The sequence below is a fragment of the Syngnathus floridae genome, chromosome 16 (assembly GCF_059516105.1).
Source record: "Syngnathus floridae isolate MCC-2025c chromosome 16, RoL_Sflo_1.0, whole genome shotgun sequence".
In the NCBI taxonomy this organism is placed as follows: domain Eukaryota; kingdom Metazoa; phylum Chordata; class Actinopteri; order Syngnathiformes; family Syngnathidae; genus Syngnathus; species Syngnathus floridae.
The window spans coordinates 9,741,865-9,883,004 of record NC_142428.1 but is presented as its reverse complement, the minus strand read 5'-3'; the positions used below and the strand labels follow the sequence as shown (position 1 = coordinate 9,883,004).

Below are 141,140 nucleotides of genomic sequence, written 5' to 3'. Positions count from 1 at the left end.
ATACTCACTGTGGTGTAACAATACACATAAAAAAAAAAAATAGTTCAACCTAATTCCAACAGAACTAAAGCATAGTATTTTGGGGGAAAAAACAATACCGATGAAAACAACCCATTCTGACAACTAATTAAAACCAGCTAAATTTAAAACCAAAACAAAATTAGAAATAACAAGAATAAAAATTATAAAAGCATTTGAAAGGTTCATGAAATGCATCCTGACCTTCAATATGGCCCAACTGTTTGATTTTGTGTCACTTAGTGGTGATAAAGAGCAAGAGCGGCCCCAAAAGTGCCAAAAACGTCACCGATGCGGCCCCGCATGCGTAGATTTTACAGCTCCTGTTTCCTCGTGCGGGTGTATTGTTGCCAGGCAGATGGAGCAGTCCACATGGCGAGCCCCTGACATCAGCTTTCCCTGCTGCCACCGCCGAGCCGCCTGTTTCTCCCCCGGCGACTTAAGGCAAGGCCCACCCTCGCTACCCCCACACCCCCACTTGAAATATCAACCAAGTGTTTCTGTGAATATCCCCCCCCCCCCCCCCCCCCCCCTCCCATTGTGTTGGTTTATTTGCGGAGCACCTTGACAGCCCGGTGTAAACACTCATCACTCTCGCTGGGTTGAGTGAACAGTCGAGTGGATGCAGGCCTTGCGGGACGTTGGCCACACCTGATATGGACTAAGGCAAAAGGAATTCTTTAGATCGGGATTTCACCTTAAGATGGCTCTCAAGGATATCAAATGCTCAAATGGCTTTCAAAGCTTGAATTGTCTTACTAGTGAGGACAAAGAGCAGGACCTTAAGCTGAATCTCAAGGTAAACACCCAAACGTCGGTTTTTTGACGTCGAAGGTCATCAAAATGGCCATTTCTCCAGAATCTCCTAAGTTGGCCGCTAGTTTGAGCTCCGCCACAGCCTCCGCGCTAAACACCTCGCCTTCCCAGACCCGGCTCTTGTTGGCTTTCAGATCCGTCCGCCCGTCACCAACCACGCACACCCGCCGTGCCCCCGGGACCCTCACCCGGAAGCGGACCCAGGAGGCGGCGTCCAGCAGTCCGGCGCGGGGCTCAAAAAGCACGCAACCTTTGCTCCAGGCGGCGTAGACGCGAGGGAAAGGAAGGCGCACTTGGGCGCAGCTGTTCCTCAGCACAAAGTCACACATGGGGTTAAAGTCTCCGTCGGGGGCGGTCCTGGCGTACAAGCCCAGCCGGTACGTGCCGGCGCCCGGCAGGCCCACGCTCACCGTCACCTTGCTGTCGGTGTGCGTGCAGAAAAGGTGGCGCGCCAGCGGGAAGGCCGAGGTTTTGTCCTCGTCGGCCTGGTTGAGCGTGGTGTGCAGGTCGAGGTCTCGCTGGTTGTGGAAGGTGATGTTGCATTTGCCCTGTGGTGTGCTCACCAGCGCCGCCGTGTGGCTGAATTTGGACAAGCCCGCCTGCGAAGTGCGGGTGCCAGGCCCGCACGTTGAGCCCAGGTTGGGCGGGAAGAGCTCGTCCTGGCCGGCCGCGTTCACCTGGCAGTGCAACAGGAAGTTGGCGGCGTTCTGGAACTTGACGTCCATCTTCTCGTAGTCGCGCACAAAGACGGAGAGGCGGTAGAAGCCGCGTGACGGGCAGAGGACTTGGCAAGTCAGAAGCTCGGCTTGGATCTGCGGCGCTAAGCAACGCTTTGTCACCGAAGCCTCCAGGTCCGGGTGGACCAGTTCACAGAGCATCATGAGCGAGCGTGACGTCCTCAATGCTAACTTCAAGCGCCCATCCTCCACCTCGGCCACCTCGCTGCCCAGATTGCTACCCGTCACTCCCAAGGACCCGGCCGTTGGCTGCAGCCCCCACGACAGGTACGGGTTCTCCGGGATCTCCTCGGTGGCCCTGGGTCGTGGGCACTCCACGGTGAAGGAGCACACCCAACTCAGGGGGGTGGTGGCGCTCTCGGGCCTGGCATACAGCCTCAGCTGGTAGGTGCCACTAGCAGGCGGCAGCAGCTGAAGGTTCATGCTGCGTTGGGACACCCTGAGGATGCCGAAGGACGAGTGGCCGCTCTCCTTGTGTTCCGGTGTGCCCGAGTGGAGGAAGTCTTGCTGCGGCGTGATCTCGTAGGTGAAGGTCACAGGCCGCGAGAAGCTCATGGAAATATTGGCCTCACCTTCATCTGAGAAGAAGAGAATCAGAGGAGTCAAGTCCGGCTCTTTAAATCATTCGGTTCTCTCACGACAGACCGACCGGTGACGAGGTGGCAGTGATGAGGCTGAAGGAGCCGGAGCCCAATGTCAAAGAAGGCTGAGGTCTTGAAGACTCGCTTCTCAAAGTCCTCCAAGATGATGGGCACCTCCAGAAGCTGCCATCGCTCTTCGTCCGGAAAGTGCGACTCGATAAACTCCTCCGGGTCCGTCAGAAAATAGAAGTCGTCGAACCTTGGGAGGGCAATGTACAAAGACAGCTGCTGCGTTTTCGGACTCTGGGATGATTTTTTAGCCACTAATCGCCGCTAAAGCGAGCAAGCGAGGCGTGGGAATAACACTCGAGTTCCCTTCTCGGACCTTTTGACGAAGCTCTCGTGTTCCATGTCCACCCGTCCAGCTCCCCAGCAGGCGTCCATTAGGAACCACTGTCCACCTAAGAGCACGGCGTTCCATAGGTGATCCGATTTCACGTTCCGGAGGCTCTGCCCCTGGCGGTAGCCGATGCCCTTACTGTGGCCCGCCACCTCTTGGCACTCGATGCCCACCAACCTGTCAAAATAGGCCGGGCATGCGGCCCCACCCCCCCTTGTCTTAAATTACGACCTTTTTCCGAGCACGTCCATCAGGGCGAATGAAGACCCCAAGGGATTAAGGGTAAAATGCCACTTTATTGTCAGCCAATTGAAAAAGTCAATGAAGTGAATATGACTCTGTGTCCAGCATGCCGCTTGTGATCCAAATCTTAAAATTTGGCATTCCCAGTTAAGAAAAGCAAAATGTTCTTCTTTTGTACGACTATCAGTCGAACCATTTGTACCTATTGTCACTGTGTGGAAGAACATTCAATTGTTCTGCTTGTCACTGTCATGTGACAGTCGTCTAACCCGAGCGAGCAAAACTGTGCCATACTGGCAGTTCAGCTGTGTGAAGATTAAAGTATAGCGAGAACTACAAAAAAAGTATTTTTTGGTACTACAAAAAACCCTGAAGTCTTTTTGAGTACTACAAAAAACCCTCACGTCTTCTTGGGTACTACATAAAGCCCTGAAGTCCTTTGGGTACTACAAAAAGCCCTGAAGTCCTTTGGGGGTACTACAAAAAACCCTGAAGTCTTTTTGGGTACTACAAAAAACCCTGAAGTCTTTTTGGCTGTGGGAGTATTTTGGCTCGGTTTGAAGGTTGTTCCAAGGCCACAGGAAGTCTGTACCTGCACATTTCCAGACAGAGGCTGGAGTAGCCGCAGCAAACCCCGCGACCAGTCGCGATCACTTCCTCCGGTGAGCACAGCTTCTCTGACCGTCCCAGGTAGCCGCCGATGTCATACTCTGTAGACGGGGACCCTTTAGTGTTCCGGATGCCAAAAAAGCTGACACGAGCTGGGCCAATCCTCACCGATATTATAACAAAGCCAAACCCAGATGGCGCGGATCTTCTCCAACTCGCTCTTGGCAATGCTGGCAATGTTCTGGACAATGGTCGCCACGTCACGAACGTCTTTTTCCTTAAGCTGCAACGCAAACACCAACAAAAGCGTTTCCAGGGTTCTTCACACGTCACTGGCAGGTTTTTGTCCTAATTCTCTTTGAACAAGCAATTGTCACTGTCATTTACTTGTCTTGATCCAGTGCTCCTAAGTAGCTGGCTTCTGTCTATTTGATTTTCTTACCTCTGCACCCGCCCTGATGACATGTGAATCCAGCCGGTGGAAGATGTTGGAGTTGGCAAAGAGATCTTTCCGCGTCTTCCTCCTTCCCACTGAAGCCGTGGCTGTGCGCCTCAGTGTGACTTGTGCTTTGGGTTTGAGGTCGGTCTGCGGCTCCTCCGCCCTCACGGCGCTCTTCTTCACCACCGCGATGTTCCTGGAGGCGCTCTCGGACGACAGCTGCCTCTTGGCCGTCGGACGCTGGTCCTCGGCCTCGGCCGCCAGCTTCTCAAAGACGCTGCGGCGGGAAAGCACGTCGCTCTGTGGGGCTTGGACCTCCATGGTGGGGGTTTTGGGAGTGGGGGATGTTGGGTTGGCGCAGGCTGCCAAAATCCCCACAAAGGCAACAGCGCTCGGCCTGCTTAAAAGAGGATTTTCCGTAAGCCCGCCGAGCTCCGGGGCCTTCACCTGGATGCATCCCGTCTGGCTCTCGTCATTCTGCCGGCCAGAGCAGGAGAAGGGGAAGGACAATTTCTGGATTCCGACATCTGCTGACATTATGCGCAAATCATAACGGCCTAGAGGGAGAAAGTGAAGAAAAACAACACAACACAAGGTCGTCGTTCTCACAGTCAAGACGGACCGTCGCTCCGTATATTCCAGACGACGCGTTGTCTGCACGACAGTGATGAATTGGCAATTAAAGCGTTTCTATTTGTGACTGTTAATGATGGCCAAGGTCGGAGTCATTAGTCTTTGTCAAAATTTACAGCAGATTATTTCCACCTTACAACTTCCTGCTGTACTTGTAGCGTTTTGAAACGCAAAACAAAAAAATCATGATCTTGCAAAGCAGAAAGAGATTTTCAATCTTTCAAGACCTTTTTCAATCACAAAGTAGGCAAACACTCCGATAATATATCGGGCAGCTTAAAGATTAAAGAACCAAGGAGATGCTATGTTGTTAGCATTAAATTTAGCATTAGCAAACAAAGCAGAAAGGTTATCTTCATTTGTTTTTGACAGTCTGTAACAGTTTGTAAACACACCAAGGGTAACAAATCAGTCTGAGAAGTCGGTTTTCATCGTTAGCCTTGGACTTACTGTCGCTTGTAGCCAACTCGTGCAGTTGGAATTTTAATCAAGCAAGTCGCCAGGCAAGCCTGGCTCTGACGCGTATCATTTTGAAATACCAAACTTCTCAGATCCACACAGAAGGAAAGCCAGTCAAAGAACGTCTAATTGGACCTAACACTCCTTAAGCAGATTTGAATTTGAAATTGATGACTTAGGTGTGAAAGTCGTCCTGTTGCAGTCTGTCCCGTAAACGTACGGCGGCGCGGTGTGTACTCACCCCGAGCCAATTTGAAGTGCCTGCTGTGAGTTTGCCCGAGAGTGCGGCATGGAGTTGTTTCCCCGTCTAGTCAGTGGGCGGCAGTTGGCGGGGGGCACAGCTTATATAGCCTGCCAGGACCGGGCCCCAGAATAACAGGCCTAAAAATACGTCAAAGAAGCAGCCAATAGTGGTTGAGACGTATGTATGTGTGTGTGCGTGGCTGCGTGTGTGTGGCATCCGATAATGGGTCCGTCGATGTTAAACACATCAACAACTCGCAATAAGGATAACGACCTGAAAAGAAACTTGAAGCTTTAAAAATTCTTGACGGACAGTCAAAATGCTAACAGACGTGACCCGCTAAGTGGCCGCCGAAAAAAGCACAAGGTTATTTGCACTCCTGTGTTTTTCACCAAGGAGACCACTCACCAACTGCACTGTTCTTTTTTTGTTTTGTTTTTTTATGCACTACTTTGAAAAATAATTAGGGATGATTTTTAATTTCAGGATGAAGCTAAAATGCACCTTTACTGAAGCTAGCGGCCACACAAACGCTTGATGGAATTCATTTATTCAGAATAATTGGGTTTTCCCCGGGCACCTGGTTTCCTCCCAAATCCCAAAAACATGCTTGCTAGGTCGATTGAACACTCCAAATTGTCCCTAGGTGTGAGTGCGAGTGCAAATGGTTGTTTGTCTCTGTGTGCCCTGCGATTGGCTGGCAACCGGTTCAGGGTGTCCCCCGCCTACTGCCCGTTGATGGCTGGGATAGGCTCCAGCACACCCGCGACCCCCGTGGGGACTAAGCGGTTCAGAAAATGAACGGATAGAAAATTGAGGACACACCCCTCAGTCGCTAATACACAAATGCACAATGAGAACACTCGCAAGAAGTCAGATTGTTTGAATGAATGAAACTCGCCCGTGTACCGCTGTAGTTGCTGTCAAACAACTACATTGATGTGATACATTGCAACTAAACAGTGTCCTGGAGAAGCTAAGTGTAGTCTTGGTTGTACACTATTAATAAAGACAATAATAATAAAATGTAGGACATAATTGCATTTTTTGGGCTAACATCAGGATTTACTGTATATTTCGAAATGAAATGGTCCAAACGCTATGAATAGCAAAGGCTGTAAATCATTTGCAATCCCTTGTAAAATTAAACGTCACTGGCTGCCTCCATAAAATGTTATCAGACGGACACAGATTGACAGAATTACGCCAGTTCCACTTGTTGCTAGGTTTTTGGAGTGCAAACATCTGTTCCGCTAGCCCCCATAAAAAGATGATCGTCGCACCTGTAAAATCGCTATGTTGCTGAACAGACAAGAATAATGTCCAGGTCATTTGTTTATATTTGGCATTTCAAAATATTCACTCAAGTGAAAAAGATTCATTCTCCTTGTTGACACCATTAAAGTTGTTAAAGCCAGCAACCCAATTGGAATTTTTTTCCTTCCTTCACCCAAAGAAAATCAATGAGAATCAATACAGGAATCGGACAGGTGGGCTGAATTCTTATCAATTCCTATTTGCACGTGAACCGCAAAGGCTTTTGAAGATGCGCAAGAAGTCACTGGCGGTTTGAGAGGAGAAAATGAAGGCATTCTGCCTCGAGCGAGAGATTTAGTCCGAATGGCCGTTGAGACGCTTCCAGCTGCGAACTCCTGTGATCTCGGGCACACTTGCTGGGCCCATCTTCTTCAAACACCCTGATGAGGATGCTGTGTTGTCTTCAGGCACCAGAATCCAACACTCATTCACTGGAATGGAAAGAAAAAGACATTGGAGCTATTGTGTGTGGGTTGTCACGGCGACGGCAAAATGAGGACATTGAAGATGAAGCGTGGCGTCACATGCCATCATGTGAATCATGTGACTCACGAGACCAGTTCCAGCCGACAGACACGCTCAGGTGACTCCAGCTCTTCAAAACCTTTCTAGCAAACGTCTAACACCCTCCAGTTATTTAATGTTTTATTTTTAGAAAATAGTTTGTTACATTGTAGACTCACCCCAAACGACACGCTTATTAAATTATCATTATAAAAAATTATCGTTATTAAAAAATAAACAAATAAACGTAGTCTTGCTCTAAATGCAATTTAGTTGTAGTTTTTTCTTCATAAACAAACTATACCTAACTTAACAAACAATAAGGTTTTTGCTGTCCATCTAAAAAGTAAACAAACGGAATCGTCTGGTGTCACATTGAGCCCCAATCGCCCAAGTGAGACGTTACGCCGATCGTGTCGCCTGCGCGTGCACGGTGGGCCCGGCCGCGCGCTTTACAGCCTCCCTTCGCGTCAAGCACACTTGGCAGGCGGCCGCATTGGGTTTTTTTGTTCGTTTTTTTTTTTTTGGGGTGGTTTTCAACTATTGGCAATGATTGTCAGCTCACTTTCACTTCCGGGGAGAGGGACGCCACCGTGACGCCACAATAAAGCCCGCGACGATGGATGATGGCGGCCCGACACCTGGTAAGAACTTTTTTCTTTTAATCTTGGTGTAGGACTTTCCGTCGTCAAACAATTAGTGGCGCGTGCGCCCTTTTACTTTATGTGCTGTTTGTCTTTGCACGTCTTGCGTGCTGCTGCTGTTTTTTTTTTTTTACGCGTGTTCAACTCAAGTCGTAACGCAATTAAAAACGAAAGATGTCTTGGTAGCAGTTGGATAAGTGACTGACCACAAATATTTACTTTCACAAATATTCACTGTGGTCGATTTAAGTCTTTACTATACTTATTTCACTTTCCTACATTTTTACTGATTTTTAAAAAAGTAGTCAATGCAAAAAAATAAAATAAAATTAGACGTGCGCGTGGATTGACATTTTGAACAAACGTGTGGTGGACACTTTATCTCAACAAACGGGCTTCAAAATTCTGAAATCTTCACTCGTACAATTTACACACAGCGAATTTTAAAAGTGCACGTTCTCCTTACTAGCATACGTATCTTACTAAAAATTAATTAAAGAACATACATTGACAACATTTTTAAACACATTAACAAAAGACTTTAGACACCCTTAAAACATTTTGAGAAAATTTGTTTTCTAAACTTACTAAAGAAAAAACAAAATACCTTAATGAATGGTGGTGGTGGTGTGTGTGTGTGTGTGTGTGTGTGTGTGGGGGCTTTTTAACCTGAATTTCAAAGTGTTTACTCTGGGCTGACTTCAGTTCTGTTGGCAGTTTATTCTGTTTGACCCGAGAGGGAGCCCACGTCACCACCAATCAGGTGTGACATGACATCTGAACAGTGTTGCGAATATTACTTTAAAAAAATAATTAGTTATAGTTACTCACTACTTGATCCAAAAAGTAACTGTTAGTAACTGAATTACTTTATAATAAAAGTTATTAGTTACCAACTAGTTGCTTTACTGTAAAAAAAAGTTGCTATATGTCAAAGAATTTGGATTTTTCTGAGCAGTTTTCACAAGTCAGTTGAAATGAGTGGAACAGATAGGTACTTGTACATAACCTTCAATATTTCTTTGCACAATGGTTATCCGATTGGTTACCATGAAACACGTCTCTCTGCCTTAGCCAATCATAATCGCTTATCTCGTTAACCCACCCAGTCTCCACTTTGTGCGTGGAGCAGCCAGGGTTGCGTCAGGATTATGCAGTTTATTCAATCAATTCATAGTAACTCATCGCATTTAACGTTCAGTAACGAGAACGGCGTTATAACGACGGAAACAGTAATTAGTTAGATTACCACGTTACTAAAAAAGTAACGGCGTTAGCTAAATTTTAAACGCCGTTATTCCAAACACTGCATCTCAATGTATGTAAATGATTTCTTGCATGTGAGAGCTGTTCTTAATATTTTGATTCACTAAATGAGAGGATTTTTTTTCTTGGTTTGACCTTCAAACTTGACCTTTTGGCACCTTCGTGTGCACTTAGTGTCGTGTTGTTGTCTTTGCAAAATCCTGGATGCTGCCACCTTTTCTTTGCCATTTGGATGACAGATGCGTCCCAAGACCCTCTGTAGCAGCAAACGTGTTGTTTGGTTCCGGCGGGAGTTGAAAGAGCTTCCATCTCTGCTTTCGCTAACGCCGCCGCGGGAATGTCAGCGTGTTAGCACACGCCTGGATGAACGCTACGCTAGTTATGGAAGTGAATTACTTTGAAAGCTTCACTTGATCGGCAAATGTGGATTTTGCCGTTCTTTTCGGTTGTGCCGTGTTCCGTCCTATTTTTGCTCGGTAAACAAACACAGCTAGCGATTATATGCTTTTAGCCATATCTGGAATTCATTATAAATGGCACCAAGACAACACGGAATATCAGAGTAGCACAAATAAAATAAACTGCAAATTTGGAGGCCATTGAACAGATTGAGCACACACTTCATGAGGGAGGGCTGCATGACTATGGCCAAAATAATATTCTTTTCTCATCACTATTTTTCATTTCATGTTGGCAAAATCTGTATTGTTATTGCTCTACCCCACAATCAGGTTAATTGAGGGAAAACTGGGATAAATATTCAATAAGTGTTTTCCACAAAATAATGAAAAGAAAATATTTTCAAAAATATAAAAAAATTAAAAAAACAGTAATTGGGTGAATAGGAGATGCGTCACTCTTTAATCATGGTCAGGAAGGATGCAAACATTAGTTAAGCGTGTGTGCATGTGCGTGTTGGTCTTGCCGTTTTCAGTAGCTGCAGGCTCCAGCAGGGGTCAGTGTGCGCGTGTGCATGCTGCGTGTCCTCTAGAGAGTTGATGATGACGATTTTTGAAGATCATGTTAACCACTAGCATGTGTTGTCAAGTTTGTCTTTGTTGACGTGGAAGTAGATTGTAAAAGCAAGACGACACACTTCCTCGATGTGTGCGTATGCGTACTTCTGTACAATAGGAGGTCAAAGGTTACACGTGTGGCCAGGAAGTCACAAAAAACACAGCAGGCGTCCACAAACTCTGAAACAGTACCAAACTTCATAACCTGAAGAATGAAAATCAACTAGGCAATGAAATTTGAGGAATTCCTTTTTTTAGGGTGGCAAATGTGTTGTGTTATGTACTTGTGTTGTTTTGTGTTGTGTTATTGTGTGTGCTTTTGGAACGATTTAATGCATTCTTTTAATGACATTTGTATTGATGTGATGCTTTGTCTTGAAATGATTGAATGAATTGTTTTGAAATTTGCAATCCAATCTAATCCGCAAGAACACGATGATATTTCCATTGTTATTTTACGATTAATATTCATCGTGATCCGTGCACACACACACACACACACGCACGCACACGCACGCACGCACACACACACACACACACACACACACACACACACACACACACACTGTGATGTAGTGTGTGCGGGCAGCTGCGTAACAAGTGCCAGCTGCTCCCCTCATCCCCATCTTCCTCCTTTTCTTCCTCCTCATCATCATCTTCATCCTGGTGATGGTTCCAAGGTGTCACTCAAACACATTTGCAGTCCACGCGCACACACACACACAACACACAACACACACGCACGTGCACACACTCTGCTAATTAAGGTTGTTCCCCGGATTCCCCTTTTCTCTTCTTTTTCCACTCTGATTGATGACTGTGGCCCGCTGTTTTCCCGGCACGCTACAGCGGCGGCACGTCGGTCGGGTCGCTTGGAATTTGCGACGGCGTTGGCATCCTAATGAGCGTTCGCCGCGCGCATGTGGCGCAAGGGCAGAAAGGACGAAGGGACTGCGGACTGATTTCAAGCGGTGAACAGCGCCACCTTGACTTAGCTTGGAACACAATTTCATCGGATGCCAAGTCCGATCTTTAAAATCAGTTGAAATATCGTCACTCCCTTCCAGCAACCCCCAACAAGAAATTTTTGGGGTGGCTTTACTTTATCTGCCAGCTCTTTTCAAATTTTGAGCTTGACAGATTTTCCACCAAATATTGCAATAGGCCACCAAATAACCAGCGAAAGTAGCGCAACTCTTCTTTTAGCAGAAAAAAAAAGCTGTTTTTTATGTTGCTCAGTAATGAGCAATATGACATCGCAGAAAAAATGTCAATGTTTACACTGTGCAATCTTTCTGCAACGTGTGCATTTTCTAGCCCTTCCCCCTTTTTTCCCATTGGTATTTTTTTCTTTATTTAAAATATCATTTTTTTATTTCTATGATATTCTTTGTAGAAGTGGAGCGAGGCTAGCATAGTAAGAATTATAATTCTCAGCAGGCAGGGAAAAAGGGGTGTGCCAAGTGAAGGTGTGTTTTTGGGGGTGCGCTAACTTTGACAGGATGTTGAATAAGTTTTATTCCATTTATGGGGGTGGAGAGCTTTTTTTAACAGTTTTTTTCTTTCTGTTTTTTCTCGTGTACTCCAGTAGGGTATTTTCTTGGTGCGCCGGTGGTGCGTTTTGTTTGTTTTGGTCCTAATGTGGGTCACAGGGCTTCTCCGGAGACCTGCATTTCCCGCGCACCTTATTGCTTTCTAGCGACATGGGTGATTCATCACGCCGGCTAACGCACTCGCTGCGAGCCTCTGGCGTCCTCCGTGCTTCCCACCGCCGACCGCTTGCCGCCGGCGACTCTCCCGAGCGAAGCGTTATCAGCGCGGCCCGGCACAGGATATGAAGGCGGTGTGTGCGCTGCCGTCGTGATCAAAGTGGATTGGCAGGCTCAACTTGTGTGTGGCGCATTAACGCTCATGTGATGTTGATGTCGGCAGATGAAAAAAAAGCCACTCGTTTGTTGATTCGATAAAATCTTCTTTTTTTTGCCCCTCCTACTTTGTCCAACTAACCTATCAACCCACCTCATCCAAGCGACTCATCTCTCTCAGGCAACCAACCCAAATAAACAGACCAAACAACTCTTTGCAATTTTGACCTTTTTGCCTCTTTAATGAAGCCCTCAGTTCAACTGAAAACAGATATTTTTGAAGACGTGATTGACCCGACAGCAGATTGAGGCTGAGCGCTCGCTTCCGTTGTCGAAAGTGCAACACGAGACCCACTTGAAAGCTTAGAAATCATCTCCAGCAGCGTCCCGCTTGTTGAGCAACAGCGAGGGTCGACACTTAAACGCAGCAGGTCCTGGCAGGCCACGTAATGACCTCAACCTGACTGCGCGGACCCAAAAGGCTTTCATTTTGCTGCGGGCGACAGCACTTATCGTGAGAGCACTCACCCGCCCCCGCCTCATTATCCGTCATTTAGTTACAAATGGTGACATATTCTCAAGAAGTTTGGCGGAATCATGTTAGCTGAAACGCTAACTACCTTGCCCTCCTCAAAATAAGTCAGACTTTGATTTCATTTTTGTAAAAATCAGTCTTTTAAAAAATTATAACTTGTTTTCCTCACAAAACAACATGACGTGAGTTTAATAGCCCCCACCTCCCTTTTTGTATTTAGCGGGAGTGCACTGACACAGAAGCGCCCAGTGTGTGATTTGATCTCTTTTCAAATGTTTGCTTAACACATTTCAGTAGCAATGAGCGCGGTGTGACGAGCAGGCCAAACGTGCACTCGCAGGTGGCACATGGACCTGACACGTTCCGACACGCGGCTAGCTAACGCTACTGCACTCACGCACAGGCCCTGCCGGCACCAAACGGTCCAAAATGCAAAGCAGGGCCGGCGGACATTTTCTATATGCAGACGGATGCAAATGAGCGAGCAACCTTTGGCAAGCAAGCAGCCGCATCTAGCATTAGGTCAAATAAATATTCTCCCTTTTCTGATGTTCTGTTTACTTTAGTAAAGGATGAACAACCCTTTTGCCAATTCTGTGATGGAACAAATCGGTAACCGGAAAACCACTTTATGTTTTTGAAATTTCTCCACTGTCATTTGAAATGAGATGCTGTTTTTCAAAGGAGAGGTGGAAATATTTATTTTCTGTTGAATCCAGTTCTTGGAATAATCGAAACAGTAATCGACATTTTGTCCGATTATTACAAGAGTTGCCTGGGCGTTATCTTGTGACCATGCGTTGATTCACTGAAGATTTCAACTTGCAAAAACCAAGGGGAGGCACTAGGACCCGAGGAGCGCCTTGGTGGCGGCGGCGTGTGTCAGTCTAGGCTGAGTCACTGCGTGTGCGCGCGAGTCAGTCGGCGCTGAGCAAGCGAGAAGGTGATGTCGCGCGCGGAGGGCAACGGCACCATGATGGGTTGACTGTGGGCCGGGGGAACAGACGGACGGAGGGAGGGAGGCAGGCGGTTGGACACTCCGTCGGAAAGAGGAAGTGTGTGCGCGGGGTTGCACACGCACGTGCGTGTGTTCCACTTCCACGGCTGCCACTGCCACGCGCTCAGCTATGGAAACCAACAAAGTTCTTCATTTCGTGCCGTTGGGTAAGTGAATGCAGCGCCTTCGCCGCCTCCTTCTTGGGGAAGAACCTTGGGGTTCCCTTCCTGGTCAAATCAGAGAGCCCCCCCCCCACTCTCCTCTTCTGCCCCCGCATTCGACCCCCCCCCCCTTTTTTTTAACGTACTTCCACACCAGATGTTTGTTGTTTTTGCCCCGTGTGCAATTGACTCATTTGACTTATTCTGCTTGGAGGGGGTCTTCCAGGAAAACAGCCCCCCCACACACACATAAAAAAAATGAACGCACCCCCCTCCCTACTCCTCCTCCGTCTTGTTTATGTCAGGAGTCTGACAAACGTCCTACCTGGCCAGCAGGAGCAGCTGGAATGCGGAGAAAAGGCAATAATGCACTTTCTCGTGCGTGTGTCCGCGTGCATGAGTGTGTATCATTGCATATGAGTTTATGTGCGTGTTGTGACTTCCTGTTAGTGTTTGCGTGTGTGTGTGTTCGCGCGCACATGTGTGTGCACGTGTGTGTGCACGCATGTGTGTGTGTATGTGTGTCCTTTGAGACTCAATTTAGAGGTGTGATGCAGCTACCTCACGTCTGTTTTGGCTGGTAAGGTATCGTGTGTGTGTGTGCGTGTGTGTGTGTGCGTGTGCGTAGGTACGTGTGCATGTGTGTGTAGGTACGTGTGCATATGTGTGTAGGTACGTGTGCATGTGTGTGTGTGTGTGTGTGTGTGTGCATGTGTGTGTGTCCGTGCTTGTGTGACAGGATTATGAATGTGCACACCAGCGTGTCCCTAGCAGAATATTGCTGGCTCCTTTGCATATCAGTTGCTGATGACGAAAGCTCACGTTAGCCACGTGTCGGATGATCTCATTAGCGTTAGCACCAATGCTCCCGAGGGGGCTGCGGGTGGCCTTTTGACCTCTAGTTGGCTGGCGCACACCTGGAAAGTCGTATTGCAATCCAGAGCCCTAGGAAATCGTCTCTTTCTAATCTAATCACGCAGGACGTGTTGAACATCACATTTTAGCATGCTTAATGGCCAGATAAGTGTAAAAAAAAGAAAACTGTTCCTCTGAATTTAACAAAAAAAAAAAAAAATGTATAAAGAAACAAGACCAACATTTCACAAACAGCCACTCTAAATGAGATTAATAACTTGCACGTGGTGGTTGAAAAAATTCTTTATTGTATTTTAGTCAGGAAATGTGATTATGTTGTTAAGAAAAGCCTACTACAACATCTGAACTTTATTTGGGGGGCACTTTTGTGCCCTCTCCCATTTAATCTGAATTGGAACGCCATTGGTTCATTTTGAACACAGCCACATCCCTGGTTAAAATGGGGTGTGTGCACTTGTGCAACTCCATTTTCTCAGTTTCTCTTTTTTAAATTGGACAGGTTAAAGCTTATTTTATCTATGGAAAAAGCTTAGAAATTATTTATCTTGGTGTCATTCAAACAGGGGTGTGTAGACTTTTTACATTCATGTTACTATTTCCCAAATATTTATCCATGAATTGACAGGAGAATCGGCAGAATACTCGATTCTAGAAAATATTTCGCCGCTGCAGCTTTTCTCAGGTCAACTTTTGTGAGACCTGTTGTTGCCAAAAAAGCCAAAGAAAAAGTGTACCGCATTTATCGAGTTCATTCTTCGCATAGATGGCCTCCACGCTCAATGTCATTGACACTCGTTCAAGGTCACCGTTCGAAACAAACGCACGCGCAAACACACACACACACACACACACACATTTGACATGCATCCTCTTCATTTTTATTCATTGGAGTCAAATATATGCAACACATACGTATATGAATATAAATGTGAGGGCACCCCCTGCTGGCAAGTCATAACACAGCGTCACATTGTCGCGTCTCACCAACACGTTTGTGCGCGTGCACATGTTGGTGTGCATAAAACCTGAGTGTCGTTCATGATATTCAACTACTTGAAAGAGCCGCTTGTGCGTGCGTGTGCACCGCTTTTATGTCCTGTCTCATTATTTTTGTGGGTCTATTTGCATGCGTGTGTACTGTATCATAATTTGGATGTTTGTTTGCGCCCATGTACGTGTGTGTGCACTCGCGTGTGCCAACGTGACTCTGATCAGTATTCACCGCTGGCAACGCGTCTCACGCACCGCGGCCGCCGACCGGCCGGCGAGCCGCCATCTGCGTGCATCCAAATGATGATACACGACATATGCGATGATGCCCACAAAAATTTTGAGAGTTTGGGAGATGAGACAAGATAGCGGCACGCGCACTCGCACGGGTTTGTAAGTGACAAGCACGCCCGCATATTCAAATCATTACACGCACACGCTCGTCTGAGAGATTGCATCATTAGAAAATAAGTTCTTATGCGCATGTTGTTTTTGTTCAAGTTGAATTTTCACAATGTTTTGTGGTAGCCTCTTATTATGAAAATTAGACGGCACTTGAGAATTTTAAAATTTGTGGGGGGGGGTTTACGGAACATCTGATTTTTGGCGCCAAATTTGACTTTAGTCAGAATTTAGTGGCCATGTCACGAATCGGAGTGGATATGGAGCCGGGCGACCAAGTGGAGCTTGGACCAGGGTTTATTGACAAACAGAAACTAACAGATTCGGCAGACTGACGTAACTGACTAACAAAACCAACAATAGAAACTGAACAGAGACGTGAAACAAAAAGACAGTGACATTGACAATGACAGCAACAAGACAACAATGATCCGACAAGGGAGTGACATGCAGACAGGACTTAAATACGAGACAGGTAATGAGAGGCAGGTGAGAATGATCACACTGATCATGGGCACACAGGAGGGGAGGGGCGAGCTCACAGACAAAACTATGACAATATGGACATGATCGAGTCGTGACAGTCCAACGCAAATGTCAAGTTTTGTGGGTAACTAAGATGTAACTACAACAAATTTGAGCAATTTTGCAACATTGCAAAAAATACAAAATCCTGTGGTTCTCGCCCCTTGACCCAACTTGAAACACAGCTCCCTTCTTTTTACAGCGGTATGCCAAATTTCCACAATTTGTTGTTCTCTTTTTGCACTCAGTGAAACTTTTCCGGAGGCAGATTGCAGACGTGACTAGTAAAGAATCTGCAGAAAATGTTCAAAATGAGATGACTTGCTGTCTTGTTGCTATCACATTTTCTATAAACAGTGCGAAACTCATTGTTACACGTGGAGGACAGTTAAAGAATATTAAAATGTGACTTAGAATGTGGTCTGGACTGCTAATAAAGCTTTTACGTGACACGACACAAGCGTGCTACAGGCGTGTGTGTGTGTGTGTATATATATGTGTGTGTGTGTGTGTGCGTGTGTGCGCGTGTGCGCGCGTGCGCGTGTGTGCGCGCGCGGCGAGGGAATTCCTGCTAATTGCTCGCACATTCTCTTCTTGCCTCGCCTCAATTAAATCCAGGCGCCAGCAGCGTCTTCTTGCCTCCATTGCTCCCCCCACCCTCCTCCTCCTCCTCCTCTCTCGCTCTAGCCGCCGCCACCACGAAGCACAAAACGCTACCAGCGTAAAAGCCTGGCCGCTTGCTGCTTTTCATTTGTGCCGCGCCGCCTTCCTTCCTTCCCGCGAGGAGAGCCCGCCACATGTTGTCCCGTCGAATACGCACCGCATGAAACGTGCGCGTACGTAAGATATAACTTTGGCGGTGACAGAAAAGCACAGCCATTTTGCTTTCAGCTCGTCGCAGTGCAGCCGCCATGCAAATGTGAACGTGGCCTTCACAAGCAAAGTCCAAAATGAATTCGCTCGAGTCAAGGCAACAATGTGCGTTCTTGACCTTGGGATGTCAACGTATTCGTTGCTGCCCGGCGCTTTTTATTTGAAAGCCTTTCGAGAAAATTTGCCTTTCAAAATCCTATGAGGGTACTATGGTTATAAATTAGCTTTGAATGACAAACGGCATTAGAACGAGGGCGCATGTTTTTGTGGCGAGCAGTAAACAAAACAAAGTTTCGACAAATGTCGCCTCGTCGTGCTCTCTTGGCGAGTCACTGAATCATAAATGGAGTTTAGCTGCGAGGTTGCGTTGTTCCTTCACAATCATACTTTAGGGGGAAACAAAAATTCTTTTTTTTCTTCTTCTTCCTTTCTTTCTCACCGCTACTGCCGAATCACAGCACTTCAAGGTTGTTGGGATGGAAACATCGATCAGACGAGGCTCCGTTCAGCCAGTGCTAAAAATGTGTGCCGCTTCTTCTTGTTGTCAATTAAAGCGGTCAGTTGCCACGCTAAACTCGTCAAAAGAACACGAGGGAGTCGTGCAACCGCAAAATGTAGACCTAAAAAAATCATCTGCTTTCGTAACCAGGGAGAAAACGCTCACGATCGTTGCCATGGCGACCACACAGCAGTGTTTTTCCTTCTGTCGTCGTTTGTTAGGGCGCACGCTAATGCTACAACCTCACAACTGTCGGGGCAGTGAAAAATGAGTACGATTGTAGCATGAAATGTGAAAAATATTTAATATAGTAATAGTTCTTATTTGCCAACTGTGGGGGTGTTTTGTGGTGTTGGCATTAACAAGTGGTTGCTCCACATTGTCGCTTGCCTCCACTTAAGTCATTCCCATAAGACTGTCATGAGGTTGCTTCACATGTTGGCAGATGTCCAGACAGGGTCGTTGAGCTCGAGTGAATTTCATCATCGTACAGTGTGACAGCTGCGACACTTCGGCGAGGTTAAAGTGAAAATTACCAGCTTAGTTTTTCCCCCCACCGGCATTTCTAAAATGTCACCTTCCAGGTCGGCGACATTTAAAGCAATGTTAGCGTTCGTGCTGAGGTACTGGAAGCTTGGCGAACGGGTCAGTTTCTTCCGGATGAGTGATGAACCATCACGCGGCAGCCGGGGGGAAAAAAAAACTAAAAAACATCACCACCTTTAGCGTTGATTCATGAATATTAAATATTAGGGTTCGTGGCTAGTAAAAATGTTTTCATAGATTTTTGTCAGACAAGGTACACCATATGCTGTGCAAAGTAAATTCAAGTCAAAGTTTGACTGTTCAATTGTAGCATGTAGCGTTAGCCACACTGCTAATTAATTATTTCTAAAACATGGCAATTTTCTTTGCGTTCTTAGTACTAGCAGTTCACCTCGTGGATGTCTATCACATTTTGTTTCCGTTGCTAGCGCTAACAGGTCACTTCAAGGACCTCGCCCCTATGCAATGATTTTGTGGGATCATAGCCATATTAAGCCATGTTGGTGTTTTGTTTCCATTATGATCATACCAACGTGGAACACCCCCCTTGACATCTTTTTCCTTCCAGCAGAGGCGCCTCCTTGTGGCATGTCCAAGAATGGATACTTCTTTCAGGAAATGGGTGAGTTTCAACTAGAACTGTCTCGCATACAGAGCGAAAACGTGATGACAAAGACATATGACACGTAGATGGGAAGAGACTAAATGGCAGCCTGGCTAATATTTAAACAGAACAAAAAGACAAAAAAAGACATATGTTCAACCCAAAACGTCTGACATCGTGTCTTGGTGTCCTCAGAGCAGAGGGAGGTGGAGCCGGATGAGGAACACGAGGGCCCAGGGGAGGTCCAGGACTCACCCATCACCTCCGCAGATGACGTCCATCTTTACGACAACCAAGTCACACCTGGACCAGGTCAGTGTAATCGCTTAAAGAGGCTAGCACCCTAACTAAGTGCTAACTCAGAGAAGCTAGCACTGTTGTAGATTCACTTTGAGCTGTAAACAAAACAAAAAAAATAACTTGAAGTTAGTTCCAAATTGGGAGCATTTGGACTTGGCGGTGGGCTTTTAAGTTGTTTCGACTCCTTGGTGTCGTCTTCTGATTGACGGCAGTAAAATTAGCAGTATTATTTTTACTGCTGTGGGATGTTGCACAATGGTGTGTGTGTCTTCTGAGTGGCTATGTGGGTCAGCATCTGAATAGTGGGTTCAAAAATAAACTGCAATCAAATAAAAGACAGACACACAGTGTTCATAATTAACCCTAGGATGATATGACAATATGTTATTTTAAATTGTTTCTGACATTTCAAAAATGCTGGAACACATTAATAGCATTTCCATTGACATCAATGGGAAAAGATGTTTTGAGACGAGTCATGTGACCGCTGGTGTTTTGGAATGGCTGCCAGTTCAACAAACACACACACACACACACGTTGTATCGCTTTCTGCTGCCGTTGTCGCCTCATTTTTTTTCCCCTCGACCTTTCAGGCAAAGACGTGTACGGTGTCTACTGGATGTTTAACTGCAGACGAGCTAACGCTATGTTACGTGTCCAAGATTAATGGTGGCGAGTCAACGATGGGATGTGAGGATGTGTGCCGTTAAACCCCGTCACCGTCAAATATTATTGACTCATCATTTTGTCAAATATGATTGAGTCATCCATTTGTGGCACTCGGTTGAGCGCAGATTTATTGTTTACCCAAAGGTCGACATGCAGATAAATCTCACGCTTTTCTTTTTGCACGGGATGAAGTCAACTTCATGTTCCTTTTTGTCTTCTAGCGGTGTCACAGTATCGCCTGCAGAAGCAAATTAGGACAATTCTGCATCAATATCATAATTCTTGGTAAAATAGCACCATTACATCCTTTTTTTAAAAAAAAAAAAGTGTGCCCTTCAATTTCTACGGTGTCACTAGTCACTTCTTAAGATTTTACAGTTGGAGTGAGTTTGAATGTGGAATGTCATGAGTTGGTTGCTCCCTTGATGACCATCCTTCATTGTCGCCATTGTTAAAAAGGATTACTCAGTCAGCTGAGGCGTGTTGCTAATCATCTTCTTCTATGGATGTAAAAATGATCTTCTTAGCATGCCCGCCTGACAGCAATTAGAGCGTGGTGTCGACCAGCCAGGCCACGTGCGCCCCCTCCACACACACACCAGCCCACCCCCCAAACATGCCGGTCACGCAGCAGAGACGACGTCTTCCCTAAGCTCCCATTGATTCCCCGACAGGCCACGGAGGAAAGCCCGCGCTAAAGCTAATAACGTTGTCCCCCCGCTAGACACTAAGCGCCCTTACGTAACAGCGGCTGGCATGAAAGGTTTTCCCCCACTAGTCAAGACTTTTTTTTTGTCTTCTGTTGCCGCAGAGCTTGGAATCACGTGCAGATTAAAAGCCTTATCGGAGAAACGGCCTCGCCTCTCAACGATCCCTCGTCGCCTCCTCCTCGTTCTTGTTCTTTTTGGCTTTTCAGAGGAAAAGATCTTCTCGTCGTCTTGATTTCTCAACCTGATTTGCTTGAAATATAGGCATGATAAGAATTCTTGAACTATCTGCCCAAGCCACTTATGATAGTTTTGCCAAGCACATAAAACCACAGCTAACTGAGGCATATAGCGCCTCATAAAAACATTTGTAGTTTAATCGTTTTATAGTGATGTCAACCAATTATTGTTGCTTAAATTTGTCTGCTTAGTTTATAAATTTGCGCATCACTTTTTAATCTCGGTGCCTCACCGGCCGTGAATTTCGGTGCACATCTCTGACCCGTTGGTAACTATCGTCGTGAATAAACGTAACTTTCCCTCTCGAGTTGTCTTGACAACTTTGTGTTGTCAAAGTGTATGATGTCGAACATCCTCTCTAATTGTCTTTTGTTTTGCTCCCCGTGCAGAGAGCGACGACTCCGGCTGCGTGCTGCTCAACACATCCAGGAGGGTAAGCCTCCAATGACTTTGTTGCTTTCACGAGCTAGCGGGCATAGTGCTTGTTAGCGGCAAGGCGCTTAAGATGCGACAATACAAAGTGCACCTCTTAACGAAGGACATTTTTGCAAACATACAACAAACATATAACGATGAATGATAATGATAACAATAACAATGTCATCACGTTTGAATTTTCTGTTAGCTTCGAAACTGAGCTTCGTTTGTTGCCATTTAAGTATGCGTCGTCGTCAAATGAGCACTTTTGACATTTGTGTGCATTTGCTCACTGCAGCAGCTCCATGTCTTCTGCACACTGCTTTTGATCTAAAGATGTTATTTTCTTCCTGGAAAAACGAATACGCGCGGTTGACGAGAACCCAAAATAGCCGCCCACCCGCGTCTCCAGACACGCAAACAAACACAGTGTGACAATGCGCTGTGTCACTATGTCTTCCATAAAGACGTCCTTTCATGTTTTGCAAAGAGCAGCGGGGGCTTTCACCCGTCTTCGGGATTTTTGTCAATCCCTCGATCAATACACGGGTGGGGGGGTGCCTTTTTTGTGGGCGGCGGGAGGGTGGTTTGGATGGCTACGCTCATTATCGACCCGTAATCATCTCACCGTCCATTCAAGCGTCTGTTGAAAGATTCTGAGGCTTTCTTGACTTTTTAGCTAGCAAAGTACTGAACGTCTAGAATGCTTTGTATCTCCATAATATTAATCCCGGAACATCTTGGGCTATGTAGCATTCCCACAGTTGCTATGCTAACGTGTAACAGTGGAGTTGTTAAGTAGCTCAGCTAGCAATGCTAATGTGATGTGCGTCGCGCAGTATGTGAATGAAGCCAATGAACTTGGATGAGGAGATCGCTAACGTATTAATGGTCACTCCCAATGCTAACGTGTGTGCGTGGCGCAGTACGTGAAGTTGATGAACTTCGAGGAAGAGATCCGCGCCCACCGCGACCTTGACGGCTTCCTGGCCCGTGCCAGCATCCTCTTGGATGAGACAGCGGCGTCGCTGGACGACGTCCTGAAGCGAATGCTGAGACACGTTGGACAGGATGACAACGCCCCAGAGCCAGGGTGCAACTTTGAGGACATCATGAGTTTACTCTTCACTGACGCCGGCGCACAGGAAGTCAACGGTGAGTACTGTCCACCATTACCTGAATTAATTTTAATTTATTGGAATTATGCAAATTATGCGACAGTTATCTTCAAGTATCTTTTCAAGCGACCACAATTATTGGCACTGATCTGAAAGTACCTCCTACTGTTTAGAAATACTTGAAAGTGTCTGCGAATCTGTGCAGCTCTGATGTTGACATAAAGACTTGACCGCTATCGCTCAGAAATGATGTGATCGTGTGTCCCGGGGGGATGTTCGCATCTCAACTGTCTCCAAGTGGATTTTAACTCCAACTCTGTGTTGTTGACAAGAAACAGATTTGTTAATCGACGCCGTTAGCCAAGGTTCGCCGAGGTGACGGCCGCCCGGCATGTCGCGGCACGCTCGGTGTTCAGCGGGACCGTCGGGTGGGTGGCGGGCAACGCGTGGGCCGGGTGCTAATTGAGTGGTGTCGCTAGCGGAGCTACTCAAACGGCTCTCCAACATGGCGGCCGCCTCCTTCTTGTGAGGAGATACTCTTCATGCAAGAGTCTTTCTTTTTTTTTTTTTTTTTTTTCCACCTCAGCGCCATCTGCTGGATGGTGTTTTGCAAAATCACTGCACTCAGTGGAGGGTACAAGAAAAAAAATGTTTTACGGAATATTAATGGGAAATATGAGCGCTGTCACACATTGAAGGTCAGTGTAACATTTATATTTATGATTACTTTCCTCTGCGCAACTTTTTAACAGGGGTGGAGATGCACTGGAATAACCCTCCCGTTAGCTTGGAGCCAGTGGGCGATACTTTTTAATTTGGCCCAAAAACCCGAGCAGCTTTTTCCTCCTGAGGAAACTTCTTAGCCGTAGCAACAACAACAATCATGGCCGATGCGAGCCAGCCAGGAGCTAATTAGCTGCGCCAACGCTGCAGCTGTGATGTAACATTTTGTCAGTTATGCAAGCAAAGATGCCACCGATTTGCATGCAGCCAAATTAGACACATTTCAGGTATGGAAATAACAGCCAATTAACAACAAATTTGCTTGTGGTCAACTGTTGCCGGGCAGAATTCACAGAAGCTCGCGAACAACCCAGAGATGGTTGTTAGCCTGTGATGTTTTTTTGCTTGGTGCTCGGATGATTATTTTGTCGTGGTCATGTGAAAACCTGTTGGCGGGCAGAATTTGTGGGGCTCTGTACTAACCAAAAAAGAGCAAATGTTGAAACTTTCTTTTGACCTGTGACTTTGTATGCCTCCTCTTTCTTCTTCTTTTGTTTTGCACGCAGACAGTTTTGTTTTCTTTGATGACGGTAAGCAACCACAAAGTGTCCAAATATTCTTACATAATTTCTTTGCTGGCGTCCCCATCACCGTCGCCATCCAGCGCGTCGCCATTCCACCCGTGACTGTTCATCAATGCGCCCATCTGCCTGAATCCGTCTTCTGCCTGGAGTTATGACACATTTGGGCCTTTTATATTTTTGTCATGATAGTTTGCAAGCTACTTTCCGGTTTTCTTGGTAAATGTTTTGTAATTGCGAGTATGCACGACACGTTAACGTCCTCTTTTATCATTTGTCGTTTTTCTGGGGCGGCAAGGTTACATAACTGCAATTTAGCGTAGCATGTCAGTGTCACTCGACCTCGCCGCCGTGCTACATCCTCACGGATGCACACCCCTCTCGACGAACACCCCCCCCCCCCCCCCCCCCACATACACACTTATCAGCGTGGCATGACATCATCGGAGTGCCGTGTGGTGATTGGCCCATGATGTATGCCTCCGTCGCGAATAAGTGTTTCATCTGCCACCTCGTCTCAGTTAATCACCTCCTTCACCGGGCCCTTCGCCGGCCACGAGGGAAACCAATCATTCTTCTGCGTGTGCGCGCGTCTGACAGACAGTTAATCTCGGTGGCTGCATAAGATTGTGGGCTTTTATTGAGGTCACCTCCAAAGATGCACCTCAACCTCCAGCCAGGCAATCCGACGCATATCAGAAGCCATGTTTGGGTTATTATGAGGCGCATTTGAAATATGAGGCCCAGCCGAGACATTCTCGTGGGATTTTCAGTGGGATTTCAAAAAGACTGCTTTAAAAATAGTTCTGGAAAGCAAAGTAAGCAAATTAGGATGGTAACATTTCAGAACCAAATTAGCGGTTCATTCAGGGGTGGGCAAGGATTGGTGTCAGGTATCGATATCGATGCCCGATATCAACTTGTGAAGGACCGATACCCGCCAGCGATAGTTCAGGCAACACAGGCTGACGTGGAGTCAAAAAACGACATTGAATGTTCTTCGGCTCCTCTCTTGTCTTTTGTCACGGTGTGCTCAGAGCGAGCCGACCTCAGCAAAGGCAGCAAATATCAAACTGAAGGCAAATCTCCTCTGCGTGACTAATCGGCCGTCATCCTCACTCCACCACATGGCCTTGGTTAGACTTTCAAGTTGGCGATTCAAGACAGAGTTTGGTTTCAAATTTGGGTCAGAATTTGGGCTTCGGGCGTTCCACGGTGAGCTTTGAAGCATTGCTTTGGCTTTTAAATTGGGCCCGTCAGTCCAAATTCTTGCCTGATTCCTGACGGAGGTTTTGCCGTGCGACACTAATTGAATTGAACTAAAATCTTCCCCTTCAGCTTTTCTTCTTTTCTATGTTGTCGCTCGCGCTGGTCTTTTATCAACGTGTGGCGACTGCCCCGTCCCGCCGGGAGTCGCCATGGTGATGGCTGTCATTCACCGCCGTAAACGCGAGCCGCTCAATTGGCCGAGGCGCGGCACGTGGTAGGAAACAAAATTACGATTTCAGACGACGATTTGGGCTCCAAACAGAACATGCGAGGAAGAGCTTGGCTGTCAAATTAAAATTTTAACCCAGTGATAAGGTTTCAAGTCTGGAATCGGGTTCCAAACTAGGCTTTGAATTTAAAGGATGTGTGTGCGCCCGCGTGCTCATCTGTATCATATGTTCTTCTCACCTGATGGTTGGTGTTCCCATCAGTGCACCTTCTGTCCGAGACCATCCAGGGCGTGACGGCCACGGACACCGGAGTTCACTACCAGCAATCCTGGCTCTGCATACTGTGAGTAACCGATGCGTTGGCCTTGATGCGCCTCAAGGATTCGTTGAAAACCACCCTTATTTGAAGGGCATCGACTCAATCTCAATTTGAGACGACAAAAATAAAAACCACGAGATTGTTCCAACATTCCAAAATGGTTTCCATGAAGTCAAAAATCAAACAGAGCAGCGTTTGACATTTATTCTACACTGTCCGCATCCCCTAATGCCAACGCAACCTCGACATTCCTTTTCAATTGTATGTGTGTGCGTGTTGTGTGTGTATGTGTAGGTGCAATTTGAAGAACCTCCAGCGGCGCCACGTATGCATCTCGCGGCTGGAGAGGCCTCAGAACTGGGGGGAGAACTGCTGTGAGGTCCGTTACGTCATTCTGGTCCTGGCGCCGCGCAAAATGGTAACAAAAAAAACCATTCAATTCAGCTGCTTGTCTCATTGGCATACATGTGGGGGGGAAAAGAAATTAGTGGGTTTTTTGTTGTTGTATTTTAGTCGTGGTCATCTGCAAAAGTTAATTTTGAAATGTTCGCTTTCCTGTTTATGAGGCTGATTTTGAGGCTGATTTTGAACTTCCTCGCTGGCAGTTTTTGAGCATTTTGATTGCACACTCAAAATAATATGTCGAGTGATTTGCTTGTTTTCCCTTTGAAAGTGTCCCACAGCGAGGGATCAAAAAAATCAAATGAACTCTGATACTAATGTTAGCATTGAGTGAAGATAGCGACGGTGCCTTCATGTGCGCCTGTGAGCGAGGAGCTGTTGATCAAAAGGTGACTTTTGGTGCAAAGATGTGAAATGTGGATGAAGTATTGATGAAAAATTCCTTTCATGTCAGTTCTTGTCAGTGGACTCGTCCATATTTCAACATGGCGGGAAAAACGTCAGGAGGGTTTTGATATTCTTTTAGGAATGTTGCCTTTTTTCAGGGTCCATGCGGGGGGAGGGGAGTGGTCACTGTGGTAGGATTTGAAAAGGGAGTTTGTAGCTTAAAAAGTTGGGAGCATTTGACTGGGTGAGGGGCTGCAAGGGAGTGTGTTGCAAAAAATGTCACTTAAAATATTTGCGTCAGGATGTGGAAGTTGTGTCTTGAAAAGTTTGTTCAGGGGTGCGGGAGGGGCAAGTGGGGGTGCGCCACCTCTTTTGAGATAGGGTGTTTACATGTTATTGAACATTTACAAGGGAAAGGAGGTGCACCAACTCCATGGAGTAGTTTGTGATTTCACGGGGGGTTGCACCCAGTAGTTGCTTGTAGATTAACCCCGATGGTTCGTGGCCGTTTTACCCTGCAGAAAAGCACCAAGACAGCCATGGAGCTGGGCAGGACATTTGCCACGCTCTTCTCGGACATTTCCTTCCGCCAGAAGCTTCTGGAGACCAAAACCCAGGAGGAGTTCAAGGAGGCCCTGGTGTTCCAGCGCCACCAGCTGACGGCGGCCAACCAGCAGCCCACTGCCCTGGGCAAAGAGGAGCCCGCCCCCCGCCGCCACAAACCCCTCAAGGTGAGCGTGCCTCTTCCCAGATCGGCGCCCCACACACCTTTGAAGAAATGTCCAAATTTGGCCAACTTGCAACAATTTCATAGCTTCGTTGTGCTAAAGGGCCCGCAAAAACACTCTGGGCTCCTTTCCGTCTCTTCGTCTGCACACATCCATTCCAAGGATCTAACCGTGCATACTTCACAGCCCTGGCACACACGCACTCACATCACGTTGACAGTTGAGGGCTCGCAGACATTTTCCGCTCGTGTTTCCTCCATTCTAGCATGTCGGGTGTCCTTCCTCAGGCCCGAAAACAAAAGAACAGAAAAGAAAGGAAAGGGAAGAAAAGAACGAGTCGTTTAACAAAGGAAAGTTGCACCGGCGATGACAAAGCAGAGGAAGGATGATGGAAAGAAGGGCACAGATAAAAAATAAACAAATATTCTTTTTAAATTAATTGTATTTCAATGAAAACTTGCCAAGTTAGTATATAATTTAACAAGAAAATCCTTGTTTAAATTAATGAATGATTACTTCATACATAATCATACCAACAAATGATAAATAGTTCAACAGGATTATTGAAGTGAATGCATCCAACTAAAATGAATTTGCCGATGTTCTCTGTTGCTCGTTACCATGTCGACGGCGTCGAGCCGCTTAGGTCGTCCCGCTCCGTCGGGTTGCAGCGACCTCGTTAACAACTAAACCCCTCTTTGTGTTTGTAGTGTACAGACTTCTTCCTAGCGGGCCGCGGGATTTATGAGGACCTGTGTCGTCGCCTTCCTCTCTACGCCTCCGACTTCACAGATGGTAGGATTCGCCCGCCGCCTGTGTCGTTAAAACTGAACTAAGCTAAGCTAAGTGTCATTAAGCTAAAGTAAGCTTTGCGTCTGTGACATGTTAGCCTCTTAGTAGCCTGACGCTAATATTGGCACGTCAACATGATGGTGGTATTATTTGTGCCACCTGTGTTGCTCGGAGCATGAACAATCAATGGTTTGCTAATATCAACTGAACAAGAAGCCCAAACCACGAGCTATGCGTTAGCAAGGACTCGCAAGCCACATTGTTGCCAAATAATATGCCCAAAATGAATGCTAACCTGCCTCCTGTGCCTCAGCAACTTAGCCACATTATTTAATGCAAATTTTTTATTTATTTTTATTTTTTTCCACCCCCATGTTTTGTGTCACACACCGTCAATGGGAATATAACTCACGGTGCTGACACAAGACAGGCGAGTGTACCCCTACAGCAGACATGTCCAAAGTCCGGCCCGTGGGCCAAATCCGGCCCTGTCTTAAATTAGACCGTCCCGAAGCATCGTAGCATACAATCAATAATATGTGGCCCGCTGGCACTGTCACGGGGGACCTGCGCACCCGGAGCAAGCCACAGAATTGAAACGCATACGAACAGGAACGCGCACATGAGCGAGCGCTCATGATTGGTGTGAGCGCGTTCTTCCATATCCGTTCCCAGTTTACGCACACACAGGTGTCCGTTTGCAATATCATCAGTGACACAGACACTTTGTCATTCAATTATCTGCGCACCAAAGACTAAAGCAACGCTAAGATCAGAGACGCTGCCAGTGACGCTACACAGGGAAACGCAAAATAACCCACAGACTACTGGTGAGAGGTCGGTCAACTTACTACTAACTCTACAAACACAACTGCGCGTCCACGCCACCCACTCCCGGTGATTACAAACAACAAAATGACTATGGATTATTTTTTTATTATAAAGTATTTTTATGAGTTTGAAGTTAAAATTAAAAAAGATAAAACGGAGAATGATTTAATTTGGCATGATAAAATCTGGCCTGTTTACTGCAGTCGAAACACCAATATCAACCTTCTTATTAATGCAATAATAAAACAAACTCAATACATGTAATAAAAAAAGTAATTCAACTTTCATAAAATCATTCATTTGTATTTAATTTATTATTATTGTAATCCTAACTATCCTGGTAATGCAATTGACAATAGATTCTCATTTGCAATATCAACCTATCTTTAATTTATTATTATTTTAATCTTCCTATCTATCCTGATAATGCAATTGACAATAGATTCTCACGCTAACCTGCTTTGTGTGCCTGAATGCCTGTTAGCCACATTAATTTGTGTTCCCCAGATCAACTGAGTCGTCATCGCTACAGGCTAACCACCTGCTAGCTAACTAGCTACAGTCTTCAGACATGATTGTAAATGCCTCTAACTGCGGGAAATAATAGGAACCAAAGTTGGATACAAACTCATTTAGCAAGTGCCTGTCAGCCACATTGGCATGATTTTGTGTGTGTCTCCCCCTGCAGGCATCGTGGGTAATAACAAGACCCTGTTGAAGTACATGACGACGGCTATCTTCCTGTACATCGCCATCCTGCTGCCCGCCATTGCGCTCGGTTCGCTCAACGACGAGAGCACGCGCGGCGAGATTGGTACGGTACCAACAATAGCTCACCTAGCACCACTGACTGACTGCACAGTCGGCCTGATGACTGTGTTTGTGTTTTCTGAGCTGCCGCGAATTTAGCAAGCGCTCTTGTTTGTGACTGCTGTCATCACTACGAGTTTGGGAGAAGACACGGAAACATGGAGCCTGCAGCACACACACATGGGCACACACACTCACTCACTCACTCACTCACTCACTCACTCACTCACTCACTCACTCACTCACACGCACGATCGCCATAAAAAAATGGGTTTAATTTTACGTCTACAACTGTTATTACATTGAAGGTATCTCTAGGGAATATTTTGCCACATTCTCACTCTCAATATTCCATATCTAACCTGTCTTATCTCTGCTTGTGCGCGTGTAGACGTGAGAAAGACCATCATCGGGCAGTCCATCGGTGGCGTCATCTACTCGCTGTTTGCCGGTTCCCCTCTGGTCATCCCGTTGACCACCGCCCCCCTCGCTATCTTCATAAGTGGTACGTTGGGTCGTGTCTGTGTGTGTGAGTTTGAGCAGCAAAATATGTGTTTAGCGGGGAAATTTATGAATGCAAAAAAAATTTCGGATGACCACCAAAGTATTTCCATAAATCAGATGACTCTTTTTCATTTTAAAAATTTTGGACAAAACAATGGAACTGAAACCTAAAGTGAATTTTTTGTTGGTTAACTACCAGACACATTTATAAATGTAAACAAAAAAAAACTAGCCAGTGCCCCCCCCCCCAAACATCAACAGTGTTGCAGTTGTGTTGATGTTGATTGTTGGTGCTCCCGCTGAGCGCCTCAAGTTAGCCGCAGTGGCGGCCGTAAATAAGAATCCAATTTGTTACATAACAGCTTGCTCAGGCACCCTGCAGGTCGCCCAGACGGCCACTGGCTTGCATGCGCACAGCAGCACACAAACGCTCTGTGCGGCGGTGGTTTTCCCTGGAATTTAAAGCACCCTGGCAACTGTAGCACATCCAACCTGACTCTATAATGTTACAAAAAAAAAAAAAAAGTGGAATTGGAGCTAGCTGCTTGCTTACATAGTTGGTCGGACCTTGATGAGCACCGCAATCTCGTGAATTTCAGGCACCAAGCTCCACGGAGTGTCCGCATAACTCAAAGAATGCTAATGTGCTTGTTGGCAGTCATTCGTGGTATCTGCGATGATTACCAGCTGGACTTCCCAGCTTTCTATGCCTGCATCGGGTTGTGGAACTGTCTTTTCCTCATTCTGGGAGGCGTCTTCAACCTCAGCCTGGTCATGAAGCTCTTCAAAAGGTGTGCACACGCAAAAAAAAAAAATCAACATTTGATTTTTCAGACTTTTTATCGCCGATTTGTGTTGTATTTGCAGGTCGACAGAGGAGGTGATTGCGCTGTTCATATCAATCGCATTTGTGGTGGACGCTGTCAAAGGAACGGTGAAAAGTGAGTAACATGTACTAACATTAGCACGAATGCTAATGACATCTGGGTATGCTAAATGTCCCGCAGCCTGTCGCGTCCCCTCATCAATATTTGACGCAGTTTTAATTTCCTCAAATGGAGACCTCGCTAGCCAGTCTGCCATTAGCATAACATTAACCTCCGACGCCGCTAATGCTAATTCATTCTGCATTTTGATACTTTTGTAACATTGATGAACGAGCACCATCTTTTTAATAATCAGTCCCGACGGAGCGGCGTCCATTTTGTTGCAGACATTAAGACACCAATTTGAGGAGGCATTAGTCATCATCAGAAAAAATCAAGTCCAGTTCTGCCGTCCTTTCAGTCTTCCAAAGGTACTACCACCCGCCCACGCTGGGCAACGGCAGCACGGCCAGCGAGTCGCCGCACGTTGCCGCCATGGGGGGCAACGGGAGCGAGTTGGGCATGGTCTCTGTGCTGCACGTCCTCCCCAACTCGCTAATCAACTGCACACGCGAGCGGCCTGTCTTGTGCCTGCTGCTCATGATGGGCACGCTGTGGATGGGTTACACACTCTACCAGTTCAAGAGGAGGTATGCGCCCGCCAACCCTTGACTGGCATAGTTGGGCCTGATGATGACATTGCGTCTTTGTGTGCGTGTGTGTTTGTTGTCAGTCCGTTCCTACACGCCAAAGTGAGGGAGGTGTTGTCCGACTGCGCTCTGCCCATCTCTGTTCTTCTCTTCTCCTTCATTGGGTCATACCTGTTCAGCGACATCGAGCGTCAGTACCACTTTTTGCTTTTGTCTTAACACACAAACACCTTGGCCAGTAAAGTGCTTATTTTTATTTTTATTATCAAAACATTTTATAATTTTTTTCTTGAGAAAATATAGTTTGATGATTGTCAAAAAACAGTCAAACTAACATCACGTAAATGAATGTGCCACTGCGTTAGCTTAGCATTGTGTAGCTTGAACACACACACGCATGTTATTCTGACATGTACAGAAGCACACAAACACGTTCAATGAAGAACAAGGTGAGGAGTGCGCATCAAGTGGGGCACGCCAGGCCGAGGGAATTGAGCGGCAATATCCGCCGTCTGCCTTATTATTTATGTTTGTTCTGAAAATGTTTGTTATGAGAATGTTTATTTCATGGACGAGAAATGCGAGCGTCTGTTGCGTGTCCCTTGAGGAGCGCCTCAAGGCTTGGCTGCCCTACAAACACCCACATCATGGAGGAAGAAAAACACAGACACATGAAACACGTTTTTATTTTTTATTAGCCCACCTCAAGGTCCTTCGCCTAACCCTAATCCTTATTAAAACATTTCTTTGAAAAGAAATTGCTGAAAAAAATTATGACAATGACTCTTAAAAATGAGACATTGAAAATGTCTATTGTTAGAAAATGAAAATCAAACCCCCCAGCCTTTTACCCTCTTTGAATGTTTTTTTTAAACCCAAAACATGAAATGCGACATCATTATGACATATCAGTGCTTATTTTTTGTGTATGAGCAGTTCCAGTGTTTAAAGTCCACAACAAGCCAGCATTCAGCGTGGCTCCGTTGGAGCGCCTGACGGCCTTGAACGTGCTGAGCGCCATGGGCCTCGGCTTCCTGCTGGCCTTGCTCATCTTCATCGACCAGAATATCGTTGTGTCGCTCACCAACGCACCCGAGAACAGGTGAATACAAAGGAAACGCTGCTCCATATGCTGGCTGAGATTCCCAGCTACCAAAACTGGAAGTACACATTGCCAAAATAAGCCATGCAGCAACTTTGAAAATTGACGCTTGGGCCACTCATCGGAAATCCAAACTACATTTGTCATTTGATGATGCTAGTCTTTAATCCAAGTCATTTGTCCTCACAAAAGCTTGCTTCTTTTTCTTAATGGTGGTAGTAATTGTTAGGTGGTTGGTTGCCTTTGCCTGCTTCCAAAGGCACCGAGGACCTTTGGTGCCGCGTCGCTTCGTTAGCGACAACTGAGCCACAAAAGTTGACATCTGAGTCAAGAAGCCTCGCAGCCAAAATAGGAAGTCTAACCTTTTTCCGCCATGCCGTCCATCCGTGATGGACGGACATCCATCGGCCCGCCCGCAGGCTGACGGTCGCACCAGAGAAACCACAAGTCAGCAATCGCAACAAGAAATCCCATCCAAAAACTTTCAAAATCGTATGAAAATGATGAAATTGGTTCAGAAATAACTGGTAGTAAAAAGGATTTAATTTAATTGAATAGGATATTTGGTAGGCATGTCTATCATGAGTCTCAAGAGCCCCCCAAAACCTCAAGAAGCCCGCCATCTTGGTCTCAAGTGGCCATTTCACCACCCGAAGGTGTTGGTCCGTTGCTACCAAATGTGAACGGTCAAAGACAAATGCACAACACCAAACTGGGAAGTTTGGCCATGGCGACCTGTTTGTTTCATGACGGGTGAGAAAGAAAAAAAAAATCTAACTCAACTGACAGTCAGGAGGCATGTTGCTGCGTTTGCTGGCACTGACATTGATGGATGCCGCGCCATATGTGAGCCACGCATGGCAGACCTTTTGTTTTTTGGTGGGAGTCAAGCAAGGGTGGAGAAGTTCAAATGCGTCCATGACTTCCCAAGTTCACCGTCGTCCTTTTATGTGTTGTCGTAGGCTGCTGAAGGGCACGGCATACCACTGGGACCTGATGCTGTCGGGCCTGATCAATATCTTGATGTCGGTTCTGGGGCTGCCCTGGATGCACGCTGCCTTCCCGCACTCCACGCTGCACGTGCGCCAGCTGGCCTTCGTAGAGCAGCGCGTGGAAGGAGGACACCTCTACGAGACGTGAGTGCATAGACGCACGCAATTACAACCAGCTTCTGTGTGACTATTTAGTGTCCTTCCAAGTAAATGAAAGAAAAAGATTTGTCTGTCTTGAGGTTAAAGTCCAAATACATTTATTGCCGTTTCTATTATTTTGGCGAGCCCTTAATCGGAAGAAGGCTTCAAATGAGGTCGGCATCAGCCGGAGACAGCAATATGTGGAATTTAGAGTCCTCTAGGTCTGTGATGGGCTTTTTTGTTTTTATGTTAGGCTGAGCACAATAATGGACTACCCTCTAGTGGTCAAAGTTGGAAGTAAAGCTTGAATGAATTATCTCGGCAGCCTGTATGTGAAAATGAGCGAGATGTCATCGGGCCGCTGTGTGACAGTATCCACGTTCAGTATCGTGCAGGTGAAGGAGACGCGTGTAACGTCACTGGCCGCCAACGTTTTCATCGGCGCATCGGTCTTCTTGCTGCCTCTGCCGCTGCAGTGGATCCCCAAGCCGGTTCTGTACGGGCTCTTCCTCTACATCGCGCTCACCTCCATCGACGGCAACCAGATGTGCGACCGCATGGCCCTGCTGCTCAAGGAGCAGGTGAGGAGCGTCGAAGGGTGTCCTGTGGCGTGGCCAGCGCTTTTCATTTTACTCAAGTAGTTCCTTTCCGGATGGCCGGAGGAGGACAAGCGGAGGGAACTTTGTCCTGACGTGTTTTTCCCCCTTTGCCGCAGACGTCATACCCACCCACCCACTACATCCGCAAAGTGCCCCAAAGGAAGATCCACTACTTCACCTTCCTGCAGATGATGCAGCTGCTGGTGCTGTGCACGTTCGGCATGTACCCCATCCCCTACATGAAGATGATCTTCCCCTTGGTCATGATCCTGCTCATCCCCCTCAGGTGACGCCCTCGAACCGACCGACCTCAAATAAAATGGAAGAAATGGGTGGGGTGGATCAGAAAATTAAAAAAGGTATCAAAGAAAACATTATCAAACAAAATCATAATTATAAAGTGGGAAATAATTTTAACGAGTCATTTTAAACCTTATAAAAATAAGTACAAGTAAAATTTCACAGGGTCTATCAGCATTTGCATTCTAGTCTTTGTGTGGAGTTCCTCAGGGATATGCGCGTGGTCCCATTCTCTTCTATACAGGTTGACGCCACCTCTTACCTGTAGAAGTGCATCACATACTTATGTTTCTTCTTGCGTGTGTAGGAACAGGGTGCTCCCTCACATCATTGAGGCCAAATATTTGGACATTATGGATGCCCAACATATGTAGCCGCGGAGGATGAAGGCGACGCCAGTTGCAACCCAAAAGACCTGCCGTAAAAGGGCAAAGAAAAAGTTTGGACCTTTTTTTTTTTTTTTTTTTTTTCTCCTCCCTTCTCTTTTGTTCTAAAACACCAAACCGTGCGGGAAAAGTCCAACAGCGTCTTACATTCCGACAGGCCGCCCGATGAACAATTGGGCAACTCCCCGATTCACCGCAGTTGTCGTCCTTGTGTTTGCTTCAAGTTGTTGAACTACTGACATTTTGAAGACGTTGCAACGGCACAACCCTTTTGTTCACACCTGCGTGTTTTGACACCGTGCTGATGCTGGCTCCCCGTGATGTGTACGTGCACTGTGCCGATGAGTAGATTTCTGTTTTTTGCTCTTCTTTCAAGCATTCCCTTTAGCGTTCCATGGAGGAGGCAAGGCTTGGCATCCTTGCGGGTTCCTCTCCATGTTTGCACCCGTTTGTCCCTAAACGTACGGGCGGCTTCCTCAAGGCAGGATTCATCGTTTTCAGTTGACGTGAAAAACTACAGTACAGGACACAATTTGACACTTCATAACTCGTGAATGGATATCCTCGATCAAATTCAGCCAACATTTGTTTGACCAAAAAAATGAAGGGCACAAAATGTTGTGGTCAAGATCTCGTAAGGGCTAGCTTAAGCATGATGCTAGCCCTTCCCTAGCCCGTCTGTCGCATTCTGCCCTGACCTGCTAGCCTGTCATGTCTCTTACACTTAACCCCCAAGCCTTCTGTCCCATCCCTGATTTGTGTTGCCCCAATCCTAACCTGACCCCCATTGCTTAAAGGCCAAACCCAGGCAAGCCTCTGCCAACTAACGATAACCCACACTCTACTTCAAATCCTTCCTGTCCTGCCCCTGAGCCCAAGCCTAACCTAATGTTTGGAATGGAAAGCAAAACATATAAACAGTATATAAATATTGTGTGTGATTATTTAGAATGGCAGCACAAACCAAATCATGTAGTTTGATGACAATTTTCAATATATGAAAAAAAAAAGCTTTGAGTATTTCTTTATCTTTTTGTTTCTTGGAAGGAAATGCTTGTGCTGTGCTGATTGCGTTGCTCATCTTTTCCTGTGTTGGAAATGTTTTGTCTGCCATTTTGGCTTCATGTGTTTACAGACTTATCGGAAAACATTCCACCCCCCTGGAAAGTGACATGAAAAGCTTTTTAGAATGCGTTATTTTTGTCAAGTGACGTCACGTAATGGCCCCCAAGTTTGAATTAACGAGAGATTTGCACGCATCTCGCTTTTTCTTGCAACCCGTTGCCAATTCACAGACGGTCCTCGAATGCAACACGTGACATTTCAGCAATACTGTGTATAAAATAATTATTTAAAAAAAGGCTCAGCGAGCTCTATTTTTGAAGATGTAGAAAGGGGGGGGGGGGGAAGCTCCCCACGTGCATTCGCTTCTGTTGAACTACGCAGGAGAAGTCATAAGCCGACGTTTGCATAATCCTTGGGATGGTCCTCGCCGTAAGAGGGAGGAAAACGAGGAGTCACATGTACTCGTAGAAACTTTTCATCATCCCAAATGTCTCTTGTATTTTTGACCTCCACTCCAAATCGTTTTATTGTGTGTTAAATCTTTTCTCTGTGCCCAATCCGGACATTCTGGAAAGTGTTTCCTTTCTTATTCAGTAGCCTACTTTTCTAACCATGAATGTACGGTTGTAAGATTTGTGTGTCTGTCTATACGAGATATATATATATATATATATATATATATATATATATATATATATATATATATATATATATATATATATATATATATATATATATATATATATATATATATATATATATATATATATATATAGTTACTATCTTTCGATTTGGGTTTCATTGAGTCATTTTTCTGTTGTGGGAAAAAGAGCAGCTATATTTGTAAGATGGCTGGAATATGATGTAAAAAATATCTAAAAAAGAATGTGTTGGTTTATTACATAGTATATATATATATATATATATATATATATATATATATATATATATATATATATATATATATATATATATATATATATATATATATATATATATATATGAAAAAAGACACTATCTCAAGCTGTTGCCAAATAAAAAGTAGTACCGTATGGGCTGTTTTGTCTTTTCTTTGTGGATCAGCAAACGACTAACGTAATGCTAACTTGCCAATACCTAACGCTGATTACAAGTGGCCTCTGCTTTCTTCGACTCCATACCCCAAATAAATTGCACATTGTGAGGCGCATGCGCAGAAGGTCGGCCATCTTGGATCGCAAACTGCCGCGACTCCACGAGGCGCAAGGGTCGCAGATCGCGTATGGACTGGTCTTGCGTCATGTAAATCTCTCTCTACTGCTAGCCTCGCGTTAGCCTAGCGACCGGAAGTTTGCACGCTACAAGACCCCAAAACGCGGAAATGCTGCGTGCCGAGCCTATTATGAAAGCGAGCTGAGTGTTTGCGGGCTGGTCTTATGAATTTTCGGGGTTGGAGCGTTGTTACTAAAATCCCGCCTGCCTGCCACATCTTTTCTGCGTCCTGTCGTTGTGGTTTTGTCCTCGCCAGCGGTCCCAAGACAAGCACGTGTTGTTAATATGGCCGAGGAGGCGAAGAAACAAGCCGCCTATACCGCGGTGGACAACCACGTGCAGGTATGGGCTTGGACTTGTTTACTATGATCATTGTCCACACATGAACGATTTGAATTAGCAGCCGCCCTATAGCTGCACGTTCTGGCTAGGCTAGCAAAATTAGCCATCAAGTCAAAACAAACCCATAAAGACTATTTTGTCAAATCAGATTTCAGATGTTTGTTGCCATGTCTATCTAAATCTGCAACACGACCCAACATGGAGACAGGTATATGCATACAAAACGTTTACATACTCCTATTTTTTCTGCCTCGTTTGGACTTAAATGCCCAAAGGTATGTTTGGACTAAACACAACTCTTTCTTAATGCTGAAGACCTCGCCCCCCCCCCCCCCCCCCCAAAAAAAAAACCTGTTCGAAAGTCAACATTCGTGCAATTAATTCCAATTATTTAGAAAGAATTTATTTGCTGTCCAACAGAACAATCAGGTGGTTGGAGTCGGCAGTGGCTCGACCATCGTTTACGCAGTGCACAGACTTGGTGAGTGAATTATCATACTGAAAATAAAGAATATCAATTCTGAAAGTAGGGATTTCACCCAAAATGGCAGCTTCAAACCGAAATGAATGTTCTGTTCAATTTCAAGCATGAGTCCTGTGCACCGAATTACAGGTTGATTGGTGTCTGGGGCATTTTTTTAGTATTATTTATTTCCAGGAGCCTTGGGATTCTCCAATCGACGCCACTTTCCACCCACGTTAAATGGCGTAGATAAAAAAGTTTCACATTTTCACTGTGATTTTTTGACCCAATTCCCTTGAAGAAAGTTGTCAAACAAAATGGTAGCTGCAAACCAAAATGGCGGACTTCATGTTCAGTTCCAGGCTAGGGTCCTTGAGACTTTTTGTGCACGACTGTCACAATAGATGCAGCCAGTTTCTGGGTGACTGGTTGAATTTGAACCAAATACCCGAGGCTGATGTCTTTATGTATTCTTTTCAAGCGAGTGCGTTTGGGTGGGGGTCTTGTCTTGGGGACCAAACATTGGCAAGTTGTCCGACATGTTGAGTCCCTCCAAAAAGCGCTTAATTTCTCTGAAAGACAAGAATAAACATCACTCCCCTGGTTCATGGCCCTTAATGTTAATGGTAATGTGTCTGAATTTGGGTTTTTAAGCAACGTGTGTTTGAGTGTTTAAATGTTTTGTTTTTAGCGGAGAGAGTGCGGGAAGAGAAGCTGAACATCACCTGTGTGCCCACCTCCTACCAGGTTAATTAGGCTTTTCTTTGGCTTTCCACTTAATGTAGCATTTCTGTTGAATGGCCATGTTTGCTGTCCTTCAGGCCCGCCAACTCATTGTGCTGCACGGACTGATGCTATCGGATCTTGACAGGCACCCTGAGGTATGACCAACGCCATCGTGTTGACAAGCCAGACACGTCTTTGACTTCCAACTAGTGGAAAAGTGTAACCAGAATGCTTACGCATGTGTTTTTCCCCCACAAGTATTCTCAATAAAACAAATTTAAACGTAACCAGCAGCAGAACAAAGACATTTGTTCACGTTGTCCGACATTTAAAGAGACTCCTACTACCTGGAGGCATTGACATTGTTGCTGCGCTCCTGCACTTGTTTGTCCCTCTTGCGCTCAGCTGGATGTCGCCATCGACGGGGCGGACGAGGTGGACGCTGATCTGACCCTGATCAAAGGCGGCGGGTGAGTTCCACATAACACAGCTGCTTCCTGTGCGTCCTTTGGCTCTTTTTTCCTCACAAAAGTCGACCACATTTTCTTTGTCAGTGGCTGCTTGACTCAGGAGAAGATCGTGGCCAGCTGTGCCCGCCATTTTGTTGTCATCGCCGACTACAGGTTTGGATCCAAGATTGCGTCTTTCAAGATGACACCATAAAGAAGAGCCGTTATTGATCCTGGGATTTCTCAAAATGCCAACCGATTGTCTCTCAGGAAGGACTCTAAAGCGTTGGGCCAGCAGTGGAAGAAGGGCATTCCCGTCGAGGTGGTCCCCATGGCCCACGTGCCCGTCTCCCGGAGGATTGTCCAACTTTTTGGAGGAGAGGTCAACTTGAGGATGGGCGTCGCTAAAGCTGTAATTAAAATATATATATATTTATCAAAAAATGGGCCTGTTTGATGCAATTTGTAAGACTTTCTTAAGAAATCATCAATACGAGTCATACTTTTGCCACGTAACATACAACAATCAATGACACCATTTTGAAACAAGACCTTTCTTTTTTGCTGTCTCATCAATGGTTAGCTTAGCCACACAAACTGTGCTAATACTCAACGCTTGGTGGAAATTGAGCTATGTTCTCTACTTTGTGGCTGTGTCAGGGTCCTGTGGTGACAGACAACAGCAACTTTATCCTGGACTGGAAGTTTGAGCGCATTCATTGCTGGAAGGATGTCAACGTAGCCATCAAGATGATTCCAGGTCAGGTCCGGTGAATGTCAGGAACAGGCTTCTAGAACAGCACACTTGTGCAACCGCGTTATTTGTTAATCGGACCCTCTGGTGTCATCTGCAGGGGTGGTGGAGACGGGACTGTTTGTGGGCATGGCAGAGCGCGCCTACTTTGGCACGGAAGATGGCCGTGTGCTGCTAAGGGACGCGCCCGTCAACTGACGCCGCAGTCTGGGGCTCATCTCGCTACTTCCTTTTGGAACACCATTTGACTCATCAGGAGTCTGATGTGGGCAGTCGACACAGCTTTTAACTCTGGAAAAGACGTTTTAAAATGCAACGTGTTTTTACTTACAGATTAATTGAATATGATCTTACTTGATTGGACGCAATGTATCGGACGGGCCATAATCTCCCATTTGCGCTTGCATCATTTCGTTTCACTGATTCTCCCGTCCACACTGACCGATGAGATTTTTTTTTTTTTTTAAAGCTTACAATAGACAGATAAATGATGTCCAACTGTTATGTTTTGCCGGCAGCCACCCAAATGGCCAGCTGTGCATCTTTTTCGATTGGAGCACACAAGAGAATATGTACCCATGTGCCTTGACATCGAAGCTGCTGTTGTGTTTGGAAGGAAGTGAAATGAAGACAGCGAAATGTCATCATACCTAAACCATGTATGCTCACGTATCTCTTCCTGTGTCCCCACGTCTCACGCAACCCTTATGCCATCATTACATCGACATGTACACCAAAGCCCATATTTTGTATCAGCATTTGAATCATTCCAATGTGACTGTGACAAATGATTTTCACTGTATTGCCTGCTCTTTCTTTTTCAAGAATACGTGACCAAAGTCATGCATGTGCCTGCTTCTAACTTTTCAAATAAACGTAATCATGTCATATTTGACTTTCTTGTTATAGATGTTCAATCTGTAACACGGATTGATGAGGTATTTGGTGACGCATGAGTGCAACGTCATTCTCCTGTGTGCCGCATGGTGGCGCTGTGAAGCCGACAGCGCTTCAAAGCCCAAATTTCCGGGCTGCTCGCTGCAGAACCACTGGGTGAAGCTGCTCCAGAAACAGTCCACCCCGCTGGAATACATCCCGCCCTCCCCGCCAACTTCTTTGTATTGATTTTACTTTACTGCAAACGAATAATCGTGTCGAGCAAATAATTTTTCAATGTTTGTTTATTTTTATTGAAAATACTTATAGTAGTTAAAAAAGACAAGGGTGCTGGTAGAGGTGCTGTCTGTGCTGCTGCTAATGGGGAAGGTGGTGGTAACTTCTTCCAACATTAGCCTACATGTTTGATGAAAGCCATTCACTGGAGAATATGTCTCCAAACTACAGCCCGCGGGCCGAATACGGCCCACCTCCACATTTGGTCCGGCCCCCTGAACAATACCAGAGCATTTTGATTTTTTCCCCATACATGTGTATTTGTATTTAATGATAACGTTGGACTTTTGCAAATAAAATATTCCTTAGTTATGAACTTTTTTCATTATTAACCATTAGTTAGTAACTACAGGGTCGGCAAAATGATCTGACACATTTGTAGGTTTAATAAAATGCAAATAAATTAAAGAAATAAAAAGTTTTTTTCTTTCAAAAAGTACATATAATGCCGTTTTGTTTTGTTTCATTTAATTTTCGTTTGGTTTTCGAATGATGTTAGTCAAACCTCGGTTTTCGAACAAATTAGAATTCGAACAAAAAAATCGAGATTTTTTTGCTTCGGTTGTCGAACAAAATTCGGAGGTCGAACCTCGCGAGATGAGCCGAAAGGACCCGAGAAAACCCGACAGCGCGGCCTGGATACCGACTGACTCCGTTCGTTATCGTATTTTCGTTACTTTGAGGATTGTATTAACCCCGAATCATGCCCCCAAAGAAAGCAAGTGGGAGCAGTAAAGCCATCCTAAAACACAAAGACGCTCTTTAAAGCAATGCGACAGGGTGCACCCGGCGCGCTGCCTTTGCGCGATCGGAGTAAATTAAGCTCCCTGCGCACTGAGGTCCACTTAAATTTTGGAAAGTACATCAGGACTTTAAAAATATTTTCTAAATTTCAGCGACGGCTCTGTCACAATAATGCGACCAGCGCGGTGCTGTTGCGCGGTCGGCGGCGAGCTACGAATGCGCGTTCGGCGGTGCGCTGCAGTTGCACGATCGGACAAAAATGCGCAAATGAAAAAATGCTTGAAAAAGGCTCTCCCCCCCCCCCCCCATTATTTGCCTTCTGGAACGGAATGTGGTCAAAAACCGAGGTTTGACTGTATTTTGTTTCGTTTCAGTTGCTAACATGAATTGGACCGGTGAGCATCGCGCTTTCCTTGTGGAAGCGTTTATCAAGAACGAATCTGTAACTGCAACAGAACGAGCGTCCCGTTTGCGCTTCAGACTTGGTAAACATGATCCCGTACCTACTCGAAACGCGATCTTATTATGGGTAACTAACTTCAGAGCCAGTGGATCAGCATTGAAACGAAAATCAACCGGCCGACCTCGCACCGCCAAAACTCCAGAAAATGTGGCAGCGGTAAGACCAAAATAACATTACTCGAAAACGAAATGAAAATTAAATGAAACGAAACAAAACGAAACAAAATGGCATTATATGTACTTTTCGAAAATTAAAAAAAACGTTTTTGTTTCTTTAATTTATTTGCATTTTATTAAACCTACAAATGTGTCAGATCATTTTGCCGGACCCTGTATTTCATGCACGCATATAACATGACATTCTGTTCCACCCTTCTGCAGTCTGTGCCCCTATCTGGTAACCCCCAGAAAAAAATCTTAAACCCGCCCCTCTCAAAGAGAGGACGGAATAATAGCGAAAAGATTAGGTAAGAGAAAAATTGATTCACAATGCAGGGCATTTAACCTGCAGTGGACAAACGATTATTTTTTTGTTCTATGCAAAGAAAAGGCTGTCTGTATCATGTCAAGAGGCGGTGGCGGTATTCAAAGAATACAATCTGCGGCGACACTATGCATCCCGTCGCAGACAAGTATGATAGCTTACAAGGTCAAATGTGAGCAGACAAACTCAAAGCTCAAAAGTGGACTGTTAGCTCAGCAGAATACTACATTTATAAGCCAAGCTCAGCTGAACCAGTCATTTGGCAGCTGCAGGCCCACACTGTGAACTGATGAACGTACAAAGGTAAACTCACTTTTTTTATTTGAATGAGTCATTCCGAGTATAAAAAATATAATCATAATAAAATCTACTAGGATAAAATCCATCTCCACAACCATACAGGTTGTGGTACTGGTTGTGATGTGTCGGTGCTGTATCACTTCGTTCAGTTTCTCAGCCTGCTTGCATTGTGGTTTTCACAGGGAAGTTGATGAGAGAGAGCTGCAGACAGCGATGTCTACAAGCCTACTGGAAAAGGATTATAAGGAAACAAGAACTTTGAGAGCCTGCTCATTTAAGTGAGAGGTTCTGCTCTGTCAACCAAGCTGAATTTGGACCTGTTAAGATTGTGCACGGCACAACAGAAAGTTTATGTTCCATGGACTTTTTTTCTGTGAAGAACCCAGAGTGGGTTATTTGGTAATGATTTATTTCATAAATAGTGCTGTTAGTTTCCTGCATTTTTTCTGTGAAGAACCCAGAGAAGGTTATTTGGTTATTATTTAGTATTTCCTGAATAGTGTTATTATTTATTTCCTGACTTTTGTTCTGAGGAATCCAGTAAGGGTTATTTGCTTGTGCAACAGTGCAAAAAATGTAAAAACAAGCGTGAGTCACAATGCAGACGGTTTACTCTTCCATGCAGAAGCCCCATTTCAGTCCAACTGAACGCACTCTCATAGGAGAAGGAGGGTTCTGTGACTCCTCCAGGACGCAAACAAATGCATAATAAATAAAGCATTATGTTTGTGCTATGTTACTTACAAAGTCAGCGAGCAGTCTGTCAATTCACGCCTCTTCAGTCAATCAAATCAGTCGCTCACTTTTCACCCCAGCGATTACCACTTGCCTCCACTTAGGGGCAGGCTGTAGAAGACTCCAAGTTGGGCGTTGTGAGTGCAGGGGCGGAGTGGTATTTCGCAGGCTGTGGGAGGAATGATATCTTTCTGCGTTCTGCAATCAGACCCCACTCCAAATCTGGAGTGTACGACGAGGTAGACTTGATTCTGATGGGAGGGATTGATTCTGGTGGGCTGAACTTTTTTTGCAGAGCTGTACTTACAAACATCTGCGTCACTCACTGTATAAACGCTATTTTGGTGCAATACTAGCTGTGAGCTAGTAGATCCTGGAAGAGGGACCCTCCCATCTGTGGTCTCTTCTCAAGGTTTCTCATTTCCCCTAGCTAGAGTTTTGAGTTTTTCCCTGCCCTTTAGAGTTTAAGATTAGGGGATGTTTGAGAATTTTTGCCATTTTTCACATGTCCTGAATGTTGTTAGTCACCTAAATGTTGATCAGAGGCTGTGATTTACCGAAGTCAAATTCCTTGTTTGGCACGCTCAAACAAGGCAAATAAAAACTCTTGAATCTTGAATCATTATTATTATTAATTTATTTGTTCAGCAAGATAATTCCGTCTCTGTCGTCTCTTCAATGAAAACTGGCAATGCAAAAAGCAAAATATAGGTCAATTATTCATCTATTTTTATACTGCTATTATTGGTGCTATTATTTCCATTGTATCTTACGCGACTTAAAGTAGATTTTTATTTTGTTGGTGATCTCGACGTCAATTTTTCCCTTTTTAAATTTGATTAATTATTTAGTTTCGACTTGGTAATCGTCGGAAGATAACCCCTGACCACAGGAAGAGAATATACCGCGACAACTATGTACCGGGAGCCACGTTGATGGTTTTGCTTCGGGCGACTCGACAACCACTGCTGATTGACGACTAGAGTATCCAATGCAGTTATCTCCTCTTGTAAACAGGGCAACGCATTGAGCCAATCGCGGTGTTGTTTACCACAATCGCCTCTCCGATTGGACGCCTTGGACGTCCGAGACTCGGCCAGTCAGATGCACTGATATTGAAGTTCGACGTTTCCGCGGGCTTCTTCTTGAGTGACGGGTAGTCAGCCCAATAAGCTTGTGCTGAGTATGCCGCCCCTTTTGATTGACACTTCTCCAGTCAACAAAAAGTGGTCTTAACGAACGCATGCTTTTCAACGTCCAATCGCTGTATGGAAACAAGGCGGAGCCTCGAATCGTAACCACGGCAGGTCTTGCATCAAGTATAAAGAGGATAACGCTCGGTTCTCTTCCCGTGGCTGTGTTTACATAAATGAGAACAAGAGAGGGCACTTTAGGGCAAATTACGACGTAACTTTTATTGACACTCATAACACAAACGATTATTTTTCTTGTATGTAAAGATTTACACGGCCGAGCAGTGGCATGTAAATCTGCTGCTTCACTAATGAGCCAGCCTTCCAAATGGAAAGGGGGCTTCGCTTTGGAAACGCGAGCATTTCTCTGGCGCTCCTGCTCCTCAACGTGCTCGTCGGAATCGGGACCCTGCACACTTTGGGTTCGGTCGTTGCCGACGGGAAGCCCCGGCTTGCCACAAGGGGCTTGGGCGATGGACACCGAGCGGTGAAGCTACGCCCGGCGGTGGCGGATGTGACCGTGGAGGACGTCGCGGACAACGGGACGCCGAGCGCCGAAGACGAGGCGTCCTGCGGTGGAGAACGTCACGGAAGTTTCCCAATGAGGAGGTAAGCGAGGCGGATGTGACACGGAACACGACGATGCCGAGCTGGCCAACATCATGAACACGTCCCCCCTTCCCACCGAGCGCTTATATAAAACAACTTTCAAAGCTTTCGCCTTCCTAACTTGACTAATGACCGAAATAACCTTAAAGAAGCCCTGCATCCCCAAATAACAATCAACCGGACAATGTCTTTTTCTTTTTGTTTTTATTTTCTAACTGTACTTCAAACTTTTGTTTATCGTGCCATTTAAATTCTTAAAACGAGAGTTAGCCAGCTGACAAATTGTACAGCAACGGAAACCAAGCGGTGAAACAATGAAAGTTATGTAAAAGTTGTAAAAATTGAAAATTGCAATATTTGTCTTTAGATTATTGGTGCATGTTGTGGTCAACGCACGTGGGCGGGGGTGATGTGGCAGCTCGGATGGGGCGACATCACAACACGCCCAGCAAGGACCCCCCCCCCCCCCCCCCCCAGAATCGTTTGCTTCCAAAGCACATAAAACAGACAAAAAAACCTATAATATTTCTTTTGTTGCTATTAAGTTGTTGTTTAATGTTTTTATGTTACTTGTTTGCTCTGTGATCCCAAAAAAAATATAAATAGCCCCCTCCGGTCACGTCATTAGGTACACCTGCACATGACTGCCATAACGGCCAGAGCCTTGTCGCAAAAAGCGCCTCATTGGAGAGTACTTATAAAAACTAAAGATTGTGATGAGTTTTTGCATGCGATTATGATTGAGGCATGCTGGGCGCAATTTGGATCTTTAGGCGAACCACGACAACTAAATGTTTGTTGTGCCACTAACTATACAGTTGTGTAATAATTAGAATCATTTTGTCAAAAGTGATATGAATTGTCGTTGCCGGAGGTGCAATTTGAAGCCAATATCGCCCTAAAATCTTTTTTCCCCATATAACGTCACTCATTAGCGGCTTTATCGCTACTTAACATGCTTATTGTTGTGGTTATAATTTTCATTTATAACTAGGTTAGCTCTTATACACGCTGAGATCTTGACGAGTTAGGATAGGAACCCAACAAAATGTCAGAACAAAAAGATGGCACAGAGTAAATCAAAATCAGATCATGTCAACATGAGTAGCAAACATGTCAACTTAGCGTTCATATTCCATCAGTTGATGTTCTACACACCATTGTCAACCGGTGGTCCTATGTCCTCTAGTGGTCCGTGGCGGTATTGCAGGTAGTCCGCGAAATTGGAAATGAAAAATAATTGTAACATTTAAAAAAAATAAAATTGATTTATTATTTTAATTTATTTTCCACCTAATTTTGTGAATCATTCACCCATCCAAATTATGTCAAACGTAGCTGAGATTCTCAAAATAGACATACAGGTACAGATAAATAGCCTGTATAGGTCTATCCTCATTCAGTGCAAAATAAAATATTTTGCCAAAGCAGTGGTCCTTTGGCAAAAACCCTTGGACAAAACCAGTTGAAACCCTCTGGTCTACATCTATTGACATATTTACATCCAATTCCCTGTGGTTGTTGTTGTTGTTATGTTTGAAATGTCAGTGTGCCCCAATTGGCTTTTTATTGTGCTATGGGCGGCAGCCTGTTGAGGCTGCAGGCTTATTTTGAAGTGCATCGCTTGCGTCTACTGCAACGCGTCAGTCAGCACCAAAATGGTACAGATTACAAATAAGAACGCACATTCGACTTTGCGTGTGTTCTTTGTTGCCTATGCCCCGTTCAGCTGGTTCACAGGAGAAGCATGTCGCTCCCTCGTGTGACGTCCTCTGAGGTTTACATGCCTGCTTTCCATCCAGCCGTCAGGAGGATTGCCGCTGAACTTGGCCCAGGTCGTACACACATCAAACGTGATGCGGCAAAGCGCAACAGGCTGCAATGTACAGTTTCATCGGCTGATTAATCTGTTATCAAAAGTTTGACCCTGCTGAATATCAGACTTTTTTGCGTATTATTTGTTAATTTGCCACCTTAGAAATGTTCCTGTGATATTTTGAAAGGTGTGTTCCATTGTGTGCTTTGTTTCCCGTCGTCTATTAATTTTGCAGTTGTAAGCTTTGATCAGCAGCTGCTGCTGTCAGTGGCTCACCTGTAAATGTAGGAACCCCCCTCCCCCGAGATGACGTGTTTACATGCACACGCGTGAATTATGCATGCGTAAACCTTTCTGTACCTCCAAGACTGACAGGGCCCCTGCGTATAGTAAGTTGCTTCCCCTGTTGACAAATTGAGTCACTCAAATGTTTTTGTTCAATATTTGTTCAAAACTCAAAGGTAGCATCTGTAGTACCATCACAGCAAGTGGGAAGGACTGCAGTGCTGTTTGTCAAACTTTTTTCACTAAGCAGCACCTTAAACAAAAAATCACAGCATCCTTCACCCGATTCCGCTTGCACCTCTCCCGCCTTCGGGAGGTTAGGTTTGAACCTGCTCCCCCACCTTCCTTTGCGCCGCCGCCCTTAACACCCTCAGGGCTCCGACAGCTCCGGATCCCGTGCGGCAACCCCACTGCTTAGCAACAGCCAATCGGCCGGGCTGGCCGTCCCGTCGGCCAATGGCGTCTGAGAGACGGGCCACTGCTCAGGATTTGAGCGGCAGGGCCACACAGGTCTGGCTATAGTTAGCTTGCAGAGGAAAAGGAGGTGTTCATGTTTTGGAAGGAGTTCATATTTTTATGCTTTTTTTAAATTAAAAAAAAAAAAAACTGTCCTGCTGACTTAGTTTGAGTGGTCGCATGGCGGGTAACCAGGGAGAGTATATTAATAGAGCTGTCCTCAATATGACAGGCCAGTTGAGGATGTGAATGAAGTGTGAGGGAAAGTTTTCTAGCACACGTGAGGCGGACTTGTTTTTTTTTTTTTTTTTTTTTTTTTTTGTAACCAGAATATGTCCTTTTCAGGACAAAAACATTCTCTATCATGTGTCCTCACACACACTAGTTCTGCTAAAACACAGAAAGGTGCTTGTTTTGGCGATTCTGATTTATTGCCGTTTGACTTGAAAAAAACAGTTGGACTTATCACCAAGTAATTTGGTAAACATGTCACTCGGGAGTTGACTCACTCACAAAAAAAATCTCAAGAATCCGAACAGTCAACGCAAGTCAGCTGTTTTGCTCTGAATCGTTAGCACCATAGAGAATTGAACAAATTGAATTAAATTCTAAAATCCAAAGCTCGTTTCATTTTACAGTGGAAATTTGGTAAAAATTGTGTTTAAAATTGTGTGTAAAAATGTTTGGAACCATACATGCAGGAGGTTTACCATTTTAGTTTTGAAAAAAAATGTCCCCTCAAAGTCAGTTTCAATTGGCAACATGAAATTTGGTTAGACATCGCCCTCATTAATACATAGACCCACAAAAAAGTTCATAGGTGGCATACGCAGGATTCTGCATTTTGCATTGCGATGCCACGTAGTGCTCATTTAGCTCAGAAAGATGAAGAGTCGTCTATTGTCATTTGAAAAGTTGTTCCCCGGGCAGCAGATTGGATTTACGAGCTCCTTTGACAAGTTGGCAGCAGGACGCATCCCGCAGCACTGCAGCACTTTGGGTGGGGCAAAGGCAAAAAAAAAAAGGTGGGATGCTCTGAGAAGGCGAGCGAGGAGGAAAAACAAGCCGGTAGCCGGTCAAAGGATGGATGGAGCATGCTGTCTTGTTTTTACTGCACTCACTGCTTGGCAACAACCAATTGCACGGCGGCGGCTGGGCCAATCAGCTGCTGGGAGTGTGGCGCCACGCCGTTTGGATTTGAGCACGTGCGAGCCGACATGGCAAGAGAGCACCATGCGGAGCTCAGCGCGCTTATGCAAGCAAGAAGAGACGAGTCTCTCTGTGTTTTTTTTTTTTTTTAAACTGCCTAAAAACCACACCCTTGACTCTGCAGTCCCCCTGACTTTGACACTTGGACAAAGACAGACAGGAATTAAATTTGTAATGACAGGAATTATTTTTTTAATGTGGCCACCTCTGGTTTGCATCATGTCTTGTCGCCAGGTTTCTTGCCCTATAAAGTGACTTTTTTTTTAAATCTGAAAATAACATGACCTGCTTCATGTGTCTCCTTGTCCAGTTAAGTGGTAAATGTTATCAGCACTTTTATGGCTTATTGTAATTTGGATTTTAAAATTTCTATAGTTATTGCCTCACAACTTCCCCCGTCTGCATTTAAAAGACATCTTCTGCCACTTGGTCAATGTCTGACAAGCGGCTTTCAAACATTCTTTTCACCTTTTGAAATGCATTTTGGTGCAAAGAATTTGGAGTGCGCCTTCTCAACTTTGGGTGCGGCCGCCCGAGCGCAGGTCGCCGCATTCTCAACTTTCTCCCCGGCACGTGCTCCCCACGCGCTCGTATTTTGGACGCTCCTCGCCACTCGCCTTGTCGCATGGTTACAAGCAGCCCCGCGCTGCCATTGGCCGGTTCGACGCACAGCCGCCTGCCCATTGGACTGAGCGCTGGAGAACAACACGGGCCCCGTTGGCTGGCGGCCGGTGCTCGGTGCCTCCTGATTGGCGGCGGCTTCGGCGGCTCTCCTTGGAGACCTGCCAGATGTAAACATTGCGCCGCGCTGTGCCGCTTTCTTTGAATGGAGTGTGTTTACAGCTCACTTTAGCACCTCCTGCAAGCGTGCGCTTGTCTCCGAGGAGCGGCGGCTGAGCGCCGGGCTAATTGGCTCCTCACGCTCCGCCGCCATGAGGACACGATGATGGCGCGACACTAACGAGCCGCTGTTAGGCAGCCTCGCCCCTCCTCACCCTCCTTCCCTATTCACCGCCGGGTCAATTTGTTGCTAAAAGTTGCTCACCGCCGCTGCCGTTGCATTGTGTGATGAAGGTGAAAATGTTTTCATTTGCGTTTAGAATTGCCTACAGATGCTGCATGATGGAAACAAGTTACTACTTTGGTCTGAATTAAGCGCCTCAACTGCCTGAAGATCTCCGCGTTTGTCTAAACGAATCACCGCAAGTCACAAGATACCCCATAGATGGTGGCAAAGCACTAATTTTGTCCAAAAAAAGTGCCTCAACTCACTTCAAGGCCTTGCCAATAAGATGCCTCCATTGGGCGGCAAAGCACTACTTTTGTTCACTAAAGATCCTGCACTCATTCCAGCGTAGTTCCTTGCTAACTACAAGCACAAAATGACTGCTGGATGGAAGACGTTTGTTTTTATGCCGGCTTGCGTCTGTCGGAGTGATTTATCACTAATTATTTTTGCGGAGCCCCAAGATGCGGCTGTCATAGCCCCAGCTTTGATAAGCGCTCTTAGAAATAAACCGCCCGCAGCTGGATTCGCTGCGTGGGGCTGTTGTAGTGTTTTTGTGTTTAGTTTTTTCTAGGGTGTCGTCTTTTGTTTGGCTTGGCCGCCGCTCTGCTCATTTGCTCCATCAGCGCCATGTGAGGATGCTCCGACCCCCCTCACTTCATCAGCACCCCACAAAAGCTTTTGATCTCCATCTTCACTTGTACTCTGTGACTTCTGTTTCTCCTTCCTCGGCGAGACTGGAAAGGGGCGCGTCCTCAACCCACTGCTTAGCAACAGCCAATCGGCTTTATGTGAGCAGGCCCAAGAGCCAATAGAAAGGGCGAGTCAATTCCTTTTCTCATTGGCGGCCGAGAGAAGGGCAAAACAATATTTTTCGTAGCACGGCTGATAATGCCAGGAGCTGATTTTTTTTTTTTTCTTCCAGCGGGAGGCGGCGATCATCTTATCTTTGACTCCTTGTTACCATGTTTGTATTTTTGGAAACGTTTGAACCTATTTCTGACAGTTGAATTCTTTAGCATTCAATGGGAAAGCCTTACTTTCTTTGCCTTCAAATATTCATTTCATTTTTTTCCCCACCACAGCGTTCGGTCTTCACAGGCAATGTGCACAATCAGAGGAAACTTCCTCCCATCGATCGGGAACAATCCCGCCTTTAGTTGCCTGCGGGACGACACGTCCTCCGGCGCTCCTTGATGCTCAAGAGCTGTTCGATAGCCGCCATCCGTCACGGATTCCTTCTGATCAATAGCGGCTGCTCAGAGCCACTCAAGTTGGTGTGCTCTGTTGCGTGCGGGCCCGCCATGACTGAGAAAGCCGTTTGCCAGTCAGAATCGAGCCCAATCAAGTCATCAATCACTCCTAAAGCGGCATTTCTGCATTGTCCTCAGCCCCTTGAAGTAGAAAAGGGAAAAAGGAATCACATTGGAAAGGTTGTGTCCCGCAGCAGCAGCCATCCAATCGATAGTCCGCCCCTGCGGCCCGACGCTTGAATGACAGCCGGTGCGGCACAATGGGCGGGGCCGACAGGCTTCGGCGATGTTCGCCGCAAAGTCCCGCCCATCAACAGGGCGCCGCTCGCCAAGTGTCTTACCAAGCATTTCAAATTAGAATTTGAACCCACAAAGGTGGTTAAAGGGTTCTGAAGAAAATGACTGAGCTCACCTTTAGTGTAGTCTGATGTTTGTTTGGATTGTTTGCGCAGGTCTCTGGTGATCATCAGCACCCTTGATGGGCGCATCTCGGCGCTGGACCCGCACAACCAGGGGCGCAAACAGTGGGACCTGGACGTCGGCTCGGGCTGCCTGGTGTCCTCCAGCCTCAGCAAACCTGAGGTAACCCCACCCCCCCAATAATTCCCCAAAATAGCATCTGGCGTTCCAGAAACAAAATTATTCCACCAAAGCAAGCCAAATGTCTTTGTTGTGGAACGGCGAGCTGCATATTTCAAGCACACGATTGTTACCGTGTCTGTCCACATGTGTTGCGCCATCATTTGTGTTCACATATCCAGTGTGTGACAATAATAAGAGAGCGTGCAAATGTACTGACGTAACTGTCGTGTGTGTGTGTACTTGAGGAATGCCTGCAAATTTTTACTGCCTGTCTGCGACCCACCCAAAAATACTCCACAACCCACTTTTGGGTCCTCACAGACCAGTTGAGAGTCACTTGCCCAAAAGGTTACGACGACCGACCGCAATGTTGATGCGAGTTCAAATTTGTAATTGTAATTTTGAGTTGAACATATTGGGTAATCGTGGAGGCAGCCGATACCAGCAATTGATACTTAAAGCCCAAATATCACGGTAATAAATTCTACTATTTTACTACTTTACTCATTTAGTTGTGGTCTATATAAAGTGGAACAACGATGCTTTTGTCTGAATTTCTCGTTTTGATACATCACAGGTCCCTCTTTTCTACTTGTTCTGAGGTGCGGCTCAGCAAGTCGTTTTGGTGCGGTCTCTTTAAATGCAAATGAGATGCTTCACACGCTGCAAGATGCGTGCCTCCCTTTCCAGTCAACATATTTGTAGTTTTTTAGCCAAGGTAGCGTTTACTTTTTTTCTTTTTCTTTTTTGTTTTATTTAAACAAGGTAGTGTTTACTTGCGCCCCAAGCTTTTTGATTGATTAAAAGATATCAACGACCGAAGACTTGTCCATACAACCATACATGACACATAATAAAATAAATCCCCTCACAATATTTATGAACGTCTTGTAAACGCACTGCAGTCAAACTACAAAGTAAGCCAATGCTAGCGAGAAGCTAACGAATCCATTAAACACATTGTGTTACCCAAGAATAATACAGCACCTTCGATGCAATTCATCTAATACAACTACTCAAAATAGACCCACAAGAAGTGAAAACAGCGTTGATGCATTGATGCATCCAACAAGGGGACATTTTGAGCTCTTCACTTTGGAATCCTTGAGTTGTTTGGACTACAAAAGTTTTACCGAGTAATAAACAAGGCGGATGGATTGGTTTCATACAAGGCGGATTCGCTAATCCGCCATGTTTATTACTTTGATTTTCGTTTGGCAACCCCCATTGCCTTGTTTGGTTTGTCCCGCCGCAACGGATGTAATAGATAAAAAAACTGACAGAAGCCCTGTAGTGGTCACCTTAAAGTCCAGCATTTGAGGTCGCGATCCTCAACAGTACCTCTGCAGCACCTGGAGGGATATACAGTGGAGCCTCGGTTTTCGACCACAATCCGTTCCAGAAGGCTGTTCGAGAAGTGAATCGTTCGAATTCCGAATAATGTTTCCCCATTACAAATGGAATAAAATTTAATCGGCTCTAAGCCAAAATAAACGCTTTTTTAAAGTATTTTTTCATTATTTTACACCATAAACTGGATAAATAAGTGAGTAGGTAATGTGTAAATAAATAATATAAATGTTAAACTGAATTAATAGAGTAGGCTAGGCTGGGGAATGTATTGCCGTATCTGTAGCAACTTGCTTGTGTGTTTCATTCTAATAGTAAAAGATATCTTTTTAAATTGTGAGGGGAAGAGAAGCACATCAAAACATTTTTTTTTATTTTTACCAATGAAAGACAGCATTTCAAAGATCATGTAAAAGAAAACAGCAAAAACGTTTTCTTAATTTTAAAAAAGTCTGTGTTTTTCAGGATCAAGCTTATCGTCGATTTTGCCATGCAAAATTCCCACGCCTACTCTGACACACGCACACCGGACTCATATTTTGCGATTAATTCTTTTTTAAATTCAACCGTTTTGCACAGTGCTTTCCTCTTTTCGCCATGATCAGCTTTACTGCTCCCATTTGCTTCCTTTGGAGGCATGATTAGAATTGATGCAATCCTCAAACGAGAATGTAATAACGAATGGAGTCAGTTGGCATGCGGGTCCTCTCGGCTCATCTCGCGAGGTTCAACAACCGAAATTTAGTGCGACATCCGAAGCAAAAAAATCTTGAATTTTTTGTTCGAATACCGATTTGTTCGAGAACCGGTACGTTCGAAAACCGAGGCTCCACTGTATTACACTTTTCTACACTCCTGGATACTCCAGATACTCAAGAAAATTATTTTAAAAGCAAAAAAACAAGTCAATTTTCACATGAGACATGTCCTTTAAGGCCCAAAAAATTGAAGCTATCCCTAAATAGCGTGAAGTTACAAAACAGCTCACGTTACAAAAGAAAAAAAACCCGAATCGTCTTTTCTTCAAAGACAACACACACACACACACACACACACACACACACACACACACACACACACACACACACACACACACACACACACACACACACACACTTCACCCCTCCCCCTTTAATCCTAGGGCACCCCTTCTTTAAGAGCAGCCGCTGAACTCGCTGCACTTTGAACAGTCGAGCAGGCGTTGGCGTTGCCTACATGAGAAACATGTAAACATGCCGAGACACCCACCCCTCTTCGCTCTGCTAAAAGGAGCGGTTTGGCCTGGAGGAGATTATCAGTTTTTGTTGAGCGCTGAGGTTCACACACACAAACACAGGAGGTACACGCGCACACGCCGTCTTAAGATCGCCTACATCGGAGCGGCACTGAGGCCGAGTTCTCGGGAGGGGGGGGGAATGCTGCCCCGTGCATGTGGATGGGATGGCTAATCAACTCCTGCTTGACACCTTAATCCGGGATTGAAACCCTGACGCTCTTATCAGAGTTCGGAGTACGCCTTGCGGTCTGTTATAAAGTTTGCGAGCTCAATTAGGGATTCGAAGATTAAGTGGTGGTTTTAGATTCTGGATTTGATGAGGATCGAGGGTTTTTTTGTTTGGTTTCGACTTTCTAGTTTGGGGTTTTAAAATAATTAAAAAAAAATTGAAATTGGGATTTGATGAAAGTTGAGTGGTCTCGTTTAGGATTTTAGTTTTAGATTTTTTTTTAACTTAAAGAACATTTGTTTTTGTCTTGTGTAATTGTTCGTTCTATGTCCACCAACCAGCATCCATCACGGTGCCTAGCCCCGCCCTGCCCCTTTGAGCTACCCAACAACTCATGGTGGTGGAAATTCAACATTTCACAAGATAGAAATATAGAAATATATGAGCAAGTCTTGTCAAGTCTGCCGTTCTAAATTTAGATGTTAAAATCCCGCTTCAGATTTTAAGTGTTTTCACTTTTTGTTCTATTTGAGATGTAAAATTTCAGGAGAGCTTCTTGTTCATGTTGTTTCTATGTGTGGGTGTTCGTGCACTCCTTGGAGGCTCCAAAGTATCAAAAGCCCCTGAAGGAAGCTCGCAGCGGCGCAAACTCGCATTTGCACCTCCGCCCCAATGTCACCTTCAGGAGCAACTTGTGCTCGCCTGCATTCGTCTTCAAGAAAAGTCAAATCAAAACGTTAAACGACAACTGTTGTGGCGAGTCCATGTCGCCCACGCCACTCGTCTCGTCCGTAAAAAAAGATTTTTGTTTGTATTTGCGCTATTTTATGGATGTGTTTTTTCTCACCGCCTTCTCCTCAAACTGTTTATTAAGGAAACAAAAAAGTTGCGCTGGTCCTTCAATGATTATGTGAGGCTTGGCGGCAAGATTTTACGGAGGCTTTAATCCTCACTCTGATGGGTTTTTGTCGTCTCAGCCACCTTCAATTCAAGACCTCCTCCTTTCATGTCATTACAAAACACACACATGCAGGATGTTTGTGTTAATATTTCAAATTGTTTACAGCGGCAAAAGTCACCCTAGTGCGTGCGTGTCAGTGAGCTGCTGAGCTTGTTTAAATTTTCACCTGTTAGCATTGGAGTGGGCCAGAGCAGAAAGAAGTCTGCTCCTCACCTCTCAACAGGCTGACTTTGCCATGACGTCATCTGTTATGATTTCTGCCACGAGAGTGTGTGCGTGCGTGTGTATTTGTATTCATGTCCCCCCACAAGTCCTTATTTTCTGAATGCAGCTTGGCCACCTCAGGCCGCGACTAACGCGTTTACATCGGCCCACGCGCGTGTACTCAGTCTGCTCGGCGATTAGGTTCCCGTCGGGGAGGGCTCTGCCGCCGCGCAATTGGCTGGCCCCCCGAAACGCTGTGAGAGGAGGCAGCCAGTCACCTGCCGCCGCCCAGCCCCCGCACTGCGCCCCTTTCTTGTCTTTTTTATAGCTCTTTTTTTTACATCGACAAACACAAAACAGCTTTGTCTGCACAAAAAGTGTGTGTGTGTGTGTGTGTGTGTGTGTGTGTGTGTGTGTGTGTGTGTGCGTGTGTGCGCATGTGTGTGTGCGTGCGTGTGCGTGTGTGTGTGTGCGCGGGCGTGCGGGCGCGTGTGTTTGTGTGTGTGCGGGCGCGTGTGTTTGTGTGTGTGCGGGCGCGTGCGTGTGTGTGTCGAAAGGTCAGTGCAAGGTTGTCAATCAAAGTGGAGTGACTCATGTTGGCGAGTGTAAAGGGATGAAGAGTGTGTGTGTGTGTGTGTGTGTGTGTGCGTGCGTGCGTGCGCACGCGCGATTAGGAGAGTGAGGTAATGTTTTGGGCCAAGAGATGATGTCATCACAGACGACAACTCACACACTGTGAGCCAATCAGGCAACGTGATGGACGACCGTCCGAGTCGGCCGGCAAGTCATTTGTTTTCAGGCCCGGCGGAAGTGGAGGAGTCAAAGTGCCAATATTTTTTTTTAGCAAAAATTATATTTGCCTCTCCATTTGTTCCAATTTGCTTCCAGCTATTTTTTTTTTTTAATTGCACGTTAGTGCAATGATCAAACGAAAATGAGCTCTGTGCTTAAGACGTCCAAGATACGCAACCAACGGACTTGCATTCCTTTATAGTTCTGAGAATATTTAAAAAAATAAACTTGGAGCGAGGTTGCCTCACAAACTTTTTCTACAAGTTGTGTTGGAACATAGCCGAGGATTAAAGCATCGGCGGCTAGGTGACTCACCTGCGTGCCTCCCACCTGCTTCATTAATGAGCTCACTAAATCTCATCATCTTGACGAGATGACATCACCCCTGTCTACCGCCCACTTAATCACCATCGACCATCAATTTTCCTCTCTCGCTGTCCTAAACTGTTTAAAAAACAAAAGTCTGACTTGGGGGGATGGGAAGAATCTCTATCCTGAATGTAAATATTGAGATTGCGTTGACTAAATTAGCCTTGCATGCACTATCCATCCCATATAAGCTGTTGATCTGATGGGATTGGGGTCAGTTTTTTGTTGCAATGATGTCATCATGGCTTGCCTAACACACATTATGCAGTGTCGCTGAAGATGCAGAAATTAAACGAAATCAAAAAGAAAAGCATGATGAAACGAAACGGAGCAAACTAAAGTATTAAGCCAAAATGATTCAAAGCAGCCCAAACCATTGACAATCATGGCTGCGTTTTTTTCCTTTGTCCCCGGGCGCCAGGTGTTTGGCAGCAAGATGGTGATCCCGTCTCTGGACGGTGCCTTGTTCCAGTGGAACCGCGATCGTGAGAGTATGGAGGCGGTGCCTTTCAGCGTGGAGTCCCTCCTGGAGTCGTCCTACCGCATCGGAGAAGACACTGTCTTGGTCGGCGGCAAGTCGCTCACCACCTACGGCCTGGGCGCCTACAGCGGCAAGGTACGCAATTATGCACGACTTTCTTCATTTTGAGTTTTTTCTTTCTTTCTTATGAATCAGAACACGTTAGTATTTTTTTGTAAATGCTTCAGTTTTTATAGTTATTTGTTTATTATAGTTCTTATTATATATATATTACATTATTGTTTTATTAGTTTTTATTTATTTTCTGAATTTGTTATTCATTGACCAAAATTGCCTCGTCATCTTTAGCTGCGCTACATCTGCTCTGCGGTGGGCTGCAGCCACTGGGGTGCCGAAGAAACGGAAGGCGAAGACGTGCTCCTGCTTCAGAGGACCCAGAAGAGCGTTCGAGCCATCAGACCTCGCTCAGGAATGGAGAAGTGGGTAGTATTCTCAAGGCATGGGCGAGTAACCATATCCTGATATAGGTATCGGGCTGACGCCGGCCTTATTTCAAAGTATCAAGTCACATGACAGTGTGGCTTATTTTCGGGGCTTCAGGTGGAACTTCAGCGTGGGAAACTTTGAGCTGAAACTCGTGCCAGAGGCGCAGTCAGCCATCAGCTTCCTGGAGGGAGAGATGGCCAACGGGGACTCCTGGTGGCGAGGGGAGCGTCCACAAATAATCACAGAGGAGTCCAAAGAGCAGGCGGACAACAAGAAGAACTACAACCTGGACTTGGTCATCAAGGTGTCCGTCCCTGATTGGAAGGTGATGGCCTTCAGCACCGGGGCTGATGGACAGCTGGTCTGGGAACACCAGGTGAGAAAAGACTGCTTTGCCTAGCTCAAACGCAGGTAGGGGACCTTTGGGAGTAAGTCTGCTAGAAAATGGCTTGCTCTCGTTCTAGTTCTGCACTCCCATTGCATCCGCCTGGCTGGTGGCCGGTGGTAAAGTCACTCCCATAAGCCTGTTTGACGACACGGCCTACAGCAACCATTCGGAAACTGACGAGGAGGACGACGACAACGACGACAATCCGGACGCAGCCAAGGATGCTTCGGCGTCCAGCGTTTACCTGGGTATGTGTTTACCTGCGCCCCCGTGTGGTTGAAACTCACACAGCAGCAGGGGCGTAACAACTTAAAATTGATCATGAATATTTTGGGGTGCCCTCTTGAAGGGATGTTCCAGGGGCAGCTCTACCTCCAGTCCTCCGTGAGGATCACCGAAAAGTTTCCGTCTAAAGCCATCGGGTCCGAGAAGGACATCATTCCGCTACCCACCGTCAAATGGAAGCCTCTCATCCGTGAGTTTAGCGCCTCGCAGAGTCGGGATGACGACATGCGTTGACCCCGCCGCTGCTCTTCGGCAGATTCGCCGTCTCGGACTCCGGCCTTGGTCGGCTCGGATGAGTTTGACAAGTGTCTAAACAACGACAAGTTCTCCCATGACGAGTACAGCAATGGAGCCTTGTCCATCCTGCAGTATCCCTACGGTGAGACCCGAGACCCGCAAGCTGGCCTTGTCAACATTTAACCCGCCCCTCCACCTTCCTTCCGTAGACAACGGCTACTACTTTCCCTACAACAAGCGCTACCGGGGGAAGCGGGATAGCGCGGTGAGTGTGATCAAGAGAAGCGAGGCTCAGCCCGAGAGAGGCAGAAACAAAGACCCCGTGCTGCTCCTGCCCTGGTGGAAGGAGATCCTGGGCACCATAGTCTTCTGCATCGCCGCCACCACCTACGTGGTGCGCAAGTTTTTTCACCCATCGGCCTCAGTCAGTGGCAGGGTAAGACCCCAAGCCCAAAAAGGACCCTCAGGTACACACAACGGGTGGGACAGGGAACAAATCAAGTGAGGTCACCCCAGCTAGCTTTGATTAGATTTCTACCAAAGCAAACACGGCCGGTTTTGTCTTTTCTGCGAGTAGATCTTGTTTGATCAGTGTGTTTTTTTTCTTCTTTTTTCTCCTCCTAAGCAACGTAAAGAGTCCGAGACGCAGTGCCAGACTGACAAGACCGACCTCGAGGTCGTTGAATCCAAAGAGCCGGACGCAGAGGAAACGCGCTCCAGCAAATATGTGTCCAGGTACGTCATTAGCAGAATTGGCTTTATACCATCGTCAGTGAAGGAGCTCACAAACACGGAACAATTGTAGCGGTACATTCGAGCAACATGAAATAAGGATAAAAATATGCAATCAAATAAACAAAAAAATATCTTTCCATCACCACGAAAACAAAAACAACAACTTGTATGTAGTGTCACTAAATGAGCTGAGATGGTGTCATGTGTGTCTCTTCAGGTACCTGACAGACTTTGAGCCCGTGCAGTGCCTCGGCCGCGGGGGTTTCGGCGTGGTCTTCGAAGCGCGCAATAAAGTGGACGACTGCAACTACGCCATCAAGAGGATCCGACTGCCCAACAGGTGCAGTCGCCAATCCGAGCCGAGCGAGCCGTGTTGCTCAAAGGCGTTCTCTGTCTCCTTCAGGGAGGTGGCGCGTGAGAAGGTGATGCGGGAGGTGAAAGCCTTGGCCAAGCTGGAGCACCCCGGCATCATCCGCTACTTCAACGCATGGCAGGAGAGCCCCCCTGAGGGCTGGCAGGAGAAGATGGACCACAGGTGGCTGCAAGACGCCAGGTAAGACTGACATCGGGGTTGGACCATTTCATCGGCCGATTCAAAGCCGTGCATGAAGTGAAGCATTTTGTGTGCAACACCGCGTTGCAAGACGAGCTCAGAACCATTGTTGCCACAAAGGTTCGAATTGACCCGTTTCTGTCTTGTAGTGCCACCGAATCGCCAATGAGCTTCGTGGACCACATGGAGGCGCTGTCCGTCAAAGTGCCCGTGTCCAATTCCGTGTCGCTGGGCGGTGGCTCGGGCGGCGGTGCCACAGGTCTGCCGGTGAACGGGTACAATCATCACCAGGTCCACGGCGGCTGCGACACCACAACACGCTCGGGCCTCAACGGCGACCGGGCCTTTTACCCTATTCTGGGCCACGGCAGCTTCGAGTCCGAACCGGACAGCCAGACCGAGCCGGACCGCCCCGACACACCCGACTCCTTTGATCTATGCCTGCCTCACCGGCCCAGTGACTGCACCTCGTCCTCTTTTGACATCGTCTTTGAGGACTCGGGATGTGACCGCGACGCCGGCGTTGAGGTGGATGCCGAGGAGGACTCTGCCTCCGGCGCCACCCGTTCAGACCCATTCGGCGTCGCGAGGACCGGTTTGTCTTCATCGCACATTCGACAGCCTGAGAGCGGCCAGCCCTCCTCTTCTTCGCCACCTCGGCCCAACTCGCTGGCCCTGGCGCTACCCCCGACTCCTGCTGGCCAACGTGTGCAGCCGTCTCCCAAGGTTCAACATTTTGATGCCACTTCTTTTTGTCTCGTGCTTCTTGATTTGCTTTTCCAGACTCCAAAAACTCCTTAGTTTTGATATTGTTTTGCCATTTTGGCTTACAACCGCCCCCATACAATTTAACGGGTATTTTGCCCCATTGTATTCTAACAACCTGTAAGATCTAGTTTAATGCCGCGAATTTGTGCCATCCCGTCTGCAGGTGTATCTGTACATCCAAATGCAGCTGTGCCGCAAGGAGAACCTGAAGGACTGGATGGCCCAGCGCTGCCTGCCCGAGCAGAGGGAGCACAACCAGTGTCTGGACATATTCCTCCAGATTGCCGAAGCCGTTGACTTCCTGCATAGCAAGGGCCTGATGCACCGGGACCTCAAGGTAAACGCAGCCAGCAACGGCCTGAGGCTCAGAGCCGCTCCGCTCAGAGCCGCTTTTTTTCTGTGTCTTTCAGCCGTCCAACATCTTCTTCACGGTGGACGATGTGGTGAAGGTGGGCGACCTGGGCCTGGTGACCGCCATGGAGCACGAGGAGGACGAGTGTGAGCAGTGCGCCCTGACACCGGCGCCGCTCCTCACACGACACACGGGCCAGGTGGGGACCAAGCTCTACATGAGCCCTGAGCAGGTGGGTCACTGCAGCGAGAGCACTTGTGCTTCCAACATGGGTTCCTACTATCATTGTGTCGTCGTTGTCGTTGTTCGCCTGGCAGCTTTCCGGGCAGTCGTACTCGCACAAAGTGGACATTTACTCTCTGGGCCTGATCCTGTTTGAGCTGCTCAACCCGTTTAGGACGCAGATGGAAAGAGTGAGGGTGAGTCAACAAGTGTCGTGCTAACTTGACCTGCCTGAAGAACCTCTGTGCCAGTTTTGAGCCAAAAATTAAAATCTATGGGATGACTCAGTTGTGTTGTTACTCTGACTTGACTTGCCTGAGGAGCCTCGGTCCGTTCACTCTATGGGATGACTCAGTTGTGTTACGGAAACGTAACTTCCTTAAGAAACCTCATTCCGTTGACTCTGGGCCAGTCACACGAGGGGTGCAAGCTAACAAAATTGACAATATTGTTAAGGGATCGTTTTTGACTTTGATGCCTGTTTTATTTGATAAAAAAAAATCTTTGGGCATGGTGTTCACGTGAGTTGTCATGTCTTCCTGCAGACCTTGATGGAGGTTCGATCGTTGCGCTTCCCAGAGTCTTTCTCCAAAAACAACTTTCACGAGGTCAGTGGCCCTTTGCTGCTATCTAGTGGTGACAAAACACACCTTTTTTACTTTCAATTGTATTTTACAACACACAGGAAAATTTGTTTAATATAAAAGGGAAAATTGCTAAACGTCTTCTCTTATTGCAACTTAATTTTGTAAAATTGCGTTTTGATTTACTATTCTTTTTTTTATCATTAGCATTAGCGTAGGACCTGATCACATTTTTTTTCTGTGTCTTGGTTAAGCGTATCCAAACATTTTCTCCTGATATTGCAACTGTTTCTCCTACAGGACTCCAACTTTATTCTTGTAATATTCAAATTTATGGCTCATTCCAGTTGTGAATGTATTTTTGTCACAAGCCGATTTGTTCTCTCTGTTCGTTAGTTGAACATGGTGCTTAGCATGCTGTCGCTCAGCCCCGGCGACCGTCCCGAGGCGGCTGACATCACCGGCCTGCCGCTCTTCCGGGACCTGGAGCTGCCGTGCCGGCTGGCCGTGGTGCGACAGCGCTCGCGCACGTACAGCACCTCGTCAACGGGGGGAGGAGGACTTATCTCGCGACAGCCCAGCGCCACCTGATGCACCCCCGCCAACACGACAGACGAGACAATGACTTTTTTTTTTTTACACTACTGCTACTGATTTCAGTCAAGTGCCCCTTGGAACATGTTTTCCCCCCCGTCACGCATCAGTCTCAAAATCTCAGGTACGACAAGCACGAGGAGAGACCTTCAGCCACATGCCTGATTTGGAAGACCCCCCAAAAGATAACAGACATTCTTTTTTTCTAAATATAGGGTGGGTGGAGATCTGAATTGCCTTTTGACTAAATGAATGGCCCAAGTCAGTGCTTTGACTACTACTACTCTGCTTTTTTTTAAGACCCCGTTCACGCTGAGCTTGTATCTATACTTTCTGACAAGCTATTTCCACATTGTTATTTGCCTAATAGCAGTTTTCAGAAAAATTGACAGAAAAATATAACTACAAATGTCACTATTCTGCCTGAAAGACCCTAAATTGTTGTTTGACAGTTTTCTGGCAAAATTGTGATTTTTTGCTCATTCTTGTTGGCAGTGTGAAAGGTTCTTTCGGTCTTGTTTGCTGTTGGGTGTACATAAGGCCACATTCCACTTTTGAAGGAAATTTGTAAATAGGAGCATAGCAGTCAGCAGGACATTTCAGAATGTCTCAGCGTGACCTCTGGAGGGTGGCGACTGCTCACTTTTTGTAGTGACCGCTCGGCTCGTTCACTGCAGTTTTGTGGCCCGCGTCTACAAGGCTGTTACTTTTGTTACTAAAGTTATTTTTTTTTTTTTTATATTGGATTTGTTCTTCGGTTGCAAAACGCCCTTGTGGTTTGGTCCTACTGTGCCCCCTAGTGCTTTGACATGACACTGCAATCGATTATTCTGAAGAAAAAAACAATTCATAAACTGCCATAAAGTGCCATTATTATTATTGTTACTATTGTTTTAAATCCAGCCATGTATGTGTGGACATGATCCAAAGTATTTCGAGCCAATCTGAAATCGATAGATTCGCAAAAACATTTTTTTTTAGTTTCTGGATGAAATGCCAGAATTTTGACTATTCCCCTTAATGATGCCTTTTTTCCAAACTTGCAATTTTGTTTTTTGAAAAATAATGACTTGCCCCCACTAACTGCACAAGGATCGCAATTTTAGACATTTTTATAACTCCTCATAGAATTTCAGATTAAGATTTAATTCAACCATCAAGCACTCATGGGGGGAAAACCAACCACGCATTTTTTTCTCTGAATATTCCAACATTTTTTTTTTTTTTAATACGCACCTGACTTTATTTTGTAATTCTGATTGTAATATTTGTGGCGCTGAGCGTGGGCCAAAGAAGCCGCCGCTGAACACCCGGTCAGCCTGCCCTCAGTTTTGGCCCGAGACCTTACATTTTGGACCTGAGGTCGGTCACGTGATCAAGTGCTGTGAGTCACATGACTGTTGTGTGCTCCCGTGATTGTCGTTTTCTAACGTTTTGGGGATAAGCGTTTTTTTTTTTTTTTTAAACTTGTCATTATTCTTGTTCTAATTGTTATCCAGCGTGGAAAGCCAAGTGCCGTTCACGGGCTGGCCTTTTGCGCTGCGCACGCACACAGCGTTGCGGACAATCACCACATCAAGTCGTCACTGATTGTTCCTCTTCTGTTTGCGGAGGTTTCTTTGCCATTTATTTGGCTCTGACAGAGAAGGGAAGAATGTGAAGGCATAAGTGCTTAAAAAAAGGGGTTGAAAAGGCACACATTCTTCTCTGTCCATACAGAATTGTAAATATGTTGATTTAGGTTTTTATTTATGTTCTACGCTGTTGATCAATCCGTTTGGGGTTGGCGTTTATTAACGAGAGAATATGACTTCTTACAAGTCTGACTTTAATAAAACTGAAAAAAACAAAACAACTTGCAATGTGTCTCCACCTCCTTTTTATCCTCCGCCCTCCCACCTCCACTTCTCGAACTTCCGCCGCCGTTACGTCACTTCTGGACGTCAAGATGCGGCTCTGTGCGGCGGCGAGCTGGCCACCACGAGCAGTCACAACATGTAACATGGAGCCCGCAATGGAATCTTAAAACCCGCCTCGTCACCTCCACGACCACGACCGACGCGTTCCCGCTCCACTACCCCGACGGGGGCATCGAACGGCGGCTGGCGGCGGTAGCGGCGCCCACCGCGAAGCTAGCGGAGCGTCTGGGGGCTCGAGCAGCCATCTTTTAGAGAGACAAATGTTCGGGACGACGCGACTTCGGCGATGGGCCTTCTCGCTGACCGGCCCCGCAGACCGGAGCTTGGCGGCCGGCCTCCTTGTAGTCCTCGTGGCTGCGGCGGGGATTCCTGGACGTTCGGCAGCGGCGGCGAAGGAGAAGGAGTGCGACAAACCTTGTGTGAACGGCGAGTGCAACACAGCGACGGGCGGCTGCGTGTGCTCCCCCGGCTGGGTCGGGGACCAGTGCCAGCACTGCGGAGGAAGATTCAGGTAGGGAGTTCCGCACGCGACTCGCACCGGCGGGCACGCGAATTCGAGACCGCGCGACCGCGAGACGCTCAGGTGTCCCGCTACCGATTGAAGGGATTTAAGCGACGCTTGTCTTACCTGAGCAACATGGCGGCGCATTCTCATCAGCTGAAGCACCTAAAAGTAACATTTGCTGCATTCTAATCATCGTTGAATAAAAAAAAAATATCGGGGAAAAGGTACGACCCCATTCTTGTAATCTTGAGAATTTTCCCCTCAATTATTTGGCTTGGTTTTGAAGTGCAACTTTATGTTTAAAATATGTGACTGAATTCATTGATGATTTGTTTTTGGGGCAAGCATACGTTTCCAATCGGGATGCTAAAAGTGGTTCCATTTTTGGGTGGAGCGGGAGCCTTGGGTTTATTTCTTTGAATATTACGTAAAATACGAAGAAGATACTAGCTGTTGAACCCAGGAAAGACAATGACAAAGAGGCTAACGTTCAAAGAAAAACTGTAAATGACTGCAAGATCACTTAGGCGCAACCTGTTTACAAGACATCTTCCTTAGAAGACGAAGCAAACTGTGGAGACGTCATGAAACAGATATGACATGCGCAGATGACAACGACATCATCTTTACGTGATGGCATCGATAATTATCGATTATAATCGATGGATGCAAACCTTTGGTGGGTAAATGTTTCTTCCCACAAGCCTTGTGTCTTTGGCTTCCAGGTTGACGGCTCCTTTTGGCTTCCTGTCAGACGGACCTGGCAACTACAAATACAAGACCAAGTGCACTTGGCTCATTGAAGGACGGTGAGTTTGATAGTCTAATAATTGACAAAGGTAGATTGAGGTTGTTGTGGAAGTATTCTGCACATGCAAAACATCTATCCATCCATTTTCTGTATGGCTTGTCCCCACTGGGGTCGTGGGTGTACTGGAGCCTATCCCAGCAGTCATTGGGCAGTAGGCGGGGGACACCCTGAACCGGTTGCCAGCCAATCGCAGGGCACACAGAGACGAACAACCATCTGCACTTGCAACTAGGGGCAATTTGGAGTGCTCAGTCGGCCTACCGTGCATGTTTTTGGGATGTGGGAGGACACCGGAGGTACCTGTAGAAAACCCACGCAGGCACGGGAAGAACATGCAAACTCCACGCAGGGAGGTAGAATTGAATCCGCACCCTCCAAACTGTGAGGTGAACGTGCTAACCAGTGCGCCACCGAGCCGCGCGCATGCAAAACATTTGGACTATAAATCAGTTAATCATCAACCTGCAGTGTGTTTCAAAGACAACACCACACTGCGGACACATTTTAATGTCTGAGTTTGGTTTTTAAAATGAGTACAAAAGCGAATGTCATTGTCCTGGAAGCTAAAGCAAAACAACTTTTTTTTAGCAATCCCTTCCACAGAGCTCATGTCAATTTCTTGTGGTGAACATGAAGTCAAAAAACCAAGAAAAGGTACAAGAGCCATTTTACTTATGATTTGATGTTTTAAACGCTATATGCCCGATAAGATGTTGTCTGAAGTTGTTTAAAGAGTGGATTAGTGTTGATAGCGGCGTCCAAAATGTCAGAAATCTGGAAGCTGAAATGGGCTCAATGTTTACGAATAAACCGCTTTATGAGAAAGGGAAAGCCGACTTGCCCCGAGTCACGACTCACTGAATTGTAACGTGAAATAGAACGTAGCCAATCAAGAAGCGACCTGATTGAGGCACCAGGAAACCAAAGATAGCAACACAAATTTGAGAACTCAATTGTCTCACTCTGGTTTTTTTCCCTCTATTTTTATCCACATGTGTTTTGTCATGGGTGGTTTCTGCCTTTGAGGAATAGATTCTAGATAATTGGTGCAACAGGAAACTAACATAAGCAGTCAGTTAGCTAACAGGAAGCTACCATACCTTTCTGCGGAGCTAACAGAAAGTTAACCATGTTTCCCCATGGAGCTAAAGTGAAGCTACCAATGTCTAAAGGAAAAGTTTTGGAAAACTAATATATTCTTTGAGTAATATGCTGCCAGGATGCTAACAGGAACCTAACATAGCCACCCAGGAAGCTAGGTGGAAGCTAACAGTGAGTTCAAGTTGTTTGCTGAGGATGAATGAACAGGAAGCTAGCATACTCATCAGGGAAACTGACAAACATACGCTGCCAGGGAGCTAATGGTAAGCTAGCACATTCCTCCAAGCTACTAATGGGATGCTAACAGTGATCCTTCCTTTCTTTCTCAGTCCAAATTCCATTCTTCGCTTACGCTTTGAGCATTTTGCCACCGAGTGCAGCTGGGATCACCTTTATGTCTATGACGGAGACTCCATCTACGCCCCCCTGCTAGCTGCCTTTAGGTACGGCAACCGCCGTCTACAAAAGTTTTTTTCGCTAATCGACTATTTGTTTTAGCGGTCTGATCATTCCTGAGACTTCCAGCAACGAAACGGTTCCTGAGGTGGCCTCGCAGTCTGGCTTCGCCTTGCTGCACTTCTTTAGCGACGCCGCCTACAACCTGACCGGTTTCAACATCTCATACAGGTGAGAAACTTATGGACGCTGCTGGATGGATTTTACTCACGCTGGGCGGTGCGCTCCATTTTGACACAAATGCCATTCCTACGCTATGATCAAATGGTGATGATCAAAGGCATTTTGGAGCCTACACGTGCGCTTCGGTTTAATATTTCTCTGACTGATGGTTACCATGGTGACTCGAAATCTTTTCTACTCCCAAGCCTGTTAACCTCTGGCCTGGTGATGTTAACATGGTCATTACATGAATTTGGTTGCGTAATAGTTTTATAGAACATTGAAATGTTTAAAAAAATATAGACAAAGTAATGAAATATGATGATGGTGGAAGATTCCCCGCCCACAATAAAGTGACGAATAAAAAATGGTGGCGTGGGAGGATTCCTTAAAATATTTGTAAAGGTTGTGTATGAAGCGCACACGCACAGTTAATCATTGACCCGAGCGAACGAGATTTGTTTTCATGATGGAGGTCAAAAGTTGAGTTTTGTTTTGAGCAAATACATTTTCACGATTCCCCCTGTGGCCTTTTCTTTTTGTTAGCGTGTTGCACTCTTTCAAAAGCAGCCCCGAGATTTTTCCACAAGAGCAGATGTGACCGTCAATAATTCATCAGACGCCCTGTGATGTTTTATTCAGAGTTTGCTTTCCAGCAACGTACAATCGCGTCCGCCCTTGCAGGGTGAACACGTGTCCCAACAATTGTTCGGGTCGAGGCGAGTGCCGCCTGGCCAATGCCACGGGGGCGCCGCGCTGCCGCTGCCGACACGGCTGGAAAGGCGACGCCTGCGACATGCCCTACTGCCGTGACGACTGCGGGTTCCCTGAGCGAGGACGGTGCCGGGACAAGATGTGCGACTGCTTGCGCGGGTGGCAAGGTAAGCCCTTGGCTCGCGTGCGCCAGCCCCCCCCACCGATCCAAATCCGAGCCCTCGGTTTTCTTTTGGCCTCCAGGTCCCGACTGCTCAGTGTCTGTCCCAGCGGACTCGGGTTTCTGGAGCCGGGAAGCCTTCCCCTCTGAGCCGGGCCTGGCCAGGGCCTCGCACAAAGCGGTGGTGGAGCGGGACGTCATGTGGGTCATCGGGGGATACGTCTTCAACGCTTCTGCCTATCACATGGTCAAAGCGTGAGTCGCAATCCTCCACTTCAAAATGGTCAGCGTGGTGATGATAAGAAGTTATTTTCTTGTTATCCTAGCTTTAATTTAAGCAGCAAATCGTGGCTGACGCTTGACCCGTCCGTTAACATCGTCCCGCCTCGATACGGACACTCAGTAGCGCTGTACGAGGTAAGGCCAAATTATCAAAGATGACACGTTTTTCTATTTGATGTTCTCAAGATTGTTGATGGCAAGAAAAAAATAATGTGAAATGTTTTCCGGTCCACAGGGCAAAGTGTACATGTATGGTGGTAAGATGGACTCCACTGGGAACGTGTCCAGCCAGCTGTGGGTGTTCCATGTCCAGAACCAGAGCTGGGCTCTCCTGAGCCCGCGCATCGAGGAGCAGTACGCAGTGGTGGGACACTCGGCCCACGTAGTGCCCCCACTGCAGGAGGGCGACAGTCCGGTCATGCTAGTGCTCTTTGGACACTGTCCTCTTTACGGATACATGAGCCTGGTCCAGGAGTACAACATTCGTAAGTTAAACGAGCTGGACCGTTTAGGAAACCATTCACGCAGTCTTAAAATTTTAACGGCTGTCAGTTGCGGTCTTAACATGGCATCTTGAAATGCAGGATAGTTCCTTGCAACACTACCATACAGTTCTGAAACGTCATCATAGCGTCTATGGTTGGGTGCAGAGCGCAACCAGTGGAGCTTGGTGCCCACTGACGGGGCCCTGATCCAGGGCGGCTATGGCCACAGCAGCGTGTTTGACGACGCTACCCGAGCCATCTACACGCACGGAGGTTACAAGGCCTTCAGCGCTAGTAAGTGTGGCCTGGCCGGAGACCTCTACCGGCTGGACGTGGACACCAGGAAGTGGTGAGTAGACGGCGACGGGGTGTCCGAGCTGTGCCGTGCTGTGATGTGACGGTGGCTGCTTTTGCGGCAGGACCATCCTGAAGGACAGCGGCTCCTTCCGCTATCTCCACACGGCCGTGATTGTGAGCGGGACCATGTTGGTGTTTGGTGGAAACACGCACAACGACACCTCCATGAGTCATGGCGCCAAGTGCTTCTCGTCTGACTTTATGGCCTACAGCCTGGGTTGGTATAGTCGTTTTTTGTCGGTGCAATGGAACAACGAGCAGATTTGCTGAAATATTCATTGTGGGTCATCACTGTCAGCTGAACGCTAGCCAATCAGCTGTAGCCAATCAGATGGCTGCATTTGCACAAATGACGTCGTAGGCCTCCCAATTGCTTGCAGTTCTGCCATTCTACACCAGGTGTCACTGTTTACCTTTGTACAGTCGATGGTGCAGCGATACCTGCTAGAATTTCGCAGCAGACAATTAGACATAAAAGAAAACGTATGAACATTTTTCTTCTTTCCAGCATGCGACGATTGGACCCCACTGCCCCGGCCTGATCTTTTCCATGACCTAAACCGCTTCGGTCATTCGGCGGTCGCCAGTGATGGGTAAATCTTTATGACATATAATAGAATATTCATGTCATGTATGTGTTCTTTTTGTGTTTTTTTTTTCTTTTCAACGTGTGTAAGCATAAATGAGGTCGAAAGTGTGTGTGAATAATGCACATGTGGCATTTTGCGACTTATGAACATGCCATGCAAACATGTGGCGGTTCCTCTGTGAACATCAATATTTCACACCAGAGGACTTGACGCTGGGCTGCAGCGACATCTGTGCCGCAGCCTTCTGGCTCAATTACCTAAAAGGCAGCGGTGAAACGTCATTCAGGCTTGAGAAGTCAATCATGCCATCTTGGAAATTTGAAACCTCCACCTGTGAAACTTTGGCTCATTGCTATCAAACTTCATCACAGCATCTTGAAAATTAATCATCAAGCATACTCGTTCGGATTTCTGATTACAATTAAATGTCTTTAAACTTGGCACACCGACTTAAAATTTTGTGACATGGTCTCGATTTTTCACTTGTAATGTGAGTCATGTCATGTTTTAAGGGCATCAATTTGTCTGTCTTGCGTGTGACTTTTTGAGCACAGTCATCTGCACATTTTCTCAAGATTGTGGCTAGGCTAATTAGCACTCGGCTGGACGTGACGACCCCAAGGTCGTTTTCTTCTCATCACTTTGCGCCCTCGCAGCTGTGAGTCGCACACAAAATTTGCCAGATGGCGTGCAATCAGTCGACCAGCCGTGCATTTAGATCTAAATTCATTATTAAGAAAATGGACATGGTTGTATTTTTTCCGTCATTTCACTCATAAAATTTAAATGTTAAAAATCAATCCTAAATGTACTTAGAATTTAATTATTTGAATTGATTTTGATGCATCCTGCTTGCAGGGTGATGTACGTGCTGGGCGGCTTCAACAGTCTCCTTCTGAGCGATGTTTTAGCCTACACGTCTCCGCGCTGCTCGGCCTTCTCCAGCGCCGCCTCGTGCGCTCGAGCCACTGTGGGCTTGCACTGCTTGTGGAACAGCAGCCGGGCTTCCTGTCTGCCCTGGCAGGGCAGCGCAAACCCCGAGCAGCAGCAGACGCCCGCATCCTGCAACAGTAGATCCTGTAGGTGGCGCCATTGAGCCTCTGTTACCCTTCCCAATGTCACTTTGTCTTCAAAATTTACCACGGGATTACGAAACATTTTTTTAAACTCTGCACTACTCAAATTAATACGAATGCGTTGATGCACTTTGCTCTCAGATGCTGACAACGAACGCTGCGACCAGTACACGGACTGTTTCAGCTGCACGGCCAACACCAACGGCTGCCAGTGGTGCTCTGTGCAGTGCGTCTCCCTGGGAAGCAACTGCACCGCCGTCTCAGTAATGACCGCAACGCTCCATGCCTTCGCCAGCGCTGTGATGCTGAAGTTGTGCCGGTTTGCTCTTTTCTTGAGGGCCCTGTGGTGGACTTTGACAGCTGCCCTAAAGACAACCCGTCCTACGTCTGCAACAAGAAGACCAGCTGCAAAAGCTGTGCCGTGGACCAAAACTGCCAGTGGGAACCACGCAACCAGGAGTGCATCTCGCTGCCAGGTAACTGTGTTGACGTGGCTAAAGTCTAGCACCAAGTAATGCTAACAAAGCTAACGATGCTAATTGTCGTTAACGCACTGTGCAAAAGTTGTGACGAGAAATTTTAATCGTCGCCTTGCAGAGAACGTGTGCGGCGAGAGCTGGCACCTGGTGGGCAACTCCTGCCTGAAGTTCCTGACGGCCAAGGACTCCTACGACAACGCCAAGCTGGCATGTCGCACCCACAACGCCGTGTTGGCCTCCCTCACTACGCAGAAGAAGGTCGACTTTGTCCTCAAGGAGCTGCAGATCATGAGTGTGGTGGTAAGGCATTGATGCAACGAGGGCAGTGAGAATGGGCCGATTGACACTGCGTTTAGCCAGACATGATCAGTCACTCTTGAAATGTCTGAAAAACTTCAAGACGGGGTTTCTGTTGTCTTTATGACACAACTCTTACATAGATGTATTTTTAAAAAACTGAAACCTCGTTGCACTGTTTATAGTCTATGGATTACCATTTTTAAACCTTTGAAACCTCTGTCATAATTTGAATTTTCAGCAAGCCGTTCTGAAGTCAAATAGTCTTTATGTCAGTCTCGGAGCTGTCTGTAGATTGTAGACTGAGCTTGCAGGATCAAGGCTATTGATGGCACGAGCACCTCTTCCAGACACGATCAATCAATCCCAGAATTGCACCAAGATCACCGTGCTAGAGAAAGTGCAATTGGAGCGGTGTTTGAGAGAGATGGAGCTCTTTTTTTTGCACGCGCCAAGCTTGGCTCCATGGAAATTGATTTGCTGATGGCATGGTTTGCCGATAGCCAGCTTTTATCTCTGCGCTTGGCCCAGTCTGTTAAATTGATGGCGTGGTGAAGTTTCCTCTCATGTCCTTTTGTTGTTGTTGGTGGTGGTGGTCTGTTACTGGACCAAACCAACGCGAATGTATTTTTGGAATATTCTGGAAGAGAGTCTTGAAACTTCAACTTGCAAAAGGCATTTGTATCCCTGCGCTGCAGTACAGGGCGATGGTGACTCCCTGGGTGGGCCTGCGCAAGATCAATGTGTCGTACTGGTGCTGGGAGGACATGTCGCCTTTCACCAACACGTCGCTGCAGTGGCTGCCCGGTGAGCCCAGTGACGCCGGGTTCTGTGGCTACCTGGCGGAGCCCGCCTCCAGTGGACTGAAGGCGCAGACCTGCATCAACCCCGTCAACGGAAGCCTCTGCGAGCGCCTGGGTAAGTCCACCAAACCACGCCATGCTACGTTAGCAGCTTAGTTCCTGGAAATTAGCATTTGAAATGATGATTTATCAAATCAACCCCAAGTAGTACCGATTACAGGGCCGGTTTTTGCTGTGGGCAATATGAGCGACCACCCAGGGCGCAATCCACATGGGGCGCACGAGCGCTCTCCAAAACAAAATGGATGGTTTGCCCAGGGTGCAAAAGTAGGCAGGACCACCGCAGACTGATTGGTACCCAATTTTCGCGGCACGCACGACAATGCTTACAGGCTAGTGTATTATGAAATTTGACGGAGTCAGTGGCGAACCCAAAACTGAATATCCACCAAACAGTAAAAGTTTCATAGCTTGTGTCATTCTCCATACAAGCAGAAGATGAGACAGGATTCACCATTAATAAATTGTTTTGAACCAAACTAAACGACTTGGTGGAAATGCTTCTCTTAACAGCTTAAATGTCAAACGTTTGTTTTCAGTAGCCGGTAATTATCCCTTGTGGATTGTGTTATCAAAATTCCGTCCACAATACCCAAATAATATAACTTTGCAAAATACTGCACTGATACCACTACAAAAACTAAAACATCACTAAAAGCAGTAGAATAATAGCCGACAAGGCTTGTGTGTGTGAGCTAGTGTATAAATATTATTTATACTTGACTGCGTTTACTTTTTTTCTATCGTAAACAATCCATTTACAGCGTTGACTTTATTTAATTGCTAATGACTCAGTGCAACTGCCTAGCTGGGGGCCGTGTGCTCTACTCTGCCAACAACAATGTTGACTAATTGCCTCATCAAACGCAAGTGGTCAGGAGGGCGAATGCAATCATTCACTCCTTTGATTGGAATGGACGCCTTTCAAATGGGTCACTCACATGCTGGCTAAAATGATTCCACATGACACTGCGTGTTCATTAGGTCAACTTTCTCTTTGTTTTAACGCCCCTGCAGACCATTTATTATTCCACACGGTTCTGTTTAAAACCGGACCCTCGGTATTTACCATCGCAAACGTACCAGGACACACTGGACCACTTTGCAACATTATTTAGTACGATCAAGTGTTAAGTTAGTGTGGTGAGTGTTCATGTGAGTCAACGGCTCCGTGTCGCTTTCCCACAGCCAACCACAGCGCCAAGCAGTGCCGGACACCGTGTGCCACGCGCGCCACCTGCAGCGAGTGCACAAGCGGCAGCTCAGAGTGCATGTGGTGCAGCAACATGAAGCAGTGCGTGGACTCCAACGCCTACGTGGCCTCCTTCCCCTTCGGCCAGTGCATGGAGTGGTACACCATGAGCACGTGTCCGCGTAAGACTCGCCAAACCGTAAATAATCTAGTTTAACAATGTAAATCAAGCATAGCAACGGCACATGAATAAGTAACCAGTATGAAGGGAACGTCTTGGATTGTGAATTCTCTTTTGTGCCGGCAGCGGAGAACTGTTCCGGGCACCGCACGTGCGGCCAGTGTCTGGAGCAGCCCGGCTGCGGCTGGTGCACGGACGCCAGCAACACGGGCAAGGGCCAGTGCATGGAGGGCTCGTACCGGGGACCCTTCCAGACCTCCGTGCCGGCGCCCTCCACTCTGCCGGGCCTGCCTGCCAACCCACCGCCTGCCCTCAACACCAGCATGTGCCCCAGCGAGGCTCTCTACAACTGGTCCTTTATACACTGCCCAGGTAGGACCGGCCGCTGGACTTCTGGTCAAAAATTCCCACTTATTTAATTTAACAAGTTGCACAAAAAATGCTTATCCAATTTTGTTGTATTCAATTTCAGAGTAGATTTGTTCAACTGGTAAAATGGTGGCAAAGGCCTGACTAAATGAACCTTGACACTAATATGTTACAAGAAATGCTTTTACATTGACTGACGCCAACATAATTCTGTAGTACCAAGATGCTTTTGCATCCTGGCAATAATTGTCCCTCATGCTGTCAGCATGTCAGTGCAACGGGCACAGCCGCTGCGTCAACGAGAGCGTGTGCGAGAAGTGCGAAGACCTGACCACTGGCCGCCACTGTGAGAGCTGCATCTCGGGCTTCTACGGAGACCCCACCAACGGCGGCGGCTGCCAGCGTCAGTCTTTTGCAATTGCTTTGAAAACGACATCTTAGCAACAGCACTGTCCGTTTGAGTTGATGTTAACTTCAATGACCCTTTTGGCACAGCGTGCAAGTGTAACGGCCACGCCAGCATGTGTAACCCCAACAACGGCAAATGTTTCTGTACCACCAAGGGCATCAAAGGAGACCGCTGTCACCTGTAAGTAGAACCAGAACACAAATAGCCTCACTATCCTTTGACTTGCCACCATATTGCTGTTCTCAAGTAAAGTACAATTGCACATCCACCACAGCAATAAATGAGAAAGAAGCGCTGCCCTCGTGAGTCCTTCTGTCCTGTGTGTTGTCATCCCGCCCGCTCGCGCGCCAGTTGTGGCACGACGTTGTCATTTAATAAGTGCCATCAAATGGACGGCGCACACCAATTCAAGGCCCAGCATGATTTTTCTCGACCGCACGCCAAGAAGACCACGCTCACGCGCAGCATGCTGGACATTATGCATCTGTTCATGAATGCCTGTGGATGAATTGTGATTACTTTTACACACACACACATGCAGTTAATGGCCATCTTCAGCGTTTTGGTTCAGTGGAGCAGAATGAAGTAAAGTTTCATAACCTCACGATTGTTCATCGGTTTTTATGTTGTGTTCCAGGTGCGAGCTGGAAAACCGTTACCAAGGCAACCCTTTGAAAGGCACATGTTATTGTAAGTACCCGCCAGAGCGCTCAATCCTAAGCACTTGTGCCGGCAAATGATCCAATTTCACTTAATACAAATAATTGACCTACACATAGTTTGATATTTGGAGGGACAACAAATCCCCTGAATTGCACATATAGACGTGCATATGCGGTGAAGACTCTCCTTATTACTACGAACAACCTTGTTTAAACTTAAGTCCTCCCTCACATAGAAAGCGTTCCCATTTAGCTAGCGCTTTAACACCATCTTATGGATTCATCACTTACGGCAAAGACGTTTTGTTCAGTGGTGTGTTGTGACTTTTAGGGCCAGAGCAAATTCATACGTCGCTATCTGGGGAGCACGAAGGTCGACGCTAACACATACTTAGACTCCACTTGAATCGAAGCGTCTCGTTGGGTTTGATGTCAGGCAGATGCGACAAGAAGCAGATGGCGCTCGTCTGCATTCAAAGTTCGACTGAAAGTCAATCGATGAAACTTTTTTTTAGCAGTTTTTTCTTCCCGGCTAGTCATTTTCGTTTTATAGCGGCAGCAGCAGGTTAGCATCAAGCATCTCATTAAGCCCAAGGGTCGACGTAGAGAACAATCGACAGTGGTGACTCATGTTCCAGGCGGGTGGTGGTCACCCAGCCTATTTTCCATTAAAATTTATGCTCACTGCAAGCCCTGCAAAAAACAAAAACACCAAAACTATGCACATGAAAGAGTGAAAATACTTTTTTAAAAAGTAAATGACAAATGTAGAAAAAAAAATCACAACATAATGCAAGGTCTGACTGCCAGGCAAAAAAAAAAGAAGCAAACATTTCAACATTGTCATGCTCATTAATTTGAAGCTCATTTTCCCGCGGTTACTGAAACAAAAGAATAATCCAACCCTCGTCAACGTTCCAATCTTCAGCATTTAAAGCTTCAGAATCCTCATCTTTGCAGTTAGAGTAACGACAGTCGACACTTGCATGGACTCAAAATTCTTTTTTAAAACCAACTGCTAACAGACACCCTGCTCATCGACTACCAGTTCACCTTCAGCCTGTCTCAGGAGGACGACCGCTACTACACCGCCATCAACTTTGTAGCCACACCGGAGGAGGTGAGTCTTGCTTAGGCCTTCGTTTGCGCCACTTAGTGTTTCGTGATAAAAATGTCATCTCTTCTTCCTTTAGCCCAACCGAGATTTAGACATGTTTATCAATGCGTCCAAGAACTTCAACTTGAACATCACCTGGGCGACCAGCTTCACAGGTGAGCCCTCGGAGAATCTGTTGACAAGTTGCACGATGGCTGACCTGCGTTTGTCATTGTCATCCAGCAGGGACGCAGAGTGGCGAGGAGATCCCCATCGTGTCGCGCAGCAACATCAAAGACTTCAAGGACAGGTTCTCCAACGAGAACTTTGACTTCCGCAACAGCCCCAACATTACCTTCTTTGTCTACGTCAGCAACTTCACCTGGCCCATCAAGATACATGTGAGGATGTAGCAGCGTTAGCCTCAAAAACTTGTTTCTAGCATTAGCATCACAGCTTCACTGTAATCGTGAAACTCACGCTCCAACTTCTTTGGTTTGAGCGACTTCCGGAACAAAATATCAGAATTCTGTTTTCCCTTAAATAATACCCCTAGTAACAATAACGAAGATGAAAACAATGGTTTCAAGTACAATAATCCTTATCAGATCTCAGTGTTTTAATATTGATCTTGGCCAAATGAGACAAAAAGATACAATTACAAAAAGATAAAAATGTCATAAATGAAACAAAGGAAAATTACCTGACGGTAAAATAAGGAAATGAAACTAAAACAGAAATAAAGAAATTGACACTAAAGTTTAAACAAGAAAATGACCCCCAATCCCTCCAAATTACAATGTTGATCTAAAGAAAATGCCAGAAAAATGAATCTAGAATTTGAACAGCTCTTGGAATGTTGTCTCCTGCGAGCGTCCAAACGACCTTGGGTCCTTTTTGCTGGCGGGCGTGTTTGTTTTGGGTCGGAAGGTCCACCTGAAGCGCATGAATAGGATTCTTGTCCGCGCCGGTGCGCCGTGCGGTCGGTTCGGCTTGAATATGCGTCTTCATGCCTTGGCGGAAGCGCTTTGCGTGTTCGCCGGCGGCTAGCAGCACTCGGCCCGTTGACATTCCCAGCAAATCCGCCCTCCGCCCTTTAAGTTTGCCAAAGTTAGTCAGGCACCCATGGTTCAGACCAAACACGGCGGGCTTTTAGCAGCTTCAGACAGGTTAGCTTTTCCAGCAGAGATTATTGAATTTAGATTGGAGCTTATTGAATTTGGATGTTTTGGATCAAATCGGGATAGCGAGAACAGCAGCGAGCGGTTTGCGACTCGTTGACTGCGACTCGTTGACTAACGGCCTCCGTCAGCGTAAATTCCATGACGACAGGTATGCTACATTAGCGTCACAGTCTAGCTCACCGATAGCTGGTCAGATATCTGAGTTAGTATGTTTAGTTGAAAAGTAATAGACTCATTTGGGACCCTTTATCAAAGTGATTGTTGATGTGTTGGTACAGCAACGCCCTTTCCGCTTTGTGTTTATGGTCGACAAATCCTTCTTATTTTTTCTCCCTTACCAATCTAACAAAGTTATCATCCAGCAAAATAACAGTGCAGTGTTTCCTTGCTACTTCACGGTTCGTAATTGCAGCCTCACTCAATTGCGGGTTTTCCCTTGTGGCCATAACTTCATCTAATGCAGTTTCTCTGCACTATTTTGTGGCTTTCCGCGCCATTTTTCTGCCTTTTAGGTCCAAATAATGTCCTATTTTTGGAGAGGAAATTTGTTTTCTAAAAACCGAGACTGTCAACACTGGGACTCGTCATCAAGCTATTGAACGGCATCCAACTGCAGCCCCTGTTCCTTTTATACGGCGCACTCTGAACTCCACATAAATGCATCCCTAAAAACCTTTATGAAAGATGAAATATTCATGGGCTAATCCCACACGTTATGCTAATCCCACCGATGCTGATGAATAAAAAAGCAGTGGTACGGACGATTTAGCGGGGGCGCAGATGCACAAGGCTGCCAGAATGGGTCGCTGCGGTGTCATTGTTGGAGCAGGGTTTTCTTTTTTGGGAGGGAGAGGGGGCTGGAGATTAGTGGCACATTAACAGCGTTGCCCCAGGCAACGTTGATTAAGGAGCTAGTTGTTCATACAATTGTCTGTATCAGGAGTGACTTTTCGTCTGGCCACCACAAGTTCAATTATGCAGGTCACTCAAACCTGATGGCAGCAGTCAGCTGTTCGACTCATAGCTTACATTCAACGTGGAAAAAGTTTCCAAATGACTGCATAATTTTCCTCGTTATCTCGACACAATTTGGTCTCCAGATGTGCTGATGTCATCTTCCCTTTCCTTCGCAGATCGCCTTCTCGCAGCACAGCAACTTCATGGACCTCGTTCAGTTCTTTGTCACCTTCTTCAGGTCAGCGCACAAGCACACGATACAAGTGGGGAGGGGGTATGTTGAGAGGTGGAGTGTGTGAATGTGCGGGCGGACGGGCAGGCACGTATGTGTTGAAGGCTCAGTGATCCGCGTGGCATCTCTTCAGGAAGTGCTCTAATGTGTTATTGATTTTAAAAATGACTGCAAAAGATTGAGTGTGGAGGCGTGTCCACTGCACGCTTGATTGCGTGCGTGTGCAGTAGCTTGCTCGACACACACACATGCTCACATTTATGTGCCTCTGCCAGGAAAAGCCATGTCCACTCACTGGACACGTCATTAGGGACACAAGATCCAAAATTCACTGTCAGACAGGTGTAACTTTCTGCATCAGCTTTCCGATTCGTCTTCCCACGGCCGGCTTATGAGTTAGGGTTTGAAAATGACGATATGATGGTTTGCAATGAAGCTGTCACATAAAATTTGGGTAGCACAGTCTGGTTTCAAGACGGGCAAAGGCTTCACAAAGTAAGCTTGAAAGGCCATGTGAAGGTATCACGTTGCGGTTTGAAAGTGGGCTTTGCAGCCGGCGTTGGTGTTGTTGTGCTTGGCGAGTCGTAATTAGCAGTCAGGTGAAGTGTGAGTTTTTGTCTTTGCCGCACCTGCTGAGTTGATTCCTTCAAACTCCATCCTGCGGTGAGGCCTGATGTTCCAGAAAATTCACATTTCTTCTTCCCCTGAGAGTGAAACTTGTCGTGGCGCACTGCGGCTGCCATTAAAAAAAAGAGAGCGAGATAAGGGAAAAAAAAGAAAAAGGTGCGGTTGGGAGACTCGGCGGGGGGTATTTTTAGCACGACGCCGTCCCAGTGGGTTAGCCTGGTGCTCTTCTAACACGCGCGCGCACACAACTCTTAACACATTGCACTAAATTAAACACACACACGTCTGAGAACATGATTCTGAACATGTCTAACGACGTGAATGTTCAAGCGCAGCTTTGAATGAATCTGGACTGCACATGACATCACAAACTATCAGCTGGTCTCCAACAAACCAAATCTACACGTATTTGTGAACCTCACTGCCTATTTGCTATTCATGGAACCAAAGTGACAAATTTCTGAAAGATGACAAGTATTTAAAAACAAACGATTCCATTCCAGAAGACATTTTTTCTTCTCACTTGGCGGTGTTTCTTTGCCCTCTAAAGTAGTTTGTCTTCAAGAAAAAGTTTTTTTTAATATAACTCTGATAGCAGTTGGCGGGTGCGTGGACAAAGCCCCTCCCGTCTTGTCAGGTGGCACGCCGGCCGGCGCTAGGCTAATTAGTAACGCGAGAGGGCACTTAGAGGAGAAGCTATCCTCGGAAAACAGCAGCAAATAGCAACTTGAAGATGCACTGTTCAAACACTTTGCGACAGGCGGGTGGGGGTCGGCGGGGGATTGCATTTGGTACCTGGGTTTTTGGGGTGGGGGCCTGTTAATAAATAATACTACGCCATTAAACAAATACTAGAATGCTAGAATGTAGCTTGGAAATGTAGGTTAGCACAGAGCAGCAGAGAAGGTCGTGCTGACCCTGCCCACCCAGCATACCATCTTAGTTGGCCGATTTTCGGTATCTTACTCTAGCTGCTGCGTTGCCGTTTGCCCCGTGGCTGTTCTGCAGCTGTCGGCCCATCCCTACAGGCTTCTTGACAACGCCGTACTTTTTTCTCGCTCCGCCCATTTTGCTGGGGAGCTCACTTGGAATCCCCTCGAGCTCAAGATACACACATGCATATCGCTTCACTAACATCAAAGGCCATGTCAAGAGTCTCATTTTTATTTTCATTGTGGTTTTTTTTGTTTTTTTACCTCCAAAGACAATTCAATCTGTAGTGTAATCAATTAATGTCATAAGTAAAAGTTTTTATTCTTCCTGTAAATGCATCCAAAGGAAACCTGGAAAGGTCACCCCTGCTGAAGTTGTATAAAATACATGCGAGAATGGTGACAGGGAATCATCAAAAAAGCGTGACGCTCGCCCAATGAGTTTGGAATCGCAGAGAGATGCCGAAGCTTCTGATGCGTTTGCTCGCACGCACGCTTGCACTTCTGATGTGTCATAACTGAGGGAGTTTATTTGTGCAATATAGTTGAAAGGTGCTATCATCAAAATGGAAATGCTTCAACATCTTTTGGGGATTGGACATGGCACATATTGGGAGTGTGTGTGTGTGTGCGTGTGTGTTGCTGACACAAGGTGACATGATGCGTCATCACCTGTCACACCACCTCTGGGGGATTTTGTGTAAAAGTGCAAAACGATGTTCGTTTTTTTTTTTTTTTTAATTATTTATTTTTCTATTTGTGTGTTTTTTTTCTTCAAGTGCTTCATGTTTGACACGTTTGTCAGCGTCGCCCTAGAGTCTGCTCAACAACAAGTGACATCATCGTCAATGTCGATGTATTATTGCCTGTCAAACATGTTGCAATTATTATTTTTTTAGCCAACATATTACAAATTCAACTCATGCAATTTAGATATACCGTATTTGCCGGTGTATAAGTTGACTCGGTGTATAAGTCGACCCCCTAAAATTCGACGGAAATTTACGATTTTATTATATGTCCTTTGTATAAGTCGAGCTCAATTGTTGCATTATATTAAACTTCAAAATTCAATCAGAAATATGCGAAATTTATTGACGAAATGTGTTCAAATTCGCGAGTTTGTAGCGAGCGATCTATACGCCATTTTAAATATTATTTACTTCATGACCCTGCGATATTACACGCCGAGAGAGACTAACAACAATGAACACTCTTAGAAACTGGTTTATTTTTAGTTAAGAAATAACAAATTATAATTATAAAGTGATTGCCGGTACATAGAGTTCAAAATTCGTCTTCATCATCGCTATTTCCGAAAAGCTCGTTCCATTCGTTTTCGTTTAGTTTGTCGTCATAAAGGGCATCTTCTTGGTCTTCTCTATCCTCAGTTTCCTCCTCCTCTTCCCAGATAAGGTCGTCTTCTGTCCCATCGAGAGCGTTTGGCGAATATTTTCTAAGTGCCAACGGCTCTTGCGCCATAAAGAGTCCGCCTCGGCTGGTTCCCCATGTCGGCCAGAACAAGTGAAAATTCGGCCTCTTCCCCTGGAAGTCTGGCCAAGTTTGGCGAATATTTTCTAAGTGCCAACGACATTCATTTAGACATGGCGATTGAATGTTTACGTACCGGTAGTTACTGTTGTTGCTTGACGCGCGATGACTCGCACATTCGCTCAATGCCCAGTACTTCCCCCTATCAGTCATCGTCGCTGCCTGGCTTTCAATGTCCGTTATTGAGGTGACAATATTTGAAATTGTTGCTGAGGATGCGTGTTAATGCGACGAACGCTTTATAATGATTCAGTTTCTCGCTGTTTGATGAGCCTGACGGACGCACACCCACACACAATGAGATGCATGAGAAACGGCCTTGGTTACCATCACATTTGAAGCGATGAATACGAAGTTAAATTTTATGACTCGTGTATAAGTCGAGGTCGATTTTTTTCGGTCGATTTTGGATCGAAAAAGGTCGACTAATACACCGGCAAATACGGTAACCAGTATTAGTTTTGGCTGATTAGTTGATGGAAGCTGTTCCCATGCTTTAGAAAGGGGCTCAGGTTGTGCTTAACTGCGCTACCTGCAGCATTGGTTCGTGCACACTGGCTGAATTTCTGTCTTCTGACTTCTCGTGTGTCCGCAGCTGCTTCCTGTCTCTGCTGCTGGTGGCCGCCGTAGTTTGGAAGATCAAGCAGAGCTGCTGGGCATCGCGGAGACGAGAGGTTTGTCCCACACAATCTATTTAGCGTCCGAGTGGCGCGTGGCAAAAGCAAAGCCGGCCGGGTGACCGCTCACTTGGGGGGGGGGGGGCATCCAGTAGCACGCAGCGTGTGGTGAACTCGATTTGTTTGCGCGCCGCGTAATGTGTAGAGCCTCTTGGCGGTCACCTCTGCGCGTCGCCTCTCTCTGCCGCACCCTCGACCGTCGAGGACTCATTCAGGATGACCTGCGCAAAAACAACAATTGGATTATGGCTTTTTGTCCACCAAAATGTTTCCGTCACTTTGGCCCAGCAACCAATGGCTACCATTTTTCCTGAAGCTCTTCATGTGGCTTTGATGATTTAAAAAACTGTAGCATAGCTAGCAACAGAAGCCCCCAAGAGCTTGCCGTCACAACACACAGCTTTCAACTCTTTAGCTTATTGCAATTTTTTTTTTTTCATTCTTTTTCATTCATTTTTACGAGCATCTGTCAGCATGATTGACGTTAGCTAGACGCGTGTGAACGCATTTCTTTTTGTCTCTCACGGCTCCCATGATGCATCTTAATCCTGCTGATCTCGTTCACTTAGTTGATGTAGGATATCATTAACATTCGGACATGCTCCAGAGGCTCGTGCATCTTGGAATCCCCAGGGTGAACCCTTGTACTGTATAGCTGTAGTTTTTTTCCTGGAACTTAGTTTTCCAGTCATGTGTTGTTTTTTTCATACGTGAGATGGAGTTAAACACGTGTTGACCGCTCGCCGGCCTGCTACTTCATTAAACTTATCATCAGCCATCGTTCACCCACAACAACGCTCTTCCCCAAGTCCCTGGTCCTTCAGGCAGGATGAGCGTCCCCCCCCAAACTCCACATCAACGCTAGCAGATAAGCTAACTGCTAGCGTCGACATGCGGGAAAGTCTTATCAGTTTTTGACTGGCAGGCAGCTGAGATTCAATTAAAGACCACAAAAAAAATAACACCCTTACGCAAAGGTACATTTCAGTGCAGATCTGGATCAATGTGCACTCATCCAAGAGCAGGATTTGTCAGCACCAGATAAAGATTTTTATCTGGCTTTTCCTCTGAGACAGGAACTTTTGGAGCGCCGGAGCTGTTGTCTAAATTCAGTTTTGAAATTCAGATAAGGTCACAGGTTCAGGAAGTTCAGGAACCTTTGGGACTGCATGTTTAATTCAAACCTGATAGTTCCAGGAACTGTCCCTGAGCATCCTAGAACTTGGAACGTTGGAAGATTATTGGGTGCTGGACCAGGAGAACTAAGGTTCTTGTTTTGTTCAGGATGTTTAGATTCCAGTATACCTGCACGAATACATCAAACTTGCCTAAAACTTGACAGCAAGAACTCTTTTCTCAATTGAGTTCCAGGGTAATTTAACAGGACCCAAAATGATATACTGTGGCTAAAATAAGATGACATTACCTAACTGTTTATATTAGCGATTAGCGGCCTTGGCTAACCATAGACTGTCTGCTCTGTTGCCATAGCAACTGCTGAGGGAGATGCAGCAGATGGCAAGCCGGCCTTTCGCCACCATCAACGTGGCCTTGGAGACGGACGAGGAGCCGCCAGACCTGATTGGAGGAAATGTCAAGGTGGGCTCATTTCGCCAGGTGGCATTGTGAACCACGTGCAGAGGGCCATTTTTTGGGACGGTGGGTTATTTCAGTTCTTAGTTTTTATTTCGTCCTTTTCTTCATGCTGTTTATGAGCTTGAAGATGTCACTGCAAGTTCATCCAAACAAACAAGTCTCGGATGTCAGCGATGTTGTCTGTTACTGCTGCGTGCTGCTTCACTAAAAATGCTCCGTAGCAAATGTTTGTTGGAGAGTGGTAAAAATTGCTGAACAGAGATGCAAAAGTGAGTTGCCCCAGGTGTCAATGTTAAACCGGGAAATGTTTGCCATGAGCGGACCCATAAAAAAACTCAAGAAGCCATAGCTGCCATTTTGGTTTGAAGCAAGCATTTGAATGATTATGTTTTGTTTGTACTGTGGTCACCGAGCCTGGTGTCACACGTGTTTGGTGTTTCCCTCAAATTTACTGACCCTTTGCTGATCTTATCAAGTGACATCTGCTCCTCTGTGTGGGCCTTATCTGCTTTCTTGCATGTGTGTTTGTGTGTGTATTCTACAAGCTCTAAGTCAAAACAGCAGCTCGCTGCCGCTATCAGCCCAGTCCTCCGCCGCCCCTCCATCTGTGCGTTGGCTTTTCTTCTCTCTCCGCCCGCGCTCTCCTCGTCTTTCTCCCGCTCTCCCGCCAGCCGAGATCCAATTTAGATGGTCCCGTCCGCCCGCCCGTGCCTCCGCCGGGGTGCACGGCGTCTGTGCGTCCGTCCTATCTGCGCGGCGGCTCAGATTGAGCTTCTCGGAGCCTCATCGGCCTTGTTTCGCCGCTCGTTTATCAGGCCGTTGCCACTGCTGCACTGGCGTTTGAAAGGCGACGCCATGCAAAGCCCGCTCACATTCATTACAAGTTGTTGGTGGCCTTAAATGGCCGTCCAAAGTGGCGGCGGAAGCTTCTTGAGCTGACACAACTGACGCGACGACTCGGGATTGAAAAGAATGTGCCAGCGGTTTCAATTTAACGGTTACACTTGAACTCTGTTCTTGCGATAAATTAGCATTAGCACTTAGCATTTGCGTTGCATCGACCTTGTCCGGCGTCAAGGCACTCAACTTTGTGCTCCATGACAGCATTTTAGCTAGTTTGGGGGGGGGTGTTGCCCTTTGCAATGTTTTTAGTGACACCTTGTGTCTTAAATATTGTCAAGTGAACATTTTGCTTGCGTATATTAACTCCAGAGATCAATCAGGAAACATTTTGATCTATTTGTTAACCCATTAAGGCTTCAAAACAGCCAAAATTGGCATTTAATTGAGCTGTTTATATCAACATTAACTCAATTAAATTCCACTGACCTAAGTGATTTGAACAATATTTGATGAATCATCGTGTCCTCCCGACCTTATCCTTGTGCTCTTGTTTTGGTTAGCCAACGGCACGAACAGATTTCAATCAACGGTTGTAATTGCTTCTGGTTAAAAAAAAATGTTCCTCATTTATGCGTGTTGACAAACTGTAGCAATGGGAAGTCATCATTGCTCGACACCTCGTCACCATTCCTGATGCTCATTTTTGAGCGGCTAGCGATGAAAGCGGTGCAGCGGCGCGTGTGCATGCGGGGGGAGCCTAATAACTGGAGCTTAATTGAAGTAGGACGTGTCGTTGTGCCTGCGCTCGACAGATAATAAGTCTGCTTGCTGCGTCTTGTGCGCTTGTGGCAGCAAAGGCGGCCGACCCACTCGGGCGCTCCAAAAGAAAGATGTAAATAAATTTGTTGGGAGAAACTTCACCGAGTGAAACTTCAGCCTTCGTGCAGAAGGAAACACAACTGACTGCTTGCCAGTGAGTGAATGAGTGAGTGACGGGGAACAAGTGAACATTCAATGTGTGAGCAAGTTGACGTGAGTAAAAGTGAGAAAGAAAGAGTGGGTGAAGAAAGAATGAATGAGTGTGTGAGAAGGAGGAAGAGTATGCGTGTGTCTGATAGCTGACAGAGGCTAAACGGGTTCAAGTGCAGACAAATGAGATTATGGCCGCAAGTGCTGTCTGACTGGCTGACTGGCTGCAAATACACTCACATCATCCATGCTGACAGTGTTGCCTTTGAACAATAAATCACATTGTTGGGCTGAGGTCATTGCCGAACAACCTGAAGAGCAACACGCACACGCACACGCACACACACACACACACACACACGCACACACGCACTGCATACTTGGATGAGTTGGATGCAGAAGCACACCTTTAGGCATGCACTGGAAGAGTAAACATTATAGTAGATCCCCCCCCTCTTCCCAACAACAACAAAAACCCGCATCAAATAATAAAATAGAAAGAAATCCCAATGGTAAAATAAAAAAAAATAATAAAACCACATAATATATGATTGGAAATCGTTGAATAATTCACAGGCAACAAGTTGGTCCTTTCTTTATTGCTGCCTTCAGGCAAGACTAATAAAACAAACCAAACACATTTACAACACTCACACGCACGCACACTTTTCACTGCTGCTGTTGAAAGTAAACATCAACACAGACTGAATATGGGAAAGTGTGAAATAGGTCAAACGCGAATAACATTACGGCACCTGCTACTTTGTGGGTGTGTGTTTGCCGCTGATGGAAAAACTCAAATCACGTTAGGCCAAGCTCAATAATGGCAAATAATGAATCCCGCATCCAAGATAAGCAGAATTCTGCTCCAACAATCACATTGCACGATAGGTGAAGGTTGTCCTGTGGGTTGACAAATCCTAATCCTCTAACAAACGTTTTCTGCAATTGAACATTGAGAAAAAATAAAAATCTGTGAATGATGGCAACCTGCGAGTGTGTAACACAAACCTTTTCCTCCCATTAACCTTCTTACGTTGGTCTCCAGTGCGTCCCAAAGCCGATCGCGTTGGAGCCGTGTTTCGGAAACAAAGCGGCCGTCCTCTCCATCTTTGTTCGTCTCCCACGAGGCAGCGGAGGAATTCCGCCACCGGGACAATCGGGTAACACATGCGAGAGGATGACACCCATTAATGCCTCACAAATGTTGCTTTTGAAATTCATCCGGTTTTCCTCTTGCTCAGGTCTGGCGGTGGCGAGCGCACTGGTAGACGTTTCGCAGCAAATGTGTTTGGGCTTCAAGGAGAAGTCGGGAGGCCTGAGGAGCCGCAAGCAGCAGCCCAGCGCTCAGCCTTCCACCTGCATCTGACCTCGCCTGGCCCCGGCACCTCCCTTCTTCATAGACTTCTCACCTGGAAGAGGTGCATGCTGAGACATGGGATTCCAAACCTTTTGTCCCTACTATCATGCTGCTAGAACAGATGTTCATCTCATCCCGTCCAAGACCACTCGCTTTCCTCTTCTCGTTTTGTGACGGTGGACTTGGCTAAAAGACACAACGGAGTATCCCCGAGGAAACATCTGGAGGACGGACGCTTTGCGACAGACGGACCGGATCAGAGGTAACCGTTGCGATTGCTCCAGCGCGGTTCGGCATTTTTTGGGGAATGTAGCAATATTAGCATTGCTTGATTCTATTTAGGGTGGAGAAACAACAACTCACATTTTAGCATCTCATGTGATTCCAGTTCCTCTTCTCCCATGCAAATTTTACACATTGTTGGCTTAGGAAATAGTGTGTGTGGGTGTGTGGGTGTGTGAGTGTGTGAGTGAGTGAGTGCGTGCGTGCGGAAATAAGCTGAATTAACTCGTTACCGACTAGTTAGAGCTTGAGTGCTGTTTTTTTTTTTTTTTTAATTCTACGGTACTTCAGGCAAATTCCACTTTCCTCATTGTTGGTTTAAAGGAAAAAAATATAGAAATTTGACCAATTTTGTTGCAGTTGCAGATATTTTGTGGGCAAAAACATCTCAACGCGACTCAGCTTCAATACCAGCTTTGCTCGCACAGCTCGTTAGCTTTTGAACAACATTTTTTCTAATCGAGAAAAACTACTCGTAAAGACTTCCAATGTGATGTTGACAAGTCGCTTGTTTTGTTTGCACTTTTTATTTTTTGCTGCTGTTTTTATATGGCCGGAACTAGCTCACAAAATGTCTGGAGGACCCTGTAAATTGGCGAGTGTCCATTTGGGGAAATGTGGTGTGTAAAACACTGCTCTGCTGTAACGGCAATTACACATCGGAATGCTGAACCGTTGCTCGGTTCTCATTTCCAGTTTGACACACTAGGTTGCGCTTGAAAGCTGCCTCTCAAAGAAATGTGAGTTTTGCATGGAAAATTAGGAAGCGGAGTTGGGGATTATGGTGTTAACCTGTCGAAATGCTGAAATTGTTTGTGACTCTTTAACTTGCTTGTTGTTTATTTTAATAGTTAAAAAACACAGCACATTTTTACATGTAAGCTGAGCATTTTTTTCAAATAGGTTTTCACATTTAAAACATTTTTTGTAAAACAAGATTACAGGTAATGTCAGGTCCCCAGTTTCACTCGCCAGCCAAATCTTGAGCTTGGCATTTTTCCATTGTTAAATGCAATTTTTTTTTTAATACTCAATTATCTAATTTATTAGCGTGTTCCCAAGATCATTTTTTTCTTCCTCTTTATCCACCAACATCCTTATCATGGCACGCACAAACATCGGGTGCAGGCTTGGAACAAAAAAAACACAAGTCCAAACATGACGCTATTAACTTTTCACCCTGAGAGAAAAACAGTCAATAAGACAAACAAATTCATAACAGACTGTAATAACACTAAAAATAACAGAGCTTGCCCTTGAGCAAAACGTTGGATTACAAGTTTTGTGGCAAAGGTCAGAACACTTAAGTTTTTTAATTATCCGGACGTATTTGTCTTGTTTTAGCTGGTTTTCCCATCTGGATTTTTTCCCAACCATTGGGAATGCTTTAAAGTTTAAAAAACAACTTTTTTAATCCAAGTGTTATCGTCCTTGACATTGTCCTTGATAAGCGCAATTCCAGTTAAAAAATCATCAATACTGCAGTGCAAAAATATCAACGACGAAATTGAACCGTGGTTTCTTCAAATCTTTGTTTCACTGTTTTGTACTTGTTGCAAAATTTGATGTAGACTTTGCACGATATTTGTCCCTTTACGCAAGAATAATAGGAATGGCTGATTTTATGCACAAATGAATTATGTAGTCTGTGCTCGACTGAATTATTTTAAATTAGCCAAGCCTCACTTTTACTAATAAAATATCAAAATAAATTTTGCGTTGCTTGCATCATAAGCCATTTTTTACATTTACATCTGTTTTTTTTCTATGATTTTACCTCCAGCTTTTCATATAATAATGCGTAGTGGTTCAATTTTCAAAGCTCAACGTTGTGCGAAGAAATGCAGACATACTGTAGAAGTTAGCGATTAGCTGTGTACTAAATTGCTCACGTCCCATCTTGGAGGCTTCTGTATAGGCACAAACATTTCATTTTTGTCATTTGTTATCTATGATGACAAGAAAAGGCAACGTAGAAGGAGCATAATTCCAAGATGCTTCCAAGGAAGAGTGGAAAAAAAAAAGACTTTGGGGGGTGCAAATGTCCTTGTACAGCAAATATTTAACAACTTGTGATAATTTTGAGATTTTTAGTGAAAAACACTGGCTGTGTTCTCTGCGCTCTATATTCTAAAATAGAAACACGTATTTAAACGCTAACACATTGGTTGAAGCAGCTGAACAACGTCTCCTCCATTTGGTTGCGGCATTAACATGTACGAGTTTGTTCATATGTATAATTATTGCCAATAAGTCTTTTGTACATAATGGGAAAGTATTGTGAATGATCTGTTGTTGAATGCTTTTAAACACCAAGAGTAATTTATGCGCCTTTTAAAAAAGAATAATGTCATGACTAGCGTTTATTAATTAGCATCTTTTGTATATAAAGACGGCAAGCGAGCTGTTAAGTTACGCTGCTATGCTAATGTTGTAAAAGTGAACTAGAGAGCTTGTAATTTACTGATTGTACATAAAGAGGAGAATGTTTTGGAATGATTATATGTGTGGAAATTAAAGATGAAAGAAAAAAAATGCTCATTGTCATTTTTTATGAAACAAATTTACGTGGAAATATTTTGGAAAGGGAGAGAGCGAGGTAGAGCGATAAATATTATGAATGCAATCAACAACAAAAGAAAACTTAATGTTTGAAAAATTACAAATATTTGAATTCGATTACCAAAAAATATGCATTAAAAATTTCCAACATTACAGACAAAATCAAATTGATAACACTGAACAACGGTGACACCAGTCTGTCATTGGATATTCGACTTTTATTGAGTGAAAGTGTTGAACAACACAAGAGTGAGTCTTCACGTTTCTTTTGTTCTGCTGTCAATCACCTCGGGGTTGTCGTGGCAACCTAAATCTCTTTCAAACCAGCAGCAACATTTGTTTGAATGTTCCAAAACCAAAATATCATGTGACAGCCATAGTCTTTTGTTCCAGCTTCAGTGTGGCCATTTTGTGACGCTAACGAATGAGTTTTTTCTTTTTTTTTTTTTTCCTTCTCAGTGTGCTCCTGGAAAGCGGCAGAACTTTTTCTGGGCTGCAAAGGGGTGGAAACTTATACTAGTAAAAGTTCCAGAAAGTTTGCAATAAATTTCCACGTGAATTTTAGCTGGGTAATTTTTTAAATCTTCCAAATTGAAAATTTTCAATGGGAATTAAGTAGGAATTGAAGACAATTTTATGGAAAGATGTCTTATTTAGGCATACAATAAACACATACATTTAGTTTACCATGCACAATAGATTGCTCTCTTTGCCCACATGCAAGAGCATCACAGGACCTTGATTGTGCCATTATTTATCTATTTATTTATTACTTAAGAGCACTGCACAAACTGTGCCTTGCAACACAAAGCAAAAAATTGGCCCAATCAAAGGCCATTGACTTATAAATAAATATTAAATACTTCACAGTGACACTGTTTGTGTGAAATCTGGTTGCGTTTAGTTGAGATTTTCAATTTTGTCAATTCTCATTTAATTCCCATGGAAAGTTTCCATCTTTAACAAAATTACTGCTATTTTGCAACCTGAAGCGCTGTTGTGCTTTTTGGACCAAGATGCCCTTAGAAAAATGTTGTTGGTTTTTTTTTAACATGAGAAGGAAGGATGGCTGAGCACGCCAAGAACACAAAAAAAATATCCATAGCAGCCACACAAACACAAACTCTTGTCATTTTTTGTCCATTAAAAAGTGTCCACAAAAGGTTGCGCTTAGTTTTTTGGGTTTTTTTCCGCAACATAACAATAACGACGACACGTAACGTGAGCTGTTTAGCGACAGGCGCTAACCATTGTCAATCATCTTTCCACGACGACAACAAAAATAATTTGTTTCTGATAAAAGTGTTTTTCCATTAACCGTCCTCTTCCGTGTGTCACATGGTAAAGCGGGAAATGTTGTGGCACACTTCCTGGTCGTGGGCAAAAAGTGCAAAGTCAGCATTGGCTGGCGGCGAGGCGATGCACCGCTCTTTAGTGGCGGTGGAGGAGAAGCGGCGTCATCAGGAGCCAGCAGAGGGCTAGTGGGAGCGCAGGTAGGAGAGGGCGGGCCGGCACTGCCGCCCCGCCGCGCTCTGACAGGTCGGGCGACACCAGCGTCGAATCGCTCGAGTCGCCCCAAAGGCGCTCATTGCCGTTGACCTTCAAGGCAAAGCCACAAGGTTACGCGTACCCCACAGCTCACATTAAGGCAATACTTCCATTCTTTTTCCATTTTACACGTCTGAAGGGGTTTAGAGTTAAGGAGTAGGTTTAGGGTTAAGGCTAAGGTTTAGGTTTAGATTTGAGATCAGGGTGAATTAATTAGGATTTAGGGGTTTGGGGGTCATTTCAGGCGGAGAATGCTGATACTGTCACCTACCTGAGTGGGGATATGTGCTCTCAGAATGTTCTGAGCAGTTTCCATGGAGACATCCGGAACGCCGGTGGCCCGGGGAGCGTTCGTGCTGTCGGCAGCCGGGCTTGGGGCGATGCCGCCCGTTTTCACGTCCGAGCTGTTGCCGAAAGCCAACATAGCCTTCTCTGAAACAACAAGGTGCACTTTTGTTAGCGGATTCTGATGAGAGCCCTACCCCGGTTGAGCTTGAGGCGATTAGCGGTGTTCTTGACATATTACAAGTTTTCAAAATGCCATTTACAAGCATTACCATCAGGTCCCAGTTTGTAGGTAAATGAATGAGGAGTTTGTCGTTTAGCGTGCTCGTCGTCGGAAAAGCCAGGAGGGCATTAAACGCTCAGTGAGTGTGTTGCAGCAAAAGATGAATAATGGCTGCAAAATTTCATGTGACGTTCGAGCCGCTTGTTGCTGTTCGCCTCTCTCCATCATCGTCATCACCATCATCATACTAAAAGAAGCTCACTTGGCGTCAACTTTAATGTGTAACTTCACAGATAAATGTCAAACATCAAAAATGTAATTAAAAGTAGCAAATGTGTGCGCTTTCCTTCCATGACCATGTTTCATTTAACTCAATTGCCAAGAATGACTTCAGTCATCAACTGGAATCAAAACATTCAGGTTATCAAATGATCAAGTTTCATTTGGTGAATTAAATGAAACTTTTTAAAACATTAAAACAAACATTGACTCTCAATCTGGCCAAAGGCTCTAAAATGGCCGCCACTCTCGGGCTGCGGTCAGTGCAAATGACTAAAGACCACATGAGTGAGCATTCGTTGTTCTGGCTGAGGCTAATGAACCAATTGACACTAATTACACGCCATCAAAGTCACTTCAGTGAAGGCGTTGGAGTGAGGAAAGGAGCCGAGGGGCGCCGACGGCACGAACATCCCCCGGGACGCCTGCTGCCCACGCTGCCAAATTTTGCAGTGAAGTGTCAAGCTGCTGCACTAGTTTTCGGATTTTTTTGGGGGGGGGGTCTGTAATTAACGTAAATAGGCCTAATTGTTTTTTAATATTAACATTTAAAGGGCAAAAAAAAGCCCAAAATGAGTACCGTATTTTCCGGACTATAAGTCGCTCCGGAGTATAAGTCACACCAGCCATAAAATGCCCCAAAAAGTGAAAAAAAAAAACATATATAAGTCGCTCCGGAGTACAAGTCGCATTTTGGGGGGCAATTTATTCGACAAAATCCCACACCAAAAACAGTCATGAACGAGCAACAACAGGCTAAACGATAGCAACAACAGGCTAAACGATTAAGGACAACTATTACATGAATAACATGTTTATAAAACCATCGGTGTCACTCCAATTCATTAAATCCATTGATCGTTTGATACGATAGCAACAGGCTAAACGATAGGTATGCTAACGTGACAAACACAAACGAAGAGCTGAGAATGGGCCTGACGTAACATATAGAGTTATTAAAGAAAACGATTACATGAATAACACGTTTATAAAATCATCGGTGTCACTCCAATTCATTAAATCCATCGATCGTTCTTTGTCAACAATGGGTGCGCGTAGCTGAGGGCGCTTGCACTTCAAAATATTCCACAGGCTCATATAACGATAGATAAACTATATTTCAAATAACTATAATATAAGCAGTAATATCATCAAACCATCCGTGCACTTTAAATCCATTAAATCCATCGATCAAATTCCTCTTCCTTTGTCAACATCGCCGCGCGTGCGCCCTGACGTCAGCCTCGTCTTTATTCCACAGATCTAGTATATAACTATATTGTAGCGTTAAGAAAGTACAAGGATAGACGTGGGTTTGGTAAACGGCTCTTTATTAAACAAAACAAACTTCCAAGCGTATGGCGGCGTGGACTTCCAGACACGAGAGCTCCATGGCATAGGACCGGGCGTGCGTAATGGCCATGTCCGAGCCCCATGCACCGTTTGCGGACAACCACTCGGCCGAGCGCCGGCCCCCGACTCAGTAGAGTAGGACCGGGCGTGCGTAAAAGCCATAATAGTTTTTCAAACCTTCTATGTCACTCCAAATCCTTAATTCCTTCCAACTCTTTGTCCTCCGTGTCACTTAGAAATAATCACCGCTAATGATGCCGGTAGTCCTTACGTGGGTACGTTTGTCCTTTATGTAAACAACCACCGTGCCGTGCCACTGACGTCACTTCAAATAGTAATCCCTTGGTACATCACGGTTCTCCAAACTTTCTTTCTGCTGCTCGATTACTGTTTTCAGCTGCATATTTTACAACTTGAAGTTTGTAACCTGCAAAATATGAGGTGGGTCTCATCACGAAGGGCGACGAGACTCGGTACAGGTCGGAAGTTGACCTTCTGACCACGTGGTGCAGGGACAACAACCTCCTGCTGAACGTCGGTAAGACCAAGGAAATCATTGTTGACTTCCGGAAGGGTCACAAAACACACCTGCCGCTGATCATCAACGGTGCTGTGGTGGAGAGGGTGAGCTGCACCAAGTTCCTGGGGGTGCACATCAGTGAGGACCTCTCCTGGTCAGCGAACACCTCGTCACTGGCAAAGAAAGCTCAGCGCCGCCTGTACTTCCTGCGGAAGCTCAGGCGTGCATGTGCTCCTCAGGCAGTCCTGTCTACATTCTACCGTGGCACCATTGAGAGCGTCCTCACCAGTTGCATCGCTGTCTGGGGTGGTAACTGCACTGAACAGAACTTGAAGGCCCTGTAGCGCATAGTGAATACGGCTGGTAAGATTATTGGTGCTTCGCTTCCCTCCCTGAAGGACATTTACACCTCCCATCTCACCCGCAAGGCAACCTCGATTGCCAGGGATGTGAGTCACCCGGCTCACTCTTTGTTTGACCTTCTGCCCTCTGGGAAGAGGTACAGGAGCCTGCGCTCCCGCACCACCAGACTCGCCGACAGCTTCTTTCCCCAGGCTGTTAGGGCCCTGAACTCGCTACCCCCTTCTGCGTAGCGTGCGGCACTGTTGCGCTATTTTCGGGAATGTCTGCTGTACGCGCACTTGCTCTTTTTTGTTTTTTTCTTTTTGTGCTCCTCTTAATTATTTATTTATTGTTGTGTTATTTATTCATTATTTATTCAGCACGCTTTTGTTATACTTGTTTACTGTTTGTCTGTTGTGAGCCATGTCTTGTCACCGTGGGATAGGGGGGAACGAAATTTCGGTTTCTTTGTGTGTCTTTGGCATGTGGAGAAATTGACAATAAAGCTGACTTTGACTTTGACTTTGAGTTTCTTTTTGGTGCCATTTTTCTTAAGCCCACCCAGTTGATGAGTCACGGCCAACGGTGAAATTTAGGGCGCCCTCATCCAGTTTCGTCTGAAAATATAATTTTTTTCAGATGTAGTTTTCTGTTTTGTTTATTTGGTTGTTTTATCAAAGTCAAAGTCTGCTAAATTGTCGATTTTTTTTTTTTTTTTTTTTTATATATACCAAGACACACAAAGAGATTGAAATTACGTTCCCACTATCCCTCGGTGAGAGATGCATACAAGCAACACAAAAAAACCCAAGAAGGCACAAACAATGAATAAATAAGAGTGTTGAATAAATGATAAATAAACAAATAATAACAAATAATAATAATACCGTATTTGCCGGTGTATAAGTCGACTCGGTGTATAAGTCGACCCCCTAAAATTCGACGGAAATTTACGATTTTATGATATATCCTTTGTATAAGTCGAGCTCAATTGTTGCATTATATTAAACTTCAAAATTCAATCAGAAATATGCGAAATTTATTGACGAAATGTGTTCAAATTCCGGGAGGCCGTGCACATGCGCAGTGGCCGGAAATAGCTCCAGCCGAGCGGATCAGCACTTTATAAGTACCGCGGAGGAGATCGCGGAGCCTCATTCGACTTCCAGCGGCCAGCGCACTCGCGCACGCCGCCTGGCACCACCGGGAGGCCGTGCGCACGCGCCAAGTGGCCGGAAATAGCTCCCGCCGAGCGGATCGGCTCTTTATAAGCACCGCGGAGGAGATCGCGGAGCCTCATTCAACTTCCAGCGGCCGGCGAGCTCGCACACGCCGCCCGGCACATCCGGGAGGCCATGCGCACGCGCCAAGTGGCCGAAAGTAGCTCCCGCCGAGTGGATCGGCTGTTTATAAGCACCGCGGAGGAGATCGCGGAGCCTCATTCGACTTCCAGCGGCCGGCGAGCTCGCGCACGCCGCCCGGCACATCCGGGAGGCCGTGCGCACGCGCCAAGTGGCCGAAAATAGCTCCCGCCGAGCGGATCGGCACTTTATAAGCACCGCGGATGAAATCGCGGAGCCTCATTCGACTTCCAGCGGGCCGCGCACTCGCGCACGCCGCCCGGTTCAAATTTTCTAAGTGCCAACGGCTCTTGCGCCATAAAGAGTCCGCCTCGGCTGGTTCCCCATGTCGGCCATAACAAGTGAAAATTCGGCCTCTTCCCCTGGAAGTCCGGCCAAGTTTAGCGAATATTTTCTAAGTGCCAACGACTCATCCGCCGTAAAGTGTCTGCCTCGGCTTGTTCCTCCGGTCGGCCAGAACAAGTGAAAATTCGGCCTCTTCCCCTGGAAGTCTGGCTAAGTTTGGCGAATATTTTGTAAGTGCCAACGACATTCATTTAGACATGGCAATTGAATGTTTACGTACCGGTAGTTATTGTCGTTGCTTGACGCGCGATGACTCGCACATTCGCTCAATACTCAGTAATTCCCCCTAGCAGTCATCGTCGCTGTCTGGCTTTCGATGTCCGTTATTGAGGTGAGAATATTTGAAATTGTTGCTGAGGATGCGTGTTAATGCGACGAACGCTTTATAATGATTCAGTTTCTCGCTGTTTGATGAGCCTGACGGACGCACACCCACGCACAATGAGATGCATGAGAAACGGCCTTGGTTACCATCACATTTGAAGCGATGAATACGAAGTTAAATTTTATGACTCGGTGTATAAGTCGAGGTCGATTTTTTTCGGTCGATTTTGGATCGAAAAAGGTCGACCAATACACTGGCAAATACGGTAATAAATATAAGAGGAGCAAAAATGGAGCAAGTGTACATACAGCAGACAGTGGACTTGGATATGGTGCTTTAAAGTGTTAATTGCTTTATTTGATGTTTTCTCTATTTTTTATGTTTTGAATATGTTCAAGATAAAGATATAAAAGCATGTGAAGTGATCAACTATACTAAAAATAACATGGGAAGTGGTCAACTATACTTGTAAGTAAGTGATGTCTTAATGATCAAGTAAAAATTTGTGAAAAAAAACATATAAGTCGCTCCTGAGTATAAGTCGCCCCCCACCCAAACTATGAAAAAAACTGCGAAACTATAAAAAATAGTCCGGAAATTACGGTACTTGCACATGTTGTTATTTTTTTGTACTGGACCAACTAAAATCAGTTGATGTGCATATTTTTGGCTCTCCTTTGTCCCTTTGTCTCCTTTTTACTCACTGAGGCAGACATTGTCGTGGAAGAAGGCCAGGAATCCAGCACACTGCTCCTGCTGGTGGCCGCCGGTACTGCAGGAGCACCAAGGTCCCACGTTGGAGGTGGAGTTGTCAAGGTAGTTGGGAGTAATGGTGCTGCCTGGCCAGACGGGCGAAATATGAAAAAATGATTAAAAGAGCATCATCGTGTGATCCGCGGCGACAGCTCATTATTGCCGACATCATCTGCCGCCAGGGTGTGTTTTACTGACTCGGCATTCTTTGATCTAAGTCTTTTGTTTGACGGCGGATCGATGGCAACACGCCGCCGCTTCTCTTTTGCTTGACGTGCACGGAAAGCTTTTGCCTCATCGGGCTCTGATAATGAAAGCTTTGATAAGTCAAGACCATGACTTGACACGTCTCGCTTTTATTCTTCGCACGTTGAGCACAACGTGGCAGAAGCACATTGTCATATTGCAGACATATTGTCAGCCCGCAAACTATGATGATATGGTAATAACTAGGCTAAACGCTTGCAGCACTCGTCCGTCCGTCTGCCGGGTGTTCTTACCTATGAGGCCGGTGTAGGCCAGTAGACACGCCGCGTGGTTCTCCTGCTTGCACCCGCTGGAGCTGCCGTGCCAGGGCTGGCAGTCGTACTGGAACTGAGCCCAGCGGGACCTGAGACAAGAGAACAAATTCATCAGCGCCGTGGCTCCCCAAGGCCACAAGGATCTTCATTGTTGTTAAACAAGATTAGCGTGAGCTCGGTGGTCGAGCCCCTCCCTGATACGGATTACAGGAAGTTGCTAAAAAAGTAGCTTTGGAGGCCGGACTATTCAAGAGGCAAAATGGCCAATGACCTGCAGACGTAGTCAGCTTTGCAGAGCCTGAGCTGGGCCAGGCAGCCGGGCTTGTCCTTGTCCTCATAGGAGCAGCCGGGCACCACGGTCTGGCGGCGGCGCTCGGCGCAGGCTGTGTCGGTGCACGGGCAGAAGAGCAGCTCGTGCGTGTAGTCGGCTGGCACGCGGTCAAAGAACTTGCGCAGAGCCTTGTTGCACTTGGGCCGGTTGCACGGGCCCGAGCGGGCCGATGGCTGGATGCAGGACGACACGTACTCGGTGCGCAGCTTCTGGCACGTCTCGTCGATGTTGCAGGCCTTGGCGGCGTCCAGGCAGCGGTTGACCGTCGTCACTTCCGACTCTGCCGTGGAGACGAGGAAACCGACAGCGAGTCATCAAACTTGGCCGCCAGGCTTCCTTGCACACAATGACAAAACAGCACATCTCGCATCGGCCGTCTGTCAACAATCCGTGCTTCAAATTTGGCCAAAAACGCGGGGCCAGAGTCGTCTGTTGAAAGAGCGTCGCAAACAGAAATGGAAACGGTGGCAGGGAAGCTCTCATCTCTGGAGAGTGCTGGGTGAAATCCCAGCCAATGTTTAGCAATGACTCGAGTGTGCGGCTGCAGATGTTGTTGACTTGACACTCTTCACCTTCTGCATGCTAAAGTGAGCCAACAAGTTGATTATACATAACGGCCGTGCTCAGCCATGAATAGAACATGAAAAGCGGCTAAATGTTGCATGCGCCAGGCACAGCGCAAGCTAGTGGGCGGCAGGGCTGGATGCCTTTCAGAGACACCTCTAATGGCGGAATACATCATTCTGCCGGGTTAATCCAGAGGGAAAAGTGGCTCTTCCCTCGCTCCCGCCTGGAATTACTCGTCCCCCAACCATCGTGCCTTACTATCTGTGCCATATCATACTATCCGGGATAATAATGGTGTCATTTTTGATACGTTTATCGCAAATGGCGGAAGAACACACCTGTCAGCTGCTGATGAGCGACAGCTTCAACAAAGAGGTCAAGAGGACAGATCGCCACGGCGGCGGTCGTTGCTTTTGGGCCTCGAGGAAAGACCAACTTATCGTTAGCCTCGAGGCACAACCGCCTGAGTGGTTTCAGAATGTTTTGGGGAAGCAAGACCTCGCCATGCAGCTAGCAACCCACCTCCGTGCCCAGCGCCACCCTGCTACGTAAACTAAGATCAGCTGGCGTGACCTGCCTCGCCCCGAGTGACCCGCTTGTCAATCCGGCCACGATGGCAGATAGCGCCGCACATTAGTGTGCAAAGCGCCCACGGCCGCCTCAGCTGCTGCACCGGGGCGCTCTCGGAGCTGTCCTGTAAAATATGGATGGGCCACGGAGAGCCAGCTAACAACCTGACGCGCACCGTCACTTCTTCCTCCTGACTTGGCAGAGGAGGAGCCGATTGACAAAATGTGTACGGCGGACTCTCGCTGGGCTCTCCAAGACGCGGCCGGGAACCAAGGCACAAAAATACCAGAAATGGATAAACGCAGATTCTTGCGCTTGGCGACGACTTTAAAACGTAGAGCGGGAGGTATTTTGTCCCCCATATTTTTTATTGGCTTAAGCGACTCAACTGGAATTTCCCCTTCCTGCGTCTGAGGGGTCTGAAAGATGCAGCTTCATTTGAGCATTCAGATTTATTTTCTAATCTAAAGCAGCTGTTGAACAATAACAGCAGGCCCGCTGAAATTGCCTAGCAACGTGCCACTGCTGCCCTTTGCCTCACCGTCCTGTCTCGTTTATAAGCAAGTGCCTTTTATTTCCACTCCTGCAAAATGTGTCTAATGTGCCCGTGAAATCAGCTTTCTTTGTACACGACGAGGAGTTTAGTTTGAATGTTTATGGTTGCCACAATCACGTTGCATCAAGCCACGAATTAAAGGTCATACGTAGGAGAAAAAAAAAAAAAGCTGTTGCGTTTTATTTGGGTGTGATAAAACCATAGCGGCAGGAGGTCAGCGATTTTGCTGGCATCGCCTCCTCAGCATATTTGTGTGCGATGTTCCGTCACCCTTTGTCTTGATTCATCGCTCACGCTAATGTCGCTAAGCGCTGTTCCACACCAAAGACGTTTTTAACGAGTCATTAGGCTAATTAGCAAAAGCCGTCACAACTCAAGAGGTGGAACTTGATGATTACTTTGACGCTCCAGCATCAATAAACTGAAGAAATGATCGAAAAATATGTTTTGGCCATGAACAACACGCCTAACAAAGAGTGAATGTTTCTCTAACATTCCTTCTAGTGCAAACAATTTCTGGTCGCCACTTGAGAGCAAGAATAGAGTGTTACCTTGAGCCACATACTGCTTCATCAACCCAAGAGTGGCACTGTCACAATTAATTGACTAATCACCAATAATCTGTCTCATTTCTACACCTGATTTGGATGTAAATAGTCCTGAGCCATTGCAATCGTGTCCCAATACTTATGGACGTCACGTGATCTCATCAGGAGCAAACAAAGTGTCCATCGCACCACTCGTACGTACATTCCAGGAAAGCAGTCATTAACGTGAGCCTTGTGTGTGTGTGTGTGTGTGTATGTGTGTGTGCGCGTGTGTTTTCTTGTTTTGCTTTTTTGAATAAATGATGACACCTGAGGCGCGAGCGCGGCCTGAAAACTCACCGGCGGCGATGGAGGCCAAGCGCACGTAGTCGGAGCCCCTCTCCTCGGGCTCGTACGGGAAGTCCTCCACCAGTCTCAGGCCTGCAAAAAAGAAAGTCCGTCCGTCACGTCACCATGGCAACACAACGGCGACCACAGAGAAAAAACTGCGAGAGTGAAAATGAAGTTCAAAGGAAAAAGTAGATTTTGCGCAACGACTGTACAGCGCAGGTGGGAAAGCCTCACTATGCAAGATGACCTTTGAAGACCTCAACCAGAGTTTCAAATCCTAAACTGGAAATGTGAACTCTTGACCCAAAGCCGAATTCAAAATCCCAGCCCTGGCTAGACACTTTGCCTTCTGGCACTAATTTGAAAGAATAATGGTAGGATACGTGTAGGACACAGCCACAGCAATCCCTCCCGACTCCTACCTGAGGAGTTGAGGTCTTCTCGATTTGTCCGCAGGAGCTCCTCAGCTCACTGCTAACAGCAGAGCGGGAAGCCAAAAGCAAAATGTTGTGTGTGAGTGTGTCGTTTGTCACGCCTTCAAAGTCATCTTGGGCATTTCACGCATCCTGTTGAGAGTCGTTTTCCTGCGCTGGCGTACGTTTGATGAATGCAGCCGCCATGGCTGTGGGTGGAACGTTATGAATAATCGCCTCCCTTGCTACACTTCCTCCCTCCTCTTCTTTTAGCCATTTCCACAGCAACAATCATTTTTTTGCTAACCCCCCCAAAAAAAGGTAAAACTGTCTTGCCACCACCCACCCTCGGCGACTGGCCATTTGTGGAAATTTCCTTGGGCCGTCAGCAGAAAATGAACAATTATTGATTAATCCTCGCCTTTTCAAAGTGGGCTTTTCTACAATTAAAGTTTTATGGCGAAAAATAAATGAAAGGGAAGCAACAAACTTGGAAACAATTACACATTAATGGAGAGGGTGCTGATGTGCAGGGGGAGGGGGGGGGCGCCTGAGGCAAGTCTCATCTAAGCGAGCCACGAGAAGGAGGCTTGCGGTCTGACCGTGCAGGATGGCCTGCTGCAGGCTCCAGTAGATGCTGAGGCAGTTCTTCTCCTTCTTCATTCCGCGCTTACAGCGGCAGCCTCGCAGCGGCGTGGCCATGAGCGCTGTCATGGCCGTTTCGCACTGGTTGCGGGCGCCGGGGCCCAGCTTGACGCTGCCGTCGCCGGCCACGCACTGGCGCAGGGTGCGCAGGCGTGGGCTGCAGGCCTCGTCCCCGGAGCAGGCGTCGCCCGCGCTCAGGCAGTCCCAGCTGCCCTCGCCCACCGATGCCCACGCAGGACCTGCAACGACATCACAATGCCATGAGCCAGTATACTCCCGAAGCGTCTGTGCGTGTTTGGCGCATTTCAAAATGATGACTTGATTTCCAAAACAACGAAAATGGAGGCAACTTGATGATGTTATTTGTCAAAGCAAAACAAAACAGTAAAGAGGCTTACTGGCTTTCTTTGCGGATTCCTTGTGGTCATTTCACAACCTTGAAGCCGATGACGTTTATTAAGGTTTTGGGTGACAGTGATTGAGCTCGAAGGTTGCCTGACTGTATTTTGTTTTTTTTTAAATGTTATTATCATTCATAACATCAGCCTCTTCCCTCTTCCGTCGTCATTAATCATTTTTGTCTTTTCCCCTGGGTTTAGAAAACTTTAAGCAAACTTTCAACAAGAAATTCTTTTTGCCTTTGCTGACAAATAGCGATGCACAAACTTTTCCGCCAACGCTCAAGGATAAAAACTTGAGGCTTTTGTCATTTACCGTCGCCCATCTGTCTCGTTTGGAGGTTCCAACTTGGTAACAATTAGAAGAAATCCGAGTTGTCTATTTTTCAAAGACCCCTGCAAATGTCCACAATCAACCTCCAAAATCGCCTTCAAAGCAAAATGGCCGACTTCCTGAGTTTTGGCTTCTTGAAACTATTTGGTGGGTCTACCCAAGATGGACATGCTTACCAGATTTCATTTGGTGAGGCAAAACAAGCTTTGCTGGTGATGAAGTCCGCTTTTGAAGGATGCCGCCAAATAATCTTAACGTTGAAAACTAACGGCAGACTTTCTGTGTATTTCTAGAGCACTACTTTTTTGGTGGGTCTGGACATGCCTACCAAAATTCAAGTGAAACTGGCTTTGGTGAGTGACTGAAAAGACAATTCCACAGGGCACTAGCGAGGCAGGATATCTGCTCCCGATCAAAATGGCTGACTTCCTGTGAGCCATTTTTGTGACTCTGCTCATAATTGACACGTTGAGCAAATTTCACGTGGCAAAGTCAAAGTGGTCTTCATTACATGTGATCTGGACTCAAGGAGGCTTTGCCTTGCAGATTTTTTTCCGTCTTCAAACCCAATCTGGTGAATCTTTTGCCAACCATCCACACACGTCGTTCACGCCACCCGCAGCAGAAAAACAATGGTTGAGGAGAAAGAGCTGCTTTGCATGCAAAACGAGTCACATCGTGTCACCTCGTATACGCTTTGCATGGAATCGTCCTGTTTTTGAAGGGCAGCTTACAATGTTTTGGTGGGTCCGGTGACCAACTTTGGCCCAGCTCTGCTCTTTCAGTCCATCAGGGCCTCTTCAATTGTGACGAGACATATTGCGGGTGTACCTTGCTCTATTTCTCATCAATTTTCCATTCAGAAAGTTAAATCTTTAAAATGTATTAAGTGCAACAAGCTGTTACATGGCTGGGAAGCATGTAAATTCTTAATAGACACATAAATACTGGAGCTCAGACTGGCATCAAAATTAAATGGAGTGCACTTGCAGACTATAGTACCACCCAATCTTGATGGCATGTTGACTGATCTCATCGAAACAAACCAAAGGGCATGTGGACACAGCACATCAACACCCAGGAAGGTTTTTAGTTTCAAATAACTTTCTTTAGCCTTCACGGTGCCACGACATAGTGGCACAACAAAAGAAGTGGCTTCTCTTTGCTCCCATTGTTGTTGCTACTAGCTTCATTCTAGCTAGCACTAAGCTAATGAAGGTTGTCTGACTGCTCAAAGTGGTTCAGAATGCCTTTGTTGCATTTTCTTATTAGCGTGCGCTTTTTAACCGCGGTGACTCAGTGGCTCTGCTGGGAGCTGCGTTGTTTTGTTGCGTTGCGGTCACCGCAGAGATGCGCACACTCGCACTAATGGAAAAACACTGTTGAGACCCTTAAGACGTCTTTGGGCTTGGACCAACAACAACCAACACATTCCTCGATGACTTGGTCGGTGCCAAGCTCTTCTATTTGAATGACCACCCACCCAGTAGCTTTGAGGGTGCGTGTGAATCTTAGCAACTTTGCATGATTGTTATCAATGACTTATTGTTAATTATGTAGGTGAGGCAAATTAAACTAGCTTAAAGAGAGCTGCCTTACGTGGAATAAAAACTCACTAAAATCATAATAGAGTTGAGCTAAGATATAGGCAGTTTATTTCTCCAATTTTGTTTCACTTGACATATTGGAGAAAATATCGCCACAAAACCAGTCAAGCCTTTATGATCTGCAAACTCTCTAAGTTGATTTTGTGCTGTTCCGTTCTGGAAAATGATGCAATTATGAGGCTGAAATTTGACAAGTGGCTGATAAGAAAAACAAAAGACGTAACCGGCGGACTCCCAATTAGTGTCGTGGAGCGGTTGAAATGAAATTGCCCGATAATTACGGATATTTTGGAAGGGAATAAATCCGACCCGGGAGCAATGAAGAAGCTCTTATATGACTGCGAATATTGCAAGCGCCGATTAAAAAATGATAAGCGCTCTGTGCATTCCGACATCGTTATTATGAGGAGCTCATTCATTATTACAACAATGTCATTTCACTGACATAAGTGGAAGAAGAAGTTAGCGAACTGGAAGTCTTTCATCAGCTGACATGCGCTTGTTCTTCAACTAAAATACGATTCGTGCCCTGGCAATATTTTACATATGACACTAATAAACACTGGCAAACATGTGCTACCGTAGAGATTACAAACAGCCAATTGTTTACGTGGAACAGAGCTTCGGATAAGTAACCCACTTTTGCATGCATGATCAAAAAACAATTTAATTGAAATGTTTGTTTGAAATGTGTTTTAAAAATGATATATTTTACAAAAACTTATGTATTCTTATTTCTTGATTGAATTAATGATAATTTTATTATAATTTTAGAATTGATTTGCCTATTATTTATTATATATTATTTTCACTTCAAAATATTATTTGTACTGCATTATTTGTACTATTTCATGATAAAATTACTTACTAAAATTACAAATTTCTTCTCAAACACAAAATGATTGATCTTTGGCTGGCAACCGGTTCTTAGCGTCTTCCCACCCGGGATGAGCTCCACGGCGCTCGTGACCCTCGTGAGGATAAGCGGCAAAGATAATGGATCCCGGGATGAATTACTGATCATTTAATTAGATTGATAAAGTTACATGAATGAAAGAGCTGAATAAAGGTAACTAATGACAAACTTCTTGCTTAAATGCGCACTTGCTTGATTATTCAGCAAGTTAGTCAGTCAGCGTAAACAAGAAACATTTGGACTAAAAGGTGAAAGAAATACGGTTTTTTTGCGTCTGTCAAAACCTTGCGAATAACCTGCTTGACTTCACTTTACCTTCCTTCTGGAGAATAAAAAGGCTGAGTGCATTTGGATGCACAATTGCCTTTTGCGTGCCTGTTTGAATACGCTTCTTTGAACCAAAATGTGCTTTATGATTTTTTTTTTTTTTACCCAGTACTCACCCGCCGGCATCCCGGTGTCAGCGTCTATTTCCAACACAGCAGTAAGCCAACCCCCGCTTCTGACTGACAACAAAATATTTTTGAGATATTTTTTTGTAAATAATCGGCTTGAGTTGATCTCAGGTTGCATTTCTGGCAATTGTTAAAATATGACAGGAGAACCTGAAAAAAAACCTGCATTGATTTTCATTGTAAAGTGTTGATTTATAAAGCAAAAAAAGAAAAATTCATTTTCCAGCCTTTTAGTTTATCTATTTTGAACCACAGGTCCAACTATGCCCATTGTAAATATGTGTGACGTGTTCATCCAATCTTGCTCAGTTTGACGAATATTTGTTAACATTTCAGGTTGCTATTCTTATCAATTATTCAAATGTAAGTTAGGTAATAATTTAGGTGGAAAAGAGGGATGATGTTTGACGCATGTGTCAAACATCTTGAACGACTTTGTGGTGACAATAAGTGCAAAGATGATATTTTGACTGTCGCTCGCCCGTGCGTGTGCGAATTAGTATTTCGTTCTGCCGTCTGCAATTCGTCGTGTCTTTAATTCCCCTGAAAATGAGCTTTTCCTGTCAATTGAATGCATCAAAAAGCTGCCGATTAAAATTCCGACAAGGTGGGCTTTTGGAGCCGAAGGGGTTGCAATGAGTCCGTCAGCTGACAATTAGCGGGGTTAAAAGTTTTAGACGAGGGAACACGCTAACCTTGACACAGACTTACCGATAAAACCTGCGCAACTCCGCATCATTAGTGAGTTATCATGATGCCGCGCGAGGCTCAGACATCTACACTGCATTCATTAGCGATTAGCAGCTAATTAGCGGGTGTTGTTGGCAAGAGATAAAAATAGACTTTGATGTTGCTTTGACTTTGACAATGCCTCTGGCCAATGTTTGACGGTGACATGGGCAAGCAGATTCCTCGACGCTCGGCTGGTTTTTAGGTTTATCTCCACTTTGTATGATGATAATAATGCGTATTGACAGACTCGTTAAATTAATCGCACGCCCAAGGCTCAAACTGATATTTCTTTCTTTGCGGAGCAGTTTTGTGAATCATTCAATCAAAATTGAATTGAAAAGTGAAATTAAAATCATCTTTAATTTCCATCCTTTTTATTCTGAAACTGGACTTTATTTCAAATTGAAACATATTCCGATCTAAGATCTGTTGTGTTTCATGGGAGTCTACAAAAATTGGAGAATATTTATTGTCAAGATGCTAAGATGCGAAGATGAGAATTTAAATCTAGACAATGTTTCAAAACGATTAATCGGTTATCAAAATAGTTGCTGAAAGAAAAATCGACCAAGTGACGACTAGCTAAACTAGCTACGTGAGCACTAAACTTTGAAATTAATTGAAACACTTCGTTGCAGCCGTTCTGTCCATTTTTGGGGCGTTTTTGTCCAGGTCTTGTGCTGCTACAGGAGTAGGAGGAGGAGGGGGAAGAGGAGGGTATTAATTCGTTTCACTGGCAGGTCTTGCCTTTGCAGCCGGAGGCGTCGTTTTAACGAGCGAGGGGAGGGTGGTGTTGGGGGGGGGCAACATTGGGCAAGCTGAGCCAAAACGGCCCCAGCAGAGGAAAACTGAGTCGGACACAAACGACTGGTCCGGCCTCGCTCTCTTGGATGTCAGAAGCGATCGGCGGATTCGTCTGTGGATTTCTGGGCTCCGTACGCAGAGCAAGCCAGAGAAAAAAAAAAGCTTCTCTGCGTGTCCAAGCATACTGAGAAAGTCTCTGTTGGCGCCATTTCCTTGCTTGAATTGAAAACAACAAATATTCACGTAATACAGTACCTAGCAAGCACATCAGCCAAAACTGTCTCCAAAGAGCTTCAAACGGACTTGGCTGCATTACAGCCAGCCGACTGAATGGCAATTTAAACAGGGTGTAGCAGCATGTGGCTCAATTTTGCCAACACATTAGGAAGCTTCAAAAGAATCGAAAGGTTGAATACGAATAAAAGTAACATGCGAGAGAGACTAAATGACACCCTCTCCTTTGGAACTTGTTTCCCTCCAATCCTATAGGTGGCGATAATGGAAATAAAAAAAACAACAACAATGGGCGCTAGACACAGTTGGTGTGCATAACACAAAACGTCTGCTAACTTCTCCACACGCCAATCATCTGCTTGTATTTGAGGAATCCAAGCAAGTCGATAATATGTGCTTTGTTAAGATATGCTTCTTATTGAAATAAAAGGAAATGTCTCCCCCTGAAGGTAGCACAAAGCTATTTGAATAGACTTGAAAACAGGGCAATAGGGAGGAGAGAAAATTTAGTATGAGTGTGTGTGTGTGTGTGTGTGTGTGTGTGTGTGTGTGTGTGTGTGTGTGTGTGTGTGTGTGTGTGTGTGTGTGTGTGTGTGTGTGTGTAAAGTAAGCCTGGGGCTAAATCGCTCCCTTTGCAGCCCTTTGTAAGCTTCCAGCCTGTTGCCGGTAAATATTGCATACGACTTTTTTTTCACAATTTATTCTCACAGTTTGGTGTACAGCAAACATTGCCACCCACACGCGTCGTTTGTCTTCGTTAGCCACCAGCTAGCCACCTGCTAGCTGCAGTCCCTGTAGTTGCCACCTGTTTTTAGTGCTAATTATGTGACAGAAAGTAGAACAAAAAAAAAAAGTTTTACTCCTACATGTGTTCATTCGTGCAACAATCTCAACTCGAGTGAAAAACTAAATAAATTCGTGAATTTAATGTGCAGTTGATGTGTATGAAAAGATGATTTTGACGTGTGAAACGTCCATCTCTGTTTAGCCCAGCCTCTTACCCAATAATTACGCAGACAACAATAAATTTACATCTAATTTAATATAAGCGTTTAAGTTCCCATTTCTATGTAAAGGAAATGTGTTTATGTTCTATTTCTCCAATTGAAGTGGAGGTTTTTGTCCTGACAGGACAATTGCTCTTTTGCCGCTTTTCACAGTACAAATTCAGTGCGAGATGCTGAACGTAAGCAAGTGCAACTTTAACCTACGACGCATGTGCTGCTGTGGATCCAAATGATGCCACAGAGGTCCGCGAAGGTGACAAATGTTTTCAATTTATGGAGAGAAAAAGGGTTAGAACAGCCCAGATTCTTCATCACAGCTTATCTGTGAGGTTGGAGCGAGGGAAAAAAATCCATAGAAATAATAATCACTTAAAAAAAAAAGTCAAACATTATTCAAAGTTTATAAAGTCAAGGTTGAGTTTGCAACAAGGTAGATAAAGCTGAGTGTTAACCCCCCCCCCCCCCCCCCCCCGCCAGCTTTGCTTTATTCAAATAAAGCTCAAGAGGACGACTTATGTGGCCTTGCAGTGTCCAAATCAAAGAGCCGCCAGCCGGTGTCTAAGTGTTGTCGTTTGTGCGTGATGGATTGTGAGACCGGTGCTGATGAAATATTGAGCAGGTGGGGGAATTTGTGTGTGTGTGTTTGTACGTGTCTACTCTCCAGCCACTGGAGAGAAGACTGTATGTGTCATTTGTCGGCAAGCGGTGATTTTGTGTTTAAGTGGAACAGAATGTTCTCCATGTAAGTCATCGCTTGGCCCAATTCTGCAGCTACAAATGACTTCAGCGGGGAACGCTAGCCGAGATTCATCGAGGGCATCCAAGACCACGCCATGACGCTTTCCACCAAGAGCATTTGGGACACATAGATTTTTTTTTGGTACTCATTAGAACTATTTGGTTCTATCTGCTATTCATTTAGGGTGTACAGTATTGTATATTTTTAGGATCCATTATTTGATCATTTATTTCATTAATTATTCAAATAATTGGGTAAAAATGTTTTCTTGGAGGTTTATTACATAAATCACCCCAAGGTTATTTAGAATTGTTTAATGATTAACCAAAGTGGAAGAGATTTATTTTGTGATGATTGAAAGTTTTGAATTCGTCATGGTCATGACATGGAGTCCCTCACGGGTCACCACTTGAGTCCTTTCTGTTCTGTTTCTATATGTTAGCCTCGGTTCAAATGCTTCAGGAGCTCAATGTGGCCATGATGAGCTGACTTAGCACATTGCAGCTCACCTGATCAGAACAAAGCGATCGAACAAATGACTCCGGTCCTTTATTTCAAAATGATGTACCTGGTCGTAGGGGTAGGGTTACCCTAACGCTAACTCTTTCCTTAATTTATTAATTTCCATGAAATTCAAAATTTCAAGTTGTACTGAATAATGATGTGCAGGAGTCCAGTTTAGAATCTTAGGTGTGTTGGATGACTTTGAATTGAAGTTCTTCCCATGATTGATTTTTGGCTGTCTGGAGAAGCAGCGATCCTCATGTGAATTAGCAGCCGTCAGTCTTAATGGAGCACTTGTGGTGCACCGACATTCGCGCTAAACATGTTTGTCAGGCCGCTAAGCGCTTTTCACAGCAGCTGCCAATTCGCAAGGTATTCTCCACATCCCTGAAACGTCTGGACAGTGGCCAACACAGACCGACGACCCCCCACACACACACACATTCACGCTTCCGGACGACGTTCGCTGAACCCGTGACCTGATTCCCTGCTTTATTGAGCCATGAGTCAGCGCAACACGTTATTAAAAGGCAGGACACGCTCGGTAAAACGAGAATCTGATGAATCTATTCAATCAGCCACACCGTGTGGACGAGTGACAATCCGGAAGAAAGTGGCTTCAAAATTGAGGGCAGCGGCGCAGAACGTGGAGCGACCTTTGAACTGTGAAACTGTGATACCTCTGGACCCATTTGTGGGAAAGCAAAATCAATAGTGTTCGGGAAACGATAATGACGCGATACTTGCCAGATTGCACACGGCTGAATCACTGCAATGCCCCCCGTTGAAGACGATAACAGCGGGGACGTTTGGAGACGTGCGTCCCGACGTCTCGCGGTCTCACAGCTGACGTTTTGATCTTTGCGTGCGATTTGGTGAACGGCGCCGCGCGCCGGCATTTTAGTGCAACAATCGATGAGGGGCTTAATCACTGGCGCTCTAATTAGTTTGTCGCCATTGATCAGCACGGCCGCGTCCGTCCGTCTCGCTTTCTGCCGCCCCTCAATTGCAAGTAGCCAGCTGTCAAATGTTTCCACCTGAGGGATGTTAACGACAACTAATATGACGATCAATCATCTGGCCTACGGAATATATAGCGTAAAAACGAATGAGGACAAATCACAGAAATTAAAATGACACCTTTTTTTTTATCCCAAAAATGTGTGTATCCTTTAAAAAAATAAGTACAGCACTATTCTTCCCCCATTCTCAAAAAACGAGCTCATTAGCTCAGACGTATGACTTAAATGTCCGTACGACATTTTTTTTTTCGGTATGCTCAAGGGCGCCGTGAGGAACAATAATCAAGCTTGTAATAAGTCCCACAAGAATCCATTTTTCCAAATGACAGCTGAAAACGCCACCTTGGCACTCGGAAGGAACCCCCGGGCCGTCATATACGCGTGCACGTGCACTTTTCACGAGAGGTGTTTATTTTCTTTGCTCATATATTTGCGGCATTGCCGCGAGCGCGCCAACTTGAAGCTAATCTCTCTTAACATCACCACCGTTTGAAAATCTTATGCGGCTCGTGGAAAGAAACTCAAGCCATCCATCAAGTTGCCCGCGCCGGTTAAGTCGGGGAAGCCCGCTTTCTCATTTTGACTTTTTCGTATTTGGCCTATATTATACCAATACATTCTTAAATTCAGTACCATTCAGTACTAAATTCGGTACTAATCTTCTGTTACTATTTTTTTTTCTGGCTGTAGCAAGGAGACAAATGCTGCCATAACAAAAAGTGCGAGCACGACAAACGTGTTTTTTCTCGGAGCCTCCAGGCAAAATCCTGATGTTGAACTTGGACTGATTGTCCTCCTCCTTCTTCTTTTTCTTCCTCGCGGCATCTTTTTTTTTCAATTATGCAGACTCTAGCAGGGAATTAGAGTGGTAATCTGGTTCTAATCCCCAAACAAACACATCGATGACCTCCATTTCCAGCCCGGCTCTGCGCCGCCGACTCCTTTCAGCTCTGCTGCTTTCCTTCAGCGTCAGCGCTCAGATGCACTTTCATTGTGATTGTTGTTGTTTTTGTTTTTTTTAATACTTGGAATTTGTTCGACCTGCTGTTGCTGTTTCTGTGAGTGTTTCACACTCAACGACCCCATCCGCCAGATAACAAAAGGAGGTGTCAAAAGCCCTCAATGACTATTTATAAACACAAAATGCAGCAAAGATTTTTCGCTGTAGGATGAAAAATCTGCAGCAACTATTATTGCCTTTGTAGAGGAATCCTTGCATGACGAGGGATTGCGCGATGTCATATATGGCAAGCAGTGAAGTCAAATGTTTTTATACATACCATTTTCGGTTGAAGTAGGAAAATTGTGTAAAATGTAAATAAAAACAAAATACAGCGGAGCCTCGGTTTTCGAACGTCCCGGTTCTCGAACAAATCGGTATTCGAACAAAAAATTCGAGATTTTTTTGCTTCGGATGTCGGACAAAATTCGGTTGTCGAACCTCGCCAGATGAGCAGAGAGGACCCGCATGCCAACTGACTCCGTTCGTTATTACATTCTCGTTACTCTGAGGATTGCATCAACTCTATTCATCCAAAGGAAGCAAGTGGGAGCAGTAAAGCCATCCTAAAACACAAAGACGCCCCTTAAGCAATGCGACAGTGAACGCCTGGCGCGCTGCGGTTGCATGATCGGACTAAATTAAGCTCCCTGCGTACTGAGGTCCACTAAAATTATGGAAAGTCCATTAGGACTTTAAAAATATTTTCTAAATTTTAGTGACCGCTCTGTCATAATAATGCGACCAGCGCGGTGCAGTTGCACGGTCGGCGGCGCGCTACGGTTGCGCATTCGGCGGTGCACTGCAGTTGGGCGATCAGACAAAATTAAACTCCCTGCGCACTGATGTCCACTTAAATTTTGGAAAGTACATCAGGACTTTAAAAATATTGTCTAAATTTCAGCGACGGCTCTGTCACAATAATGCGACCAGCGCGGTCCAGTTGCGCGGTCGACGACGCGCTACGGTTGCGCGTTCGGCGGTGCGCTGCAGTTGCGCGATCGGACAAAAATCCGCAAATGAAAAAATGCTTAAAAAAGGCATTTTCTTGAGGGGGGCGTTTGTGGAACGGATTAAAGTTTTTCCCATTATTTGTAATGGGAAAACATGATTCGTAATTCGAACGATTCACTTCTTGAACAGCCTTCTGGAACGGATTGTGGTCGAAAACTGTGCAATGATTTGAAAATCATTTTCAACCTATATTCAATTGAATACACTACAAAGACAACATATTTAATGCTCAAACTCATAAACTTTATTTTATTTTTCAAATAATAATTAACTTAGAATTTCATGGCTGCAACACGTGCAGTAGAAGTTGGGAAAGGGCATGTTTACCACTTCGTTACGTCACCTTTCCTTTTAAAGTCAAAAGTTAAAGTCCCAATGATTGTCTCACACACACAACTGGGTGCGGTGAAATTTGTCTCTGCATTTAACCCATCCCCGAAGGGAGCAGTGGGCAGCAGTGGTGCCGCGCCCGGGAATCATTTGGTGATCTTAATAACACTCAATAAACATTCTGGAAGAGAGGAGACTAATTCTCTTAGCTTCTCATGTGGAATTCTTTCCCATTCTTGCTTGATGAACCGCTTCGGTTGTTCAACGGTTCAGGGTCTTCCCTGTCGTATTTTATGCGTCATAATGTACCACACATTTTCAATGGGAGACAGGTCTGGACTGCAAGCAGGCCAGGGGAGAACCTGGACTCTTTTACTTCGAAGCCACGCTGTTGTAACACGTGCAGAATGTGGCTTGGCATTTTCTTGCTGAAATGAGTAGCGGCATCCATGAAAAAGACGTCGCTTGGATGGCAGCATAAGTTGCTCCAAAATCTGTATGTACTTTTCAGCATTTATGTTGCCTTCACAGAAAGGTAAGTCACCCATGCCATGGGAACTAATGCACCCCGATACCATCACTTTTGAACTTTGCGTTGATAACAGTCCGGATGGTCCGTTTCCTCTTTGGTCCGGAGGACACGACGTCCAGTGTTTCCAAAAACAATTCGAAAAGTGGACGCATCAGATCACAAAACACTTTGTGCATCAGTCCATTTTACATGAGCTCGGGCCCAGAGAACTCGGCAGCGTTTCTGGATGTTGTTCATAAGCGGCTTTTGCTTTGCATGGTAGAGTTTTACTGATGTAGTGACGGACTGTATTTACTGACAGTGGTTTTCTGAAGTTTTCCTGAGCCCATTTGGTGATGTCCTTTACACACACATCGGTTTTTAAGGCAGTGCCATCTGAGGGATTGAGGGTCACGGTCATTCAGTCTTGGTTTCCGGCCGTGGCACTTTTCACCAGAGAATTTCACCAGATTCTCTGAAGCTTTTGATGATATTATGGACCGTAGATGTTGAAATCCCTAAATTCCTTGCAATTTTGCTTTGAGAAATGTTATTCTTAAACTGTTCAACTATTTTCTCACGCAGTTGTGGACAAAGTGGTGAACCTCATTCTATCCTTGCTTGTGAATGACTGAGCATGTTTGGGGAGACTCCTTTTATACCCAATCATGGTACCCACCTGTTCTCAATTAGCCTGATCACATGTGGGATGTTCCAAATAGGTGTTTGATGAGCTTTTCTCAGTATTTATTGCCACCTTTCCCAACTTCTACTGGACGTGTTGCAGCCATGAAATTCTACGTTAATTATTATATGGCAAAAAACAATTAAGTTTATCGGTTTGAACATTAAATATGTTGTCTTTGTAGTGTATTCATTTGGGTATGGGTTGAGAAGGATTTTCAAATTGTTGTATTTTGTTTTTATTTACATTTTACATAATTTCCCAAATTCATCCAAATCCGGTTTGTAGAAACAAAGACATATGTAAATTTTTTTCATTTTGCAAAATATGTATTTTTTTATTTACAAATGACAACAAAAAAATGTTTATGATAATTCTTTGCTTTGTCTTTTCTCGTCCCATCACTCAATATATACAAATAGAAATACAGCTCGACGTTCCGAACGTGTCCAAGCATGAAGTACAGACAATCTAACGAGACAAACGATGTGTAGAAATCAAATGTCAAGCTCATTAAAAGTGACTAAAGCGCAATGATGGTGTCGCCACTGAAGGTGAGAGAGCCCGTGCGGGGACCACAGCTTGTCTCGACTTGCCTCGCTTTGCTTAATTGACAATTTGTGGTCGGAAAAAGCGAAATAGGGCCCGCTCGCTAACAACACACAATTATCTGGTCAACTGCACAGACGCGCGGGCAAATATTAGCCCAGCAAATTTCACCCTTTCGAGACTCCCCAGACTAAAAGGTTGCTGACCTTGGAGCAGAGCAACGTGTTTGATTGACTGGCTATCCAGACGACAGCATAACAAACGAGCTTCACGCCAGAAGCATAGCGTTAGCATTTGGAGCTAATATTAGCACAGAATAAATTAGGGATAATACAACTCATCATGGCCACGTCTGACAAGGAGCGAAGCCGTCCGGACTAGCTCACATGCTAACGAAGTCTGACAGGTGTCGCAATGCCCTCGCCAGGGACAGACAAGTTGCGTTTTCATGATCATGTGACTGTGCCAAGAATCACGACTCTGCAAAACCAGCTCATCACATGACTCGGGGATACGCACGAGTAGACCCACACACAGGCGTCAAAAACCCGTGCCAAACAAAAGACACAGAAAGTCCTCAGTTTTCTGAAGCAGCGGACATTTTATGGTCATTTTCACCATTTCAAAGGGTCCTTGACATGCGGAGTCATCAGAGATTTTTTTTTTTTAACTCACAAGCCCTTGGAGATGCTCTGTGCAGAGTACGAGAGCAATGCCAAGCGGTGGCTCACACAATGCAACATCAAACTGCGTGTCGGAGGTTACGGTGTACTCGACAAGCGGCCGGCGGCCTGAAGATTTAACCTTCTTTTTTGAGCGCCTTAGGAGAACAGAGGCAAGTGGGCGCTCGTCGGCTTAACTTTCCGCGCTTCAACTGCAGTTCACAAAACAAAAGTTCCCCTTCTCTCCAAAATTGTGACATTGCCGCAAGGCAAACTTTTGATCCGTACATAGGTTGTTGGGATTCCCAATCAGTGGGGTGCACATGGAGCCTCGAGAACAGTCTAGTGGCGGTTGTAACAGTTTTATGTTTTCATTGTTTATCAATTTATTTATTTTTTTATACATATAAGCAATTAAAATGGAATCAACACCGGGGATTGCCAAACTGTAGGATGCTTAAGCACCCTCCAGGTGCACTATTTTTCCCAAGTGTGATTTTTTTTCTCTCCAAATAACAATGCAATTGAAACGGAGAACTCCCAACCCGACATGAGTGCACCCCCGGGGGGTGCGCAAGATTAAAAGTGTAATGGTGGACTGGTATAATTACACTTTTACATTGTGTTGTGCCCAGGAAGGATTTGCTCTTTTTAATTATTTATTTGAAAGGGACAATGCAGGCTCGTGAGCTCTGTTACTACAATGCCTGCGTGAATGTGCCAACGTTAGCATACGACTAATTTCCATTCATAGTGCCTCGGCAGGTAAAATAAAACCCACATGCATAATGTATTTTAAAACAAATCTCTGGATTCATGTTACGGGCTTTTTAAACGTGACACTTTGAAACAGGCCTTCTCAAACTTTTTAGGGCGGAGAGGCGGTAAGCCTCGCTTGTTACCGCGTGTATCTCCAGGCTGTGTGCTTAACATGAAATAATAAACAAGCTAAATAAAATATTACTCCAGTCACCCTGGGCTGGGATGGGTGGAGAGAGAAAAAACGCAACATGTGCGGGGTGGTTGAATTTTGAAGTCAGTAATTATTCATCAGCGCCCAGCGATTGCGGAGAAAAGTCTCGAAATGTTACCTTTTTTTTTTTTTTTTTTTTTAGGGCTTTAAAGTATCCCCAAAACATCTGTGCTTTAATCCTGCATGACCGCGCATATTAGCATTCCAGCATCGACTTGCAAGGTGTGTGTGTGTGTGTGTGTGTGTGTGTGTGTGTTTGTGTGGTTGTGTGTGTGTGAATTTTGGCTGCTTTTTGCAGACGGTGCACCACGCCCGCCCCGTTGGCGCGCCGCTGAGTGCCTGAGTGCTGACAGCTCGTCCTCCGCGAGGAGCTGCCACCTTCTCAGGCGCTTCAACTTAATGTTCAAGCACGTCCATCACACAGTGGACACTTGTGGACTGAGCAAAAAAACAACAATCCGGCCTCGGTTTTACTCTTGCGGACTCCTGGAATGTAACGTTTGGTTGGACGGAGAAGCTCTGATGTTGTGATGATGACGTGTTTGCTCAGCATTCAGACGGATTGCCATTTCTGCTATTTTACTTCTTCGTAATATGATCTCACCATTGCTCAACAAACTCAAATACATACAAAGAACAAAATGTGTGGCTCAGTTAGTACGTGCATTCAATTATTTTTGTTTTTCTATGCTCAAATGTGCATTTTTTTCTATTGATGTTTTGTTGATGTTATTTTGATAAAAAAACGCATTTCATCTTTTGTTTACAATGAAAATTCAATTTGAGCTAAAAGGCCACACTGTCACTAAACATTGAAACGCAATCAAACACCAAATAAGGGCATGTGTGCCATCGGTTTTGGTTTATCTGTGTTCAAACATAAATCGTTTCTTTTGCTGTGTCGATAAAGCAACGATGATCTTTTTTGGGGGCTTTTTCTAAGTGAATGTCAGCTTCGGTAGCATCGCAAAATGAATTCCAGCGCAATCAAAAACCAAAATGTGTGCCTCTGTCAGGTTGTTTGTTTTCGTGGCATTTTTCTCTATTTACACTTATTTTTCTTTGATGTTTTGATACCACAAGTACGTTCAGTTTGAGCTCATTTCACAATTTCGTTCTTAATCGGGGCGACGCCGCTCAACCGATTCCAGCGCATTCACAGAAGCAAACGAGTTCTGCTCTTGTTTTTCATTTCTCTCAGTTCAAACGCACCCAAAAAAATCTTTGATGTCTCGCTGCCTCGAGCATGTTCCTCCGAATTGAAGATGTCATATTCCGAGCCATGTGCCGCCACCTTCAAAATGATTTCCCGCCGCAGTTTTGTTTCCCCATCAGACACAAAGGTAATGACGCCACATACGAAGCCATTCTCTTGTAGCCGTGTGGTAAATGTGTATAAAATTCTACATTGAGCTCCTCCAGCATCGGGGCAAACGCCACGTCAAGGGCACATTGCCGCCGCTTTTATCACCACGTGGCTGCACACGTCTATTACTGTATTACCGCTTGCGTGCCTGTAAAGTGAGCTCACAGCCTACCCGGAGTCGAGCGAGCGGGTAGCTGTTCAGCATGCGCCTCAGCGGCGGCGGGATTTATCGACGGCAAAGGATGTGCTCGCCGAGCAGAAGGCCAGGTCGGGTGCACGTCCTCCGATGGGCCGCCGGCTCTCGTGAGGCTTCTGCTTCAATCGCGCCGGTGAATAATGCAGCCTGGCTGCAGCGTTGCCTTCAGAGGCGGGCGCACCGGGAAACGGCCTTGAGCCGGACAGTTTGCATTCAAAGCGCGGCGTCCGTGAGCAGATGTCAGCCGGGAGACGACGAGAATGACAAAGACAGAACCTTGCGGTAGCGCTCGGATGGCTAACGACTGCCGGGAATATATTGTTATGTACATCCTCATTAAAGCTGCGTTACACTACAAGGACAAACATATTCTTCCGGTTGTTATGATTAGCAGTATTTCTTTTTTTTTGCATTTAATAGCGGCGCCGGCGCTACGTGGATTCCAATTTACCGACAACCCATACTATCGGTCAGTGTGGAATTAGTTGTTGGCAAAAAGAAATACGATGAAATATTTATACATGTGCCCTCATACGCAATTACAGAGGGAAATTTAATTGGTATTATTCTTCATTTATGTTTTTACAACACACGTTCTGGCAAATGGATTCCGACTCGTTCAAAGATGAAATAACGCGCCGGAATACTTGTCGTTTTAGAAATAGTTGTTTCTTACTGCAAGCAGATCAACAAACAATCGTTATTCCGACTGCTCCCGAGTCCAATGCGTACACCTGCATCTTATTTTTCCCCGGCGGGAAAATCCCACCGCATGAACATTGATCGACGTCGGTAGCCCACACGGAGACGCTCATCTAATCTTTGCAATCTAATTGAAGCGGCGAGGGCAGTTGAGAATCGCATCGTACTTGGGTGGGTCGGAACCCCTCGGGGGAAGCAGACGACACGAAAGGGAGGTTTCTCTGAGTTGGCTTGATCCGTAAAGATTAGCGCACAGGCCACCGCGGCGGCCTGGCTTTGATGCTAACTCACTGGGAAAGGTAATCACCTGGGAAAAGGTCCCAATTATCTCTGGGGAGCACACACAGCGCTACCACGGCTCCATTCTCCCTTTAATGGGCCGACTCGGATTGGGAACTTCATTGATGAATACTGGGAGGAAATATTTGCATGCTACCTAAGGAATGCGATGATATGCTGTGACGCATTAGCCAGTGTTATCCTCGTTATTTAATGGCAACAGCTCAGAATTTGCATCTATGGCTACTGAGGAAACTGTTTACCTTTGCTTCTCTCTCCTCACAATATTTAGCCTCTGGTAAATGTCAAACTAAAACAAACTATCTTCCTAACGACAAACTACTAATATCCAATTAACAACTAGTCTTGCTAACAACAAAACAAATGTCCAGGTGGCTGTGTTGAGTAGCGTCGAGCAGGCTCCCGCGGCTGTTAGTAAAATGAAACATGATGATACCTGATGATGCATGTTTCCCTGACAAATCATTACAAGTGTGTACAGCATTGCCTGGTACCGTACGCTGAAGAAGAGAATGGGGCAGCTTCCTTCCTCCTTGGTGGAAGCCAAATGGAAAAGAAAAGAAAAAACTGTTCCCCTGCGGTGGCACTAAACTAAACTAAACGCTGCGATGAGACTTGAAAGCTGGCCGTGAATCAAGTCAACTTCCTTTCACGACGATCATTATTTTGAAGAGTGTTTGTGATTGGATCACAACCGACGCAGCGCAACAATAAACAACAATACAAACAACAATAAACCCTCAAACGTTAGTAGGAAATTCTATTCAGCTAATTACAAACATGGGTATAATTACCTTATGTCGAGGAACAACTGGTGTAAAAGCTATATTTCATCCAACAAGTAAGGTCATAGCTAAAAAGTAATGTGACGCTGACAACTAAGATACAGCTAACAACTAAAAACTGAAAAAAACTAGCAAAAAATTAAAAAATAAACGACTAACCTGAAGCTAACAACTAATGACAAATAAGCTAACAACTAATGACAAATATCGATGTGAAAACTCACATCGGGCAAACAACTCACAACATATAGCTATAAACGAGCTAACAAACATCTAACAATCATCACCTCAAAAAACAGATTTTTAGCTATCCACTTGTGAACGACTAACATCTAGTTAACAACTAACGTTAACATAAGCTAACACTTCAAAATAATGCGAGGCTAACAACTAAAATCTAGAAAAAAACACCTCGCTAACTATTAACAACATAAGTAAAAAGTAACATATAGCCAACAACTAAAGTCTCGCTTAGAACTAACTGCAGCTGACGTGGGGAGGGAGCTGGCAGAGTAGGCGAATCCCAACAGAGGGTCCAATGTGGCCAATTAGTGTAGCTCTATGGAGGAGCCGCACTCCCGCCTGCTAGCTAAAATGCATCAAACCTTGAGCATCCTCATCAAGGTAATCACGTCCACTTGGCAGCCTCCTTCTAGCCCCACTGGAAGCCCCCCTGGTAGCACCCTCAATAATCATCCTTTAAAATGAAGCCTGTCAAATAAAAAGGAACACAGTTACGTCAGCGGCCCTGGATTCACGTTAGTATGGAGACCGTCCAATGGAATGAATGAAATCTTAGCTACTAAGTTTAGTTTGTTCAAGTTTTCTTTCCAAGTGCCGGTGCTGCTGTCAATCAAACTGTCAGTGTTTTATTCTTCCTTTTCACTGCTTTGTTATTGTCTGGCGGCTAGTGAGCGACGGGCAACAGCGACCGTTTGGGATGTCGGTGGCCCACTTTCTGTCCTGGACTGATGAATATGCCGAGTGCTTGCCGCAACATTCCCATGCTACGCTACGTAAGTCATGAAAAGTGTGTATGCGTCTATGTGAGTGTCATTCCCGTCTGTCCGTCTGTCTGTCTTCTCTCGTCTGTCTTTTCCCATCTGGTGCTGCCTCCTCTCTTCCCTCATCAACATGCCAGACTGATTATTTTTATTCTCTGCCCCCGGGTGTTTTTGTCTGCAACTACTTGACAAAAAAACAAAAAGAAAAACAAAAACAAGTGCATAAACAGGTCACCAAGAGATCCATTTGCTTTTATTTCAGACAAAACTACAAGAATTCTCGTCGGTATAACAGAAAGTGCCATCTTTGTCCTGAATGCGCTGTGTCCGGAGAGATTAACGTAAATTTTTCAACCAGAGAGGAAATTCTACTTGAGTCAGGGATAAGTTGGCTAGCCACCTTCATTGACAGTTAGGAGTAAGTCGTTAGCTACTCGTTAGTTAGTTGCTATCTAGATTGGTTGGGCTAGATATTAGCTATTAGTTGTTTGTTAACTGTTGGTGGTAAAATCGATATGAGCTTGGATTGAATTGTTTTTTCACTAGATTTTAGCTGTTAGCTACACTATAGTTGGTAGTAAGACAGATGTTTAGTTGGCATGTTAATTGTTAGCCATAGCCTTAGATCAAGGTGACAACCGAAATTCTAACATGGAATTTTATGGCCGTCGTGCATCAAAGAGGACACATTTGTGGTTTTTAATCATGAAAGACAGGTCCTCAGGTCCACAAAGGGAACATGTCTGTGGTTTTTAATCATGAATGACAGGTCCTTGTGGGGGAAAGTGCTATTGTTGTCAGATTTTTTTTCTCTCCACCTAAGCGATCGTCAGACCTCCCAGCTGCAACAAGGACGCCAAGTGATCTGTCGCGTCCGCATCTTAATGTTGAAAAAGACATAAATAGAAAAGGAATTAACTGAAGTCATGGTGGGTGGCTCGGTGGCGCACTGGCTAGCACGTCCACCTCACAGTTACAAGGGTGTGGGTTCAATTCCACCTCCGGACCTCCCTGTGTGGAGTTTGCATGTGTCTGCATGGGTTTTTTCCGGGCATTCCGGTTACCTCCCACATCCCAAAAATATGCTTGGTAGGCCGATTGAGCACTCCAAATTGCCCCGAGGTGATTGGCTGGCAACGGGTTGAGGATGTCCCCTGCCAACTGCCCGATGACTGCTGGGATAGAATCCAGCACGCCCATGACCCCCGTGGGGACAAGTGGTATCGAAAATGGATGAAGTCAAGGTTGTTTGCATTTCTTTTTAACGACATCCCGTTAAGACATTTTTATATCGGTGGAGACCTTTTTTTAAACGAAGCACAACACACCAGCTTGTAAATTGTCAGTAGCACACATCTTATTCTTTGGCCTTCCTCTCAGTGTGATACTCGTCATTATTTTATTGTTTTGCTGTTTACTGTTTTATGTTATTTATTGTTTCAACTGTCTTTGTTTTATATGTCAGATTTTTTCTTTAGGTAGCGGATCCAGCTGATGTCTATCCAACAGCTAATATCTAGCTAATATCGAATGCATATAATATAACTGTCTCAAATGTCGAGCTAACTAAAAACTGTTAGCTATAGGTAACAACTGATACATGCTAAAATCAATTCATTGACTAGCATATGTTGAGCTAAGAGTGTCTAACTAACAGTTAATGTCAAGCGATGCGAACTTGACATCAGGTTTGCTTTAGCATCCTGAGCATTAAAGATATTTGCCATTTTTGTGACGCTAAGTTAAGCTAACATGCTTCAAAGGCCTCAAAACAGACTCACAACAAGCAGATAAAAACATTTCTGACTCTTTGAACTTGGCGTGGGTGCGCACATACTCGTTCGTGTGTGTGAGAATAAGCAGCACAGCGACTTCAAAGGCGCTACTCGTTGGCTAACACACTTAAGGCGGAGATTTAGTCACGTTGCAGCTAAGTGAAAGCAGTAAAGTGTCGACGCGGAGGGTTTCATGGCGTCGCCGGCGTTGTCGTCGTCTGGGAGGTTTGACACGTGTCATCCCTTGCCAGGTAAATATGCAAATGAGCGCCTTCCAGTGGCCAGGATTACTCACGGAAAGCTTTGCTGCGGCTTGATCCCTGACAACTTACATAAAAACATTTAGGAAACTAAAACAGGCACCATGGCTCACTCAGTTTGTGATCACCTCTCGTTTCCCTTCTAAGGAATGATGTAGAACTCCTGCACTCTATCCATCTACTGCGCTACCCATTGTCCAATTACGACCTACCGTTCTAGCCATGTGCCTACAGCATCTACCTACCCTCCATTTATCCATTTGACTTTGTAGCTCCCTCGTCATCTGTCAGCCTACCTATCTTTTCTATCTACCTAGCAGGCCATCCATTTCATCATATACCCAACGACCTAACCACCTATATATCCGTCTCTCACCTATCTTTCTACTTATCTCGCCACTGACATACCCATCTATCTCGGACCTATCCATGTATCCTTTTATCTAACCACCTACTCTCCATCTACGATCTAACCTTCTACTGACTATTTGTCTGCCACTAACCCACCTATCCATCTCCCTACCTATCTACTATTTTTCTATCTAATATCTACTGTATGGACCAGTGACGTGCGGTGAGGTTCATGACTGGGGAAGCACTGACGTCCCCCCAAGGTAAAATTTGTCCAGCACCTAACTGTGTCACAAAAAAGGTTGGGGAATGCTGCTCTAGTGTGGCTTATTCATTATTTAATTTGAACTATTTTAATTAAAATCTCATATCAGCAGTCTTCACACATAAAAACACTCAATAAAGCACATGGAATCAAAAACTTGGTTTCAATCGTGCGTACCACTTCGTTCCCAAGTCCCGTTGTCTGAATCAAACCTTTTAACACCGGAGTTGCTCTTCCTTTACGATGACCTCCTGCTTCGACCGAAAAACCATGGTTGAAAATCGTTTGGATATGTAATCCTCCATTGTAAAACAAAATGTAAAAAAAAAAAAAAAAAAAAAAAAAGAATGTAAAACAAAATAAATGGACGACTGCTCCTCAGTTGTTCACTATAAATTTGAACTGAAGATCTCTTATTCTACAGGTAGGCGCGTGAAGCATGCCGGGATCACTAGCACCCCCTGCCATAAGGCTAGAGAACCTTTTTTCGTAGCCTCCGTAAGGTATCTTTTCAAAGCCGTTTTGTTCATCTAAAGAAACACGACGTTACAGACAGATGACAAAAAACACAAGATATTATATACCTCAGCTTAACTACAGAAATTAGTTAACATAGCCACAGTGTTTGAACACTTAAACAGGGACATAAAGACAGAGAGCAGTTCTGTCTAACTGCATAGCCTGTCAACATAGGGAGCCGTGTGATTCCGCAATCCTCAGAGGAGGCTAGACAGGAAGTAGGCTCCTCCGAGCGAATCATCTTCGATTTTAAAATAACTATAAAAATTCAGTGATTTTGGTTCAAAATGATACAAAACTATTGAAATTAAAAGGAAAATGACTATAGTAAAAACAATTGATTTTTTTCCCCTTTTCATAATGGCAGGGGAGGCATAGCCTCCCTTACTTCCTCTGACCGCACATCCCTGGTATGGACTCATCCAGCCATTTATACGTACCACCTATCATCCATCCATCCATCCATCCATCCATCCATCCATCCATCCATCCATCCATCCATCCATCCATCCATCCATCCATCCATCCATCCATCCATCCATCCATCCATCCATCCATCCATCCCTTATCTACCTATCTAGTATTTACTGTACCCACCTGTGATCTATGTACTTGCCAACTATCTAGCCATCTAATCTTTGAAATCATTCTAAATACTTGGTCTCTCTGGTCACAGCAATAATAATCATTGTAAAGTAATGTCAATAAAGTTCTAATTACATAACTTACAATGTCTATCAAAACAGAAGTGTAGCAACGTGAGAGCACTATATGTCCACCTGCTGCGTGAGAGCTGACAAGCCGGGAACACACAAACCCCAAAACACACACACGGACACCCGCGGATGCACACAAGCGCAAATGATTTATCTGTGGTGATTATTGTGACGCAATTGGAACTGGTCTACCAGGGTCAAAAATTGGATGGCGCCCTGCTGTGCTCACATTGCACTACTCAGTCAATGGACAAAAGTCTTGGGACACCTACACATACGTACCACTTTATGAAAAGATAGAAAGATTGAGTTTGAGATCACTTTTTGGATGAACGGAAGGTAGGTAAATGTGTGTGACATAGTAAACAAGCAAGTAAAATGTACAAGTGTTTCCAGTTAAAATGTGAAAAACCTGCTCAGTGAGAGAAAAGCTTTTGGTTTTCATTCTAAGAACTTCCCGCTGCTTCGGCTCCCCCCCCCAACACTCACTCACTAACTCACCTCCCTCCATCTCCCCAGAGGAGTTGGAGGTGGAGTGAGCAGGCAAGGATGTGAAGAAGGAGTGAGATCTTTTCACCTTGAAAAGACATCTTGATCAATGTTTCATTGTCATCTCTGCGCCGCCGCAGAACCGCTGCAGACCAAACCTGCTCGTGAGGCACTGCGGCTCAAACGACACATGCTTTCGTAGCCACACCTTCAGAATGAACATCAAGACATGTTTGGCTACTCGGTAGGTAGGTCAGTCAACCGAGATAAATAGGGAGATGGCTTGGTGGGTAGATCTCAGTAAAATGTTGTATCAGTCAGTCGATATTGTAGGTAGCTACTGATATTGGACAAGTGGTTAAGTAGTTGGCTAACTAACAAGATGAAAGGTAGGAGGTAGCTTGGTTTTAAATAAACAGCATTGTAATTGGACAGTGCGTCTCAACCCAGCAGGTCATCAGAAAACATCTTCACATGTGCAGAGCATGCACTAACACAGCTGCATTCTAAAAAAAAAAATAAGCGGGATTCAGGCATGAATAATTAACATCGTTGATCTTGTGAAGATTTCCCAGCAGGTCCGATCCGTCTTTTTGTTTCCCGAGTTCTGTCCGTTCAACGTCAGCAACAAACCAGATTCCACCAGGGCTAATTATGGTGATGGCCGGAAAACCGACCCGCACATGGCGGGATATTAAAACCGCAACGGTGGCGCATTATATAGGTGACGCTTCATTGATTTTTACGGCGCAATATATACACGGACCATTACTTAGCCGGTATTAGAGCACACTGCGCTCCCTTCAAAAGCATCTGTCTCTTTGCGCTCGGATAGATAGGTAGCTGTGGAGGTGGCTAGCTTGCAAGGTAGAGGTTGATAGGTAATTGGATAGACTACTAGCTAGGTAGATGAACGCAGGTAAGACGATCGATGGGCAGAGAAGATAGATGGGTGGTAGGTAGGCCGGTCGATGTGTACAGCCGTTGACTCGATGGTAGATTAGCTTGCTAGCTTGCCAGATGTGTGCTATTAGCGTGCACTGCTGTCTCCTCAAAAGCATCTGTCCATTTGCAGGAGTCCACTTTTCTCCCTCCACTTTATCCCTCCTCAAGAACTCGCAGCTATTTTCCCCCCTCCGGTAGGTTTACAGCTCAGCGGGCTCGCTAACGAGAGACAAAGGCGTCAGTCGGCCAAGCGACGGACGAGGGGAGCTAAGCCGAGCGTGCCGGCGCCCGAACGAGTCTGACTGGCGGGATTTAGGAGGCAATCTCGGTGGGACGCTACCCGGAGAGCGCGGGAATTGCGGAACATCGTCGGGGTCCACCTTGAACAAGGTGATCCCCGTACATCTTGATTTGTTCGAGTGCTCAGGGAATATATCAAAGGTGTGAAAGGGCCAACACAGCTGCCGTTATTGTCAGGCTGCTGATTCCACCTCGGATGCCATAAAATTTGACTTCAAGCTCCTCTCTGTGTCCTTTCACATGAAATAGTGACACAGGAACAATGGTGGACCACGACGATATCACACTTCTTACCTTTATAAACACCAATAAAGGGCATTCAAAGTTTATTCCGATTGACAAATATAAACAATGACATCAGTGAAAGCGTGATGGGATTTCACTCGTCTCAACAAGGTGAAGCGTGTCACTTTGTTGTTGGCTTGGTGTAACCTCCCCAATCTTATCGAAGGGGATGCACAAAGTCTCGGAGGCTTTGATCCAATCTGCTGCTTAAAAGATTGGCATGTTCTTAGTTGGTTCTGCTTGCTGATCAAGTTCAGAGCAGCCTGGAAGGACGTGATCGATGCCTGGCCCGACGGATCACCCTGGACTTCCTCATCGCTCTTTTAGGACCACTGGTGTTTGCCACGGGTCGTCAGGCGGATCTGAGGTGAAAACTCTCGGGAAGCGCATTTGACCAAGGAAGACCAAGAAAGCTGGAAAGTCAAGGGTCGACTTCAATGCCCATTCCGTCTTCTTGACATCGGTGACACGGGAGGAAAGGACCGCAAAGTTGCAAAATTAACTAATTGAATTTTACACCCGTGAAAATTTGTGGCTCCGCTTCATTCCAGTCAATACCTTTCACACAGAACTTCAAACAGCTTTTAGGGGCTACACAGCCACCACCAGACCTTTGCTGTTGGACTTGAAATGTTGCGCTGCACTTTTAATTTGTCTTACAGAGTGCCGTTAATTGGCCGCTCATGAAAGCGCGCCGTCGCTGTTCCGCGCATCGGCTAAATGAGGCGTCGATATTACCATCAAGTGTCTCTCTGCCAGAAAGCATCTGGCTGCGCTCGCTCGGTGCATTGACCCACACGTCAGCGGGCGGCTGCCGAAGAAGACGAAGGTGGTGCCCGAGGAGATTTTAATTGGACTTTATGCCTTCCACAATTGTGTTTACATGCCTTTTTCTTCTGGCTAAGCTTCGTTAGTGAGAAAGGGGTAATCTCTCCGTCTTGTTGAGAAAGTTCCGCCTGTTTAATGAATCGGATGTCAATTGAAAGTTCAGGTGTCACACGGCACTTGACTCCAGAGCCAATGTCAGCGCACTAATAACGCTCGTCGCTCGCTTTGGATCTGAGCTCAAGAAGAAGCGCGGCGCTGGAACAAAAAAAGAGCTTGGCGCCAAGGATTTAGGGGCTTAGTAAAAAAGGGAGATGATCCGAGCGGCTCCAGTAAGAAGGGGTTGCCGCCCGTCTTAGCGTCGGCTTAAGTGAAGAGACGCCAAAGCCAGCGTATCGTTACGCGCCGGCCGCGTCGGTCTTAAGGTGGTGCTCAACGGCATGGACAGCAAGAGCCTTTCGCATTACGATGAACAGACCTTTCCCTGAGGAACGCCATTCAGAATTGTCTGATAAAAGGTATTGATTAGGTTCAAGTCAAGCCCATGAGCTTTCATGAAACCCGTTGTAGAGGTTTTTCCTTACACGCTGCCATTTTGTTTGCGACTGCGGACGCATCACTCACCGGCGATCGGCGGCTGAGGCGAGATCAAAGAAAGTCTTTTTTTTTTTTTTTATCACCCCTAGTCAAATTGCCAAACACGAGATGAAGGACCCCATAAAGGCGTCGTATTCGTATCACCAGCTGAATTCATGAGCAACTATCGTGACGGTAACCATGGGGGGGAGGGGGGTAAAAAGACCAAATGAGGGATTCGTTGTGCAAGAATGACAATTATCCTTGAGAGGGATGCCAGGAAAGGAGCGGGAAAACATCAAAAGGCGCAACGCTGAATAGGATTTGCAGCCGCAACGCAATATGACAGAAATGACAGGCGGTGAGGAATTAAATCCCGCCAACATGGGGAGGCCCATTTTCTCTTCTGCGTCAAGGCGGGGGGGGTTAAGCATTTTGAGGATTCGGATGGACGATCGGAGGTGGATTGATCAGCTTCGTAGCGATCTCGTGGCCCCTTTGGAAATGGCACGCTGCACATGATTAGTGGTTTGAAGGAACGAGAACCTGACCTGATTCTAGATTCTTCCTGCAGAGGGGGGACGTGTTCAAGGTCTGATCGGGACACCTCACACTCGCCTCACTTATCAAGGAAGACCTGTTTTAATGTGGCCTGGCCTGAATACTACCAAAATAGATTTGTACCTCCTTTCAACGCCTAATTTCCTTCTGTCCTTTGTCTTACATTTAAAACAGACCGAGAAGTTTTTCTGCAATTTGAAACAGTCCCCATGTGTTTTCATTAAAACAAAAAGTCTTTCTTGAAAATACCCAAGAGATCAAGATTTAAATCTCACGTTTTAATACAATTAGACCTTTTGCATACCAATAGTTTGGTCTCTGTCTTTTATCTTTTTTAATCTGCTTCTTTCTGAAAATGTATCTTGGAGTGAGTCTACTATTCCAAAACAACAACAAAAATAGCCATACCTGCATTTGGATCGTAGGCTGGCTGACTTTCAAGCACTGTTCCAAAAAGTAAAACTATTCATTCGCTCATAACACTCGCCAAGCTGCCAAATTTTGTCAATTGGTGGGAGTAGATCTGTCCATGCATGTTCGCTTAGGCAAAACTCCATCGAGGCATATTTGACGATCTCCGACTACAAAAGATTTTATACAGCGTGGAGAAGATGATCCAGGCTCACACAACACAAGCGTTTATGACACCACTGCGGCTAATACTTTTTCAGACTTGTTGCTATGAGACGCCGGACATTGGAAGTACAAGTTGAGCCTTGAAGCCTCACCAGTTACGTCCATTCACACGCAAAAATTTTCCCACGCGCGTACTGTACTTAACTGCAACCTTTTTGGAATCTCACAATCAGCCGGCAGCCTTTTGGTGACAAAGTTAAATGCGGGGCTCTGCCAGTAAATGCCGTATCCTTTAGCAAGGGCAGCCTCATTCTTTCGACGACATAATTGTCCTTGGATAAAAGCCGGTGGAAAATGACAGGGTTTTACAGCAGCTGAGCCAAAAAAAAAAAAAAAAAAACGAAAAAAAATGTAATTCCCGTACCGCCGTTGTCACTGCTGCACTTTGATTCACTCACTCTGCCGCACGTGTTTTTCTCCATATCGGGCCGTCATTTTGGACGTAATTGCCGATGTTCTTGCTTTGCCCGAAGGAGATAGGCATGCACAGCACAAGGCGTCATCTGGATGCACAGAAAGAAACATCTTTTTTTTGTTTGTTTACACTGAGTCATTATGTATAAAAAAAAGTAAAATACAAAGCTAACATTTTACGTCACGATTCAGCGTTAGCTAATATGCTAGTAATTTATGAATAGACATACATACATGCATGTTCATTGTCATAGTTTTGATAATTCCGCCAGCAAAGCCTGTTTGACTTTGTTACATAAAATGTGTTGGTTTTGTCACTAAGCACCAAAAAGTCTCAAGAAGCCACTCTAGTAAGTCAGCCATTTTGATTTGGAGCAGCAATTTGGGGGTAATTTTGTGCCCATTTTCAGCTGCCTTTTGAACGCCACCTCGACATTTTGCTGCAGCTCTATTGATGGTGAGATTACGCGGACACGCGACAGGGATGATTGATGATTGCTAGCTCAGACCAGCTTTTCTTTTGGACCTTGTCGCTTTTATACATCACGATTGGTACACCTTACTTATGCTGAGCCCCTAACCTGCAGAGATAAATTGATCCCAAAGGTCCCAAAACAGTTTAACACGCTAGGCTCTCAGCTGCCCCCACCTTTGGAAAGCTTTTTGTCACCAACAAATCAATGCGCTCTGACCGTCAATTGGGACATAACAGTTGTTGTTTTAAGGCCTGCATTTTACTCTCAGCATGCTTCGGTTCACAGCAGAGGATAATGAATCAAATTATGCCCAAAAGGACATGTGCTGATTGATTTATGACTCATCTCACCATCAGTGACCAAAGATCTACGACCCCCCTGCCACCACATAAAAAAGATCAAACAGAAAAACAATGTAGACCATAAATCCCTCCATCCCAAAGCGGAGTAACATTAAAGAGAAACATGATGTAGTCTGCCCTAATCAGGCAGGTGTTTGTTGGTTGATTCAAGACGCCCTTACCAAAACAACTTACAGGACGGGCAGATTCTTGTATGACCCCGCCCCCCAAAAAACATCCCAAGATCAAAGCCTATGGCCCCAAAAAATGCATAGATAGATAAGCCATATACATTTGGTTGTTTTGAATCATTACCATAGAGAAGAATGTACTAATGGATTTAGGACCCTTTCCAATACAATAGCCAAAGATCAAAGGACAAAATATTTTGTAATGTTATTTTCTTGTACTTTTGTTGCAGCATCACTTTCTGACATAACGCACATGTACGTAAGCGTGAGATTCAGCTGCTAAGGTGCGGACCGACAAACGCACGCACACAAATGGGCAAACACACACACACACACACACACACACACACTGTTGTGTTTGTTTGTGTATATATATAAATATATATATATATATATATATATATATGTATATATATATATATATATATATATATATATATATATAGCGTTTGTCATAAATCTTAATGACGCAAACACACAGCACATCCACTAAGACATGGACACACCTACGTAAGCGCAACATACGAATACAGACGCGCCTGACAACATGCCTCGCACGCACACGCACTGACATGATCAGTACAACATCGTGTTGTTGGGCATGGAAAGATTGTTGTGTCTTAATTATGCAAACACACATACACACCATTGGCAAGCACAGACAAATGTGTGGGTGGTGCGTTCCTACATGCACACACACTTGCATTAACCAACTGTGTGTGCTTTCTTAATCGTGTTTGTTGCATTACACAAACACACAAACAGGTTGAATACAACATTGCATCGTTATCCATGTGTGTCCTCATAATGCCAACAGGCGCGCACACACACACACGCACACACGCACACACACACACACACACACACACACACACACACACACACACTCTTATACACTCTAAAATCTTGATCTTTGTTTGACAATAGTGTGTAACTGCACATACACACACACACACACACACATTCGCACTCGCCATGTCTCAATCTGCGTGCGCGCGTGCGTTTTCATGCACATGTTTTGTTGTCACCAAAGGCCAAACATGAGCGCACACGTGCACTTCTCCACTAACGCACACGCCTACACGCAGTGTCCGCTGCAAAGGTGCGCGCACGCGCTTCTTCACTGTCTCGCTCAACTTGCATCAGGTGCGCGTGCGAGCCCGTCTACCAAATCTACAACTTCACGCTGCTCCTCGATTGTGTCCGCGCGCAACTTTTAACGTGATAATTTCTCCACGAGTTTTTTCCCCCTCTCATTTTAGCCAACTTACCGAGCAGGGCGAGGAGGAGCTGCAGGGGTCCGAGAAAGAGAGGGAGGAGGAGGAGGTCCATGATGGTATGCGTGGAACGATGTGAAGCTAAAAAGCGGCGGAGGAGGTAAATCCACGTAAGTGCAACAGCAGCAGCGGCGGCGGGAGGAGGAGGAGGAGGACAGCAGCCGTGGAGGAGGGGAGCATCGTGGGGATTTCAACTAACTTTGGACAAAGGGGCAAAAACGCACCAAAAGGCACAAAAACCAACAAAAAGCTCGCGAATGCGCCTGGCTTTAAATGGTTTCCTTCAGCATCCCTGCAAATTCCTCAACTGAATTCCTTTGCTTTGCTTTCCCCGCCACCTGCGTGCGCCGCTCCGCGTGGAAACTGCGGATGATTCACTGGCGCGCGCGCGTGCCTCTGCGCGCTCCCGCCGCGCCTCTTCGACGCGTTCGCTCTTTTTTTTCTTTTTTTTGGGGGGGGGAGGGAGGGGTGCTCGCCTGGACGGGATGCTCTGGCCCGGTCAGTTCGCAGAATGCAATCTGAGTGGAATCGATAGTCTATTTCGGGTTGATGGCGTCATAAAAGGAGCCGAGGCGGCGTGAAGTATGGGTGGGCAAGGCAAGGAGATTTTTCAGAAAACTTTATTGACAAAGGAAAAGCAACAACAAATAATTGGACAGGTGCGCCTATGATTGACATTTTTCTCATCAGTAGAACACAGCCCACAAACACGATTTGACTAGATAGTTTGATTTACACAATGAGTCATTTTCAAAGAACAGATAGGGTTTCAAATTAAGGTTCTAAGACAGGGAGAGAAGTATAAAACCAAGGTTAGGATTCAAGACTTATTAGCTGAAATCAAGGTTTTGATGGTTAGGCTTTCAAATGACACTTTCGAGTCTGAGTCAACATTTCAAATTTAAGTCCAGATAAGAGTTTTGCCCTGCACGAACCCCGCAGGCCTTCTGCCTCTCATTCCATACCTCACAGAGGCAGTTTCAAGCCGAACGGTTAGCCAGACCAAGACATAGGGGGGGGGGGGGGGGTCACAGCATCGAGCGGAAAATGAGTTAGCGCTGAGATGATGGACCCTGACATTGTCCAATGACATTTGCCGGCTGACAGGACGCATCATCCTCCATCGGAATTGCGCCTCGATCTTGATCCTTTCAAACGTAAGATTTCAACTTGGAGTTAGGGTTTTAAAACCTTGCCTTGAGGTTTCAAATGAGGGCTTCCAGCTTGGATTAGACTTGCAGAGTCTAGTCAAAGTCTTCCTGGCATGCAGCACCAGAGCCAATTTAGGGTCTGCCTGTGGTTGAGAAAATGTATGTGTTCATTTATAGCGCATTTGTGTGTCAATTCCTCAAATATGAACTTTGGTCCTCTGGTAGTGGTCCTTCGTCACATTCGAAAAGGTTGCTTAGAGGAAATGAATTGCAGGACAGCGGCCTAATAAAAAGAATAATCAGCTGGTTGACGGGCATCGGGAGAACATGGGCTCCAAACGCCGCCATCGCTCCTTCCCTCCTTCCCTCCTTCCCTCCTTCCCTCCTTCCTCCAACAGGCTCATTAGCACAGCACCGCCGCCGCCTCTGTGCTACGACGCATTTATAATTCAGCATCTTTGTGGCCTATTTACTGTGCCGGAACGGCAGACTTTAGCCAAACTGGCGTCTTTACATGTTAACTTAGTGCTTGCTTCAAGGAGAATTTGATATCCGGCCAGGCTTTACTCTCGTTCAAGCTTTCCTGGGTCAGGACCTTGCTACATTTTTCACTGCGTTTACTTGCAGGCTGCCTGTCGCTGGGACGAGTTTGCCTTTGAAAAGACCCTGGGGAATTTTCAAACTGACCATAAAATGGCAGCTTCAAACCAAAATTGACGAGCTTCCTTTGTTTTTCAAGCGTGACATTTTGAGACTAATCGGGCAGTTTTCCAAAAATGAGATGCCGGTATAGTTCCAAGTTTTGTTTTTTAAAGGACCCTTGGAAAATGATCATAAAGCAGTTAATTCATACCAAAATTGCTAACTTACTATGTCTTTTCAGGCATGGGTTTCTTGGATTCTACAAGTTTCATATTTCTAAGTCAAACTGGCTTTAGGGGTTGAATTTGTCAAAAATGAAAGAGCCGATTTGAAGGACCCAGAAAAAAAAAGGGGCTGACTTCCTGTGTCTTTTTTGTCATTCATGACCTACTAAATGTCATCAAACCGGCCGCAATGGACTTTTTTGATTTTTTTTTAATATGGAGGGTTCTTAAAACCGAGTTGAGTCAACTTTTGTATTAAAACACTTTTTGGGTTTCATGTAAAACACGTATATCACTTCCACACACTGCGATTAACTGCTGTGTGTGTGACTCAACAAGTGTACTTTGTGTTTGTGTATTTTGTGTGTGAGAGTGTATGTGTGTGTCTGTGCGTGCACGCCTGGGTAAATAACAAGCGAGGAGATTAGCGCTGAGACGGATGCGCTGCCGCTGTTTGTCGCGCACACACTTCAGTGGCAAATTCGCCTGCTAAGCGGCTGATTTGAAAACGAGCAAATTTGCTCAACAAATGAATCCCAAAATTGAATTTTGAGGCAGGTGGGCGGGCGGGCAAGTTAAGACGCCAACGCTGAGCTGCTGGATAGAAGCTTGGCCGAGCACGTGGGAGCAGATTACCGGCATTGTCGAGTCCAAATGAAAAGTCGCCAGTGAAGCAGGTGTGCCAACGAGAACGCAGCGGCAATAATACGAGTCAATTCAATCTTTGGTGTCCCTTTTTTACAGCTATTCCTCAAAATCATTATCATTGACTGGAATTAGGCCAAAAAATTGATCCCTCAACCCAAAATGGGCCCCTCAAATGAGTCGGTTAATCAGCCAAAAAAGAACTGCTTCATTACAAAACGGCTGACTTTTTTGTGTATCCTGTGACATGGCCGCCCAATTTTGCTTTGATCGGTGTCAGGAGTTCATCTCTTTTTGTTAATATTCCAGAAGCACATCTTCAAAATGATCATTTATCTTGATGCTATGCCCGCGCTAGCTGCATAGCTATCAATTTTACATCACCCATAGAAAAACTGCTGTTGACTGATTTGGGGGGCAAATTCCTTCAAAAGATGATCAATTGTCAGAGACCAAGACTTGGAACGCATCCCGCAAGTTTTCAGTGACATCCCGGAGCCGTCATTTTTCATTTTCCCCCGTCTGCACTGGAGCAGAAAGGCGTCCCTGAAGGATGTGACGCTGGCATAATTATTTCTCCTCACTGATTAGAAAAGCGTCCAAGTGACAGTTAATTGAATCAACCTTCGTTCTGTCGCATGAAGAACAGCTGCAACACAAAGATGGTCGCAAACATAAGTTTGACGGAAGTTTTTTGGTGGAGCCACCCCCCCCTCACAAAAAAAAGTTATTTGCTGAGTAAAGAAGACAGTTAAAAAATAAAAACTTCTAAAGAAAAACAAAAGACCTTTTTTGATTGGTTCAGCCAGAGGACGACCAGATTGGTAAATAAAAGGATTAGCCTGTTTTGAGGGGGCGGTCCTGTTTGGCCTAAGCGAACAACTGTTCATCTCGGACGGCGAGCGGACAAATTGGGTCATCGCAATTCATCAAAAGAGTCTTTGAAATTTTGGAAGGGCTTTGTTTGAACATACTGCAACAGACTCCAAGTTAGGAGGGAGCCCTGGTTCTTGTTGTGTTTCCTGAAACTTAGTTGATGACAATTCTTTTCTTGCAGTCAAAGATTTCCCTTCTAAATGAGCCCTTTGATGTTCTGCAAGATGGATGCAAGAAAAAAAGTGGAGGCTCATTGCGTGACGTCACGAGCGTTAGCTTCTTGACGTGGTTATGGTGTCTTCTGAAATCATTTTGACCGCTAGGAAAATTACAATCTGCGCCATTTGAACTTCACGCAAACTTTTCAAGCCCTTGCATAAAAATTTTTTTAAAAAACATCCTGATGGGGTCTTTCCCCCCTCATATTTGGTTCGTGACAGCTTCATCTACATAACCGCGATGCCTGTTGGGGGCTGAATTAAAGATAAAAAAAAAAGTTCTAAAAAGGGCACAAGCAAGTCAGAATAGTTGCTTCAAACCATGACGGCAGACTTCCAGTGGTTTTTCAGGCATGGCCTCCAGAGAGGTTTTACGGCTCTACTTATGTGATAAACCGTCAACTAAGGTTCATGGAGGTCAAACTTATCACTGAATTAATGAACCAAAATGGCGAATTTTCTGTCTTGTCGGTGTTACTCATGATAGAACCGCCGCCCAAATTTCACAGTGCACTGTCAAACTTGCTTTGGGGATGTGAATTTTTAAATTACTTCCTCTGAGAATTTGTCGTGTCAGCGTGGCTTGTAGTGACTTTTTTTGTGGGTCTGTTTGTGCTCAACATGTCTACCAAATTTCACAATGTCAAGTCAAACTGACTGAATTTTGAAATAGAAAATCCCTGGGGTGCAACGTGCATTTATTTCACAGGAAGGAAGACACCCTCCAAGCAACTGTCAGGTGTTCCTCTTTGCCGTGATTATCAAGCCACGGAGCATCTCCTCGACACCCCCGTGACCTCTGCCTTTGATTGGCAGCCATGTTTAATGCCGCTTTGCTTGTGTGGTTTTATTAGCTGGCTGTTATTGGCTCCAAAAATAGACGTTTGGCCATGATGGATGGCAAAGGGTTGGCTTTATTGCACGTAATGGAGCTCGGTTTATTGTCAGCGGTGTGATGCGGCCAAATGGCGCTATCAGCACAACTCTAACGGTTGCCGTCATCTTCCTGTTGAAGGCAGAATATACTGCTTGACTTAGCAAAGGTGAAATTCGGTCACCATATCTGTTGTAAGAAGAACCACTAGTCTGACATTTGGGTTTGAAGTGGCTATTTTCGGCTCGGTTGTGTCCTGGAGGAGCACAATAAGAATTCAGCCCTGGAATCCTCTTTTATTGCGCCGCATAAAATTTGGTGGGTGTGTCTGTCATAGGAAGATCGACAAAAAAATTCATGCCTGAAAGAAAACAGACTCCTCCATTTCGCTTTGAAGGGACCATTTTGTCTCAGCAGCACCCTTGAGAATTTTTTTTTTTTAATTAAACCCCCGTAGCCAGTTTTGCGTAGCAATGAAAAATTTGGCAGAAACGTCTGTCATGACTAGGGCCACAAAAAAGTCTCAAGAAGTTATGCCGGAAAAGACAAAGGAAGTCTAACATTTTAGTCTGAAATGGCCATGTTGGCGTGATATAACACTTTTTTTTTAAATCCTATCCAATTTTACTGAGTAACATGAAATTTGCTAGGTACGTCAATAATGGCTTGACACAAAGAAAACATGGTCGAAAAGGCAGACTACGTCTGCCATTTTGGTGTCAAGTTTCTTTGAGAATGCGTGCAATGCATGTGGGTTTGTGTTCGCTCCCCTTGACAATATTACACACTAATATGCACTTGTGATGATTTGTTCTCGATATAAAGTGAGCGCCTGTCGTACGAGAGGAGCAACGATCCAAATGTTCCTGAAAAGCAGACAAGACAAGTTTCCTCCCGGACATTTTGAAGCAGAAGCCGTAAAGAAAGTGCACGCTCTCCACCCAGAGGACAGCTCCCTCACTCCCGACGTCATTCCGACCGCCATCCATCAGCTCAAGGTTCCCGAGCACTCTCCTCCTCTTCTTTCTCTGCCGCCACCGCCCCGCAAGTGTGCCGAATTTATCATTCTTAGATAAAGCCCGAGCTGGCCGGCTTTCGTTCTGGGCCTGGGAATTTACGGCCACAAAGGCCCCCGCCCGCCACCTCGACGCTGACGCCGACAGCGACAACGGCGCAATCTATCGTGCCGCCGCCATCTATTTCTAGCCCGCCAACATCGTTCACGCCCGTGACAAATGACCCTCCCCCCAACTACACACACACACATACACACCAATGTGTTGTCACCAGAGAGATGTCCGACGCATCTCTGTTCCTCTGCGGACCTTCCCTGTCAACAAGACTCCAAATGATTTTGAATCGTGCTCCAGCAGGACAGCGATTGATTTTGAATTACAAGGCTGAATTTTGGTCACAATTCTAAAATACCCATGCAAAAAAATTCCATTTTGTTTTCCTTACTTTCAAGGACTCTTATTGATTTTTAATTATTTTCAAGCGACATGTCAGTCGATTCAGAATTGCCCTCATCTAGTGTCTGGTGTCGAATTTTATTTATATTCCCGACTGCTGCACTCAAGAAATTTAGATTAGTAAATTATTACCAAGCAAATGCTTTGAACAATTTTGATTTTAGAAGGAAACGTTTTAGGACAAGAAATTTATGAATTTTTCAAACAAAAAACTAAATTTGTAAATGGACACAAAAAAGTTAAGTTTAATGAATTAAATATTAAATAATAAAAATATTACAAATTTAGTGTTATTACAATTTACAAGAAAAAAATGATAACTTTCTGAGAAATCCTTCCATCCATCCATCTTCTTCCGCTTATCCAGGGTCGGGTCGTGGGGGCAGCAGCTTTAGGAGAGACTCCCAGACTTCCCTCTCCCCAGCCACTTCATCCAGCTCATCCCCGGGGGATCCTCTCAACGTGGAGGAGTAGCGGCTCTACTCCGAGTCTCTCCCGGATGACCGAGCTTCTCACCTTATCTCTAAGGGAGAGCCCGGACACCCTGCGGAGGAAACTCATTTCGGCCGCTTGTATCCTGGATCTCGTTCTTTCGGTCACGACCCATAGCTCGTGACCATAGGTGAGGGTAGGAGCATAGATCGACCGGTAAATTGAGAGCTTTGCCTTTTGGCTCAGCTCTCTCTTTACCACGACGGACCGGTACAGAGTTCGCATTACTGCCGACGCTGCACCGATCCGCCTGTTGATCTCGCGCTCCATCCTGCCCTCACTCGCGAACAAGACCCCAAGATACTTGAACTCCTCCGCTTGGGGCAGGATCTCATCCCCGATCCGGGGTGGGCATTCCACCCTTTTCTGACCGAGGACCATGGACTCAGATTTGGAGGTGCTGACCCTCATCCCGACTGCTTCACACTCGGCTGTGAACCGCTCCAGTGAGAAAAAAACCAGAGACGTGATGCTGAGGTCCCCAAACCGGACACCCTCAATGCCTAGAAATTCTGTCCATAAAAATTATGAACAAAATTGGTGACAAAGGGCAGCCTTGGCAGAGTTCAACCCTCACTGGAAACGAATCGGACTTACTGCCGGAAATGCGGACCAAACTCTGGCATCGGCGATACAGGGACCGAACCGCCCTCATCAGTTGGCTTGGCACCCCGTACTCCCGAAGCACCCTCCACAGAACCGCCTGAGGGACACGGTGAACGCCTTCTCCAAGTCCACAAAACACATGTGGACTGGTTGGGCGAACTCCCATGCCCCCTCGAGGATCCTGCCGAGGGTGTAGAGCTGGTCCACTGTTACACAGCCAGGACAAAAGCCACACTGCTCCTCCTGAATCCGAGGTTCGACCTCCCGACGGACCCTCCTCTCCAGCACCCCTGAATAGATCTTACCAGGGAGGGTGAGGAGTGTGATTTCCCTGTAATTGGAACACACCCTTCGGTCCCCCTTCTTAAAGAGGGGAACCACCACCCCAGTCTGCCAATCCAGAGGCACCGTCCACGATGTCCATGCAATGTTGTAGAGGCGTGTCAGCCATGACAGCCCCACAACATTCAGAGCCTTTAAGAACTCCGGGCGGATCTCATCCACCCCAGGGGCCTTGCCACCAAGGAGTTTTTTAACTACCTCAGTGACTTCGACCCCAGAGATTGGAGAGTCCGCCTTCGAAGTATTCTCCCCATCGACTCACGACGTCCTGAGTCGAGGTCAGCAGCACGCCATCTCCACTGTAAACAGTGTTGATGGTGCACTGCTTCCCTCTCCTGAGACGCCGGATGGTGGACCAGAATTTCCTCGAAGCCGTCCGGAAGTCATTCTCCATGGCCTCGCCAAACTCCTCCCACGCTCGGGTTTTTGCCTCAGCAACCGCCAAAGCCGCGTTCCGCTTGGCCATCCGGTACCTGTGGGCTGCCTCCGGAGTCCCGCAGGCCAAAACGGCCCGATAGGACTCCTTCTTCAGCTTGACGGCATCCCTTACCGCCAGTGTCCACCAGCGGGTTCGGGGATTGCCACCACGACAGGCACCAACGACCTTACGGCCACAGCTCCAGTCGGCTGCCTCAACAATGGAGGCGCGGAACATGGTCCACTCGGACTCAATGTCCCCCACCTCCCCCGGGACGTGGGAAAAGCTCTGCTGGCGGTGGGAGTTGAAGCTCTTCCTGACAGGGGATTCTGCCAGACGTCCCCAGCAGACCCTCACAGAGCATTTGGGTCTGCCAGGTCGGACCGGCATCTTCCCCCACTATCAGAGCCAACCCACCAGCAGGTGGTGA

At 45.7% G+C, this 141,140-nt stretch overlaps 6 protein-coding genes and 3 long non-coding RNA genes across 17 annotated transcripts in view; 7 read left to right on the top strand and 2 right to left on the bottom strand.

Annotated features, from left to right (window-relative positions):
* Positions 1-556: 556 nt before the first annotated feature.
* Positions 557-5,543, bottom strand: ky (kyphoscoliosis peptidase). The gene is made up of 7 exons (XM_088400024.1): positions 5,177-5,543; positions 3,847-4,400; positions 3,573-3,687; positions 3,388-3,505; positions 2,538-2,729; positions 2,221-2,411; positions 557-2,149 (listed from the first exon to the last, which is right to left on the bottom strand). Exons 2-7 carry the CDS (start codon positions 4,378-4,380, stop codon positions 813-815), a joined length of 2,487 nt encoding a protein of 828 aa, XP_088256150.1. The 5' UTR covers positions 4,381-4,400; positions 5,177-5,543; the 3' UTR covers positions 557-812.
* Positions 5,544-7,560: 2,017 nt separating this feature from the next.
* On the top strand, positions 7,561-36,560 carry slc4a11 (solute carrier family 4 member 11). 4 transcript variants are annotated; one of them, XM_088400022.1, is made up of 21 exons: positions 13,232-13,490; positions 18,767-18,817; positions 18,995-19,111; positions 21,106-21,149; positions 22,060-22,288; positions 23,541-23,564; positions 25,256-25,337; positions 25,608-25,731; positions 26,624-26,833; positions 27,541-27,625; positions 29,142-29,267; positions 29,655-29,768; positions 30,426-30,558; positions 30,635-30,708; positions 31,055-31,283; positions 31,367-31,473; positions 32,220-32,385; positions 33,348-33,521; positions 33,904-34,099; positions 34,234-34,403; positions 34,725-36,560. In XM_088400022.1, the coding sequence occupies exons 1-21, from the start codon at positions 13,454-13,456 to the stop codon at positions 34,789-34,791; spliced, it is 2,559 nt and encodes an 852-aa protein (XP_088256148.1). In that variant the 5' UTR covers positions 13,232-13,453; the 3' UTR covers positions 34,792-36,560. The 4 variants fall into 4 exon arrangements, with proteins under 4 accessions (XP_088256146.1, XP_088256148.1, XP_088256147.1 ...); XM_088400021.1 differs by having other exon boundaries at positions 18,764-18,817; XM_088400020.1 differs by lacking the exons at positions 13,232-13,490; positions 23,541-23,564 and adding an exon at positions 7,561-7,644 and having other exon boundaries at positions 18,764-18,817.
* Positions 36,561-37,082: 522 nt separating this feature from the next.
* rpia (ribose 5-phosphate isomerase A (ribose 5-phosphate epimerase)) lies at positions 37,083-40,748 on the top strand. The gene is made up of 9 exons (XM_088401441.1): positions 37,083-37,461; positions 37,882-37,942; positions 38,616-38,671; positions 38,746-38,805; positions 39,056-39,120; positions 39,205-39,273; positions 39,370-39,511; positions 39,760-39,859; positions 39,954-40,748. The coding sequence occupies exons 1-9, from the start codon at positions 37,405-37,407 to the stop codon at positions 40,049-40,051; spliced, it is 708 nt and encodes a 235-aa protein (XP_088257567.1). The 5' UTR covers positions 37,083-37,404; the 3' UTR covers positions 40,052-40,748.
* Positions 40,749-45,007: 4,259 nt separating this feature from the next.
* On the top strand, positions 45,008-64,821 carry eif2ak3 (eukaryotic translation initiation factor 2-alpha kinase 3). Its single transcript, XM_088399900.1, has 18 exons — positions 45,008-45,553; positions 52,031-52,160; positions 57,703-57,897; positions 58,111-58,241; positions 58,363-58,624; positions 58,713-58,884; positions 58,986-59,111; positions 59,178-59,300; positions 59,368-59,594; positions 59,784-59,893; positions 60,111-60,233; positions 60,297-60,446; positions 60,596-61,172; positions 61,378-61,551; positions 61,625-61,798; positions 61,884-61,985; positions 62,334-62,396; positions 62,769-64,821. Exons 1-18 carry the CDS (start codon positions 45,273-45,275, stop codon positions 62,961-62,963), a joined length of 3,315 nt encoding a protein of 1,104 aa, XP_088256026.1. The 5' UTR covers positions 45,008-45,272; the 3' UTR covers positions 62,964-64,821.
* Positions 64,822-64,909: 88 nt separating this feature from the next.
* On the top strand, positions 64,910-90,054 carry atrn (attractin). Of its 3 annotated transcripts, none has more exons than XM_088399897.1 (29): positions 64,910-65,396; positions 66,116-66,199; positions 67,632-67,745; positions 67,801-67,929; positions 68,605-68,801; positions 68,878-69,049; positions 69,121-69,211; positions 69,312-69,561; positions 69,727-69,910; positions 69,981-70,135; positions 70,427-70,511; positions 71,367-71,587; positions 71,726-71,847; positions 71,922-72,060; positions 72,182-72,363; positions 73,059-73,278; positions 74,412-74,597; positions 74,723-74,968; positions 75,231-75,368; positions 75,461-75,554; positions 76,012-76,064; positions 77,062-77,156; positions 77,230-77,308; positions 77,376-77,533; positions 79,450-79,511; positions 83,211-83,289; positions 84,784-84,891; positions 87,749-87,863; positions 87,945-90,054. In XM_088399897.1, exons 1-29 carry the CDS (start codon positions 65,146-65,148, stop codon positions 88,067-88,069), a joined length of 4,134 nt encoding a protein of 1,377 aa, XP_088256023.1. In that variant the 5' UTR covers positions 64,910-65,145; the 3' UTR covers positions 88,070-90,054. The 3 variants fall into 3 exon arrangements, with proteins under 3 accessions (XP_088256023.1, XP_088256025.1, XP_088256024.1); XM_088399899.1 differs by lacking the exon at positions 64,910-65,396 and adding an exon at positions 67,421-67,565 and having other exon boundaries at positions 66,183-66,199; XM_088399898.1 differs by lacking the exons at positions 64,910-65,396; positions 66,116-66,199 and adding an exon at positions 66,213-67,565.
* A 1,048-nt stretch (positions 90,055-91,102) lies between these two features.
* gfra4a (GDNF family receptor alpha 4a) lies at positions 91,103-133,348 on the bottom strand. Of its 3 annotated transcripts, XM_088400513.1 has the most exons (9): positions 132,745-133,348; positions 130,416-130,554; positions 102,677-102,958; positions 101,671-101,751; positions 99,031-99,370; positions 98,739-98,848; positions 98,190-98,324; positions 92,724-92,884; positions 91,103-92,503 (listed from the first exon to the last, which is right to left on the bottom strand). In XM_088400513.1, exons 2-9 carry the CDS (start codon positions 130,471-130,473, stop codon positions 92,336-92,338), a joined length of 1,335 nt encoding a protein of 444 aa, XP_088256639.1. In that variant the 5' UTR covers positions 130,474-130,554; positions 132,745-133,348; the 3' UTR covers positions 91,103-92,335. The 3 variants fall into 3 exon arrangements, with proteins under 3 accessions (XP_088256639.1, XP_088256638.1, XP_088256637.1); XM_088400512.1 differs by lacking the exon at positions 130,416-130,554 and having other exon boundaries at positions 132,745-133,347; XM_088400511.1 differs by lacking the exons at positions 130,416-130,554; positions 132,745-133,348 and adding an exon at positions 107,141-107,238.
* On the top strand, positions 115,489-117,906 carry LOC148385618 (uncharacterized). Its single transcript, XR_015863418.1, has 3 exons — positions 115,489-115,565; positions 117,338-117,417; positions 117,494-117,906. It is a non-coding gene; the product is annotated as an uncharacterized LOC148385618 (long non-coding RNA).
* LOC148385617 (uncharacterized) lies at positions 118,337-133,204 on the top strand. The gene is made up of 3 exons (XR_015863417.1): positions 118,337-118,538; positions 121,456-121,560; positions 132,736-133,204. It is a non-coding gene; the product is annotated as an uncharacterized LOC148385617 (long non-coding RNA).
* A 4,116-nt stretch (positions 133,349-137,464) lies between the features above and the next one.
* LOC148385615 (uncharacterized) overlaps positions 137,465-141,140 on the top strand; it is a 6,505-nt gene continuing 2,829 nt past the window's right edge. Inside the window, exons 1-2 of one of the 2 annotated variants that reach the window (XR_015863416.1) lie at positions 137,465-137,549; positions 138,206-138,378. This is a non-coding gene — a long non-coding RNA (uncharacterized LOC148385615). The other variant, XR_015863415.1, reaches the window with a different exon arrangement.

Coding starts and splice junctions, on each gene's coding strand:
- ky (XM_088400024.1), bottom strand. CDS start 4,380: ATGTCAGCAGATGTCGGAATCCAGAAATTGTCCTTCCCCTTCTCCTGC. Junction 2,412..2,537: donor CACGAGAGCTTCGTCAAAAG/GTCCGAGAAGGG, acceptor TGCCCTCCCAAG/GTTCGACGACTTCTATTTTC. Junction 2,150..2,220: donor TCACTGCCACCTCGTCACCG/GTCGGTCTGTCG, acceptor TCTTCTTCTCAG/ATGAAGGTGAGGCCAATATT.
- slc4a11 (XM_088400021.1), top strand. CDS start 13,454: ATGGAAACCAACAAAGTTCTTCATTTCGTGCCGTTGG. Junction 30,709..31,054: donor TGTCAAAGGAACGGTGAAAA/GTGAGTAACATG, acceptor CCGTCCTTTCAG/TCTTCCAAAGGTACTACCAC. Junction 32,386..33,347: donor ACCAACGCACCCGAGAACAG/GTGAATACAAAG, acceptor GTGTTGTCGTAG/GCTGCTGAAGGGCACGGCAT.
- rpia (XM_088401441.1), top strand. CDS start 37,405: ATGGCCGAGGAGGCGAAGAAACAAGCCGCCTATACCGCGGTGGACAAC. Junction 37,462..37,881: donor CGGTGGACAACCACGTGCAG/GTATGGGCTTGG, acceptor GCTGTCCAACAG/AACAATCAGGTGGTTGGAGT. Junction 39,121..39,204: donor ACCCTGATCAAAGGCGGCGG/GTGAGTTCCACA, acceptor TTTCTTTGTCAG/TGGCTGCTTGACTCAGGAGA.
- eif2ak3 (XM_088399900.1), top strand. CDS start 45,273: ATGGAAAGGGGGCTTCGCTTTGGAAACGCGAGCATTTCTCTGGCGCTC. Junction 57,898..58,110: donor TGGGCGCCTACAGCGGCAAG/GTACGCAATTAT, acceptor CGTCATCTTTAG/CTGCGCTACATCTGCTCTGC. Junction 59,894..60,110: donor TCCAGCAAATATGTGTCCAG/GTACGTCATTAG, acceptor GTGTCTCTTCAG/GTACCTGACAGACTTTGAGC.
- atrn (XM_088399897.1), top strand. CDS start 65,146: ATGTTCGGGACGACGCGACTTCGGCGATGGGCCTTCTCGCTGACCGGC. Junction 74,969..75,230: donor GTCCTTTATACACTGCCCAG/GTAGGACCGGCC, acceptor TCATGCTGTCAG/CATGTCAGTGCAACGGGCAC. Junction 79,512..83,210: donor TTCTTTGTCACCTTCTTCAG/GTCAGCGCACAA, acceptor GTGTGTCCGCAG/CTGCTTCCTGTCTCTGCTGC.
- gfra4a (XM_088400511.1), bottom strand. CDS start 107,216: ATGCAGTGTAGATGTCTGAGCCTCGCGCGGCATCATGATAACTCACTA. Junction 99,371..101,670: donor CTTGGCCTCCATCGCCGCCG/GTGAGTTTTCAG, acceptor TCTCCACGGCAG/AGTCGGAAGTGACGACGGTC. Junction 92,504..92,723: donor GAGCACATATCCCCACTCAG/GTAGGTGACAGT, acceptor TTTGCCTTGAAG/GTCAACGGCAATGAGCGCCT.